The sequence below is a fragment of the Nyctibius grandis genome, chromosome 27 (genome assembly GCF_013368605.1).
Source record: "Nyctibius grandis isolate bNycGra1 chromosome 27, bNycGra1.pri, whole genome shotgun sequence".
In the NCBI taxonomy this organism is placed as follows: Eukaryota; Metazoa; Chordata; class Aves; order Nyctibiiformes; family Nyctibiidae; genus Nyctibius; species Nyctibius grandis.
Window position 1 is genome coordinate 2211460 of NC_090684.1, and position 138534 is coordinate 2349993.

The 138534-nt window shown below is 51.6% G+C and overlaps 6 protein-coding genes across 9 annotated transcripts; 3 read left to right on the forward strand and 3 right to left on the reverse strand.

Moving 5' to 3' along the window:
* Positions 1–21719: 21719 nt before the first annotated feature.
* SLC45A3 (solute carrier family 45 member 3) lies at positions 21720–28766 on the forward strand. The gene is made up of 4 exons (XM_068419453.1): positions 21720–21891; positions 22150–22983; positions 24482–24747; positions 28311–28766. The coding sequence occupies exons 1-4, from the start codon at positions 21720–21722 to the stop codon at positions 28764–28766; spliced, it is 1728 nt and encodes a 575-aa protein (XP_068275554.1).
* Positions 28767–35350: 6584 nt separating this feature from the next.
* On the forward strand, positions 35351–38684 carry LOC137674259 (Krueppel-like factor 15). The gene is made up of 2 exons (XM_068419490.1): positions 35351–36288; positions 38507–38684. Exons 1-2 carry the CDS (start codon positions 35351–35353, stop codon positions 38682–38684), a joined length of 1116 nt encoding a protein of 371 aa, XP_068275591.1.
* Positions 38685–48889: 10205 nt separating this feature from the next.
* LOC137674274 (basic proline-rich protein-like) lies at positions 48890–50829 on the reverse strand. Its single transcript, XM_068419519.1, has 3 exons — positions 50797–50829; positions 49783–50043; positions 48890–49687 (listed from the first exon to the last, which is right to left on the reverse strand). Exons 1-3 carry the CDS (start codon positions 50827–50829, stop codon positions 48890–48892), a joined length of 1092 nt encoding a protein of 363 aa, XP_068275620.1.
* ELK4 (ETS transcription factor ELK4) lies at positions 49432–71062 on the forward strand. The gene is made up of 5 exons (XM_068419227.1): positions 49432–49521; positions 57813–58028; positions 59443–60366; positions 61529–61645; positions 62811–71062. Exons 2-5 carry the CDS (start codon positions 57822–57824, stop codon positions 62907–62909), a joined length of 1347 nt encoding a protein of 448 aa, XP_068275328.1. The 5' UTR covers positions 49432–49521; positions 57813–57821; the 3' UTR covers positions 62910–71062.
* Positions 71063–72064: 1002 nt separating this feature from the next.
* Positions 72065–89916, reverse strand: MFSD4A (major facilitator superfamily domain containing 4A). 3 transcript variants are annotated; one of them, XM_068419335.1, is made up of 10 exons: positions 89644–89916; positions 83815–84013; positions 83440–83679; positions 79375–79543; positions 77600–77715; positions 76405–76578; positions 74960–75107; positions 74201–74271; positions 73879–73999; positions 72065–73196 (listed from the first exon to the last, which is right to left on the reverse strand). In XM_068419335.1, the coding sequence occupies exons 1-10, from the start codon at positions 89871–89873 to the stop codon at positions 73132–73134; spliced, it is 1533 nt and encodes a 510-aa protein (XP_068275436.1). In that variant the 5' UTR covers positions 89874–89916; the 3' UTR covers positions 72065–73131. The 3 variants fall into 3 exon arrangements, with proteins under 3 accessions (XP_068275436.1, XP_068275435.1, XP_068275438.1); XM_068419334.1 differs by having other exon boundaries at positions 72065–73208; XM_068419337.1 differs by lacking the exons at positions 72065–73196; positions 77600–77715 and having other exon boundaries at positions 73908–73999.
* Positions 89917–99406: 9490 nt separating this feature from the next.
* Positions 99407–111191, reverse strand: CDK18 (cyclin dependent kinase 18). Of its 2 annotated transcripts, none has more exons than XM_068419185.1 (15): positions 111068–111191; positions 105792–105925; positions 105299–105424; positions 103286–103342; positions 102925–103039; positions 102660–102754; positions 102491–102553; positions 102008–102131; positions 101813–101933; positions 101473–101570; positions 101031–101136; positions 100771–100813; positions 100168–100258; positions 99754–99831; positions 99407–99441 (listed from the first exon to the last, which is right to left on the reverse strand). In XM_068419185.1, exons 1-15 carry the CDS (start codon positions 111189–111191, stop codon positions 99407–99409), a joined length of 1410 nt encoding a protein of 469 aa, XP_068275286.1. The 2 variants fall into 2 exon arrangements, with proteins under 2 accessions (XP_068275286.1, XP_068275285.1); XM_068419184.1 differs by having other exon boundaries at positions 105299–105501; positions 105776–105925.
* Between the last annotated feature and the right edge of the window lie 27343 nt (positions 111192–138534).

Below are 138534 nucleotides of genomic sequence, written 5' to 3' on the forward strand. Positions count from 1 at the left end.
AAGAGTCTGAGCTGTCACAGCGTGCCCTGCGCCTAGGGTGAGGCTGAGATGGTCTCCTGCTCTGTGCCTCCTTGTTTTATTTGCCACCTGTGATGGTGCCTAACCCCTGTCAATATTCTAGCAGATACCACGAGCTCCACGTGGCTGGGTACATGAGATTTAGATAAGACCAGGGCAAATCTATGCTATGATCTAATCAGGCATGAACAGCTGAGATGGCAGTTGACTCTGTATTTCCCCCTTTTGATAAATTAATCTAATTTGCAGAGTCCCATGATGGCTCAATCCGGCAATGTTCTGAACCTTCTAGTCCTACTTCAGCAAAATGACTAGGTCCATTTATAAGCCCAGGACTGGATCTACTGACACCAGTAGTATAAACAATGTCAGGCTCTTATTGCCATGGTTAGGTACTCAAGTATATGGTCTAAATTTTCAGTTGCTGATCCCACAAAAGATCCCACTGGGCCCTTGCCAAAGTGCTTGTGGGAACCAGGTCTGGGATCCTCAGCAGCTGTCAGCGTGGAGCCCTGCAACAGGAAAACGTAGAACGTGCTCTGAAATCCTTGGTTGGCTGGTGGATGAGTTACAGGAGCGTGTAAGAAGGCTTGGGAAATGCCTGTTCTTTTGGTCTTGCTCAGTTGTGGGGAGTTGTCGTCTGGTAAATGCGAGTTCTGTAAAGCTGTAGTGGAAGGAAGGAGGCCCTGAGCAGGGAGGAGTGGAAGTTCTACCACTGTGTGGCTGTGTTTTACTTCTCATGGTGACATGTGCCTTCTTTCCCCCTGGTAACGTTTATGAAATGACCCTGGAAGGCCTCAGCTGAAGCCCTCGAGGCAAGCATCGGTGTTCTGGAAATGAGCACTCAGACACTGTGTAGGTGCGTGAGCTGGTGAGAGGGAGTGAGTGCAGGGGGAAAGCAGCCCTTGCAGCTGTCCCTGCTGCGTTGGGGACCATGAAACTCAAATTTGTGGTTGCTCACAGCTATGCAAGTGCTGTCCCTGATACGCTGCCACCTTAGTCTCTTTTATGTAAGTCTCTGGCTGTAACTTCCAGTGCTTATTCCTCCAGAGGGGAGTCATTTTTGTTGTTTTTTTGTTTTGTTCTTTATCTATGCAGGACTAGTACCTTGCTGTCAGCTTAGAAAAAAGCATGGCCTTGTTCCAAAGAATTTAACCGTCATGAGCAGGAGGCAGTAAATGAAAGCAGTGGTGTTGTGGAGAGGAAGGGGCGAAAGCTGTGCAAAGAAAAACTATGTAGAAGAGCTCAGGCTTCCCTGTGTGTTCCTTGTACCAGGAATTAGTACGAGACGTAGCAGTTCAGCACGGATCTAGTCCTGTACAGCAGAAGCCAGGTGAGATGAAGGTGTGCTTTAAGCTAAGTGTGAAAATACCTTGCTGAAGAGGGATGAACTAGAGCTGGGTTTACCTGCAGCTGGACCCATGAATGCTTTTCCTGGAGGGGCAGGGTGGCTGGAGTTTGAGGAGATTATTGCAATAAAGATACATTGCACCAACTGGAGCCTTGATCAGCAAGTTGCCAAGTGGTTGTCAGAGTGCGTAAATATCGTTATCACTGCTTTATTGAAGGGAAAATGAGATGAGAGATGGGAAGGCTGAAATATTTGAGTAGCACCTAACTTTTATAGTGCCTCAATTGAAGGGCATTGGTCATATGTGCTAGGCATTTAAGTGAAGCATGAATGAACTAGTATTTGATGTAGCAGTCTCGGTTGTCCTAATTTGCTTTGTTGTGACTCAGAATTTCATCTCCCACTAAGCCATAGTTAAACCCACTGTCTGTCTGGTAAATCTAGAAAATGTGACCTGCCTGTTAGCAACAGAAGTTCCCTGGCCTCTGGTCTGGACCACCACTTCTGAGAGGCTCAAACCCTGTCCGTCTCCAGGAGTTATTGGCATGGAACTGTAAGTGTTCATCTATCTCATGATTTTTTAGAGTAATAAGCAAGACTCTTATGACCTGCCCTGTCTCCTGTTGTTGTTAGTATAGAATAGATAATATGTGGAGCTGCTGGTTTGCTCTGACTCGCAAAGCTTCGCAGAACTCCCCTGTTGAAGCAGTGCCAGCGCGCTGTGGTGTTCAGCGAAACGAGCAGAGCCTCCTCTTAGTGACATCCAGGAGTACCCACCACCACAGCCTGCAATTTCTTTTTTTTTAAACTGTCTGCTTGTGCCTGAACCAAGATCACACAGTGAGTCAGAGCTAGAGCTGGGAATAGAAGATGGGAAGCTCGAGTTCCTGCTGCTAATCCAACCACTGAGCCGGGCAATGCCGAGCTCCTCGAGCTCAGTGCAGGCACAGCACTCGGGAATCCACCTGGGGAGAGTCATAGCTCCAGTGCGGGAGAGGAAAAAAAGCAGCACTAATAGTTATTTAATTGCTTGTGAACTTCCCTGACTAGAAAACAGGGGCTGTTCTCCCCACCCAAAATTGGACTCTGGCACTTCGCCAGCTGAAGTCATAGCCTAGCTCTTCAGTGTTTTTTGTTGGTTTTTGGTGGGGTTTTTTTGTGAGTTCCTAGCTGCATCTGGAGTGCCAAAAAACTTTTTGCAGGAAACAGCAGTGTCATTTCTCCTTGTCAGCCACCCCAGTGAGTGAGTTCTCATCAGTTCAAGTGACAACAAATGCAGGTGCTTTTCTGCTTTTTCCGTGTAGGGTGAGTCCTTTCAGCAAACTTTGGGAGGGAACAGCTGCTCACAGTGAAAACAAGACTATCCTGCTGATCCAAGCTGAAATGTGACATGGAAATGGGATTTTTGACCTTGAGAGGTACAAAGTTGTTCAAAGGAGGGACGCTGTGAAGATTAAAAATAACTGCATCTTTATAATGCTTCTGCAACTAGTAGAGCTAGATGAATACATTGCAAAACAGAAGGGCAAATGTTTAAATAGTATAAACTAGCATAAGTCTTTCAATGACCTATCAGCTGAAGAACTGGCCCAAGCATTTGCAAACATTAATTTAAGAACAGCTGTTTTTGTCAACTGCATTCTTGTCTCATTTTTCCTATCCTCTGCTCATGAGTGTTCACACAAAAAAACGGTATTTGTTGATGCAGATGTTTAAGAAAGGCTGTTCTAAGGGTTCTCATCTCGAGGGCTGTAGGTATGAATAAGAGCATTAATTTTTCCTCAGCTCTCTTCTGTTCAGCTATTGTTAGGCACCGATACAATGTCTAGATCTCTCTGTATAAGCATATATATTCTGTTTCTCTCCCTCCCTCACACGCACGCACACGCCATGTGATTTTAAGCAGTCATCAACCATGAATAATGTCCAGGGGCCAGGTCACAAGCTTCCCATAGCATGGAATCCATTTGCATACAATCCAAGCAATTACAAGTAATGAATAGATTAGTAAAACCAAACAAAACAAGAAACTATTCATATTGTGGGTAATTCTCGAGCAGAAAGAAGGTGGGGGGGGGGGGGGGGGGGGGGGGGGGGGGCGGGGGGAGAAGAGCACAGGGCTTTTTTAAATTGCAAGTTATTTGCGTTGAGTGACTCGGTCCCGCTGCTGACCAGCCCCCGAGGCTGATGGCAGCGGGACCGGCTCCGGGCATGGTGAGCGCCCCGGCGGAGCGGGGGCTCGGGGGGGCTCGGCCCCGGCGCTCCGCGGGAGAGGAGCTGCGCTCCCCGGCGGGGGGCGGCCCGGGGCGGCCGAGCCCCCCCGGCGGCCCCGCTCCGCCCGCGGCAGCGCATGCTCCCTGCCGGGCCCCAACCTGCCCATTTAAACGGCGGCGGAGGCGCGGGCGCCGCAGCGGGGCCGGGCTGGGGCTGAGCCCCGGCAGCCGCCGAGGTAGGGGCTGGGGCTGAGGGGGCTCCGCGCCCCGCGGAGGGTCGCGCCGCAGCGGGCGGGGATGCGGCTGCGGGGCTGGCGGTGCCGGGTAGCGGGAGCGGCTCCCCCCTTCGCCGGGGAGCCGGCGGGGAGCTCGGGGGGTCAGAGCCGCACTTGTACTTGCAGCCGAGAAGAGCGCGCTGCTCCGCCGGGTCCCGCCCGGGGACATCGCTCTGCTCCGACGAGGCAGTTGCAGACTCATCTTGGGTCCCGCTGATGCTCCTCGCGATCCGGCGCTCGCTTTGCTGTGGGAAAACAAAAAACCCCTCGCGCATCAGGAAGCAGAGCAAGAGTGGCCGCAGGTAGGGCTGCGAGCAGCGCACTGCGCCTTCGCGGGCCTCCCAGAGCCGGGTTAATACGTGGATGCATGAGGTTTTTTCCGTGCTTTTCATTGTTACAGAGACATCTCCTGTGACCAAGTTCGTTTATTGAACGGGGAAAGAGTTTGGGAAGCGTGATGTGACCGTGGATTTCCAGAAATCCTGAAGACTTGTGGGAACAGGTCAGTGAATCCTTAGAATCGAAGGAACCAATACTTGACAAAAGGAAGTTTTCATTGCACCGAATTGTAGGCTCTGCTTAGCTTTGCTGCCAGGTTAACCTGGCTCTCCCCTTCAGCTGTAGCGGGAGCTTGAGGAGGCTGTCGTCTTACAAGTGGTACCCAAACGTCATGATGTGTATATTCCATAGATTACTGACTTCGGCGTGACTAGAGGCTTTGGTAGTAAACTGCCTTGGTTGTTTATGGTAAGCATAAACTAAAGGACTAATTTGTCTTCCTGCCGGTGACAGCTTTAGGAGGAAGAGAAAAGCACTAGAATAAACTAATACTTTTACGCTGGTGATGGCCCGACTTGGCAAGATGTTTGATTTTCATGCTTATGTTTAAAAAAAAAATAAGAAAATTGAAAGGGAAACATATCAGGAACAGCTTTCCTCGTCCTCACGTAGGTCTCTGAGACTCATGAGCAGTACAGACAAAGTGGCCAGGCTCAAATCATATCCCATTCTGGCACTGTTCTGGTTCTAGATGTGGGTTCAAGAGAGAAGGGTTTGTGTGCATAACATGAGAGTAACTGGAAATTTATAGAAATAGAACATGAGTAAGAACTTCAAAAGTACCCAAATGACTTGGGCATTGAAGTCATGCAGGCACTCCTGAAAAACGTGTACCAGCCTTTAAACGGTTTCTATTATTCACCCTACCTGCAATTTTCTTTATTCTTTTTTTTTTTTTCTTTAAATGTGTGATGCTACCTGGACTTTCTTGCATCATCCGTAGCTACTGCCCTTCCACTCGGTGGGGAGTGGCTGTGGTGGCAGAGCCAGGAATGCCAGATTCCCAGCCCTGTGCTTGGATTCCAGGCAGTGCCTTAAACTCTGGAACTTATTACCACAAAACATCGTGGAAGCCAAGAGTGCTTGGCTTATGGGATTTGAGAAAAGGATTAGAAATTTGATATGGATACCAAGAATCTCCAGAATTAATAGCAAATGAAATGAAAGCTTTACAAGCTATATAAATCCCTGTATTTCAGGGCATAAACCGATTTTAGGATTTAGTTGAAAACTTCTCCTTGTAGGGAGGTTTTTCTTGCACCGTCTGCTTGTGGGTATGTTCCCCTACAGCTAGTTCCGTGAGTAGCCCATGCAGTGTCTTCTGTGAGAGCGTCTTGTCTTCTTGAAGAGGTTCTGATTAAAGTACCCGAACCTCAAGGTGTTTCCCAACATCAAGCTGTTGCTGGAAGAAGCTGCCTAGAGATAACGGTAACACTATCTGTGACCAAAGCAGCCGTCTTACTGACTCCAAGATTATCATCACTGTAATATAGTAGAGTAATAGTAGATACTCCAGTGTACTCTGGACAAACTCCACTGGCAGCATCTTTTTGAAGGTGCACAGTTAACTTTTGTCAGCAGTGAGAAATGCTGTATCCAGCCTGTGAGACGCTGAAATCACTGGACTGATCGCTGAGTTGGAAAATACAGCCTTTGCTCTGCTTTAGCTGTGCCAGAGTCCCTAGGAAATAGGGAAGTCTAGCGTAAACTCTTGCTAACCTTTTCCCCAAACTGTTTATTTCGCTGGAGCACTCAAGTGCCATTGTTTGGGGGGACAGGGGGTGTTTTTGTTTTTTCCCCGAGTTACACATCTCTGCTCTTTGACTAAAGCCTGGGTATGGAGTTGAGGGTGATGGCTGGACTCTTGTGAGTCCATTGTGAGTGCACGCTCTTAAAAATAATCAAAAAATAACCTTAGCTGCCCAGTTTTCTAATGAATTTGCTAGTAGAAGCTTGGAGTATGGCCCAAAAAAGCTGGTCCTAAAAGCATCAAATCCATTGTATGATGAAGTGACAGGGCAAAACCTGCTCTTTGAACATAACTGCATGGGTCTCCTTGCGTGTCTTTTTGCAAAGCCTCTTTGGAAATATCAGCCTGCATGCAGGGTGCCTGCATCACTGACAATCTTAACCCAGAGCCTTTTGTGTCGGACCCACGAGAAGCTTTGAGGGTTTGCAAATTACTTCTGAGGAATGTACAAAAGCAAAGGAAGACAAATGTCGATGCTCTGTAAAAGCAGGCTTCGTACGTGATATTTCTGATCTACTAGATTGTATTAGTCTCAATCTCTGGCTTCCATAGTTTTACACTGCCAAAAAACAGCGTGAAAAGTTGTGCCTGTGACAGTTTCCTGACTGCTCCCTTTCTAAGGAACACTGCGGACGGTGATGTGGCAGGGAGCTTCAGAATGCTGCTGGGTTTGTGTATTCTTCCCTGGACTTGACTAGCGGTTGGTTTGGTTCAAGCTGCCTATTAGTGTGTCAGGTCTGGTACCAGGCTAGACCAGTAAATGCATAAATGACAAGAAGAAACACAGAGCAGACACTGCGAAGTAGTTTGCTGATGGTTTCTCTTTTTGTCAATGGCTGTACATTTTCAGGCAGTTTAAGCGTATTTCATACACAGCAATGGATGTAGTACTAATGCACTCGTCTGACTTTAGTCCCTTCAGAGTTTTCAGACTTCAGAGTTTATATCACTTTTGTCACAGTGGGATCATAGAGCTTTTCAGACAAGTTATAAGCGCTGTGAGTAACATCTGTTTGTGTTTATCCTCCACCTTGCTCTATGTTGGAGCAGTTCATCCAAGGAGTGTCTTGTTTTGGTGGTTGGCTATTTGGGGTTTTCTTTAATGTGTGTGTTGCTATCTCCTTGTCTTGGCTAAGGCAACATCAAAGCAAAACACTTGACCCATTGGGTGAAAGTTGTGGAGGTTTGTGATGGATTCAAGGCTACGAGGGAGCAGAAGGACCAGAGGGATGGGAGGAGAGGATCTGCAGGTAGTGGTAGGGATGACCAGGCAATTATAGTTGTAAAGCCTTGTACCTCGGCAGATGGTATGGAGCGGGATACACAGAAACTAGAAAGAGTTAAGAAAGGGGATGGAGACCGTCACGGAGGAATCCTTGCTCTTAAAACACAGGGGAAACTTTAAAGCAGTGTCTGCAAGGTAGTGAAGTAATATACGTGCTCAGAGAAGAGTGCCTGTCAGCATGGGTCTGCATAACGTAAAGGAAATCTTGCACTCACCACAAACAAAAGTGTTACAAAAGTAAACCAGATAATTATATTTGCACTTCTGTGTCCTGATGCTTCTATTGTTCAGTCAAACCACGTTTATCTCTAAGACTGACAATATGTTCAATCCGTATATCCCTTGAAACCTGTTCTATTTCTTGTGCTGCTGTTGCTCTTGACTGCTGTAAGAATCTGAGTCTGATCTTGTATCACAGAGCTTCGGAAGTTGCTAACGTGTCCACTAACTAAGCTATCGAGTTGCTTATTCAAAAAACATAACTAAGTGGAACTATAAAGTCACCATTTTTTAATTATTATTATTTGTATGCATGCTGTTCCTTGGAGGTCCTCAAATTAGTGCCCTTCTTCCTTGTTTTCATATCCTAAAATGTCAGTTCCTCTTGCAGTTCAAAAATATTTGTTTAACATTTTGCCAGCCTGCACAAGAGGAGAAACAGACCCCCGTGAATATTGTCTGGCAAAATAAGAAATGTGATGTAGGAATGTGGTCCCAATGGCTTCTTTGTCTCCGTGCTGGAGGGTGGCTGGAACACACACAGCAATAAGCAGGTGCTTGATTTGCAGCTCTGAACAGTTTTTCTGTCTCTGTTTTACTGTACATGCACTAAAAGAAACTGCTGCTGGTCCGGATCTCAAGCCTGGCCCTGTCTTACATCCAGGGAAACCTTGTTTGAGTAACACCTGAAATCAGCTGTGTGGATTTCAGAAAGAACCAACTTCTGGTGACTTGCAGATGAGTTCTCATAATTGCCAGGTTTTGAATACTCAGAAGGTGTTAAGGATGGCCTCTGGCAAAGTAGTGAGGTTTATTTGAAAAAAGAAACTTAAAAAAATGACGGGCACTGGGTTTGGTTTGTGAGGTCTAAGGTTTTTTCCTTCAGTCAAGGGAGCAGATTTTTTTCCACCTTAATTTTGTTGGAAGCTGAAGTACTCCGGGGTGGTTTGTCTCCAGGAGCTAGGACTTCAAGAAAAATGCAAATATAATGAGTGCAGTGACTCAAATCCATGCAAGTTGTCAGCACTCAAAAGACATTAATGTTCTTGCAGAGCAGGCTAGAGCCAACTTCAGGAATGATGTGTACATAGTTGTGGATAACATCTAAATCTTGCTTTAGATTTATGGGTTAAGACTTTCGGTGAAATGGTGCATGCAATAAAATCTGTGGGTCACACTTTCTTTACCAAACATTAGGAGTGATTCCTGCTGGGATCTGACCTGCTACATCAAAGAAACTGAGGTAGTGGTCAAACCTCAAATCCAACGCTGTTCTGCCTTCTCCTCCTAATTGCTCCAAAGCCTCTACATGACTGTGGAGCCTGGGTGTGAGTTCCGTGCTGGTGATTTTAGGCTTTTTCCATCAGCAATGCTCTGTCTGGAAATATTGGGCTGTACTTTGTCTCTGGAGAAGCATCTGCCAGTGATCCGGGATGTTGTGCTGTTCTGTTTCCCCTCTGCCCAAGGCTGTAATGCCACTTCTGTTGTGATCTCCTGTTTGGAGAGGAGGTACCCAAAGCATTTCGGTGATCTACAAGACCTAAGCTGATCACTGCTGTTGCTGAGTGTCCTCTGTTAGTGCCCTCCCAGCCCGTGTGGTGTACTGGTTATCCTTGGTCTGGATTTTGGAAGAATTCTCCCTCTGCTTGGAGCTGTGCAAACAGAATAAAGGATTGTTCTGGTCACAGAGAGCTTCCTTGTAGGTCTGGCATGAGAGACAGTTCATAAATACAAAGAGATGGAGCACAAAGGAACAATGAGATGACAGTGGCTTTCCAAGGCAGCGGTCTGTGCGTACCAGGTACTGGCTGTTGGTGTGACAGGGGAGGGCTTTGTGCGGGCGCTGTTGCTGTTGGACTCCAGAGGTGCGTTTGGGAATGCGTGTGACAAACGACTGCTGTGTGCGAGGGGCGGTGGGAGCAGCTGGAGCAAGGCTGGAACAAAAGGCTGCTGTGCTACAGCCAAGGCCGACTGAGCAATTAATGGGCCTAGAAGGGTGGCTTTTCATGAGAATTGACTAAAGCTAGGTTTAGGAGAGCAGCTAAATGCAGTCTGGAGAGGGGTCTGACCATGCATATAAAAAGGAGAGCACAGGAATTACACGGGATAACTGGAGGGAGGGAGGGAGGGAAGGAAGGATGCTTCTCAGCTATTAAATGTCTTAGCCCATGGATATTGTTTTCAGGGGAAATACTTGCAACCTCAGTGCTTGAGATCCATCCATCCAGACTGGACAAATCACTGGAGAATGTGCTGTTGGGAGCAGTCCTGCAGCAGCCCCGGGGAAGATGATTCAACAGGGCCTCTTTCATCTTTGATTTCTGTGAACACAGTCTACATTTGTGCTGCCCCCAGATACTCCCATTCATCACTGTCTGTGGCCAATGTTGATAGCAGCCTATAAGCCTTTTGGGCAGGAGCAGGGAATGCTAGCTATCCCCTCTGCTAACAGCAGGCTGTGACTGAGGCTAGTTAGCACATGCTGCTGCACAGCCAGAATGGCCCGGGACGGTGCTGGTGATAAGCCCTTTCCTGGCTCTTACTGGGCAAAGCCAGCACTGTGCCTGCCCGAGGTGCCCTGGCTGTTTGCCCAAGGCAGCCCGGAGCATGTTGTGGGAATATCAGAGGTCTTTCTGCTTCATTTGTAGCTCACTGAACTTTACTCCAGTAAATATGGGCAAGAGAGAACCCAGCGTGGAGAGAAAATCCTGCCTCTACTCAGAGTCTGAAATGCACAAATTTATCCTCTGCCACGACAGCAGACGTTGTCAGCCAGCACTGAGTAACTTCAGCTCTCAGACCACTTTCCTGCCTGTCCTCGCTGACAGATTGTACTCTGTATCAGAGCAAGAAACTAACCATGCGCAACAACAAGCCCAAGCAGGGGGCTTTGCAAAATCCAGGGAGCTTTGAACTTGAACTCCGTGCTTAATTACTAAAAAGCTAATAATTTAGGACTGATATTCTTTCCAGGGCTCAAAATAGAAGTTCGGTTCCTGCTGGTAAGAAGAGAAGGGATGGGGAGCGAGGGGGGTGGTGAAATGCCTTGCTCCGTTCATCTTCTGTAGAAATGGCAGCTTTGAGCCTTGTCTTTTCAAAAGTAGGAAACTCCCTGTCCAGGTACTCCGCGCTGCTGGGTGTTCTCTGTAAATGGCTACAGCTTGATGTTAACTCTGAGTGTTCGGAGTCCATAACACTGATAGTGAGAATGGGGAAAGGAAAAGGCTTCTGAAGTTTCCCATAAAGATCTTCCAGTGAAACTTATCTGTCTTAAAAAAGAAAATCTGATTGCTTCTTATCTTTGCAATTATCCAGATAATTCAGGCAGAAGAAAAATCATAGAATCTCATGTTTTCACACTCAGGCCTCATGTCTGGTCTGTCATGATAAGGAAAAGACTCTCTCCGCTCCAGCAGTGATCTGAAGGCCCTCGCTGACACGGAGAAGTTGGTGTGCTGCAGGCAGAAGTCAGGGCTTGGGCACAGTTTTCGCTACCCCAGACACATAAAACTGCTGCTCTTATAAGAAAGATCTCAGGACTCTGATACATGGTCTTTGACCTTAATGCACCCTAGAGAAATCCTGTTATTCCCTGCACGTGTGCTCTTCACCTGTCCCTTTGGCAGAGGGTGCTGGCCCGTGGCTGGTGTGACAGAAGGCACAGAAGACTGGCAGTCTGGCATATTGGCATAAACCCACCTCTTGGCCACTGGAGCCAAGAGGGTGGACTGGGAACACGGGTGGCTGGAGAATCAGCAAGCAGGGGGGAAATGGTCACTGTGCCAGAGGGGCAGGCGGTGGGGGCAGCGATACCTTACAGCAACTCCCAGTCCAAAGTATTTGGAGAGTTTTGCTTTTCCCTCCGACTTTGAATTTGTCCACCACGGGTGGCTGCCTGTTCCACACCCACTCTTGCACCGGCTCTGATATGAGCGGTTGCGTGATCTCTTCTCAGAGCTGGGGCTAAAACCCAGCTGTTCCCAGGAGAGTGGTGGGCTGCTGCCCAGCTCGCTTGCCTCTCGTGCACGCAGGGTCTGATGTGACTGATGGGGGTTCTGTGCTCACAGCTGTCTTGGGGCTATTCCTCACGCTGCAAAGGCTCTTTGTCTCGTTCAAAGCCATGACCTCATTTTAGAGACAAAACAGAGAGGGAGAAACCCACCAACCTGCCAGCGGAGGTCAAAGGGCTTACTGAGAGATATGTTAGCATCAAACTTCTCTGGCAGGGACACAAATAACTGGAATTGCAGACCAGAAAATTACCATGAAAAAATGGACTAACTACCATGTGATTACAAAAGAGCCCATTAGTTCTGTGTGTGTCCAGGATTCAAAGTATATCCTTTGAGGAAGAGCATGAGGTCGTGCTCCCAAAACTTTTAAGCAAAAGGGACTGTATAATTCTGTGCCTGTTGCCTGTTGCTCTCCGAGGACTGCCATGTGTGGAGTTTTAGCTGGTTGCTCTCCTCCTTCTTTCCTAGGCACAGACCTCAGCAAACATGACTTCTTGCAAATTGAGGGGAGGTTGGACCTCAGTGTTAGGTGGCAGCAGCTCCTGCTGTGGTTAAATTTGTCAGACCCCTCATTGCTACTTTATAATCAGCATGTTGGGGTACGGTTTGGGCTAATGAACTCCCCTTCAGCCTCCTGCTGGGGCTCAGCAGTTTGTTTCTGCAGAGCTCCTGGCCGCTGCTGGCGCTGGATCCATGGCTGATGGTCTGGATTTGCAGTCTCATGTGTCAGGGTCAGACATGTACCAGGGGCCAGAGCAAAGGCCATCAGAACTGTCCTCTCCAGCCCAGGACTGGTCCTGAGACTCAGCTGGCCCCATGACTGTCACAGCTTTCCAAATAAAGCCCGAAATGTCGAAGCTCTGTCATGGGGTAGAAGTCCTAGAGCTGCCTTGGAGCCACAGTGGCAGGAGACAGGAGGCAGGGAAGCGTGGCGTTGGCTGGCTGAGGAGTCAGGCGTCCCGTTACACAGCATTTGTGCTTTGGTTGGAAACAAGAAGTTCCAATTTCACTTCCCATTTTCCCAGCCCGGTGAACAGGCATTGCAAAGCGGACACAATAAAGCAGCTAGGGTTTCTGCCTTCCTATCTCTTCTCTGTAACAAAAGGGGAATTTATTCTCCTTCTACTCAGCACTAGTGATTGAAACTCAGAAGTTGTGTCACTGTTTTCTGGGCTAAGGTGACCCATGTAGCATGCAGTGGGACAGCCGCGCGTTTGTCTTCTGACAGAACTGGTGTGCTCTTCTCTTTGCCAGTTCCACTTTGTCGGGGTAAGTGCTTTGCTATCGACTTTCCCTATTTCAGTCACGGCGATCATTGCTCCCTAAGCAGGATTACAGTAATGCAAACCTACGAGATCCATGTGCTGGTTGGGCTGGCTCGGCAGGGCTGGTGGACAGAGGACTTTGTACCGCAGAACAGGGTGGTGATGACCAGCACAAAAGTTCACGTGCAGTTGTCTCATTTAGGTAGCTGCAGTGGAAGAAAACAGAGGTTCAATGTCCAAGCAGACATTCAGAGAGTTTTGGTGAGTGTGGTCTTCCCTTGGCTTTGCTCTGCCTGTGGAGGCACTGGTGAAGGTGCTGTGAGCCTTAGGCAAGCCTGTGTTAGGTGTTCTGCAGGGCCTTCAAGGGACAGTCTGGCTGCGGGGCTCTGGGGACTGTGTAGGTAGCACGGGGCGACAGTGCTACAGCCTGTGGTCAGGGGCACCGCCAGACCCCAGCCCTGGTCCCAGCAGGAGAGGGTTGGGTGCTGCTCCGCGGCTGGGTGCAGACTCTGCCTTTGCACGCCTCGCCCCTGATGGGGACGTGTCCCCGTGTCTGTGTGGGCACAGCAAACGCACCCCGAGCCCCAGAGCCTCCCTGTGCAGCGGAGCGCAGGTGGGTGGACGGTGCAGCCCGGCTCTGCTGCGGGGTCCCGGGAGCTGGGGGGGGTCTGAGCCACCTGTTGGAGTGTCGGACACGGGGAGGCTGCTGCCCTTTTTAACAGCGTCCGTCTCTTTTTCCGCGCTTCCCGGTATTCCCTTTACAACCAGCCCATTGTGCTGGGGGCTGCAGCAGCTGGGTGGAGTGTTTCAGGCTCAAGTGTAATTTCAGGGCCTTTAAAAGCCTTTGGAGGGCTTTTTTTTATATATTTTTTTTTTTCCCCTGAAGAGGACAGCAACGCCAACAAGGGATAATTTGATGGATTACTCTGCGGGGCTGAGGGGCTCTCCTTAATCCCCTTTGTGGGCCTGTTTGAGTAGACGCGTAGCAGAAGCCCCCAGCCCCAGGCAGAGAAAAGGCGGCTCAGCAGGGTGGGTTTTACACACTGACATATAAATACGGGCCCTGGTCATGTGGTGCCGGATATAATCTGTGCCCGTTACCACGCTGCAGAGAAGGGGGGCACCTGGAGGGGGCTTATTTTTTCCCTTTCCAGTTCAATTTACATTTTTATTCTTCTGCTAAAAATAATAAAAACGAAGAGGGGGGTGGGGGAGAGGCTGACACAGACCAAATGCCAGGGTGATGGGCACAGTATTTAAAACACCAAAAATGAGCTCAAGTGAAAAGCAGAACCAGATCATCTCTCATTTCCCCTCCCGCTCCAAAACAGGGGCTCCTCTCATGAATAAAAGCAAGAGCTTGGGTTATGCAGTAGCAAAACAAAGCTGTAGCTCTGCTGTAGAGCCAGCCAACCTTGTCTGGAGGTCTTGAGTTGTTTATAGCAGACGTGACGCCGACTCGGGAGAGGGTGACCAGAAGGAGCAAGGCTCTTGAGAGCAGAGGCTGAAAATGCTGCTGCTTTGGTTGCATTGCATGTGTTTAGGACTGTGTGGGGTTTCTGTGTGCTTAAGTTTGGTGATTAGATGCCAGTCCTCAGTGGGTAAAACGCTGCGAGACCATCCTGCTGTGTGGCAGGCAGAAGCAGTCCCACTGCGGTTCCTTCAGCGCAGGCTGACGATCCCTCTGCAGCTGAGCTCAGCTATGGGATATTTATTGGGGCACTCAGTCCTTCGTCACATCACAGCTGAACTTGTTGTTTTTTGCAGTGTCCGTGATGGAAACGGGGCTGAGCTACAGGCTGGCAAGGCCCTTCAGCCTCTGCTTGTCTGCAAGAAGCACAGTGCCCACCTCCCCCCTGCACCCTGGCTTATCCTGGCCGTGCTCCTCCTGGCGTGGGCTGCAGCAGGGTCTCCCTGGCAGCCTGAAGCCTGTCGCTGGGTTCACGTGGCAATGACGCCTGCCAACTGCGGGCGAGTTAATGACACCCGCTGGCATCGCCGTGTGTGCCAGGCTGATGTCTGTCCCTGTGAGAAGTGTGGCAAGCTCCGTGAGTGTCAGCGTGGCCTCGGCTGAGTCAGTGACCTCGTTAGTCAGACCAGCGGTTCCTGTTTGTAACGGCGAGGGGAGGAGGAGGAGGACGGGCTGGAACTGGCCACTCTTTGCTGCTACATCTTTTCCGCTGTTCCAACAGGCGGGCAGGGGAGCTTGGGCAGTTTGATGTTTGTGTTGCAGGGTGAGGATGAAGCGTCCCTGCCTTCAGTCTTAGCACATGCATCTGTTGGGCCAGGGATCAGTCTGTACATCAGGAGAGCAGCAAGCACCAAAGGGCCTGAACTAAGCTCTGGCTTTTAGATAACCCTGAAAGCAGGATGTGATCCCATTCAAGGAAGCAACTGCAGCGTGGCAGGGAAGAACCAGCCTCCAGTCCTGACAAATTCAAATGTCTCCCTTTGAACCAAACTTCGTGGAAGGGCTTCTGAGCTGCCGTGGGGACCTGCCCCTTCCCATAACTCTGGATGCATCCGTGGCATCTAGCATTTGTCCAGGATTAATATATCCTGGTGTCTGGGCTGCTGGATGCTGCGCTGTGGGATGAGGGAGGGAATTTCAAATGGGCTGGGGCGCCCAGGTCTTCCTTGTTCTCGTCTGAGGGGATTTCCACCCGCTGCTGCTCTTTCCCTAAGCCGAGCTGCCGAGGCCGATATAATGGAGCCCCTGCGCTCAAAGGAAACGCAGAGTTAATTCAGAGAGACTAAATCACCGTTCTCCCATCCCTGCTTAATGACCGCTCCCCTCTCCCCACACTGTGAGAGGGGTCAAGGAGATTTGGGAGGGGAGGGAGAAGGGGAGAGGGTCAGGAGAGGTCAGGTGAGTTTTCCATTTCATCCCGCGCAGGCCTGCCAGAGCTATTCTCCATGGTGTATTTCACATTCAGCTGCAGTGAATGGACACTGATAGCTGTGAAAGGCTGTGGCACTGTATGAACAGCCCTTCCCTAAGCACTCGCTCTTGTGCTCTCCCCCAGCCTTTCTTCCAAAGGGCTTCCAGGGAGCGGGGAATTAATAACGTTCATAAAGAGCCCCTTGGAAGGTTGGCGATGTAGCGGTGTGGTTATGAATGGAAACCCAACGGCCAGCAATACCCTTCGCCCTCCTCTCTCTGCTGCCCATTGGGAACCGGTTTCTGCATCAAACCTGCCGTGCTGCCGTCCGTGTCACCTGGGAACTGTGGGACCGGAGCAGCTCCCTGCACAGCACCACCTCCTGCCTCCAGCACTGGCCAGTACCAGCTGCCTCAGGTGCTTCTCCAAAAAGCTGAGGCTTTTCCTTTGCTAAGGCTTTTGTGGGGTAATTTTTTCCCGTATAAGACAGGGCTCAGGTTATTACAGAGCCCTGACAGGTCACAAATAGTTGATGAATCTAATTCTCTGTTGTCTGATCATTACTGTGGCTGCTTGTTGAACTGCAGGGTAGGTGCATGACCGTTGTAAATCAGAGAGGCTGCTACCACATTTAATAACATGTCTTGTCCCTTCTGCACCCGTGTGAGAGACTGGAAGGATTATAGAGTGGCGGGATATGGATTCTTCTAAGGAATAAATGAGTTTTTCTCTGCCATGTAACTACACCCAAATTTTATCTTTTAAAATGTCTGTCCCTCAGTCTTCATTCTGTCTAAGCACTGTTTAGATGCGATTACTTGTCAGATTCTGCATTGGAAAGATTTGAGGGGATTGGGAGGAGGAGAGGCTTCTTTCAGCCTTTTCTTGTGTGTGTCCATCAGCGCCCTGCACGTAGTCCACTTTCTTCAGGTGTCTTGGGGTTTGTTTCCTCTAAAAGCAAAAGGTGTGGTTCAAAGTCCGTTAGCGAGAGCTCTCAGAGCAACGTCTGCGCCAGCTGAGAGAGAGGAAGCGGGAAGTGAGCTTCTGCTGGCGATGGTGTTGCTTCGTGTATGAGTCCGTACGTCTGACATCACCAGGAAATTCAGCCCTGTTTCTGCCTGTGTGTCCGTGCACTCGCTGGTGCTTTTCTCAAATTCAGATCGCGGGTTTCCTCAAGCAGGGCCTTGCTGTGTCTCTGTACCACATCGAGCACGGGAAGACATTTGTCAAAACTTTTTCTGAGGCATGTGAACAGAGAGCAAACTCTGAGTAGGGGAAATGCGTGAATCCAATCTGCTGGCCCATGCCTTAAGAGAAACGGACTCTTGAAAGCTGCTTTCCGTGGCTTCATCCCTGCTCCCTGTTAGTGCTGCTAGGTGGGTTGCACTCAGCAGACGCAGGCTGCCTGGCTTCCTCCCTGTCCTTCTGGGTGCTTCAGCGGGAGAGGAGACACCAGGGCTGCAGGAGGTGCAATCCTTCCTGCTTTGGGTGCCATTGCTGGCAAGGCTCCTCTCCTCTCGGGGCTGCCTTTGTCCGGCAGTGAGCTGCTTTGCTCCTGCCCCAGGACCCGCCCCACCTGGCTGCCAGGTGAACCAGCCTCTCGGCGTTGATCTGTTGTTTCTCTGCAGAGAAAGGAAAAGTTTGGTTTGCAAGCTTAAAAGTAAAACAGAAACCCTGGGTTTAAAGATGCTTTACTTCTCCTTGCGGAGGGAGAGGAAGAGCAGAGAAAGAGCCTTAACGCTCAGCAGCAGATGATGTCCCCATGGCACGACAGCTCGGTGTGCAGCTGTGAAAAAGCCCCACATGTGGGTCCCTTCTGCTTCTGTGTGCAGGAAACCTTCCACAGGAGGGCTGGTGTGCCCCTTTTGGGGGAGGCTGGCTGTTATCCTTGTCAAGGTGCTTGGCATTGTGCTCCCTGGGGAAGGACAAATGCTGTCACTGTTGTAGAAGTTTGGGAAAACTGAGGCCAGAGGGCAAGAAGTGCCTGCTGTCATGGAGCTTTTTGGACCAGCCACCCCCCTGCAATCTGCCTGTGAAAGGTCTCCCCATTGCAAGGTGCCAAATCGGACTGGGCTGGACAGGCTGTTGCCAGCTCCCGTGGGTGTGATGTGTAAACGCTGCTGTTAGAGCAGGATCTCCCAGCTGGGAGATGGTTTGCCTAACTGACTCCTTCCACGTCAGGGGAGAGTTACGGAGCACCAGACCCAAACCAGTCCTCCTGCATAGTCTGCCAGGTACATTGTGCCGCAAGAGATTAACAGTTTAAGTGGAGCGTTTGGTCTTGCTGCTGGGACTGTTATTTAGAGCAAGACTGTTACCTGCAAAACTGCAGGGAACACCTCATTGTCTTTAAAAAGGAAATAATAATCCCATGTACTAAATCTATCTCTGCTGGCTGGTTGTGAAGTGCCAGCAGGTCAGCCAGGGGAGGTGACAAATGGTAACACCAGGGCAGGGCTTTGGGCAAAGCTCAGGTGTGAGCCCAGACCTGGAGCTGCTTCTGAGCTGGTTTGGGGCAGCAGTGGCGAAGCACCCTGCGGACGGGGGGTTTGCAGGGCTGGCACCCGCGGCCCGTGTTTGCTCAGCACCTCGTGCGAGGGGCCCGGGCGCAGGTGTGGTTGTGGTGCTAATAACACAGCGGTGCTCGGTGTTATCAGGAGGCAGGGAGGGCCCTGAAACCAAACCCGCCTGTGTACCTGCGGCTGGTTCCACCTCTGCCTGCACGCTGCTGCAGGAGCTTTTCCTGAGCGCTGGGTGCCCGGGCTGGGCTGGCTGCAGGGAGCTCGGCCGAGCCCCAGGGATCACCTGCCACTGCTCTGCCTGGAGGAGGTGAGTCCTGGCTCCTGGGAGCCTCCCAAATCTTCCTTCTCCATCCCTCTGCCCCTGTCCTTACGGATCAACGGTTCAGGTGATCTTCCTAGTCTGCACTGGCATTTCTTTCCAGCTAAGCCAGTCCGCCTCTCTGTATTCTGTGAACAAAATAAAAAAAATAATTGATGGGTATTGGGACAAAATGTGATTTAAACAGAAAAGGGTTCATAATCTGTTGCAACTGTGTCTACAACTTGTTTGCTGTTGACTTCTCATCTCTGGCTGTGCATGAGTATTGCCTTTGGGTGCACTGGGATTTATTTTTCCATTAAAGCCCTCTGAGACTGTGGAAGGGGGAAGAGACAGATCTTCTCTTACCTGCTGATAAGAAATTCAGCCTCTCTGCCTCAACCTGAAGTTCTCAGGCAGTCAGGGAGATGGACTGATTCCTGCATCCTCCCCAGTGCTAGAGATGTCACTGCGATAAAAGGGAAGGAAACAATTTTTTTTCTCTGTGTGTGTGTGAGAGAGACATCTTTTACTTAATGTTTGGGGTATACCTTGGGATAAGTCACCCTCTGTAAGTCCTCCAGACCCTGGACTCCAGCAGACAGCGGACATTACATCTCCCTTCCAGGTCTAGCTCAGAGTGATGGCGGCTCAGTTAATTTTGGCTTGACTCTGCTTCCTCTAGCTAACAGCACCGAGGCTTGTGCTGCTGGAGCTGGAGGGCTGCAGCTTAAATTCCGATCCCAAGGCTGTCAGCCAGCTGGGCACCCATCATAAACGAACAAGGCTGAGACATCCTGTGTCTAGCCCACATCTAAGAAAGGTGGTTGCTGCCCCCAATCGCTTCCTTGCAGATAGAGTGCATCTGAAGGAACGCTGAGCGTATCTGGGCCTCCGAGTATTCCTTTGAAGCCGTGTCTAGTGATTAAAGGAAAACCGTTGCTGTTCCCCCTCTGCCCTTAGCTTGCTATTTGACCTTGGGCAAGTCATTTAAATGTTCACAGTTGTTAAAAGGAGATATCTTTTGTGACAGTCCAGGTCTAAGTGAGTGCGGAGGGGGAAGGTGAGGGATCCTGGAAGGAAAATAATCAGTACTTATTGTGTGTAATTGGCAGCCTGTCAGCTCCTCAGCTCGGGAGTGGTGCCTCTGCTCTGCAGCAGCGAGAGGCAGAGAGCGATGCTCGCATCTTTGTAAAATCCTTGTCGCCACCCTCCCAGCTTCACCCAGTCACCTCCGTGTGGGTTACTTGGCTGATGGCACGAGGGGAAGAAAAAGAAGAGGGAGAATGCAGAAACTGTCCCAACTGTGTGTAGTGATGGCGGTCAAATGGATGTGCTCTGTGACGTTAGGGAGCACGGATTTGCACCACGTTTGGTGATAACGTGGAGTTTTATCTCTGCCCAGTGTAGCTGTGGCAAGGCTGTGGTCCAGCACGCCGCTGGTTCAGCGGCTCCTGCGTGCACACACGTTGCATCCCGCTCTGCCAAGCAGCCGTGCCAGCTCTGCGAGGTCTGACCCGCTCCGCCAAGCGTGGCCTCCAGCACTGGTTGCCTCAGCGTGCTGAGGAGGGAGGCGAGTGTTGACCTGGAGATGTTCCCTGTAGGAGTCTTTTTTTCTCCCCTGTGTTTGAGGCAAAGAATTTAGAGGGCGACTGGGCTGCAAAACTGGATTTTCACCTCATTTCTTCTGATGGGTTCACTCTCTGCAGCTAAGTAAGGGAAACTGTACCAGGTAGCTGCTCTGGCATGGAGGGGGTGTACAGGCAGGCAGGTACGCAGCTACAGCTTCCCCGCAGCCAGGGAGGGAGCAAGCGGAGATGAACTCCTCCACCTGCGTGTCTCACATTCTGTTCAGCCTCCTTCATCCAAAGGGCCCAAAGGACTTGGGGGCTGCGCTGTGGTGGGACAGGAGGCAGAAGCTTCTGTACAAATTAGGAGTGCACTGCACAGTCCAGAAATGGATCATAAGTTGAAGCACATTCAGGCGAGCGGGACCTGTTATGCCTTGTCCCCACAGAGAAACTTGGTGGTGGCGCATTTAGGGTGAGAATTTAGACTGTGTGAATCCTGAGAACTCCGGTGCAGTTTGTTTTACTCCTATATCGATGTCTGTGCAGGAGCTTAATGTCACCCTTCTTGCTAACCCATTCTACCTTTCCCAGCCTAACTGCAGACCATCTTCCCAAGATGCTTTTAGTAAAACAGCAGTTTGGTGGCCTAGCCTAGGTGCTGGTAACCTTGCAGGATTTCTTTTGTTTGTGGACTGACATAGTGACAGGCTCATAACAGGTTACTAAGAGGCATCTGCTTACTCTTGCCTTAGCTGCTTAGTCCCTGTCCTGATCTGGTGGCCTCTCCCCTCTGAAGAAGGCTGGAGAGAGGGAGCATGTTACAGGGCAAATAAATGACTCAGACTAATGAGTAAGGTAATTGCTGTTCACTGTTAGATGAGGCTAAAGTGGGTCAGGTTTGTTTGTGAAACTCCATGGAGGCACCATCTGTTCTCTGTGCTCCCTCTCAGGGGTTGGAGAGAGGATTTGGGTGAAACTGCTTCCCTGGGAGCCTGCAGGGCAGCACAGAGGATGCCCCGGTCATTAGGCAGTGGCACGGGTCTCTAGGGATGACCCTGTGTGACTGCAGGCAAGTGCCTGCAGCCCTGATCCTCGAAGTGGATTCTTAATTGATTTCACTGGGAGAGGGGACCCTAAAGCCTTTGTCTCTCTGCTACAACTGCCCGTCTATAAGATGGGGCTGGACAGGACACTCTGAGGTCATTAGACCTCCCTTAGCCCGAAGGCAGGATTGGATTTTCCCAAACGATGTCTGACAGGTGCCTGTCTCACCTGTCACAAGCCCTTGGAGAGAAACCTGGCACCAACGGTAGTTTGTGTCCTCTCTTCATCCTCCCATGCCTGCAAGCCCATTGGGATGGGGACTGTCTCCTTCAGTGATGACATGTCTGTGTGGTACCTGGTTTTAGCCCTTTCCCCTGCCCTGGAGCCCGCTGTGTCTAACAAGCTCTCTCTTCTCTCAGAGCACAGCATGTGAGCAGAAGGGGAAGCCTGGAGTGGGATCCCTGCCTACCCACGCCTGGACTCGACATCGCTGGGACCACATCTTGCATTAAGAGGAAGAGGAAAAGAGGGTCCATTCCCCACTGCTAAAAATGGGAGAGAGCATCTGTCCAGCAGACCAGGAAGGGAAACTCCAGACCTTGCCTGGGGGGCATCCCTGGGAGCGCCGCAGCCGGAGTGACCCAGCGCTCTGTCCGTAAGGGGTGTGGGGCAGCATGGCTCAGAGAGCCTGGGGCAGCATGCTCTTCCACAACCGCAAGACCCAGCTCCTGCTGGTCAACTCCCTGACGTTCGGCCTGGAGGTCTGCCTGGCTGCAGGGATAACCTACGTGCCTCCACTGCTGCTGGAAGTGGGTGTGGAGGAGAAGTTCATGACCATGGTTTTGGGTAGGCAGTTTTTCTCTCATATTTAAGGTGCTTGTTTCCTCTTGCAGTCTGGAGGGCAGGGGCAAGTAAGGGCGTTGAGGCTCGTCTCTGAAGGGTGGTTGCAGGGCTAGTGTTATATCAGCCTTGTGTTTGGAGGAGAGGGCTGTGACCCAGTGAAGCTTACTGAGTTCCTGAAACATCCCATGCTTTTGTTACAGTGCACACAGACCAGTGTCCTCCAGACCTGTCCCCCTAACACCACCTGTTTCTCTTTTCCAGGGATAGGACCTGTCCTCGGCTTGGTTTTTGTCCCGCTGATCGGATCCGCCAGCGACCACTGGCACAGCAGCTATGGCCGAAGGCGACCTTTCATCTGGATGCTGTGCCTGGGAGTCCTGCTGAGCCTCTTCGTCATCCCGCATGCCAGCAGCCTGGCCAGCCTGTTTGCCCTCAACACTCGTCCGCTGGAGATTGCCTTCCTCATCCTGGGCATCGGCTTACTGGACTTCTGCGGCCAGGTCTGCTTCACTCCGCTGGAGGCTCTGCTCTCGGACCTCTTCCAGGAGCCAGACAACTGCCGCCAGGCCTTCTCCATGTATGCCTTCATGATCAGCTTGGGGGGCTGCATTGGCTACCTGCTTCCAGCCATTGACTGGGGCGGCAGCTTTCTGGCCCCATACCTGGGAGGGCAGGAGACGTGCCTCTTCAGCCTCCTTGCCGTCATTTTCCTTGGCTGTGTGCTGGCCACGCTCTTTGTCACAGAGGAGGCAGCCGCTCAGGCAGATGTTCTGGATGGCCCAGAGCTGAAGGACGCTCCCCCTAAGCCTTCACCTCCTGCCTGCTGCTTTTGCCAGCTTTCCAGGAGCTCATGTCTCCTGCAGGCCAGGCACATGATGCAGGCCCTGAGGAACCTCTGCACACTGGTGCCACGGCTTCACAGCCTCTACTGCCGCATCCCCAAGGTCATCCGGCGCCTGTTCGTGGCCGAGCTCTGCAGCTGGATGGCACTCATGACTTTCATGCTGTTCTACACAGACTTTGTTGGGGAAGGACTGTACCACGGTGTCCCCAGAGCCAAGCCAGGCACGGATGCCAGACGTCACTACGATGAAGGTGAGAAGTGAACCAGCTGCTCTGAGGCTGCAGCACCTGTTCCCTGGGACAGGAGCATTTAGTGGGAGCTAGGAATGGGCTCAGCTCTGCTAGTAATGTGAAAAAACGTTACAGGCAACTAGACTTTCTGCAGGTGGGTCAGGAAAAAACGTTCCTCCGTGACCCCCAGAGCACTGCACAGTGGACCAAATAGGGAAACGCCTCTTTCTCCTCAGAGCTACCAAGCACAGAACTAGATCTGTCAGCGCAGCCCTGGCCTGGGGCTGAATTGTTATGTGGCGGAACGGTCTGGCAGGTTGCATGCTGAACAGGACGTATCCAGCTCTGTCTGCAAGCTGTGGTTGCTGCTCCCAGGTCCTTTCACTGCTCTTCCCTCCTCCTTAAACGAGGAGTGATGGTGCTCCCATCTCTTGGAGAGCAGCGGTTGGAAACCCAGGACATGCTCAGCAACAGTGAGGTGGGCTTTGCTGCATCCTCCTTTCGTGCTACTGTGAGATTCCCACCTCACATCTGTATCTGGGGAGCCCTCGAGCAGCTTTCTCAGTTCTCGCCCCTCTCTTCAGTGCTTCCTGATAGTGCTCACCACTGCAATCAGTAGCTGCCACGTCCACATCATGGGCTACTGCCTGTTACCTGCTTACTGTTGTTGCCTGCTGTGTTGTGCCAGAGCCTTGACTCGCTGCCCAGCCCTCCATTTCCTACCCCTGATCTATGTCTTTTATTCTTGGAGGCACCTCCAGCTGTATATCTTGCCCTCTGAGTTTTCCGCTCGCTGCCTCCGTGAGCTCTGCAACACACTGCCTCTTTGTGCTGTGGCTGTTTAACTTAGAGGGAGCTTAATTATTATTTAACACTTACACTGTATATCTTGCAGCAGCTCAGGACTCCATTGTGCTAGCTGTCATAGAAACATGTGTTGACTAATGATCCTTGTGCCAAAGAGTTAATGGTTTTAATTCCCTGAAATCTGATAGATCTTTGCAAAGGGTAAGGTCCGGATTGCTACCGGATACTGCAGCCGATCAGCGGCTGTTGTGTACTTTACCTTGGCTTAAGCACAATTCCTTGTTCCCTTTGTTCTGCTGCTGGTTTTGGCATCAGATACCAGCAGATCCTGGTTCATGAGCAGGTGACAGATCCTGGATCGGGCGTAGGAAGGTGCGAACAACGACTTCCAAAGACAAGAATGGCGTTTGGATTCCTATCTCCCATTCCCCCTGTGGTTAGACTCGGGTGCCCAGGAGCACGTGTAGGAAATACTCGCTGCTGCTGGAGGGTGGGAGCTGCAGTCTGGCTGGTGCAACCCTGGGGTATGTGAGGTGATGCTGCTCTGCTTCAGCCATGTGGTAGTCAGGGCTGTTGGTGGCTGTGCCACGCTCTGCATGGACTGTACTGAGTTGGGCACCGAAGGAGAGGGAAGGAGGCCCAAAGGTGTTTGGCTGTGTAAAGCCTGGGTGCAGTCAGGGCAGTGTCTGTCACCACCTCTGCTTACCTGCAGGTGTGCGGATGGGCAGTTTGGGCCTCTTCCTGCAATGCGTCACGTCCATCTTCTTTTCGACAATCATGGACCGGATGGTGAAGCAGTTTGGGACGCGAGCCATCTACCTGGCCAGCGTGGTGTTCTTCCCCGTGGCTGCCTTCGTCATGTGCCTTTCCCAAAGCGTCATCGTTGTTACCATCTCAGCTGCTCTGACGGGCTTCACCTTCTCTGCACTCCAGATCCTGCCATACACACTGGCATCACTGTACCACCACGACAAACAGGTAGGGATCTGCCCCAGAGGGTGGGGTGCCAGGCAGCTGTGAGGACAGCTTGGCCAGCCTCATTTGCCACTTGTAGCTGGTACAGTCAGTTCAGCCCATGTCAAAAAACCACATGCGTGTGTGCAAAGGTTTTCCACGTGTGCCTCTTGTCCCCAGGCCGTGAATTCTCTGAAGATTTATCTGAAATGGAGGAGACGAGAGCTTGGCATCTCCTTCCTTAGGCATACCCTGCTCACAGCAAGCATGATGTAATTTTAAAAAGTGGCAAGTGGGTAAGATGGGAGAAATCAGCTAGGATTGGTGTGTCAAAAGGGATGTCCTGTGTTCCTCTGGGTTCTGTATAAATTTAGGGAAGCTGGTGCAGGTTAGTTATGCCTGTGTGCATTCTGCAGCCCGGTCACGTCTGCAGCACTGCCAGCCTGAGGTACTAAAACCTAAAAACTCAAGAATTGTCAGCCCTTAGAGGTCCTGCTTTCCAATTTTTGTCCATAGCATGAAGATCACTAAAACGAAAACTGAGATTCTTCCTATTCCCCTAGCTCCAAGAAAAATAAACGTTGTGAAACTCTTGACACCCAACACAAAAGCTAGTAATCCTGTCCCACAGATGTTATCCTTGTGGAGAAGTCCTAGGAGGTTCCCGAGTTGCACACTGGATTAATAGGAGTTTCTCTTGTGCTGCAAATGCAAAATTAATTTGTGGTTTGAGAGCAGCTCTTTCATCCCAGAGGCAGGCGGTTCACTGTGCAGTGAAATAAGTAGGAGTTTTCACCACAGGCATCCAGATGTTCACATTGAACAAATATTCCTAACCAACCCATCCCAATTTGCACCAGGCACCCTGTGAAAACAGGGGTACGAGGGAGCGTTCTGCTTTGCAAGAACTTCAGTTTGGCTGGGATCTCCCATGGACATAGTATCAGCAGAATGAAAACCAAACTCTGCAGGCTGGGAATGTGAAGGCCACATGCCCAACTGTTTGCCAAAGGCTTGATGGGGAAACACTCTTAGTACAATGAGGTTTGGGGTATAGCTGGGTTTGGTCTCTCTGTTGCCCTGACTTGAAAGTTCCTCCTTCCTTTACCAACTACTTCGCAGCAGGCTGCAGGGAGACCCCACAAGAAGCAGTCCCTAAAATGCCTTTTGCAGAAAGTTCTCCATCTTCCCCATTTCTGTTCTCTTCTTTTTTCCTACTGTTGAAATCTGTCATCATTTTTGTTTGCCCTCCCTTGTTCCTGCTTCCTCTCTTCCCTCTCCTTTTTAACTTTTTTTTAAACACTCCTCCTGAAGCGAATCAGCAGAAGGGGCATCCAGAGTGGCTGTTGCTTCCACCCTGTGCAGGATCGTTGGCGAAAGCCTGCAAGGCCACCTCAGCTGGAGCTCCTTGCTTTGCGCAGCCTCTGTAAGTCGCTCTCTTCTCCTGCATGCCCTCTCATCTTCGCATGGCTACTAAACCTTGCCTAGAACAGGAGGAAAAGATCTGCATGTTCTAACAGTGCCTGAAAGCTTGGTAGAGGTGAGACGCATGGTGGGCATTCACATCTTGTGCAGGAGATTAGGGAGAGCGAGGCTCCTCATTCCCACCACTCCCCATCAGCTATAGAGGGAGATGACGCTGTTGATCGAGGCACCAGTGGCTCCTCTGGTTGTATCTTGTGTTACAAGGGGTGATTTTAAAGCATAAGTTCTCACTAAGCTTGTTCCTGTGAGTAGGCATTTAAGTAATTTTCTGTGGATTTAAATTAGTTCTCCACACTAGGTATTCAAACACCCCTGCCAGAACTCGTGTATCTGAAGTCCTAGCCTGGATCAGTATAGAAACCAAGAAAATATGGCATGGGCCTTCAGGGGAGCTGAGCAGGCTTCTGAGAACATCAGCATCTAATATGAAGGGCTGGAACTGTGGGGGACATCCCGGTTTGGTTCACACAATGCCCTTTCTCTGCTGGGTTTTTAGTTGCTTTGAAGTCTGATGGCAGTAGGAGGCACGTGGGAGGATTTTTAAGCTCCACATAAGATAAGTGACGGTCCTGGATTGATGCATTTAAGCGTAAATTCATGAGCCTAGGCAGAATCGAGGAGTTGGAGGGTACAGTGAGCAGCTGAGCAGAGCCCAGGTAAAGCTTTTGGAAGATGATTGCTGTTTAGTGAAGTTCTCATCTGGTTTCTCTTCTCTGATTGAATCTGAAACTGTTTGTGCTACAGATCTGCAGCCATGGCCTGGGGCAGCACGAACAGAGACTGGCTGGTGCTGACATACGCTAGGGCAGGGCTGGGTGTAGCTGGGTGGATGCCAAGGCTGCTGAAAGCTTTGGGATGGCCAGCACCAGAGCTGGAGTGCCCACAGTTCTGCACCAGCGTTCCCTCCTGTTGGTGTGTGTCCCCGTCCCTCCTGCAAAAGGAAGGATAGTTCAGGCAAGCCCCTCTGCGCCCTGCAGCTGGATACAGTGCTCTCTGCTTTCAAACAGGTGCTGGTTTTTCCTTCTTATTTTCTTTGTTTGCTCAATCTCACCATGTGGATAGTGGATTAACGTGTCCTTCGTTATCTGCTCTGCCCCATGCACACCAGTGGTTGTGCATAATTGCAAATGCCCTGGAGTTTTAAAGCTGGAGCTCTGCAGCATTTTCACCATCTGCACATGACTGCCCATTATTTGTTGGTGTTACGTGGAGAGCTTTTTGATCCAAATACTCTGTGAGTATCCTGCTCGAGTGAGCCATGCCCCAGAGATCTCACAGCGTGAGCAGAGTGAGGCAAAAAGGGTGAGAAGAAAAAGGTTTCTCACCCTTCTGCCCCCCTTTTCTAGCCTGAGTGAGGAGACTCAGGTCAGGCAGATGAAGAAACTCAGTTGAGGTCATGCATGCACGGTCTGTTGCAGAGCTGAGAAAAGAGCTCTTTCCTGAGTTCCCAGCACTGTGCCATCTCAGCTGGTGTCACTTCTAAGCATCCCAGATACTAAGAAGTGGCCCATACACCCAGGGCTCTGTCTGCCCTTTGGGCTCCTCTGCAGGAAGGTTTTGGGTTCCCAGTCAGGCACTTTATAAACACGTCTGTTTGCACTGGGGTGGACTGTCGGGCTTTGGGATATGCCCAAAGTGGGCTCTGGTCATTCACTCCTGTCCTGCAAGTGTGCATCAGCTGATTTCAGGATGGAGCGAGCTGTAGTTGGTGCCTACATTCCCTTGGCACCCAGTGAGGAGGGGACAACCCACGGCTCAGCGCAGAATGTCCCCGGGCAGAGCCTGGGCTGGCTTTGGGCTGCAGCAGTCTGCTGAGCCCCAGAGCTTCAACAGAACAAAGGCACCACTTGGCCAGATTCCCCTGGTGAGTCAGGGCTGCTTTGAATCCCATGCCAGTTGGGAAAAGCCAGGCTGGCTCCTGGAGGCCATCTCACGTGGACCAGGCTCACTGCAGGCACTCCCCACCTCTAACAGCCTGACCCCACGCACACAAAGCACAGAGTGGTTTTGCTCTCTTGCACAAACCCCCTCTGCCCCCCACCTTCTTTGCTGGGCTCCACCCTACCCGTTCATCCCTCATGTGCCCTCCTTCCTTCCCCCAGGTATTTTTGCATAAATATAAGAGCAAAGCGGAGGAAGACGCAGCTCGATTGGACAAGAAATCAGCCTTCTCTAAAGGCCTCCTTTCCAGCCAGAAGCTGCCTTACCAGAATGGACATGCTGGGAGCCTCTTCTCTTCCTCCTCTCCTTCCTCCTCTCCTCCAGCAGCCAGCTCGGCTCTCTGCGTCAGCTCCTCCTGCGACGTCTCGCTCATGATGATGGTGGGAGAACCGGACTCGGTGGCTCCTGGCCGCGGGATCTGCCTGGACCTGGCTATTTTGGACAGTGCTTTCCTCCTCTCTCAGGTTGTCCCCTCGCTCTTCATGGGGTCCATCGTCCAGTTTACGCAGTCAGTGACTGCCTACATGGTGTCAGCCGCCGGCTTTGGCCTGGTAGCCATTTACTTTGCAACCAAAGTTGTCTTTGATAAGAGTGACATGGCGAAGTATTCGGTGTGATGTGGAAGGCCCAAGGGCAGCCCACGGGTGGCAGAACAAGAGGTGTGTGTGTTCACACGGCCACTTGTGGGAAGCCTCGTGTGGCACCTGCTCTCCCCATGCTGTTGCTGCAGCCCTGCGGGGTGGTTCTGGGGCTGGGGGCAGGAGAGGTGCAGCAGGGCTTATCTCAGGTGTAAATATGAGGCGTCGGGGCATTGTGCTTCGGGCCATCAGTGCTTTCCAAAGGTGCCTTTATCAAAAGAAAGCACTGCACAGCCAGCACCAAAGGGGGTTATCCAGGGGAGAGAAAGGAGATGGACTGTTCCTTTAATAACGGGTCACGTTTCTGTGTAATTCTACCTAAACTGAGCAGGAGGGGCAGTGGTATGGGGGGGGAGGAAGAAACCGTTGGCTCTCCTGTTTTCCTGTTACAGTTTTATCTTTCCCTGCTTGTTGTAGTTTTACTCAACTTCTTGAGCAATACTTCTGCAAATGGGACACTGGGAGGAGATTTCCCTGGGGAAAAAAAAAAAGACAGGTGGCTAAGGTTTGGCCATGGAGTAAAGGGGGTGCATATGTGTGCACGCACACTTCCGTCCTTCCCCACCTCAGTTCTGACTGGGAGAAACTGTCTAGGAGAAAATTTACTATGTCTGGTTTTGGAAAAACAAGTAACGTTTCATTAGGACCAATTCCAAAAGGTGACTTATCTTATACCTATGTACCAAGTTGCATCAGATGGAAAGGACTTCTTAACTTTTTTTTTTTTAAATGATTGGTTTTAGCTTTCCTCACACGGTTCTCTGTAACTCCGACCTCTTGCTCCTCAGCGCTCAGGACTGCTGCCTGCTCTCTCCCAGCAGATCCAGACTCTTGTGCCTTTTCCACACCTGGCCCCTAAAAGATGCTGCAATATCGCAAGGGAAGTCTGTTCTCAGAGGGTTTTGAGTCCTGTGACAATGAAATAGAACAGGGAGAGCTCTCCTGCAAGGCTTTGTAAAATTTATTTTATTTCCAGACAGGAGTCAAAATTCTTTCTGAGGCACAGCATAAACACAGGTACCTGTTACACTAAGGCAAAATGCCTCTTGCTGCCGTAGCCCTGGGACCAAATGCTCTGGGGTTGTTCAGGTTGTTTAGCTCCCAGGTGTGAGTTGTCTTCCTCTGGCAGAAGAGTGGCTGCAGCTGTGTGTCCTGGCCAGTCCTGTTCCCCATACTGGGGACCAGCTGGAATAATTCTGCTGGTGGCAGATTTCTACCACTCGAAGACCTCACGTACACCAAGTAGGAGGCAAGGTCTGGCCCACAGTCAGCACTTAGACTTTGAAATGGTACAAACTCTGCCTGCAATGTGTAGAGGAAAGCAAGAACGGGGCGTTTGGAGGCTGTGAGGATGCAGGGGAGGTTCAACAGTCCTTAACTTCGGCTGGTCTAAACAAAGTGTTCGTGACTAATTTTCTGCGGAGGTGTGTGGGCAGTGAGATCCACTGCTGAGGTTCTGCTGAAGGGCAAAGTGTTGCTATTTTTGCAAGGTCTTGTCAGACTATTCCTTGGCGTGGAGGCAAGGTTACTCCCCTGCTGTCTGCAGATGGGTCCTGAGGGGGCTTCTCCTCAGCTTTTTAAACATTTCTTTCCCGTAAAGAGTGACTGTTTTTGTTTCATTTCGTCTCAAATTATATGCCTACCAGCCTCCCTTTCCCACAACAAGGTTTGTATGCTGAAATGCAGCTGTTTGGGGATGGATTTGGCAGCTGCTTAACCACCTACAGGAACAGTTTTTTTGTCTATACTTCCTACCCTGGTCTCTGTCCACTTCAGGCTTCAGGAGGAAGTCTTTGAGGCAAAATGTTATTGCCAAAGGTGGGGTGTTTCTTCGATGAATGCTCAAAGTGATCAGTCACCTCTGACCCAAGATTTCCTTTATTTTTATTTTTTCTTATGTAAAATGTGGGGAACCTTCACACATGGAGGCTGCTACGATGCTAAGTGCTTTTGATAACTGTGCCATTTGTTTAAGTGCCTAAAGAGTACCTCCACACCAAACTTCGGGTGTATGAGTTTGATGATAAAGGCGAGGGAGCAGGAAGAAGAGGGGGCTCAGGGGAAACTGAGGTTTGTAGCAATGGGAGGGGCTGGTACAAGATACTGGCTGGAGCTGGGCTGGCTCTGCCCTGGCAGCGGGTGGGAGCGTGGCCCTCGTTGTGGCCTTGCCCTGTCCATAAAGCACTTCATAACCCTTCATCCTTGCAACCCCTTGCCAGCATGATCCCAGCCGCCTCACCAGAGCTGGCTGTGGAGTCTGAGCTCGGGGCTTGAGCTGGGCTGTCCCCAGCTGCCTTAGAATGAATCGTAGAATGGTTGGGGTTGGAAGGGACCTTAAAGATTCCAACCCCCCTTCCCCAAACCCATGTGGGATGTTGCTTTTGCTGTCACTGCAATGGCCCTGTGCATGTGCTCTGTTATTACCCAAAGCCTTTCTTCCTAGTCCAGGCTGTCGCTGGGACTGACAGGAGAGGCCTTTTCCAGAGCATCTGTTGAGAAACTCCTTTCTTTGTAAGAGTGTCCTTTCTGCCTAACCCGTGCTTCTGCTAAGAGCAGCTTCTCTGTGTTGGGATCACAGATAGACCAACAAGGGGCACGGGCATGTTCTGGTGAAGGTAAGCACATCCCTTACACGCTGTTACTGATACAACCTGTGTGAACACAGAAACCTCTCTAGGGTGTGATCACACCGTGCAGCCATCGGTACAAGTGCTTCGGCGGCAGCTACCGTGAGCTTTTCTGTTGCAGGGAGTAGGTGCACTTCTGCTTTCTTCTCGCGGGTGAATCACGCTGTGCCCCTCCTTTCCTTTTGTGAGACCGGGTTTTGAGATTTGAGGTGGGGAAAAGGGAGAATGTCTTTTTAGTGTGAGACTCTTGTGAATCTCTGGGTTAGGGAAGGATGGATGGATGCTGGTTTTTCTGTTGAGATCATCTGCTGTCTGCGAGATGTCCGTGTTTTATTTATTCAGTAGAGTAAATATTTTGTATACGATGTAAGAGGAAGGCTGTTATAAATTTTTATGAAAAGGAGGAAATAAAAGGTGTTTAAATGGGGACAACGGTGTGTGTGGCTGAAGGAACGGAGCGCGCCCTGCCGCGGGGTGCGCCGGCGGCCGCCAGGTGGCGCCACCACCGCGGCGGTGAGGGGCGGGGCCGGGGGCCTGTCGTACAGCTCCGCCCCGCCGCGGTCCGGGGGCACCGGGCACCGCGCTGCGATGTGCTGGGGGGGCACCGGGCACCGCGCTGCGATGTGCTGGGGGGGGCTCTCGGCGTCGCCCGGGGAAGGGGCGGGCTCTGCTCCGCACCGCTTCCCCCCCTGCACGCGTGGGCACCGTTCCCGGTGACTCGCTTTAACGCGGGGATCTCCGGTGCGAAGCTCCCGCTTACCCTGCTGGGTGCTGTGCAAACCCCGAGGAAGGATTGCTCCCGGTTGTTCTCCCCAGTAACTGGTGTAAATCAAAGCCATTTGTGTTTGAACCCTGCAGTATGACGGTAGGTAGCACCCGAGGATTCGGAAGAGCTGAGACTTTCCCAGTCCCTGCGAGGAATTCGAGTATTATCAGCACTTACCTATAAAGCCTGTGAAGCTGAGACACGGTGGGTGACACCCAGAGGCACCGCAACGAGTCAGGGGCATAGCTATGGGCTGCCCTTTCCAAGTGATCACACACCTCTGTTGTTGGGGGGGTTTTGGTTTTGTTTTTCAAATGTGAAGCCTTACTCTGGTCCGGGAGTTTTTGTTCAGGCTCAAAATCTCATGTTTCTTACAAAGCAGAGGAGCTCTGCACTCACTTCCTTGGGTTTCTGGGGCTCGCTGTGGGAGATAAGAGCAACTCCCTTTTCCTACAGAGGTGCTGCTGCCTCAGAATTGTCCTTCTGCTTGGAAATACTTAACCCCAAACCACTACCACCATCAAACCCTACAAGTGGTTTGAGAGAGCAGAGGTAAACACGATTCCTCTCTGATCAGTGTGTTGGCCCTGTGCGTGGGGCAGCACACTGTCATGTTTGTTACTCATGCTTTTTTCCACAGGGTGTGTGGCTCCTGTGGTGCTGTAGGGAACACTGGGGGTTTTAGAGCGATCCTGTGAGCCTGGAAAGCCACTGCTGCTGGCAGAGGGCTGCGCCCAGGCAGGCTGCGAGTCCGCTCCTCCGCGTGGTTCCTGGGGCTCAGCCTACGCTGTCCAAGGCAGCCCCAAGGCCGTCCTCAAGCTCAGCCTCGCAGGGGCTCCCTCAGGAAGCCACAAGCTGCCTGCGAAGCCGCGAGGAGGACAGGAGACCGCGTGAACCTCCTCATCACAGCAGCAGCAGCCGAACGCCGGGGCCCTGCCAAAACTCTTCCTCCTGAAATGAAAACCTGTTTCCAAATGGGTGCCAGCGGCAACCGTCACTGCTGCTGCCTGCTGGGACTCGGCTTTTTTTTCCTGAAATGCTGGAGAAATCTGGACTGTTTCCAGTGTCAATTAACAGGGAGAGGAAACGATGGCAACGTGCGGCAGGGCCCGAGGCACCTCCCCAAGGCCCAGCTCCAGCAGTCGGACAAGGCAGCAGACCCGGGACAAGCACTTCCCGGGCCGGGAGGGCTTTCAGGGCCGCCGTGCCGTGCCGTGCCGGGCGCTGGCCGCCAATGGGGCCGTCGGCCGGAGCCGAGCCCCCGGCGGGGCGGGGCGGGCCGGGAGCCGCCCCCGCGGAGCGGAGCCGCGGTGCCAGCATGGAGCGGAGCCGGGTAAGGGGGCGCGGGGGGGGGCAGCGCTGCCCGGAGCCTGCCCGCAGCCGCGGAGGGGCGGCTCGGCCGGGGCACGGGGTGGGGGGGTTTGTCTCCCCCCAGGGCTGAAGGGAGCCGCCGGTCCAGGCTCGGTCTCCTCGGCCCCGGGGGGTTCCAGCCTGCTCCTGGCCCTGCGCCCCGCGGTGGGGCTCGGGGGCAGCCGTCGTGCCAGGCTTTGCTCAGGCTGGCTTGTCCTTGGCCGGGTCGAAGCGTGGGACATCCCTGTATGGCTGCGGGATCTGCTACACGTGGCGCTGGCTGCAAGGGTCTGACCTGCTGAGCGTGTTGGGGTTGTCCCGAAAGGCTTCGTGAGCCCGGGGTTTTGTACAGACACTGTGAATGTCATTCACGGCTCTGGAGAGGTTACAGGTGTTTGTTCGTGGTGTTTAGTCACGAGAGGAGAGTCACAACCCTCGGCTGAGTTCCCAGCTCCTGCTTGTTGGCTGACCTTGGGCAAATTACTTTTTCTCTGTGTGCTCCAACTGCACATCTGCTGATTTCATACAGTAACTGAGTGTTCTCGGTGATTTGCAAATCTATAGGAATGGAAATGCAAAGTGAACCTTGAAAACGACGCTGACCTTGTCTTGCAGTGTGTTTCACTGAAGGCCAAAGTCACGTCTCCGTTTTCTTGCAGTAGCTTATCTGGGATGAGAGCAGCGTTGATGTGCGTTTGCAAAAATGCCTTGGATTGAGAAGGCAGCGGCATCTGGAACAGGTATCTACACAGTCTGTTAGTAATGGAGCACCCCACGAGGTTACACATTTCCCCTTAGCACCGTTCTGCAAGGTAGGACGTTACGATTGCCCCCACTTAGATGGGAAACTGAGGACCAGAGCACCCCAGCAGCTACGGTGCGTGGCTGCGCAGTGGGTGCTCAGGCCCTGTGCTCACAACCTGCGAGCCACAGCAGGGCCTGCGGGGTTTGATGTGTTCAGTCGTGGGAGACCAGTCACCTCCTGAGACCACACAAGGGCTAACCTGAAGATACTGGGATCTTTCTCAGCTGTTTTGAAACATGGTGTTCGTGTCCTCAAGGGCCCTGTGACCTGACCCCAGACAGTGTGTCTGTGATGCTTTCTGGAGGTGTGACTGAGCTTGGGCAGACCTGCCTGAACTGGCTTTAAACTCGCTTGTTCAGGCACCGATAGCCAGCGTAACCACAGCAGCGTGGTTGCTGGTGAATGCTCACCAGCTGTGGTGCTTGCACAGAGCCCCAGGCAGTCTGGCAGCAGGCACGCTCGTAGCTGTCTTGTTATCTGTTCCCAAACTAGTTAGTTTTAATCCAGCCGTGATAGGTCTGCTTCGGGTTGTGGTTGTAGCAACATTTGCGGTGTGAAGAAACCAGCACCCTCTCTTGGATCTCAATTAACTCCTAGTTAAGCCACAAGTCATCCTCTGCCATCTAGCAGCACGTACCTGCCCTCTGGCCTAGGGGGAAGAGGGATGAAGTGTTTCATTGTGTATTTTAGCCTTAATAAACTCCCCAGAGAAGCTCTTTGCAGCCTGTTGGCATCTTGCGTAGGAAAATGGTTAGCATGTGTGTTTTGAGCAAGAGACTCTTTAAGAACAAAGGCCACTGACTAGTTTTGATGTTTTCTTTCTAATGCACAGTCTACTTTATTCAAACGTTGAAGTTTTCTTGTTTGTTTCTTAATTTGGAAATAACCTTGGTGGTGTTCCCTTGCAGATGAACGAAGACTTCCCCAGCCTCAGGAGCCCCAGCTGAGCTCTTGCAGAGGCTTCTGATCCAGCCAAGCCAAGAGCTTTGTGTGGGTAGAGGACGTGAATCAACAAATGGTCTCTGTGAGGTGCCAGGAGCTGCTACCCTCCTTGACCAGCTCTTCCCTGCTAGAGAGCTTTGCCAGTGCTCTGCAACGCAGCATGCCGCCATCCCTTCTGCCGGGGCACGGCAGCGAGAGGGCGTCCAGCCACCCAGAAGGCTCTGGCCGTCTCCTTGCAGGCAGCACCAGCCCCTCTGAAGACACCTTGCTCCCCCCGTCCAATGCAAAGGGGGAAGACACAAAACCCCAAGTCACTGTCTGCGAGGCTCACCTCAAGCTGCCTGACTTCTGTGGCAGCCTCTCCCAGGACTTCATTCCCACCCTGGAGGAGATTGAGGAGTTCCTGCGAGAGAAGGCCGAGTTCCTCAAAGATGAAGCAAGCGAGCTTCACCCAGCTGGAGGGAAGGTCGAGATCAAATCTGAGATCAGCTTAGGTAGCTCTGGGGGACAGCCTGTCTCCAGTGTGGTTCAAGAAGAAGAGGTCTCAAAAGCTGCCCAGCCTGGAGGGACAGCTGATGGTAGTGACCAGGCAGTAGCCACTGGGAGCATTCCTGTTGTCCTCCAAATCCAGCCTCTCCAGATGGACAGTGGCAGCCCGCTAGCACAGGGTGCTACGTGTGGTGTCAGCGTGGCCCAGCTGGTTATCAGCTTGCAGGGCCAAAACCTGTCCCTCCTCCCTCAGGTCCAACCCCCTGTGACCATCACGGACCAAAAGTATGTCAAAATTGCCCCCCTGCCTGTTGCCATGAGGCCAGGGGCGCCGGGGGATGCGCAAGAGGTGGAGGCAACCCCCAAGCATCAGAAAGCCCTCCCTTCCCTCGTCCGCGTCCACAAGTGCTCTCACCCGGGCTGCGGCAAGATGTACACCAAGAGTTCCCACCTCAAGGCTCACTTCCGTCGGCACACGGGCGAGAAGCCCTACACTTGTGCTTGGCCCAACTGCGGCTGGCGGTAAGTGGGAGCCGTGGGACTCCGGGAGTGGCTGTCCCTGCCATTGCTTGCCAGCGTGCAGGAGAGCTCTTGGCTAGTGAAAATCTAGGATAAAATCACAAGTTGTCTTTCCTGAGGGAATTATAGGTGAGAGCTGGAAGGAAGCCTGGAGGAGTAAAGTTTGTGGAGCGCTTTGGGTCGTTTTCCCTCAGTCCAGAAGTGCTGCAAACCTCCAGCTGAGGAAGCGTAGATGACACTCTCCCAAACACCCCAAATCCCCCTTCAACTGGGTGCGTAAACACCCTCTGGCAGTGCACCTTTTCCAAGTGATGTTGTAATTTTGCAAGCTTTCTCTGTCTACTTCAGGACAATTTCTGAAGCTGGGCTACAAAAATGGCTTTTCCCATTAATATTTGTCCCAGGAAGCAGGAGTCCCACTGCTTCCTCAGGAGCCAGGGCATAGTTCGGCGTTTATTTAGCAACCCTTTGCTTTCTCCTGCTGTTTGCCTGCCCTGGCTGCTTGTATCCCTCAGAAACCTGTGGGCCTGTAGCGTATCTCCATGTTGCATTTACTTTTGTTTGCTCTGCACATGATGGTGGTTGTAATTTTCTTTCGTCTGTGTTCCCTGAATTAACCCTGCTGCTCGGTCTTGCTACGCTTCTCTCATTATTTTTCTGCTGTGGTGTTCTCTTCCTAGCACCGTGTACCTGACCCGGGGGGCAGGACGCTCAGTGCAGCCTTTGGCAAGAAGGGCTACGAGTCCTCAGGTCTTGTGTAGCACCTTTCGTCAGCAGATCTCAAAGCATACCACAAAGAAAACTGGTGCTATCGAGTGATGCACTTGGCTGCGGCTGGGGTTCTCCGGGCTCCCTTTTCTCCATGTGGCCCTAACTGTAAATACGTGTGTCATTTCTCCCGGGCCTGCTCCTATGAGGAGCTGAGACTTTGGAACTTGCTTCTCACGATAAAGCTGGAAAAGAAGCCAGCGGTTTGCACGGCAGACCTGGGGATGGCCTTGGGATGCGTTTTGTTTTCGCAGAGCCTTTTGTGAGCAGCCGCAGTATTTACCGTGCCAGGTGTGAGCTTGAAATCCTCTCGCTGGGAGTCTGGGGTTACATCTGAAGCTCTTTGCTTTGTGCTTCTTTGCGTGGGCATGTTTCAGCCAGATGGAAAAACCCTTCCAGCCTAATACTTCTGCCATCTGTGTTGGCTCCTTAGAGGCAGAACAGGAGTAAATCCTGTCCGTTCCTCCTCTCCAGAACTCCCCTGGTGCTCGGACATGCAACGCAGATGCTGAGGTCACACCTTTGAGGTGGCACTCGTAAAACGGCTGCGGACCAACTTGCTGCAGGTGCCCCCAGGTCTGGGTCTGTGTGTGCCAGGTGGAAGAAAGGGCGCAGGAGAATTAAGTGGGGACATGCATGTGGTTAAAGGGACTTTCCAGGCTGTTCAGCTGATCTGCTCCAGGTGTGGGAATTACACAGACAAGCAGTCTGAACGCCGGGTGCATCCTCAGAGCAGCAGTCAGCTCGCTTCGGCATGGAAACCTCCGCTTCTGTGCTCCAGGCCGGGTGTGTTTGCTTTTCCTCCCTTGTGCTCGGTATTTAAACCAGCTCCCAGGCAGCTTCTCTCTCCCCAGCTCCCAGTCCAGCCCGGGCTGACAGTAAAAACTCGCTGCTGTTCTGAGAAACAAAGGGGGTGCCCAGAGTTTGCAGGGAGAACCCGTGCTCGCTCAGGCAAAACAAGCCTACTCTCAACAGCGATGCTCTTCTTGGCTGGATGTGGGAGTTGCAGTAAGCCCTCTCCACCCAGGCTCCTGAGCAGGGTCCTTCAGTCACTGCCAGCCTGGGCTGATGCCCCAAAAAAGGAATTTCTCTCAGCATCTGGCCTTGGGGCTGTCAGCTCCCAAAAGGTTTCAGCAAGTCTAAAACAAATGAAGGTGGACGGTGTCCTTTAGAGCAGTGGAAAGAAATGAAGATCTCAGGGGGTGAATTCTTTTCCTCTTTCCTATCTCTAAATCACCCCTTGGAGGGGTTTATTTCTCCATTCCTCCAGCAGGAGCCTGGGGTTCCTGTGCCTCTTGGCAGATCGGATGGAGCAGAGCAAGCGACCTGTCTAGGGTCACCTCAAGAGGCTGTGGCAGAGACAGACCTCAGCCTCCCTCGTGCCGGGGTCCTCCTGTTCCCTGTCCTGTCTAGCAGTGAAGGCTGGACCCACCACGCTTCCCTTCTCCTGCAGGTTTTCCCGGTCGGATGAGCTCTCCCGTCACAAGCGCTCCCACTCTGGTGTCAAGCCGTACCAGTGTGGCGCCTGCGAGAAGAAGTTTGCCCGCAGTGACCATTTAGCCAAGCACGTGAAGATCCACCGGGGCCAGCCGTACAGCCAGCGGACACTGCAGGGGGGCAGCAGAAGTTAAGTTGTGCTGCTCGTCCTCGCAAGGCTGAGGCTGGGAGGCCCTGAAGCCAGCAAACAATGCAAAAAGCAGCACACTAATGAAGAGGGGGAAATGACTCTAACAATTTATAGGAGATCCAGTGTCACACCTCTGTTCAAGGATGACCCATATTCCCAGCCTGTTTCTGGTACTACTGTCCACCTCTTAAATACATGTGATGGAAACCTAAGTTAATCCAGGGTGAGCGTGTGTGTGTAGGGCAGTGGGGCTGGGGTAGAGGCCAGTGTTACAAGATCCCTTTGTGGGATGTGGGAGTTACAGTAAAGCCTTCCCACCCAGGCTCCTGAACGGGTCCTTTAGTCACTGCCAGCCTGGGCTGATGTCCCAAAAAGGAATTTCTTATTGGTGTCACCTGTCTGCTGCAGTGTGACGGGCAAGACCTGGCTTACAGCTCTCCATCCCCGCCATGGGGCATCCCCTGGGCACTGCAGCTGCGAGTCCCACTGGCATCCCGAGGCTCTGGGTCAGCAGCATTTCGGAGACAGCCAGAGAGGATCTGTTCTGGCCGGACCCGCTCAGGAACCCACGTGCGTGAGCCCATCTGGCCGGGTGGCATCCAGGTGGAACCGGGGGTGGACGGGGGGTGTTTGTGTGTTGTGCAGCAGCTGCGGGTCAGAAGACAGACATTGTGGACGGCTTTTCCAGTGCAGTTGAGGCGGTGGTTGTGTTGTCCCTAACTCTGCTTTTCTGTGTCGGTGGTTTTTCACCTGCCTGGCACAGGGCGCGCTGGCGTCCTTGGGGAGCGTGACGTGGCGGCTGTGGGTTGGGGGGGTGGGAAATGCATCTGTTTGGTTCACTCGATGGTGTGTGATGAAAGAGGATCAGGAGAAGTGGAAGCAGCACCACCAAAGTCCTTTTTTGCATGCTGGAGTGAACGAACAGTGATCCAGAGAGCCACGGATGTGTATGGACCCCCAGAAGAGCTGCGCGCTCCGGTCAGGGGGAGCAGTGCAGCTCACGGGGTGCTGACGTCCTCTTCTTGTTTGACTTCTGGTTAATTAAAGGCCAACTCCTTGCTCCTGTGCCAACTTCCCGAGCTTTTGCAAACATCTGGGAGGGAATTAGGTGCTTGTACAAACAAAAAATAAGCGTCAGGAGTTTGAGCTGGGCAGCGTGCCCTTTCTACGTGGCTTTGCCAGCGTGTCTCGAGCTGATATTCAGCGCCTGCAGGCTCTTTTCAGGTGTGCTCGTGCCGTTCTGCTGTGTCCCCAGTGCTCCTCCAGAGTAGGACTTCACGCACTTGTCTCAAGCTGCCCTTGAGGGAGGAGTGTTGGGTTGTACCCAAAATAAGGACAGGGAAATGAGCTAAACTCTTTTCCTTGCCCTGTGGAGGGCAGGTTTGTACAGCAAAGAGGTTGTTCTCTGGTCCCTGCAGCCCTTTTCGAGTGATGACTCTGGGGATGGATATGGTGTCCTGCTCTGAGGGTTGCTACAAGCATCTCTGGATGAGACACCAAAGTTCTGTGTGAGAAACACGAGCTTGTAAAGCAGTTTGAAAATTGATCCTAGTGACAGCGTTGTGTGGCTGGAGGTGTTTGCTCTTGGGGGCTGCTCCTTCCTCAGCACAGTGGCCAGAGCTCTTCCAGCTTTGTCGAGAAGCTACCTCAGTGTGATGTCAGGGAAAGAAGGAGCAAGAGGGCTGAAAGCCCTTGATCTGTTCCTAGCCTCGAATATTTGAGGATGCTTATGCTGCCCCTGAGGGAGACGCTGCTGCTGCGGAGATTGGAGGTGGATGGGGAAGGGCACTTCCACCACTGAGGTTCTCTGGTGCACTGAGGGCCCCTCTGATGAACTTGTTTCTCCCGCTGTTTGTTGTTCCAGTGCTGCAGGGCTGGGATCCAGCCCAGGACCTGGTGCTGCGGGTCGCTATACCAGCACCAAAGAGAAGGGTCTGCTCCCCCCATGCCTTTGGCCTCTATAAATGGCGAAAGTTTCTCTAAAGTGGAAACTTCAGTGTGCAGGAACGATGTTTCTGCAGAGGAGAAATGTTACTAAACCTGCCTTGGGGTTTGGATTCTTTATTGTAAAAACAAGCAGGCCCAGAGCTGAGGGAGGGCTCGCTGGCCAGCCTCCAGCCGCAGCCCCGCGGGGAACCGCCGTGCGGCTCGCCCAGCTGCACGGCTGCAGCGTGAGCCGCGGCTCATGGAGCTGCCGTTGGGTTTCCAAAGAGCTGGCGTGCGCGGGTTGTGTGTTTCTCGGAGAACACCTGCGTTGCTTGCTTTGCTAATCCCCAGGCGGGAGAGCAGAGTTTACACCAGAAATAGCTGGAGCCACGCTGCTTGACTTCAGATCCAAGCTTTCCCCAAAGGTCTGGGAGGGCTGATTTCTGGAGCCTGGTTTAAACTCCTTCATCCTTGGCTGATGAGTGGGTAGGTGTGGAGAGGCTGAACAGAAAGTAGCTGCCTGCGGCAGGGTTTCTTTTCTGTGTGTGCAAGTGGAAGTGTGTAAGACCTGCAACCCTCACGCTGACTCTTTGGAGAGAGCTCTCCCCTCTGGGGAAGGAAGGCAGCTTTTGCAACAGTTAGCTGGGACCTGGGTCTGCCTCGGGGAGCGAGCGCTCTCCGAACGTGCCGTGAGTGCTCCCACCTCTGCCCTGGCCTGGCCAAACATGACCAGATGCCAGCAAGAAACACAGCCCGCGTTCGTGTGATGCCGAACCTTTAATGATGAGCCAGAGGAGACAGGTATGCAGGAGCCTATTTTGGGTTGCCTTTTGTTTCAGTGGGTTTTTGCCTGACTATGAGTTTACTTCATACCCTCTTTGCTCGAGGGCTCTCTCCGGAGGCTGCACGCCAACATGACTCATGCCCGTCTCGTGCTTTTATCTGTCCCCCTTTGCTCTTCTCCCTCGCTCCAGACTCTTTCACAGCGCTCCCTGTTCGTTTTGGACCTGCCCCATCCTGCCTCTCTCCGCTCTCAGCTGAAGGCAACTGAGGAGGTTGCACGTTTCCAAACTGTGGAGCAAGAAGAGCCGTGCCTCATTGTTAGTCCAAAGCCCTTCTCTTTTCTCCAGCAGCTTATCTGCTGAGCAGCTCCCACAGAGTCCATGCCACGGTGGATCTGCCGTGGAAAACCAGGCTGGGAGCGCTGGCAGCGCTGACGTGCAGCTTACCTGGTTTGTTTTGCCATTCCTTTTAAACAAACCGCAGAGGGAGGGGAGAGATTTTTATAAAATAAAATACCCCAGATACGCATCTCTTGTGCAATGCATATTATAGTCTCACCTGCTTCCCTCTGGGGACTTTGGATGAATGGCTTAAAAGGTTTACTAAAGGCTCTGTAATTACCTGTCCTTTGCTCCAGTGAGGATATTACTCCGCAGCAGATTTGTTGTGGAAGTACAGATGAGATCTGTGGCATCAGGAGGGACGAGGGCCCTTCTGTCTTCCCACAGACAAGAGGTGACACAAACGGCCCTTGTGTCACCGAGGCTGCTGGGTTATAGCCCTGGCTCCGTCTCAGACGGTGCTGTGAAGCGAACGGGGCCACGAGCCTGCTGGAGGAATGGGACTGGGAGGAACTGGTTGCCTTGTGCTCGAAGTGAAAAGGCTGTCAGGTTGCTAAGCAGTGCTTTTAAAGACATGAAATGCAAGCAGCCCGGAGTTGTAGTGGGGCAGGACGTGGGAGAGCACAAAGAGAAATTCAGGCAATGTTTCTAAATTCGCAGCTGTGGCTCTGGATGTAGCAGTACGCAGCGCAGAGCCCTCCAGCTTCAGCAGCAAAGTGACAGCGCTGACGTCCCCAAGCTGCTGCCCACGTGGAGCTCGTGCTGGCTGCTCATCCTTCGAGATGAGAGAAGGGCCAGTGCAAATCCACAGTTTGGTTTAAGGCCCCTTCGGAAATACATCTCTATGATGGATCATAGCATTAGGTGTTTCTTTTTTTTGCCCCAATGAAGTAAAACCTGGATTTTTATTAACGATTCTCCTTTCCAGAGTCCAGTTTTATTTAGGGCAAAAGCAATCCTTGGTGTAGTTTCTGTTTCTCCTGGTGGCTAAGCAGCAGAAGCTGGGTTGGGGCAGCAAGCGGATTGGAACCTGGAGTCTTCCCAGAAGAACAGGAAAGGGCTTTTGTGGGCATGGGACCACACAAGCTGGAAAACAGGCAGACGTTTGCAGGAGCAAAGAGGGTTGGTTGAGTTTTCCTCCACTGCCTCACCAGCCAGCCACCAGCTGGGCCAGATCCTGGCCCTGAGTACCAGAAGGTCCCAGCTGGTAATGGGAAGCAGGTGGAGAAGGTTTGCAGCCCTCTCAGGGAGGTGTTAACCCTCGGGTGGCTCAGCAGCACTTCTTGGGCCCGAAGCTGGAAGCAAAAGGGACAGGAGCCCCTTGTTGGTCTGCATGCATCCCAGGACGTGGTTCAAACTCTTCCAGAGCCGTGGCTAACGACAAAACACAACGTTTCTTTGCCAAGAAGTGGGGTATGTCGTGGCCTGGTGCTGCAGCTGATGCGACAGCTCACAGCTGATGCTCTGCTCACCTCTCCCTGCAGTCAGCTGGTGAGCAGGCTCTGGGGGGGCCCCTGCCCTGGGAACCAAGGGGTTAAGGGCACAGTGAAGCTTAATGAAGAAAAGAGCTAAATTAAAACAGCTGGATTGACTTGGCGTGGCCATGCTGGGTGACTTACTGCTTCATAATCAGCTTTCCAAGCAGGCACGAGTCCACTCGCAGGGAGGCTGGAGCAGGGAAGAGCGTCTCTGTGTAGGAATAAGGCTAATGAGCCATTGAGTTCTGTTCCTCGCTTGCCCTGGGGGGCATGGTGATCCCAGCCCCAGGCTGGGCGCTTGTTTTTAGCATGGACTTTGGACAGATTGTTTGCAGGGATGCACCTTTCCTAGGAGCTGCTCTCCGCTGCCTGTGCAGGTAAAACACTTTGCTTTCTGGTGCTCTGTCCGAGCTGCCTTGCTGGGGGAAGGTTCCGGGCTGGTGGGATAAATTCCCTGGCTGGAGCCCCCCAGGAGAGGATGGGGGTGACAGTCTGTGGTCAGCCACGCCATCTCCTGGTGTTTGATCCAGGAACTGGGCAGTGGTACAGAAAGGGCTTATCCCTTCCTGGAAAATCCACCCAGATAAAGCCTTTTTTGGTTTAGAAAGTACATGGTGGGAGGGGGGGAAACCAGATAAGCAATTTGACATCCATGGATCTGCGTTCGCTTTTGGAAACATTGGCTTTTCTCTGTGAATTACCCCAATTTCTCCCCAACTGCAGTTTCACAGCTCCTTGCTAAGAGAGCTGAGCGCACTGCAGTCTGCTTCTCGCTTCCATTTCAGACCTTGGGTTGTTTGCACAAATAACAGGCTCTGAAGTGAAATTCTAGATGTTATTTAAATGGTCACGACGGGTCCTGACTTTGCCCTGTTGTTACCAGCTGTGGTAGTGCTGTTGGGTCATGCAGAGAGAGGAACCAGTGTGGTTTTTAAGAGTTGTATCCAGGAATTTTATTCAGGATGTGGGAACTTCACAATTGTGCTTTTAGTAGGAGAAGGGCTGTGGAGATAACACGGTGGAAACTAGTTTGGCAGCGTTGTGTAATAATCAGAGATGCTCTGGTGCACAGCTTTAGGGCTTAACTTTCATAAGCACCTTGAAACCACCTCCAAGCCTCTCTGAGTCAGTGGAGACTAGCCCTTCTGAAGAAAACCCAGCCTTTCTCCCACTGGATCTAGTTCCTTGCTGTCTAGTGAAGTTCTCATGTAACTGGGTAATTCTGCTTTTTCCTGACATGAACTACTGAGTGTAACTTTGACTATCAACAGCTGTTGTATAATTTGGGCATTGCACGTCCTGGCTCAGCAGAGTGTTTAACTCTGGGTCACTTACTCCAGCAGTGAACTGCCCTGCATGGCTGGCTGCCCACAAGCCTTGCACTTGCCCCAGTCAAATGTCTCCTGGGGCAGTGGAGGTGGAGGCTCGTGGAGCATCAGCAAACACCAAAGCAGAGGCAGAGCTGCTCTCTGCAAAGGAAACCCAGAGAACTGAGTGCAGAAAGGCTTTATCGGGTCTGAGAAACACGAGGTCATTGGCAGCTTGGGTGTGAAGGAGAACACGGGGATGGGAACTGAGTTACTTCTCCATCCTCTTCAAGGTGCTCCTTTTAGCTTCAGCAAAGGCAGCTGGTATTTGTGGACCCCTCTGTGCCCTGTACTACTCTGCCAGCATCTTTAGGAGCTCTGTGAAGTGATGACTTCCTACATGAGCAAGTACCACCACATCCTGGGACGTTGGGGGTGGCATCCCTGCGAGGAGCGTGGCGTTTACCTCGGTGGCAAAGCCGGGGCTTTGCTGTGGGTTGGGAGTGTGGTGTGAAGCTGCTCTGAACCAAGTGACAGCAGATTTCCTGCTCTAAAACTTGTCAGTTGATGACTAGCACCATCTAGGCCTCGTAGGCAAACTAGCACTCGTGCCCACTTTTTGGTAGAGCTTCTGTAGGGTAAGGGGGTGGGTTGGCAGCCCCGGAGCCTGACCTTCCTGCTGCACATCCATGCTGCTGCGTGACCTGGGCTGCTCCAGCCACTTGGGTCCCACAACCCAACTTTCTCACAGGGCTCTTCTGAAAGCAAGCGGGGGGCTCGCCTTCCCCGCCTTTCACCCCCAAGGATGCCTTGGGAGCTGTGGTGTAATGCGCCAATATTGGTAACTGAAGCCTTAGTGATCCGAGAAGGTGTTGAACATTAAACTTCGTGAGAGAGCAACGAGTGGATTTCCATTGTGAAACTTTAAAAACCCACCAACCTTCATTGATCTGAAGGCTTTTCCCTTCTGAGCGTATCCTCTCACTAACGAGGCACGAAACCTCTCACAGATGTTCTGCTTATTTCCTGACTTTTGGATTCCCAGTACTCTTGCAAAGCTCGGTCTCGGAGTTGGGAGCTGTATTAAAATAGCACCTCTGGATTCTGGAACAAGGCCTTGTTAGGGTCTGATGAGCTGTTGGGTGGTTTTCTGGCTTTCCCAGTGCTTGTGCTTCTCCGCTCCCTCCTGTCATTCTCACCACATGATGGCAAATTCAGAACCTTGCAGTAAGATAAGTCATTGCTTTTAGAAATCTCTGTGCTTTTTGACGGGGTTGTCCTGTGTTTTCCTAGAACTTGAAGTTACGTATCACTTCATGACTTTGTCCTTGCCTCAGAAGTTGCAAAATCTATTTCTAGGTGCTGCCGTCTGATTAACCTTCACCAGAAATCCCAACTGAAATGTATTCGTTTGACTTCCTTTTTCTGCTGCCTCTTTAAAATACTTTTGTGCACGTGAGCTGCTTTTTAACAGGTCTTTGCATATGAGCTTTTTCCAAACCCTGCCTCATTGTCTGCTTTATTTTATTCCATCCCTTTGTCTGCCCTATATTTTTTCCCTTGTGATGCTGTCTAAGACAGGAACAAGCTCACGTTGGATTGCAAACCCACGGCAGGGGAAGCAAGAATGAAGTAAGAGTTGCACAAAGTAGGAAATTTATTATCCCTCTAAAAAAGATGCTTTGATTGATTGTCAGTGGAGTCACCCTGGCTGACAGCTGTAGCTGAAACCTTTAGGTCCCTTGGATGCTAGGGCAGAGTCGATTTTTTGTGTGCTGTCCCTCTTCCATGGCAGCCTGCACTGTCTTTGGGTACATTGTTTCCTAACTGAGTGCTAAAGAAATATGAAATTTCTGAGTGTGCTGATAGATTTTGCTCGTGGCAAGTGGAAACAAAGCCAGGGAAGAATCTGGAGTTGTGGTGGTGTGCTCAGAGATGGAGCTCTGCTGTTTGCTTTGCAAAACATGTTTGGACCCCCCTTGAGTCTGGCACGTGTGCTCAGACACCAGGTTTGTGTGATCACGTATCTTGTGAAATGTTCCTGCTCGGAGCTGTATCATTGTCCCACTTTGCAAGTAAGTGATGCCCGGTGCCAAGTGAGGAAAAGATACTCAAGGAAGGGCACGGCATGCACCAGTCCTGTGGGTTGTTCATCACAGCAAAGGCTACAGGAGCTCCTGGAGAAACCAGCTGGTTTCAGGAGTGCTCCCTGAGCAAGATGTGCAATCCCAGGTGCTGGTCCTTTCTCAGAGGAAAGGATTTAGCTCTGTTTGAGGTACACACATGCAGGTGTTGGCAAACCTCTACAGGAAGAGTCTGGGAGCACAGGGCTTCTCTTTGTTTTCTTCTTTGTTTTTTGATTCCGTGTGGGAGAAGCAGTCCAAGCTCTAAAGAGAGCAAGAGGTTAGGATGGAGCACAGCAGAAGAAGATAAGAGGGATGGGCACAGGGAAATGCTTGACCAAAGGCTTGTGGTGTTTGTTAGCCAGTCTGGCTCACCCGTGGACTTGTGTTTGAGTCATCTGCAGGGTAGAAGACCAGGTAGAGGGGAGGATGCTATGGCTCAGTGCCATGGGAAAGAGCCTCCTGAGCTCCAGACCTTTATTCCTGGGTCAGTGCTGCCTGGCTTGGGCATTCCCAAGGGAAAAGCGGTACTGATAACCTGAAGTGCTCTGGGGAAATAATGACCAATGCTTTCCACAGGAAAAAGAGAAGAAAAATAGCACATGCTTTCATTTCAAAGGGGCTTTAATTATTTTGAAAGCTGAAGAAACTGACTCTGGACTTTTGTGGGGGATTTTCTTGTCCTTTTTCCTTACCTTTTTCTTTTCTTCTCTTCCCTCCCTAGTCTCTTTTTTTTTTTTTTAAATGAAAGTGGAGGTGGGAAAAATGGAAACCATTCTCTTAATTTTGTTTTAAAATGTGGTGGTGAACTTCTGTAAATAAATAAATAGTGATCAGTTTCGTTGAAAACTTTCCCTCTCCCCATGAGAGAAAGCATGCTTTGGGGGAAAGCCCTGTAGTTCTTCCCTGTAGCCAAAAGACATTTAAATTCCCTAAACTCCCTTACTTTCACTGCTTTCATCTCCCTTCTGATCCCCTGTGACTGAGCAGTAAGCGCTGATAAAGGGTTATTTAAAGGTATTGTGAAATGCAACATTGTGTTCCCTGCCTTGCTCACTAGTTCACAAACCTCCTTTCACTTCATTAGGTTGTCATTTGGCTCCATGAAATGGGACCAGCTGCAGGAGATGACCTGGTAATGATATGGAATTTGCCTTCATAGAAAGAACATTAATTACAGCTGGAGCAGCTCAGGCTTAACTGGGATCTGAGCTACAACTTGTGTATTTGGGAATGATGGTCCTTCCCAAACAAAAACATACCTGGCTGTGCTCGCACCCACGTATCAAGCAGGACTCAAGTTTGTGAGAAGGCAACGGGATGAGATGTGCAGAGGAGGCTTTGTACGAGCACAGCTCACCTTTTACCGGCATGTGTCTAGGAAACCGAAAGCTGCGTGTTTTGGCATGTGCACTGTTTGACAGCGAAGCGCTGCCTAAATTTTTTTCTTCTCTGCCAATGGGTGGGAACCTGATGGCGGGGCAGCGAGGGCTGTTTGCTCATCACAGGCAAGAGGGAGAGCGCTGCCTTCTCGGCGCTTCACCCTCTGCTCCCCATGCCTGATCCGATGGAAAATAACTCAGCTCTCAAAGTATGAAGAGTGCTTTGTTAGTGGATAGCTCAGGTCTGAGGCTGCTCATCTGTAGGCCAAGGCAGCACAACTCAGGGATAAACGTGACCATGGGAGAGCAGTTTCCTGGGGACTCAAGTGCGTGCATGGGCAGCTTTAATGAGCTTCAGGGTGATTAAGGCTCCTGCTGCGTGTGCAGTCTCCTGCCTGCCCTCCTGCAGCTGGCCAGGGATCCCCTCTCCCTTCCGCTCGCTCTGGGGAGCACAAAGGCGTTGTGCCTTTGCCACCAGCGTGTTGGGATCGGGTGAGCCATGGAGAAGTTCCAGGAATACAGAGTGTCTACAAAGCCTTGGCCAAACCTGGCAGCCTTCTGCGGGGAATACATCCAGGTGGGTTTCTTGAACCAAGTGTCCTGGTGCCACCATGTTCCCTGGGGAGAACGCAAGTGTGTGGTAGTGCCTTTCTCCTGGGTAGAAATATTTTTAGGTGCAAGTTTCTCAGTATGGGGAAAAGCAGGGAGCTCTGCTTGTGAGAGCATGTTGGCACTGGCATGGGAAGAGTGGGCGTTGGGTTGTGAGCCCCGGCCCTCTCCTACCTCGCTTTGCCCGGTAACATCCCTGGTTTCGCAGGATTTCTCTATGTATTTATTTATTTTTAAATTTTTTTGATTTCTTGAACACTTTAACGTTCTGCAGCTCGCTCCAGCCCCAGCCCCCTCCTCTCCCGTGCAGGGGCCCCGGGGACCGCGGGCTGGGGCTTCCCTGTTATTCGTGACACGCGACGCAAACACCCCCCAGGGCGCTGCCCGGGCCCGGGGCTCCCGGCAGGCCGGGGCCACCCGCACCGCGCCCAGTCGAGCCGGGGGGGCAGCGCGGCGGGGCCGGGCCGGGCCGCGGGCACATGGCTGCGGGCGGGCGCTAGGCCCCCGCGGACTACATCCCCCAGCGGGCTTTGCGAGCGGTGGGCGGGTACCGCCACCCCATTGGTCGGCGGCGCCCCCGGTCCGCGCGGGGATTGGCCGCCGTGCGCGGGCGCCCCGCGCCCCAGCGGGGCCGTGGGCGGAAGTGTGGGGTACGGCGGCCGCGGAGGCTCCGCGGCGGAGGGGCTGGCGCGTCCCGCCATGTAACGCGCCGCCGCCGCTTCCGCGCCGCTGCCCTTCGCTGCTCGCCTGGCTCCTCCCGCCCGGGATGGGGGCCCGGCGCCCGGCCCGCCGCGGGGGCGCCCGGCCATGAAGGGCGGCGGGGGAGCCGCTCCCAGCACCTGCCCGCCGCGAGGGGACCGCGACGCCCGGGGACCGGCGGGGCTCCTCCTTGGTGAGTGGGGGCGGCCCGGCCCGGCCCGCGGCGGCCGGGCACAGCGGGGCGGCTTCCGGGCCGGGAGCGAACGGGCTCCGTCCTTTGCGGGGGAGGGAGCGGAGGGGACCCTGCGGGGGCTGTGGAGGCCCGGGGCGGGGGGGACGCGGCCCGGGGCCGGCGGTCTCTGAGGGGATCGGAGAGGAGGAGGCGGGGGGGACATCGCCGGGAGAGCCGCCGCCTCGGGGGCCGGGATGGGGCGGAGGGGCCGCGGGACCCCACCGTGGTGGGCTGCTGGTGTGCGCGGGGGTCGGGCTGCGTGCGGGGAGGCAGCCGCCCCGGGACGGGGGGATCTGCGGGGCGCCCCGGGGCCGCCCCCCGCTGCCGGGGTCCCCGCTCCAGCTGGACGGAGCGGGGAGAAGCCTTCCCCGGCGCCGCTCGCCGTGTGTCCGCCTTCGCGGCTTGGCTGCGGCTCGGAGCGGGCGAGCGGAGTGCGGGTCGGAGGCGTTTCCTGCGAGCTGCTGCCGCCCGGTGCTGCCTGCGCTGGGAGATGAGAGCGAGAGACCGGGATCCAGGGGCTGGCTTTGGTTTGGGTTGTTTTTTTTTTTCTTCCCGACTCTGCTGTTATTTTTTTTAAATACTTGTGTACCCGTCTCCCTGTGAAATGGGTGGATGCCTGCCCACATCAATAAGTGAGTCCATGGAGAAAGTATGCAAATACATGCTGTTACACTTGGGTTATTTTGTATGCACATATACATACACACACATATACGTGTGCGTGTGTATTACTTTCACAAAGCTTCCTTTATTTTCCCAGCCTGACTTCTAACAGTCCCCATTGTTCTGCCGCCTGCCCCGGTGCGTGTGGGGGGAACCCAGAGCTCTGGCCTCGGTGGTGTCGTTTTTAAGTCGCAGCTCCTGAGCAATACAGGAATCGCTTTGTGGGCGAGCACTGTGTTCGGTGGGTGCAGGATCTAGTCATTAGCATTTCTTTATCTTCGCCGTATTCAGAACAAACACGATCCCTGCACCAGGCACAGCCTGCCTGACAAAGCTGCGTGTTCGTGATTTTTGTCGGCCTGTTTATTTTTAGGGTCTTAGCGCCTGTTTGTAGAGGATAGTTGTTCCATCGTCATAGCAACCAGGCTGAGTGTATTATAAACATTATTAAAGGAAACCTTTTCCATCTTAAATGAGACTTCCTTTTCATAATAGAGTTAGGATCAACATGAAAAATTTAACCTTTTGTTCAGGATTTACTCCATAGCATGATGTGGAGACCTGACCCCGTACCCTTAAGGATGCTTTTGCTTCCAGCAGACGCATGGTGCCGATTAGAGCTAATTTAATCTGCTGTTGGTAAACATTTCCCTCAGCCCATTGTGGTGGCAGATGAGGAGGAAGCAAGTGCAATCTAGAGAGGAGCTTCCACGGAAATAAGTATTTTTATGGCTTACTCAGAAACAATCACATCAGTGTCAGAAACCAACGAAGTAACTGATCAAAGGCATTTCATTTTTCTCTTTGGCCTCTTATCCTATAAAAGGAGAGGTAGGAAAGGGAGACTCTTCATCAAAGTACAGAAAAGTGGGGAAGTGAGGTCTGCTGTCCATAAAACTGCCTCCGCTGGGATGTCAGTTATCCCTAGCCAGGGACGGAGGAGCAGAGTGAGTGTAGCAACTGGAGGAAGTACATGGACTGTGCTTTGAAGTCCCCCTTATTGGCCCTGTTCAAACAGGTTAGAACATTTTTAAGTGTTGGAGTGTGGTGTTGGATACCGCTGCACAGCCCCGTGTCCACAACTGTATTGGATAAGAAAGCGAGCACAGTTCTCTCTGTATCAAGATCTTAAAAAAAACAAAAAGCTGTTTGACTCATCTACATCTCCCAGCTGGAGTCTTCAGCCATAAGTGTGATGGGATTCGTGGTGTCACTGTTCTCCTTCATGTTTTCTATTGTTTTTTTGCTGATACAGAAAGGTTTTCTCAGGCACCTGAAAGATGGAGAAGACTAGGAAATACTTAGAAAAGGAAATACTTGTTTCTCAGATAAGAGTTAAAAAGCTGAAAGAAATTGCTCCTAAAGCCCCAAATATTTGCTAACACCTTAGTTTCATGTAAAGTAACTTGATTTTTGAGCCAAGAACCCAAAAGTTATTGCGAGGTTTGTTTTAAGTAAATACAACTGTCAAACTCGGAGTGGGATTGAGCAATGAAAACTCTGGAGCAGCTCTTATCATGAGGACATCCTCCAGCATTTCCTTCCAAGGAGTTTCCTGCCTTGGTAACCACGGCTTCTCCTTCAGAACAAGCTGATTTTCCAGACTCGTTTGGAAACAACAGTGCAGTGAATGCATTTATTGGAGCCTAGGGTGTTTTTTGATTCTTCTTGCCTGATTTTAGTACTTTTTAGAGAAGGTATAATTTGATTACTACTTGGAAAGCTGCCAGGGTTTGGCATTTTTTTAACCGTGGTATTGCAGATGTAGAAGTCTGGATCTCTGGTTTAATTCCTTGTAAATAGCAACTTTCTTTTACACATGTAACAGGCTTTTAACTGGTGATTCACCTGTCTTTAGGAAGTTAGCTAGCAAAGCAAGTGATAGTGACAGGAGTCGTTAAAGTACTTTTCTAATGCTCTGTGTGTTCTGGAAAAGGGCTAAATACCTTTACACACTTCCCAGCACATCAGGGATGTCAGTAGCTAGATGGGAGACCCCTGAAGAGGCTGGCTTTTGGGCAGTAGCTTTCGTACGTGTTGGTCAACAGGCTCTTTCTAAAATTAATCAAAATTGATAAAATCCTAACAGTGCTAGTTCAGGTGAGCCGCAGTCCCAGGAGCTTGAAAATGTTTTATGAAAGGTTTATTAGTAATGGGATATTCTGAGTGCTGTGTTAATGAAATTGTTGCTTCGTTGTGTGTTGATAACCACTTAATTGGATACTTCATCAGCAATGTTACACCTCTTTGTCCTGTTATGAAAATAAAAGGAATAGGGCAGCCATTTATTTATTTAGCTGACTGGGCGAAGACACTGAAAAACCTGATTTAACTTAAGTTAACCCTGCTTTGAACAAGTTGTTGGGCCTGTGACCTCCAAAAATCTCCTTCAGCCAAAGTTATTCTGTTGTTTATTTTCCTGGAACAACTATCAAGGCCTTGTGTCCACAGGAATATTGCACAATGTCGCAGGAGTTATTGTCTACAAATTCCTTCTGCTCACACACCATGGCCATCTTAAGCTATTAAGAAACCATGGGCATAGTTGTGCCCAGTAAAGCCGTCACAGTTCAGCTTCGCTGCACGCGTGTGGGATGCTCATGGGTTGTATTTTTTTTTTTTAAACAGAAGTGTTTGTGATCTGGGCAGAGGTTTCTGTGTCACCCTGCATGTTGACCTCTGCTCTGTGCTGCTTCCAAAGGCATCTTGTGAGATGTCACTTCTGTGTTAATACCCAGACAGCTGTAACTGTGCCACTTAAATACACAGTGGCGATGGTTTTGTCCTCGCTGTGTGACCTCTGTGTGCCATCCTTCCTTTCCTTTGCACCGCCCTTTGTTTCTGTGTGGGTTCTGACGAGGCTGTAGACCTGACTGCTTTGCTCGGTCCATCTGCAGAAGTCATCAGGCTGCAGATGCTTATGAGAGGCTGTTGGAACACATTGAGGTGAAAGATTACTTGAGCTGTTCTTGGTGTTGAGTCAAAGCACAGGAAATCTGCCAGAAGACCTTGAAGACGGGGGTTAGGGCAGCCCACAGTCCTGCCTCTGCTGCCTTCTCTGGGCCTGGCTGGCTGCTGCCTTGCTGGGGCATAGCGAGGTGTCCCGCTCCTTCTGGAGCACGAGGGGATGAGCGCTTGGGTTTGTTTTGCAATAGTAAGTGTAGCTGCTGGCCACGGGCGAGATTACCATGTGCCGCTTCCTAAACTGTTCCTCCTGTCTGCTGTGCCACCCAGTGATTGCGCACTCTCCTTCCCCAGGAGAGGCAGAGCCTCGAGGCTCTGTAATCAAATGGGTTGCGTGGAGCGCGGTGTGGCACAGATGCATGAGGAGAAGTCACCGGAAGAGATGCCTATCTCGTGTCCTGGCTTTTTGTAAACTCAAGGCTTTGTGAAGTCAAGGCCTCAAACAAAGCTGCAGCAACTTCAAACGAAGCTGCAGCAACATGAGAAAGCTCAAGTTTGCAGCACTTGTATTTAGAGTACTGCAGCCAAACTCTGTTGTCTACTCCGTGTACTTCAAGGGTCATCCGTAGGCGTCAGAGAAGACAATAATAGTGCTCTATTTTAGCATACTCATTACAAAGTATAACTGCCCTCTGCCTCTAGCAACTATTTTTTCCTCGTACTCAAATGGTGCAGAAGTGGAAAGGCCGTCGTCATAAGCAGCAGTATTGCCTCTCTGCCTAATTCCCTCATTGTCTTTTCAAGTGAGACCTTTTTCTTTCTCCAAGGACTCTTACAAGTAAAATAACCTTCAGCAAACAAATGGTTTGCAGTGGTGTGCTGGTAATTATTGGTGTATTCATCTTGAAGAAAAAGCAATTAAACTACTAGGCGTTTTATGCTGACGGGGAGCTGTGCTAGGAGACTGATGCCTTTTCATGAAAGGAGACGTGGTTTTGAAAGAAGTTGAAATGCTGTTTACAAACCGTGAGAGAAGTAACATCTCACCATTGTTAGTGTGGAGTAGGAGTGGGACAGTGGGTTCCTCATCCTGATTTCTTTAGTTTCTCTGGCGAATGGGCCTGTAACATCTCTTCAGAGTGTGGGTTTTGCTGTATGAGTAAAAAGGACAAGAGGATCTTCTGAATTCCTTCCAGTGTCGATGCAGCAGGGGGAGGCTTTTGAGTATGTGGCGCTGAAAATGGCTGTGGAGCCTCGGTAACAGCTGGTCCCCCCGTGCCAGGGCAGCTGACGATGTTCTGCAAAACGCAGATAGCACGAGGAGCTTGAACCGCTGCTCAGTCCCTGTCGTTGCAAGGTAAAGGCTCATGAAAGGCCTCAGCCGCCTTCTGCCCCAGGTGCTGAAGAAGGAAGAACCTTTTTAACATGTTACTTGGTTCGTCTTAAAACAGAGAAGTGCTCATCTCGCCTGTACTGGTTTTAATTTTGCATCTTGTGTGATGTTTTTTATCCTGCTTTTTCCTGAAGAAGCAACAGTTCTTTGATGTATTCTTATGCCATATCAAAGCAACTTTAATAAAAAAGTTAAATTAGATGTCTTGATTCATAATAGAACATTGTCTCCCACATACATGTTATACTTTCCCAGTTACAGCTTACTCCTGGGCTCTGAAGGGGCAAGATCCACCTGTGATCCCATTGCTTTGACCAATTTGGAGGGTTATTTTCTGTCCTTCCCGTGGTGTGTATATAATCTTCAGAAAAACTCTGTACCCCCGGTTGTGTTGAGGTGTCTCTCTATTGTTTCCCATAGATGTGCACAATAAATATTTAATAAAAAGGGACATTCATTCTCTCATATGCAATATGAGCAGCATACGAATAAGTAAAACTTCTCCACCCTGTTGTTAATGTGTCTAAATAAGACTTTTTAAAGTAGAGGGTGCTGAGGATGTGCAGTGTATGGATGGAATCATGACAACCCTAAAGCCTCAAGTGCCAGAAACATCAGTAGGAACTTGATCCATCTGATGCTCTGGTACAGTCTGTAACTCTGCCCCTGGGAGCAGGATCCTTCAGCCGAAAGCTGCAGTATTTGGGATTTAGGCAGCGTGACCTCTTTTATTTTGGTAAATGCTTCTCAGAACAACATAGCTCATCCCTGGGAAAGGTGACTTTTTTAAAAAAAAACTTGTATCTTCCATCATTTCAGTCACTCCATGCATACTTCGTGCTGTCAGGGTGCCGATCTGTCGGCTTTGTCCATCTCCAACTCGATTCAAAGCCAGCTGTGACCTAGGCAATAATGCTTGACTGTGGGAGAGGGTGGTGAGCTTTGAGATAAAGTACTTCTTACTCAAGGGAAGCAGCCTGATGAAATAATAGCATTTAAATTCTGGCATGAAACCTGCATGGATTTTTAGGAGGAGAAAAAAAAGCCTTTGCCACTCTGAAATCCTGCTGCTACTCTTATTTCTACGTGATTGCCTCCCATTGCATCCGTCAGCGCTATCTGGTGCAGGGCTGCTTATGGGGTTTGAAAGTGCTGTAGATAAATGTAGCGTGGGAATAATCGCTCCACTTCATTTTCCTGCTCTGTTAACACATATCACTGGTATTGACAGCTCTGCAGAACGGGAGAATCAAGCCCTTATGTCTACACAACATCCCGTGCATGTGCATCATCCTGACAGGATAACGAGGCTCCGCGTGCGATGCTCCGCAGCGTGCCCGTCCTCTGCGTTGCCAGGAGGCAGATATGAAATGTTCCTGGCAAATACAAATGCAAGTCGGAGGAGAAGTCCTGGAAGAATTTTAATGTGGTTGCGTGGCCCCGAGTTCCCGTTGGGTTCAGCTGACATGCCACGGGGCAGTGTGGGAAGTCTCAAAGCACCGCGTTCAGCAGCTGATATTTTCTTAGAGTACCGAGCAATTAATTTGGGCAAGCATGGAGTTGTATGCGTACGGTAATTAAGGAGGAAAGCACCTTAGGCCAGCATAACAAGGTGGTGTGGGTGTCCTTCATTTTGAGATTGTTCCTTTTAATTGCAGCAATTTAACTGACTTGATCAATGTAGCATCCCTGTGCAGTCACGTAAGCTGCCATTAGGCAGGTATTCTTAAAAATAGGTTAAATGCAATGGGCTGTGCCCAAAAAAGTACCTGCCCTAGGGCACCTTATTTAAATAAGAATGTGTAGTCCTGTGTAAACTGTCAGCAGTAATCCTTTTACAGGGCTGACTAAATGCTGAAGCTCTGACATGTAGACCGTTCTCTTCCTTATATAGGGCTGGATAAGTGCTGGGCAGTAATGAGATTGGAATAAAAGGCTTTGGTAACAAAGATGAACTGGCAGTCCCGACTGAATCTTAAACTTATCCCTGCGTACACATGGACTTCAGACAACAGGGGCGTGGGTCCTGCTTGCTGGAGTTGGACTTGATGCCTTTGTTTTGGAGCTTCTGCTTGTGAATAGCATTTGGTCGCTCGGGCTGCAGATTCACCCAGATGGAAACCCCTGTGCTCTTTAGGTTTGCCTTTATTGAGGTTTGACTGTGTGTGTGGGGGGGAAATCTGGCAGTTACGCATATCAAAACATTTTTAGTGTAGTTCATGGGGATGGTTCTTATTCCAGAGTGGCTGGGTTTGGTTTTATTTCATTGGAAGAAGTTTAAGCTGCATTAATAGAAGCCGTTCTGTTCTGGAATAAGAGAATCCATATGGGGTACTCAATTAATATAATTTTATCTGGTTTAATTCACAGTGTATCTTATACTTCCATTGTGCAGACAGGATTATTAGCTTTCTGCTTAAAAATATCTGTGGAAGTACTGTTTTGTGTAGTCAGATACGGTCAAGGGAAAACATCATCTCTGTTGCCTTGTCTGTCCTTGATGAATTTATACATCGACAGCTTCAGGGCAAGAAAACCACGCTGGAAGTGCATGAATCGACTGACAGATATTAGAACTAGAAAGTCTCAGCCTAAATGACTGATGTAGGTAAGACATGGCAGGAATCAAAAGAAAAGCAAAGGCAGCATTTGAAATCATTTTATTTACTTTCATGTTTACTCTCTTAGAAAAGGCAGGGATGATGTCTGGAAAAGAAAGGAGATTTGCAAGAGAGGAGATTGGGGGCTGATGGAGAGGGCTGCTGACAAAGAGGCAGGAATGGGAACTGAAGGGAAATTGAGTAGTTCTGCGCTGGCATCTTCCCGTAGCGTAGGCAGTTACCTGATCTGCTCTGTTTTCTTAAAGGTGCTGAGGTTGGAGGTGGGTGCAGGTAAGGAAGGGAAGGGGGTGAGTGGGTGGTTTGATTTTTACCTGGGTGCACCTGCGCTGCGTCTCATGAAGCAGCACAAGTCAGAGTGGGTGAACACGGAACAACTTAGAAAAAATTTTTTTGGATAGTGACTCATTGCAACTTACCCAAAGTGACCTGATTTAGTTAAATGAGGCTAAATATAACCCATGTGAAAAGTACTGACATGTGGGAGGAGACGACAGCAGTTGGCTCTCAGCCTCTCTGTTCTGCAGGGAACATCTTTCACGACTGGTGACTAATAATTTTTACTCTTGCTGGCTTTGGAAATAATGTCTCTGCTCCATTACCCCCTTCTAGGGAGACAAAGAAAATGCTCTGTTCCTAATCTGCTGCCTCTTATCTCCCTTTCTGAATTTCAGCTTACTGCTATGGACAGTGCTATCACCCTGTGGCAGTTCCTCCTCCAGCTCCTCCAAGAGCCTCAGAACAAGAATATCATCTGTTGGACCTCCAACGACGGGGAGTTCAAACTGCTGCAGGCAGAGGAGGTGGCCAGACTCTGGGGAATCCGCAAGAACAAGCCCAGTATGAACTATGATAAACTCAGCCGTGCTCTCAGATACTATTATGTGAAGGTAACAAAGTCTGTAAATCCACCTCAAGCCTTATCCGTCTTACCAGCGTCTGCCTAATGAGCTTTGTTTCCTTTTTCATTCTCTTCAAGGGGATTGGTGTCACTTCTGTCTCCCAGACGTAGTAAGGTCTACTAGTTTATGTTCAGAGGGTTTTTTCTTTTGTTTATCATTGTGCTGCATTTCCTCCCCAGTGATTATCTTATAAGGTTCTAGATACCTTTGTACAAAACGTTATCTTCTTTGATTTACGTCTTTGCTAATACGAATCTGTCTTTGAACACTGATCCCCTTTCCAAAAATATGCGCCCTTGCAAGGGTTAAAACCCTCAATGCCCCAGTTTAAGCAACAGAATGATAGTGGTGGTTGAGATGGTGAATATTCCAGCACCTTGAGACCTTTTCTGCAATTGTCTCTACAAAGGGGCTACCAAAATAAGGATTTTCAGTGAAGCAGCCCAAAGTATTTTTCTTTTTCTCCCTGTATACAGAATTACACCTCTGATGTGGTCACTGAGTTAGTCCAGCAGAGGAAGATGCTTCTCTTGTTCAGCTGATGTCTTCTAATAACTTGTGAGAGCTTTTTATTAGTGCACGGGTGGTGTCAAAAAGCTGAGCTAGAACCCCAGTGTGGGAGTCTCACCTTCGTTTCAATAAGCCATTTATCCCACAACTGTTATTGTGTGGGTGTATGAGATAAAAAATAAAACACAGTTTCCGAGGAACCTGTCAGTCTGTAGCAGGTGGTCTGTCGCTTGGAGTTTATTATTGGGTGGCACAAATCTGACCTAGTACTGAGAGATCTCGGTAATAATAATTGTACAACAAATAAGAACTTCTTAGGTCCAAATCTGTGTGGCGTTTCACTTGGGAGCAAAACAAGTTCGACAGATGCTATTTTGTGGTATTGAAATAGCTGATTAGCCTACATGCTGCTGACTAGTTCAGCTGCTTATTTTGTTTCATTATCATCTTATTAAGAATAAAGGTGGTTTGATTTGAAGTATTAGGTCTCAATTCTGCGAACCTGTAAGCCTTAACTCTGCAGGTTCTCCTGTTAGACTGCTCTTGCTCTACCCAGTTCAGTGGTCTTTGATGGGGATAATGGGTATACTTCTGTTTCTTAGCTGATCTTTTAAAATACATTAAACAGAATTGCTTGGCAATTTTAAGGCTGTTGTTAGTATAATTAATGTCAGGTTAAGCTCCCCTGTGTTAGTGTTTTGTCTGCGAGCTCTGAAAATGATACTTTGGGAGCATAAGTAAATTGCAAGAATGCAGCGTGTTTATAAAAAAGAAACAATTTTTGATGAAAGATTACAGACTATCTAATTCCTCAGTCTATTTCAGGCAGTGTTTGTAGGAAGAACATTAATCTGAAGAAGTTCTAAATATATATATATCTTCTTACCCACAGAATATCATTAAAAAAGTGAATGGTAAGAAGTTTGTGTACAAGTTTGTTTCTTATCCGGAGATTTTAAATATGGATCCCCTTGTCGTGGGCCGTATAGAAGGAGACCCTGAAATGACGGGTTTTGCGGAAGTTAGCAGTGCTCCAAAGGATGTGGAAAGCTGTGGGAAGGAGAAGTCTCAGTCATGTGCTAAATCCTCCAGCCGCAATGACTATATCCACTCAGGCTTGTACTCCTCTTTTACTCTGAACTCCCTGAACTCTTCCAGCATAAAACTCTTCAGGTCCATCAAGATTGAGAATCCAGCTGAGAAACTGGCAGAGAAGAAACCTGCTCAGGATCCAACGCCCTCTGTCATCAAGTTTGTAACCATGCCCTCCAAAAAGCCTTCCTCTGTCCCCCTGGTCTCTGCCACGTCAACGGTCTCTGTCACTTCCACTGCTTCTGCCACTTCCACCGCATCCTCTCTTCCCCTGGGATCGGAAGAAGCTCTCCAGACCTTGGAGACACTTGTTCTGCCCAAGTTAACTGTCCCTGAAGCTCCAGCACCTTTGCCAAACTTAACCACCAGCTTCACCCCGACTCCACCCGTGTCCTCAGTTTCTCCCACTCTGCAAGTTCCTTCCACGCCCCCGTCGCCGCCCCTGAGCTCTAATCCTGACCTGGACATTGACACGGACATAGAGTCCGTGGCTTCTCAGCAGCTGGAGCAGGTTCAGAGCCTTCAGCATCAATCCCCAGAGCCCAAAGAGCTGGATTCATCTGTGCTGGAGAAGGAATTTGCCAATCACCTCTCCAGATCTAAAAAACCCAAAGGGCTGGAGTTGGCTCCTACTCTCGTCATTACAGGCAGCGATCCAAGTCCGCTGGGGATTCTGAGTCCTTCTCTCCCAACTGCTTCTCTTACTCCAGCACTTTTCTCTCAGGTAACCTAATTCCCTTCCTGTTTGGGGTTTTTTTTTTTTTTTTGGAGTAACAATAGTGGTTATGTTGTATTTCAAAACAGTAAGGGAAGGCAAGTGGAAAATGAATAGTCAGGAGATTGTATTTGGAGTTCTGAAACTCAGGATGTCACTCCCATTTTTCTTATAAAACAGAAACTTTATTCATAATCAGTATTATCTTCCACCCCAAAGTGTGCCCAAGTGGTATGTCAGCCTCACATGTCTGTGCAGCGTTAGCATGTGGAGGCAAAACCCAAACCAGCACCAGCAGGATCCTTTGTACATCTTGCCAGGGTGATACTGAATTGTTTCAAAAACTCTAAACCCTGCCCTTATCCTTCAGGCTGATTCTGAAAATGCTTTAGAAATAGAGAACCACAGAGGTGTCTGTCTAGCGGCTTCCTTTTGCTTGGTTTACTAGCCATTTACTTAAGACCAGAGTCCTGTGACTTAACAGCAGCAAGAACGGCTGCTTAATTTGGTGGTTGTCTTTGTGTGGGAACGGGAAGCTTTTATGCCTCATAGAAGATTTGGCAAAGAACTGAACCCAACTAGGCTGTAAAATTGTTCTGTATATATTTAATCTCTTTCCTGTAATAAATTGGAATTAGAGTGAAACCGTAGGGAAACTGCTGATCAAAAACTGAAATGGCTGAAGACGGGAAAAAACTCGCGTGGTTGCTCTTTTGGCACCCTTCAAAGTGCTTGGCCGGTGAAGCTGGAACATCCAGAACATTCAGAAGCTGGATGTAAATGTCTTTTGTTGTGGCTTACGTCGTCAGTGTTGCCCAGACCATGTGTGTGCCCACTGTCTGCTCCTCTTAAATCCTGGGCTGAGTTTTCCCAGGTCACTTGCAGGTGCTGTGTCCCCAGTTGCAGGAGGAGCCGGTTCGCTGTAGCTTACGGCAGGATTTGGCAGCTGTTGGGAAAAGAGGGGCCAAGTGCTCGAGAGCGGATGGCTGCTGCTGGTGTGGGGTTCCAAGGGAGGAGGAGGAGGTGGGAGGAGGGAGTGGGAGTTCCTGAAATTTGGACCCAGCCCTCTGCAGCTGCAGGAACCGGGATGATTGTGACTGGATTTCCATGTGCTCTGTGTTATTCCCGGTGCAGGTTTTGCACAGCTGACTTGTCCTCTCGTGTTTTGCAGACTCCCATCTTGCTGACCCCAAGTCCCTTGCTCTCCAGCATTCACTTCTGGAGTACGCTGAGCCCCGTTGCTCCTCTCAGCCCCGCAAGGTTGCAAGGTGCTAATACGCTCTTTCAGGTAAGTTCCAGCAAGTTCAGCCAACCTCTGCCTGTGAGCCAGGCTTGTCAGTTCCTTCCTCAGACGACCCACAGGGATCAGTTAGCCCAAATATCTGATGTAGAAACAAGTGATCTTTCTGTTTTCTGTCCTCTATGTTAGCTTTTGAGCGCGTTTAATTTTAGTGTTTACCCAGTTTTATTTAAGTATGTTGTAAACGTTGGTATTTCAGGAATGTTTTAAGTTAATAGCAGTCTGTGCTGTAGTTAGAGATATATTTTTTTAGGTTTGTCCTTCCTGTAAAACTTGCCTCCCTGTAACTTCAGTGGTTGAGGTTTTCCTGGAAATTGAATTTTTCTACTCTGTTGGTGGTTTTAATCGTTTGTTAACAGTCTCTTCTGTTGAAAGACATTAATTAAATCTCACCACTATTAAGAAGGGAGATTGTGTGATCTCTGTGGCGATGTGTAGCACAGTTCCTTATGATCTCTATATTCTGCTGTCTTCTGTTGTTTGGAAATTCTCAGCTTCACTGTTCTTAATAAATATTTTTGTTTAACGAATATATAAGTAAAAACTCCCCTGGATTTAAAAAAAAATCCTTTAGTTTTAATTACTCATGCTCTTCCTTCACTTTCCACTTTGGAATTGGAACAACCACATCTGTTGCCTGAGTCTGCTTAGGCAAAGGGTAAAATTTAACTGGTTGTCTTTTGGGTTTATATCTGTCATCTCCATGGAGATGAAGGAAGTAGCTTATATGTACTGTGAGGGTAGGGAATAAACAAGTAGGTCTGAAAATGCATTGGGCATTTTTCTCTATAAATAGCTGATAATTAACCGAGGAACAATTTAGACCGTGGTTTCCCAACAACCTGTTTTAAAGTCACTTAGTAGTTGAGGACACAGGCAGTGCTCGGTGCAGAGGTTACAGAGTGGGTCCTCCTGGTGACACTGGTCACAGTAGCTGGCTCGGTGCAGTCTGTGATGCAGTGGCATTTAAAAGGGAATTACCTGGGGGGAAGCCAAGAATATTCTTTGAACGTTTGGGGTGGTTTTTTTTTTGTTGTTGTTGTGTTTTGGTTTTGTTTGTTTATTTTCCCTGGGGGAGCTTCAACATGCAGATACGAGAGGAACAGCAAATTAAAATGGCCTCTCCCCTAATCACTTTTGTTTTATCTCTTAGTTTCCATCAGTGCTGAACAGTCATGGCCCATTTACTCTGTCTGGACTGGATGGACCCTCTACCCCCGGCCCGTTTTCCCCTGACCTACAGAAGACATAGCACATGAACTCATGGGAAGGACATATTGGCAAGCAAGGGAAAGATGTGACACTTATATTTAACCATGTTTTTTAAATGAGCAATTTATAATTCCACAGAGATTATCAACAATCATAGTTTTTGCCATTCCCAAATAAAATGCCTTTTTTGCAAAATTTGCTTTTTTGAAGACCCAGGTTGGGAATGTATATGCAAACGCCTTAACAGGAGCTGAAGCTCCAGTCTCTTCTCCTCCCTCCTTGGCTTGGAAGACTTTGCTATGATTGAAGGGAGTTTTGGTTGGTGTTGCAGTAACTGAGTCTGCACTGATTGCAGTAAACGGTATCAGAGAAGTCTTTTCTCTGTGACTCTTGGAAAAACCCTCTGTTGTTCTGCTTCCTGTGCTTGGCAAGAAGAAATCTAATCAGGATCGAAGCTGGCATTCCAGGAAATGCTTGGGAAAGGGGTGTGTGCATCAGCTTTGCCTTGGGGCCTGATAACTTCTGCAGCAACAAAACCGCCCGCGTCTTTTCTGCTGTAAAAACATCTTGTATTTTTGCAGGGAGAAATTTTCAAGGAATACTCAATGATTGCGTTACTGAGGACAATTTTTGAATGGCGTTGTATACCGACAGTCCAGCCCCTCGGAGAGGCGGTCTGGCTAGCTTCTGGATGCTTCCCTGCCCTCCCTTCGGCGAGGAGGCAAGGTCTTGGAGACAAATGAATGGTGGGATTAGTTTCTTTCAGTTCTCGGAAGGTTTAAATGCTGAAGTCCAAACATTTCTTGTGCCAGAGACCTGTTACAAAGCCTGTAATCTCACTGCTAGAAGATCAGCGGGATGGTGGATTCCACACGAGGTTTTGAGGGTGTGTCTGCTCTTGGTGAGGTTGCTGCCTGATGCTAGAGTTGGGTGAGAACACTAACGTCTGAGCATTAACGTTACTGCTCTTTTCCCACAGTTGAAGTGGAGAAGTTCCTCTTCTCCCAGCTCTTACCTCCAGTTTTGCTTTAGATCTGTTGCTGGTTTTTATTTGAGGAAGCACTCAGACCCAAAATAAGTCAGGCTCAGTGTGTATAGCTGGCTGGGAGGGGTACCACGGCGTATCAACCTTATTGTAAATTTGTGCTTGCATTGCTTTTCTTGGTGGCCGTGTGGGCATGGATTAACACAAGATTCGTTTCCAGAGCCATTTGAAACACTGATGAAATGAAATTTGTAGTTAGATTTTTAAACCTCAGGAGGCCTTTTAAGAGAAGTGAGGAATGAAAGAAGAGAGACTCTCCTCACAGTCCCTCAAAGACTGGATGTCTTGGTCTGTTGGCACTGGGCCGTGTGCCCTTCGGGCATCTGATGCCAGGCAGCGACTTCTGTTTGCCCTCTGTACATTGAGTTGGTGACGTAAGATAATCTTCTCCATAAAATACCCACTGGAAAGCAGATGGGGCCAATCTGTTTCCTTTGGCATCCTCTCTGGCTCTCTTCAAAGTTTCAATGAGCAGAGGACGATTGTACCCTGACAGCACGAGGAGCTGCCAGTGTACGCTGTAAATACTGCACCCATCTGGCGGAGAAGTGGTGAACTTGGGATTTCCAGGGTTTTCTTTTTGCCACTTTTGCAGACTCTGAATTCACTTTAAAGCGTCTGACAATACCCGAGACTTAATTTACTGCAGTGATGTTCTCTTTCTATATTCTAGCATTGAAATGTGTAAGCCACTTAGTATGTTCCTGACATGACACCTGAGACGGTGGGTGTAAGGGAGTTGCTTTCTGGGCATTGTTCATCCAGAAGGTCCCCTGCCCGGTGGGAGAACAGAGATGCCTTCTTTAGGTGGAGATAGCAGGGAGAGAGCTCATGGGGTGAACTGTCTTCCTGTTGCTTACGTCAGAGGCATAACAGTGCTTCGTGTTTCAGACATCAGCAGATGCAGGATGAAGTTCCTGTGCCAGCGGCTCTTAAAATGACAATGTGCAATATTGACCTTTTTTTTTTTTTTTAAATGCAGAAAGCAAGCTGCAGATCGTAATTAAGAGCAGGCACCTGGAATTTTCTGGTTTGCATGATGGCTTGTGAGTCTGCTCTAGAAAATATATATATAGCTATATATAAATAGCAGCACTTTTAATGGTTCTTTTAGGTTGGCCAATGTTCTGCCCACCAAGTGTGTGGACTTGAGAGCAACATTGCAGACTAGGATTAGAATTTAAAAATAATTAATGAGCACTAAAGACTTGCAATTTAATTGCTTCCCTTTCCTTGTTCCCCTATGGAAAAAAAAGCCAAATTTATTTGTTTAAAAGTTGTGTATGTGCACACATGCACTTAATTTTTTGTAAACTGTATCACTTTCAGCATAGGTGTGCAGAGAACCAAATGCTAACGTAGCTCCTCAGCTGTGCTCGGCCTCGTTCCGTGCTCTCCTCCAAGTAGCTTTTAAGATTGCGCTGCCGTAGCTGGTTGGTGAGACACACATTCACCTTCGGGAAAACCTTCTCCAGAGCAAGTTAACGTGGAAATGCAGCCTGTGTGTGTTGGTTTCCATCCGGTAATACCCAGCTTCCTGACAGACAGCGCGGAGATGGTGATTGCTTTCGCTTCCTGAGCGCCTGCCTGGGAAAATAAAAGTCCGATAGAGGATTATAGTCTCAGGAGGCAGTTGGGGAAGCAAGTTGAAAGGGGAGGGGAGGTGGGAGAGGAGAGGCTTGCTCACCTTTTCTCCATTACAACTTTCAGGTCACTTAAGGTAATGTTATCTTGTATATATGCTGCCTCATTACACACATATTTACTGACAAATACGTAACTGCCAGCTTTTTTGGATCACATTCCTGACAGCACAGTGTTGCTGTGACTTCTTGGAGCTTGGTTATCTGAATTGCTGGTACTTCTACGAGCTCACTTCAGGAGCAGTTTGCAACTTGTTTTTAATTTAGTGTAGGGAAGGTGGGGGTTAATATAGGCTCTCTTTTAATTATCATGTTAGCAGTCTGTACTATGGGTATAGTACCGTGTTGTTTTAAAAAAATAATGCAGCATTACAGAAACATTTTATTACGTTACAATCCATGTCCTTAAAGTAGCCATGGTATTGTTGAATGCTGGATAATATTTGCATTGGTTAATTTGTAGATGGTGGTAGAATAGACTGGATGAGCATGGAAGCTGAACATCTGTCTTGCTTCTGGAGATCTCTCTGACATGTCACTGCTGCTGTATAGGAGTACTGCGGAGCTGAAAGCTTGCCCTGCTGTTGCTGCGTGTGCTATGTCTGGCTTTTTTTGAGATCCTGAACTGTCAGGATGCCACGAGCAACACGTGCTGCTAGCAGAGACAACCCAGGGAAAGCAGAAACATGTTAATAATACCCTACGGTTATAGAGCTGTACGTGTTCTGTCTTACCTGTTTTCAGAGAATGTGATCCTTGTAATGAGGGGGAAGGAGAAAGTGTTTATTGTTTGTCTTAGCAGCAGCTTAAGTCTGGATCCTTTCAGAAACTGGTCTTCAGCAGTGACGGCTGAATGTAATTCCTATGCACTGTCTTTGGCACATGTAAGTCGCATTTTGCAATAGGTCAGGAAGTGATAAAATTCCTTGAATTTGGGAATTCATTGTTTTACCTTAGAGCATCCTAAACCTTCAGTATCCGTGCAGTCTTTGGTATAGTGGAGCGTGCATTATTAATATGAAAGGCTTTGGCTGCAGTTTGGGATAGTTTCTCCCTCTGATACATTTTCAAACCTCAGATATCCAGCAAATAGATTCTTCTTGGTTTTTATAGTGCGTATCTTCCTTTGCGCAGCTTTCCCAAGTGCAGTGAGGTGCGTTAATGCCAGATTCCCTCATGACTTCAACTTCCACGCGAGAACCTCTGCAGGTTGTGATGGGGTGAGCGACAGCCTCGCGCATCGCTGCCGCTTCTCAGGTGAGCACGGCGCAGAGTTCTGACCCACTTCTGTAGCATTTTCTAGTGCTGAGGTCAGGATCTACAGTCCTGGCAGTCTGTTGGCTACCCATGGTGTATTCATATATCTTTTAGTTACCTTCCGCTACTGTTTTATAGCATTTTTGTATGTACTCATGTTTTACTACACAGTTTAACCTCTTCCATTTTTAATGCGTATTTGTTTACAAGACACATCTCAGTGTTGTATCAAGAGGCTATCTTGGTATTGCCAGCTATGAAAATAAACTACATCAGTAGTTAAGGAACGTTGTCAAAGTTGACAAGTATTTTAAAACTTGATGTTTGAGTTTTGGGTGTCCATAACAAGTTTGTTCTGTTTCATTCCTTAGTTCTCCCGTGTCACAGGTAGACGTTACCTTCTGGCCTCGGAGGTCGGGGGTGTGGATAGTTTTATTTTGTCTTAGTAATCATGGAGCGTGGTATAGCAAACAGTGCAAGCCCCACAGGATCCTACACTCAGCAGATAAGTTGAAAATCCATTAGAGTTGCAATCATGTTGCTTAAAAGCTGTTTTAATGAGGTATAGTCTGTCTTGCCGAAACAGGAATTTTTATGGTTTGATTTGAATTTAATTAAACAGTAATTGGCAATGGCTGCTGTTTAGTCTGAACAGTATTAGCAAATCTGCTTAATGTGGAAGCCTTTGGCTATTGCCATCGAGCCGAGTGGTGGTTAATATGTGACGTGCTAAAGTTGATCTGCCGAAATCACAGGCTGTCGGGTGAAGATTAAAAGCTAAAATGCAGTGACGGGGGTTTGACCCAGTCCTTTGGGGCTGCCACTGCACAAGGCTTTGCCTTGGATCGACACCTGTGGACACGGCATCCCACTTTGCACCAGTAGGATTGACTGGGTAGGAGCCCTTCGTAAAAGCTGATTCTGGACAGAGAAGAATTTTTGAAAATAGAACCAAATCTTTTCTCCGTAGCCTGCTTTAGTCATGAGGATGTAATATAGGAGCTACGAAGGCACAGTGAGGGCAGTGCTGCCAGGTCTGTGCTGGCTGTGTGCATCATCAACAGACCAACTAGTGACATTTCCTGACTCTCTTGGTGCCATCTGAAGCAGAAGGGTTAAGCTTTGGTTTTGGGGTGTCTAGTGGAGCTTGAATGAAAAAAATATCATTCTTGCCTTTGTACAAAGAGCAAATGAAAATCAGGGAGAATATGTTCAGTGCAGATCATTCATTGATTGTTTTTGGAGGATGCAGCTTTGCTGACCATAACCATGCTGTGCAAAAATAATGTGACCTGCAAGGTAAGAAAGCTGGGCAGGGCCCAAGGGTGGTTCTTGAATGTGTAGGCTGATGTAGTTCCCTTTCAGGAGAGCGAGATGTCTGCGGTGTATAAATTATTCTATAAAAAAAAGTAAAACTGACTAGAAATGATTTTTGTTTACCCCCTCCCAAAGAATGTAGTAGAAGACTTTGACTGTGGAGCTATTCCAGCTGATAAAAAGCTACTTTGAGAGCTCAAAAGTTGTTTTTAGATGCATCATTTGAGACTGGAGCAGCTCTCTCCATGTGAACACACGTGTGAACACACACTCGCTGCCCAGGAGTGGGTTCCTCACGTAGCCTGGCTTCCAGAGCTGTGTAAGTTACACTTACTGTGTACACTCAAAGCAAATACTGCACTAAGCAGTTGCCACTTTTAAATGTTTTGCACATGCTGGTGAGGGTGTTGGTTTGGGTTTTTTTTTTTGTGGCTTTTTCTTTTTTTTTAAGTACTCAAATCAATTATACCACAGTGTGGACTAAGTAGTTGCCAAAGGTTATTTTTAAATGCATCTTTGACATTGTTGTATGCTACATCTTCTAAAAAAAAAAGGTCTTAAATGTGTCTTTGCATAGTTTTATGTTCATGGAACAAAAGTTTGGACTTCTTTTTTACTGAAAACGCTTCTCTGAGACCATGCGTTGCAGAAGGTTTTCATCTCAAAGTGGGTTTTTTGGCAGGGGGGTGTAACAAGATAATTTTGAACCTTTGGAAAACAGGGGTCTCTTAATGGAGACACTGAGTGACCTGTGAGCAGCGCAGCAGGGAGAGGGGAGGAGAGGTTGGAAGGCGTGTTTGGAGCCCATTTCAGTCCTTGAGCAGTACAGGCAGTGGTGCTGTACTAATAACTGGAAGTTGTTTTTATTTTTCTTTTGTTTGGGGTTATTTTTTCCTTTTTTTTTTTTTTTTTTTGATCACAGGAAGGCTTTGAGGACGGCCTCTGCATGGTTCCTAGTGCGTGCTGTGTGCTGGGGGGGTTACAGTACCTGGGTTTGCTCTAGGCTCCTTGGGATGTGTTGTGTTTTTTTTGGCTAGCATGTCTTAAATCTTCAGGCTTTGAAACTGCTTTATAGAGTTGTGTTGACTTTTTTGTTCTGCTGTTGTTCAGTTGCACAGAGTTTTATATATATGATGTACTAGTTTTAACGTAATTCTCTGTGAACAGGGTTGAGATTATTCATTGTAGTTAAAAAAAAAGCTGTATTCTAAAAACTCCCTTTTAAAATCTTGTTTGTATTCTGTTGCAGTGTTACCAGATGGCCTTATGTACGTCACAGTGTTTTGTGATAAGTACAGTAGCACATTTATTGCTTATCTCCCTCCCTCCCCCCCTCTGTTTTTATAGCTGAGAAGTATATTCTTAATAATAGAGATGAATAAACAGGAAAATTCTAGCAACACGTATGGTAAGGATAGGGGTTGTCTCTACTGTCTGTTAGGACAGCTGGAATTAATCTGGGACTGAAACGACTCTGAATAGGGATCAGGGATCGTTACCCAGGGTGAGACTTTGTCTTGGGAATTCTGAGAATCTCTGAGCGAGCTGATGGCAGATGGGACCCGTACGCCAGAGCTTGTAAATCAGAATCGAGCTGTTGGCTTCGCTGCAACGGGGCTGACTTACACCGGCGGAGAGTCTGGTCCTTGTAGCTTTTTGTCTGTGGCTCAGAGAGAGTCGGGGAGGGGAGTTAAATTTTAGAGAACTTAAGCAACCTAATCAGCTGCAGTAACGTGGGACGGTTGTTCTGTTTATTTTTAAAGTGCACATCTGTTTTGGGAAGCAACTTTCTGATGCATTCAGTGTTTACTCCTCAATTGAAGTTTTAGGTTAACCTGGGTTCTTGGCAGATGATGTCTGCGGTGGTTTTATACTACAGCAGCTCCAACGTCTCTGCTGGGGGCAGAGTGAGCAGACATTCGTGTCAGGTAACTGACTCTTTAACTCTGGACTGGATTCCATTTTACTTTCCTGTAATTCTAGTAGAACCATCAGTGGTAAAAATTACATTGAAAGCAGCAAAGATAACGGTGTCAGTTCTCTTTCCAGAACAGAATTGCATTTTATTTTTATATATATATATATATATATGGAGTACCAAGTCACCAGACAAAGCAAGTCATGTTGTAGTGAGTGTCTTAACTTCCTACACTGGAGACTTTTTCTCGACACGGTCTTTTAGAGCCAACTGTAACCTCACACCGCTTTGGTGCTCTCGTTACAGTTGGGTGAACTTGCCTGGGAGAGAATAGCTTCTCAGTCTAACTTTTTTTGAAAATAATACCTTATAATAAGAGTATCTTACTGCCATTGTGTTTAAAAAAAAAATGCTGGTATGTAATGCAAGTACATAAATAGCCAAAGTTTTCAGTAATTGTTCAGTGTTACTAAATTTGCTTTTATTTAACCTTCCAAGATAACATATTAGGAAGACCTTCAGCATGTTGATATCATATTGAAAAAAAAGTCTGATCAACTTGATTATAGCAGATATGCAGTTATTTGAACACATTTCAGGTTTGAATACAATTTGGAGGCAAAGTTCTAAGATGCAAAACTTACTTTGGAGGAAGTGCACTGTAATGACACTTCAAAGTAACAAATGCTGCTTTACAGAGTGGCGTGTTAGCAGTTGTTATTCAAACATAATGAAGGTCTTTCCTGAGGAATCAGGTGACTTTTCTATTGCTTCAATTTTTGTGCAAAAAAAAAAAATAAATCAATGTATTGCAATCTTTTTTAAAAATGGGGTGGGAATAGTTAAAGAAAACTATTTTATGTAAGAACTGACAGAGGGATTTGCTTTGTATAATGCAAGCTGGCTTTAAAAAAGCATTGTAGCAAATTATTCAAGTCAATCATATGTTAATAGTTATGTGCAACCAGACATGCAAAACAATTGTATTTTTTTAAATAAATATTTTTAACAAAGTTTCTGATCTTTTAACTGTTGTTTTCAGTAGAGAAATTGAAAGTTACAGCTGCGGGGCAGGTGCTCTGTGATAACAAGGGAGTTCAGCAGAGCTTGAACTAACCTGTCCCTTCCCAGCAGCGCAGGCTCCCTCACACCTTGCTGGGATGGAGCCAGCGGTGGAGGTGCTGGTGCTGGCTGTGCAGTGCTGCAGAGTGTGTGCCAAAGCCGGTACTATCCTCTTCTGGGGAAAATTGCCCTTGGTGAGCAGCTCCATTCTGTGTATAGTGCTGACAGCCCAGTGGACGTTTGCATTGTCAACTACACTTTAACAAATGCTACTCTGGCAATAGCCTTCAGCTACGTATTATCAATCTGGAAGGACAGAATAAGATATATTTTTTTTTTTATTTTTTTTTTTAAATAGCTGATAGTCCCTGGGGGGATATATATGCAGTCTGAGTAGGCTTCTTTCAGAATGAACTCCCTCAGTGCATTGTTTCATGGTCATTTCCTGTGTGCAGGGATGGAGAGAATGCTGTCATGGTGGGAGGGGCTCTGTTAGTGACAGATTGGGTTTTGTGCTGCAAGGGGGTTTTGCAGTACACGCTTTTTTCATTCTGGGTATGTCAAGGAGAGTAACAGTGGCATCCCGTGGTGCTAGAGCAGAATTACAGCACATACTGCAATGGACAGGAGGGGCTGCTGAAGTCCATGATGCATTAAACCCAGAATTCAACTCGCACTTACCTCCTTCCTGCGTTGGCCTAACGTGCACTCAGCTTTAGGTGTACAAAGTCAAGTCAACAAGGCTACTCTCGAGACTTCTACAGAACCAGCTTGTGAAGATACTCTATGGAAGGTAAGATCTACTGCTTGGAAAAACAGAAATGCTAAAACCAGTTAAAACAGCTGTCAGCTTTGGACTGGGTTTGAAAGCTGGAACTGGTGAAGGGAGTAGCTGACAGTCTTGGCCAGAAACAGCTTAAGTTACCTGAGTCCAGTCACGCTGAGAATCTAGCAATCAATCACCTTTAATCAAACACTGCTTTATATACACACGTACATATGTACATTCACATACAGCAGTTAAAGCAAAAAGTACATGTCCAATCACTCACTGAAGAAACAGATGTACGTAGCTTTACGCTCTTCTAAAGCCAGTCCTTTCTTCATAGCTTGTAACAGGGCATGCGTGGGTTATGAGAGTACCTTACAGAAGGCACCTGTTATAATATATTGCACAGATTAAGCAGCTGGAGGCTGGCTCCCAAATGCCTCTGTTTAAGCTTCAACTGGAAGCTAGAAATAAAACCACCCTAAAAGACACTGCAACGGTAGCAGCTAAACTAGTGACTTACAGCAAAACAAATCATCATAACTCATTCTTGACTCTAAAAAAAAAATAAAAAGCTTAATGATTTTAATAATCAAGAGGCCCTAGCATGCTGAATAAGACACTGTCGTAGTGACCATGGCTGATGCTGTGTAATATACAAGAATCAACTGTGCAAATGCAGATAGGTCCTGCTACCACTGTGCGCTTGGTGGGTTCTACCAATGGTGTAATTTTTCCCCTTTGGAAGAATACGTAGAGGTGACATATACTCGAGTCAGTGTTGCACAAAAATGAATTCAAATCCAGTATTGTGCTGTAAATTGTAGGGGCTTCTGTACATTACAGACCAAAAGAAAAAAATCTGTTAAGTTCAATGACTAAGCCAGGAGATTGATTCAGTCTTACCTCTGGAACAGAGAACCTCTTCCTTCCCACCCTCTGTCCTGAACTGGTAAGAAAGTTCATGTGCAGGCGTAACTGTCTCCCATCATCCCTGCCATATACTGTAGCCTTCCAGACACAGGGTCAGGCTGATGCTTACAGTCTTCTTTTGGGTACATGTGACACGGGCAACTTGTGCTTAGCTTGACGCAGTGTTTTAGGATGTTTTCTTGATTCTGACTTACCCAATCTAATGTGCTTTTGATTGCAGAAAACTTGCATGATTCAGTCATTAAATGTGAAATCATCCTTAATAGCAATGCTTCATTGTGTGTTGTTTTATTGCTTGTCGACGGCTTGGCCACTTCTTTAGCGCTGATACTGTCCAGTGTCATCCATCACTGCTGGTTTGTCAGGTGAGGCATCATCCATATCTGCAAAATTGACTATAGATACTTCAGCTGAAGGTGCCGATTCTACTGAGCTTTAAGGGTATGCGCCTGAGCTCTCCCAAACATGGATATTGCTATTCTATCACCCACCACACTAGCTTGTTTGCTGGTCATGGAAGAAAGGCCTCCATTTCCATAACCTGGATGAGTTTTTGACCTGTCACACTCCTTTTACAAAAGGTGCTTATAAAAGCAGTGGATGCAGACTGAGGCAATCCATAAAAGAAATCCTTTATCAGGGAGGCTTTTCTCAAGAGCCTGACAGCTGCCTTTGGCTGGCAGACCCACTTGTTCTCTGGATTTTAGCCTGGGAGGAGCATAGGGAAGCTTGTGCAGGCTGTACTAGGAGGACTTACTCCTGCTAGCTCTGCAGCAGCATGGCAGTGCTTTCACAGCTAGCATCCTCCATGCTTTACAGTTCCTCTGTGAGCCACAGACCATCCCTACTTTTTCCCCTGCTTCTCCAACAGAAAAGAAAGCAAACCCTGAGTTGTGGCTGCCAAGGCTTTGTGGGCAAGTCAAAGCAGGAAGAGGGGACGGGAAGCAGCAGCAAAATAAACATTTCCTTGCATTTTGCTGAAGTGCTGCACCCTGGTTATGTATTGATGCATATGCCACTCTTCCTCTCATTATAAAGCAGGGCTGAGTGCTGGCACTTTCTTACCTGATGAGGGCTTGGGGTACATCCTGTGGAAAAACAAGAGGAAAGAGTAGAAGGTAAAGGCCAAGCCTCCAAAGATCATCCCACAGACCAGGAAACTGTAGCTGCCCCGATCATGTATAATCTGCAATTAGAGGGGAAAAAAAAAAAAATGGAGCAGACATGTCATCATAGCACTCACACCTAACCAGCATTCAGTAAGAGCTTTACTATTTGACAGCTCAAGGGTAATGCAGTGCTTTCTCCCAGCTGCTGCCCAAAACCAGGATGAAGGTTTCTACTTAAAAGTTCCAGTCAGTTTTTGGCATGCCTTGTCTACACTTACCGACCCCACCAGTAACTGTAGTACCATCTCTCCAATTCCAGCTCCAGTCACTAGCACGGTTGTGGCACAGCCTGCAAAGATACAGAGCAGGTGATGTTGGCAGGGAGCAGATGAAGCAGCCAGCAGGATCAGCCTGCAGCTTCCTTCAACTGCTCTTTCACGGATCTCTCCATACAAGAATTATAAATACTTAATTTATGTTCCCACCTTGTCTCGCAAATGCCTTTTCTAACCTGTGGTAGTGTGGAAGGGTAAAAGTTTAAGCCAAAAAAAAAAACCATCTCCTGTTCTGTCCCTTGTCTCTGTTGGTGGAGGTGATGTTGCTTCTTCCTGGAAAGATTTTCGTTCTTCTTTGTCACTGCCCCAGAGATGGAGACTGGCAGAGAGCTCCTGTAAGAGCTGGCCAGACTCTGGGATTTTCAGCTCCCTGATAATCTGGATGATGTTTTCAAAACGAGCTCCCTGTAAGCCTCTAAAGGAGACATTCTTGTCAGTCCCCCAGAGCCCTAAAGCTGCAGGAGACTAAGAACCAGTCTGGATCCCTGTCTGTAGAAATCACTAGTACAATGAAGCCAGGATTTGTGCAGTCTGTTTTTCTGACTACAAGCTTGAATAAACATTGTATTCAAAAGCAGATCTTTCCTCCAGGCCTCCCAGGCATCCCTGAAGAGGGAAGGATGGTGAGATGGTATCTGAGCTCTAGGCTTGAACACCCACCTGCTTTCAAAGCCTGCCAGGCGTGCCCGAATCCCCGCTCACCTTTGTACTGCAGGATGTCCTCGGTGTAGGCGAGCATGCTGGGGAAGGTGCTGCTGAGAAACAGCCCCAGCGATGCCGTCCCCACAAACAAGAAGACAACGCTGTAGGAGAAAATCAGGAGCAGGAGGAAGGTTATCAGGACTCCAACCTGTGAACAACACACACAGAGTCAATAGGAAGGTAAATGCTGAGTGCAATAGGCTCTAGGTTTTATTTTCTTTTTTTTTTTTTCTAGAAAATAGTCTGGAAAAGAAAATGAACTATACTGAAAAGAAGATCACAGTCTCTGAGAAACTGAAGTAACTAGTCAAATAAAATCCACCTACCTTTACAGTAAAGAATTTAGTACTTTTTATAACAGGACTTTATAACATAACTTGGTACTTAAGTCTTAACTTCATTAGGTCAAGACTTAAGATCGTATCTGAAAAAAATACTTTTTCTCTGCAGCTTTAAATACAATAGTGCTGCTACTTCCATAATATTTACATGTCTCAATCACTAATAAGTCTTATTCAGCAGGTTGAAGAATTAACTCTCAATAACTGCTCAGAAACCAGTCACAGCAGTAAAGTTAAAGAGCCAAATAATTTCAATAACCTTATCCTGGCCCCTGGCTCGCTGTAGCGTACAAGTTAGCACAAAAAAATCCAAGAGGCACCACGTTGGCCATGGCCCAGAAGCAGCAGAGGGAGCTCTGCGATCCCAGCGCCAGTTATTTCTGCATTGTTCAGGCCCCGACAGTGTGAGCTGTCGCTCCTCTTCTCTCACCACCCTGTCATATATTCTTGGCCTCGCAATATGAACTGTGAAACTTGCTACCAAAATAACTTCTGGTTTAAATAAATTGTAAATCAACTGCCTTCTCGCTTGTTTCTTTTTATTTTGTAAGAAGCGTGAATGGGAACAACTCCCTCCCTGTTGTCTGCCACACCCTTACATGCATCTTTGTTATAGATCCTTAAAGGATTCCTTCCCCTTTCTGCAAGTGAAGGTGTTTTATTAATTTAAGCCACCTCACAGCACATTCGTTTCTTTGCCAGCTGCTACAGTCTAAGTAGAGCATTCACTGACCGACCTGCCTTCCCTTTCCCATGGCTAACACGGGCATTAACGTCCCTGTAGGTGCCAGAGAAGACAGTGTGCAAAGTAAATAAAGTTGGCAGACACTTTACTAGGGGCTTTCACGAATCTGACGTTAGATTAACCGAGGAGCCAGCTCAGAAAAGCAGTGCCATCACGTTGTGAGTCTCAGCTCCCTCGTGCATCGGAGCCAGCTGCAAACACGCAGAGCCAGCGCTGCGGAGGAAGGCTCACGCAGCTCACCCCCCCTCTGCCTGCTGCAGATCTACCCCAGGGATGGCCTGAGAGCAGCAGCACATCAAAACCAACACCAGAGCATCTCGGAGGCAAGCAGAAGCAAACCATAGTCAAGGCAGCCTCACCACGTTGATGAAGACCATAGTCGCCGGCTTCATTCGGTAGGACACGGGGATGGAGATGAGCCTGCCCAGGGTGATGAATCCCCAGAAGAGGCTGGGCAGGTAACCGGCCACCTTGTGTCCTACGGAGAGAGGCTCTTCCACCGCGTAGCTGTACACGAAGCCCGAGTACTCTCCCTGCAGGGAACACAAAACAGCACGTCACATCGATGCGATGACTGACAGGCTTTGAACTTTAACCTGTCCCTCAATTATTCACAATATCGTGATAGTGCTGGAGAGCCCACCTATGGATTTGCTACCAAATCTCAATGGACCGTGTTCCCAAGGGTTTGGAGCTGGAGAAAGACTTCCAGCAGACATAGAACACAGGACTTAAGCTCTCCTAAAAGGGCAAGACTTAACAGCATTACTAGGTAAAATGCATGCCAGGCTCTTATCTGTAGAGATCCTCTCTTCCCTAGGGACTGTCTTGTCCTTTTGGAATTACATACTCTTAAAACATATCACTTAAGAACCCAGAGTTGATCATCCTTGAAGATGGAGCCCCTGGGAAGTTCCCGTATCTCACAGCTGCTTTCCATAACCCCGATCATTCAGGACCCTGGTTAATGCCCTGGTAACACCCAGCAGTATTTTACCACGAGGGGACTGAGACAAAACTGCTGAAAGAAAAAGAACAGCATGTGCCAGCCAAGAGCGAGCCTTCCTCACCCAGACAGATGTGCTACCCACGGCGAGCCCTGTGTGCCTGCGCCAGCCAGGGACACGCTGCCAGGCCACTACAGGGACTGCACCATCCCCACACGCTCTCGTCTTGCATTTTGGGGGCTCAGGAGACCCATCAAACAAAGAGCCACCATTTCTGTGTGAAGCTGTTCTTGCCTCTTGGCTGAAGTGAGAAGAGACCTCCACTGCGTACAAGCAGACAACATCACAACTCCAGCTCTAAACTGTCCCGGTTAGTAGCAGTAGCAATCTAGCTGCAACACCACAGAGCCTAGGAGAAGCCACAAAACCCTCCCAAGAAGCAGGGCACATATCAGCCTGACTACGATTAGCTTTGAGTGAGCTACCTTGGGACCCAGACTGCTGCACGCGGAGGACGTGTGCTGGGTTTGGGCTGTTACAAGTGATTTGGAAGGAAGAAAGCCGTAGAGCTTTGCTCAGACAAGATCCTTCTATCAGCTGAACTCACCACAATCCCATCAGTCATGAAGAGAACAAGAGCCCCAGTGATGTGGACTGCGAAGTAGGTGTAAGAAGCCCCTCTGAAGTTTTTGCTTTGGCAGCAGCTAAATAAGTCATCATGACCTGGTGAAAAACAATGCAAAGCAAACTTAGCGGGAACGTCCCCCCGGGGCTGGGTGGTTGCCAGCCCGCAGCGGGGATTTGTTTTGCGCTCAGCTGCACGACAGAGATTCATAGGGGACGGTGACCAACGTGGAGCACTGCTAACCTCTGCTGGCATGGCCGCTTTCTGTACCTGCCCACAAACTTTGAGAAGGAAGACAGATATGCTTATGGGCTGCTGGCCAGACTGGGATCCTAGCTCGCCAGGGTACTTGCTGCTTCGCTGACTGTAGCTGCTTGTGCTCCTCTCCCCATGTAGGAGCAACACATTGTTGGCTCCGCTCTTACACTCAATAGAAACAAGCCCATTTGACCGTAGCACTCGTGCTCAGAGCCCCTCATCCTTGGTACCACCACACAGGGGAGTCCTGCCCAGGACAGCTCACCTGCCTCAGACAAATGATATTTAACCAAACAAGCCAACTTTGGGAAAAAGATGGTGATAAACACACGGCTAGTGTTGCTTCCTCTGAATAGAGCACTGGGAGCCACAGCCTGGCAAAGCTGGGGGTCAGGACCCCAGGAATTCCCGACTGTCCCTCATCACACCACTCCGGGGAGTCCTGTGCAGCTGGCAGAGTTGCTCCTGCCCAGCAAAGATGAGATTCTCACTACTTCTATGGGGAAGGAGGGATTTTGCCAGCCCAGATGTGTCTGTCAAAGATCAGAGCAGTCAGCATAGAGTCCTCCTGCTTCTCTAAGGACTAATCTCAACTGTGTTTAAGAGGAAGATGGAGATCTGAAGAACACGAAGCTCCAATGTGCTGTATGAAAAGGGGCAGCTGGGTTGAGGGAAGAAACAGTCAGTGTCTCAGCTAAGGGAAATGCTATCGGATGAGCACAACCTTATGAGACACCAGAGAGCCCACACCGTTAGGGACACCTGTGATCCTCACCACATCTCTAGCTGCCTTCCAAGTATTCCCTAAAATTTCCTTTTATTGTCCAGGTAAAGCCACCTCTTCTGTAATAACACTAAACACTCCTCTGATAACCTTAAAATATGATTAATTCCGAGATTCACTATTTAGCTGAAGAATTTACTTTGATACGTTTCTCTCTGGTAGCAAAGAACAACGGCACTATTGTCCCCAAAACAGGGTGTAGTCACAAGTTCAAGAGCAAACTATTGCTGGAGTTTAACTTTTCCCCTCAAACAAGGCCGCTGTCCTTATTCCTGTCAGATTTATACAAATCAGTGTTCTGCAGCACGACGATCACTTTTAAACTGAACAGGCAGCGGAGCCAGCTCAAAACCTGACCCAAAACCAGAAGGAAACGAATGGGCACAACTTTCACGTGTGCTTAAACGACTTGGGAGCCTGGGTTTAGTTTTAAGGCAGCTTGGAGAAAAGCAGCCTGGAGTCCCAACGGCAGGATGCTAATTTCTGTTCAGGGGTTACAATCCCATCGAATTCGAGGGCAACTGGGCACCAAATTGTCTGTTTGGGTTGTCTGAGTACTTCTGGGTTACACTCACGTTTTGGAAAGTTTCCTCCTTAGACAACAGTGATGGATTTCCCTTGTTAAACTCAACAGAGACACTCAGAAATATGGCTTTTTCTCCCCCTGCTCACCCCCCTGGCTCCTCCACACCCCTCAGAGGTGCCTCCAGCTCACCTCCTGCTGCGTGGGGTCCCTGCACAGCGGTGGAGAGATCCTCCTTCTCTGTGGGCCGTGGCTCCATCGCCAGCTCGTCGGCCGGCAGCAGCGGGCGGCTGCTGCTGTGGAAGCACGGCACCATCCGCTCCTTGTAGAGCAAGAAAAACACCGCGATGGGGACGGGCAGCTGGGGAGGAACAGAGAGGGGCAGGTCAGCATGACACGCCTCACACAAAACACAGCCAGGTTCCCCTGTCGGAGCAGCCTTTTAGGAAGCCGCGCTCGGCATCTGCAATAGATGTGCCTGAATTAACCTCCAAGGGCAAGGACAGAGGCTGGCAGCGGGGTAAGGAGCCACTGCAGGAGGGATGGAGGCTTGTTCAGAGAGCTGGGAGTGGGGGAAGCAAGTTGTGAGCCAAGAGTCCTGATCCAGAGCACAGCTGGGGCATCTCCTGCCAGTCCCTGTGGGATGCCAGGTGGGCTGGGGACCATTCACCTGGGATGGGGGACAGGGACACTGGAACAGAAGGCGCCTAAATACAAACCTCATGAAGCACCACACCTGCCCTTCAAAACTGGAGGTGTTCTGGTTTCCAAGCATTTGGCCACTTCTGCCCAAAGACCAATAATAATAAAGTAGCTTTTGCCTATGGAGAGCAGAACAGTTTTAACGGGAGACCTTCTGGGGCTGGAGTTCTTTGTGAGGGAAGATCAAGCTGCTCCAAGACCTGCTTTGCCCACGTGCAGCCATTAGCAGAGGTTGCTCAGCATCTCGTAAGAGATGAGCTCGTGGTTCCCAGGCCAACGATCCCAGCACCGCTACAGCTGAGCAGCTTCGAACAGCCCCATGGTACAGCCTCTGCTGAGGGACCCGGGACTGAAGAGTGAGGAGCCTCCAGCCCCTGCCCCCTCAGCCTTAGAGCCCCCCGCACGCCCAGGGACGCTGCTGCACTGGCTGCTCTCCCAGCACGACAGTCCCACCAGCACACCCCGCGCACACCCACGACTCCGTGGTGCCTCCAAGCCCGGAGGGACTTGCTCTTTTTTTGGAGAGAAAGAGAGGGAAGCAAATGAAGCTGTGTCTGCCCCTTGCCAGCCCTCCCTTCTCCTCCTGCAAGTGGTGTTTATTCTGCAACAAACTGGGGGAGAAAGCCAGGAAATCCTAAGTGACAGCTCACTCTCCAGCCGCCGAGCGCTTGTTTTCTACATGTCTGTGAGCAAGTGTGAGCTCTAGCTCCAAATTTCCTGCCTTTTGTTGGCTCATGGCATGATTTAAATGTATGGAGAATTCCACCCCCCCCACCACCTCTCTTGCCTGAATTCATTTATGAGGACTTCATTGTTCTGGGAACAATGGGAATAGGAACAGTTAGTTCGGTCCCATGGAAGAAAAACGCATTTGCTTGATAGTTCTAATCCTTCCGGAGGTCAGGACCAGATTTTATTCTTCTAAATTGCAGATTTTGCAAAAAAAAAACCCAAAACATGCAGAGGGACTGGCCATACAGATAACATCTCCGGGCACTTCCAGCCTTAAGCAGCACTCAGAGAAGGGCCCCAGCTCCGGACTCCCCCGATTCCCAGTCAAACTGTAGGCACGTCCCGGCTCCCCAGAGCCTCATCTCCAAAGCAGGCAGGTCCCTTTCGCGTTATCCAGGCTGCACCACCCCGAGGCTGGCAGTGCCTGGGTGCACGAGTGCTCTGATCCCATCAGCCACGAGCTGCTGGCCTTTTGTGGTAGGAAATGCCCAAAAGCTGGAGACTCACCTGTGGCCAAGCGCAGCCCTCGCCCACGGGCTGCCACCACGCCAAGGCAAGCTCGGGAAAGTGGGGAAAAGCAAAGGATGAAGCTCAAGAGAAAGCCAGTTCCCAGGGCTCCATCCAGAGCCAGCCCTGTCTCCTGCACACCGGCTGGCAAACTGCCTTGGGGACGGTCACCTGTGGCCACCTGGCCCACAGGAGAGGCTTACTACTCGGCTCCTACAGCAGCTTCGGTTTTCTTGGGCTGACACATCGGCTGCCTGTGCTGCTTGGCACGAGGCAAAGAGCTGTCAGAGCCTTCCCACCCCACAGGGAGCCCAAACGGTGAGAACCAGAGATGAGCCACAGCCTCTAAAATAAGGACACTGCTCAAAGCACCGCCCTGCCCCGCACCGTCCCCAACCACACCGAGCTGGACACCTCCAGTCCCCATCTCTGACCAGCCCTCCCTCTTGAGCAGGCAGAGCTTTTGGTCCAAAAACCATTTCCTCGTGGGCTTTCTTCCCCGGGCAACTCTGCGTCACCTTGTTGGGCAGAAGGCTTTCTGGTTATTATAAACTCAACCAGCTGCTGCATCACGCCGTTAAGCGTGGGCATAACCCCGGCTCCTTCCCTCCCGTTGCTATTTCGGTCTCTCCCCCCGGAGCACGGGGCTGGCTCCCTGCTATTGTACCCCGGCGGCTTTTAAGCAACCTAAGCACAATGGAGCGTCCCGCACTTCCCCTGGGAAACCACCTTCCGGACAAACACATCCCTCTCCGAGGAACGTTTTCCTGATTTCCAGCCCCTTGGAACAGGCTGGATGATGAAATTTCCGTTCTGTGGGAAACCGAATTTTAAAATATGTTTTTGTTCCAAATCTGGATGAAAAGCCAAAGTTTTCTCTTAGAATGAAAAATTTTGGCCAGGATTCATCCAAGCACTTCATTTTGATAATGTTGAACCACTTAATTTCCCTAAAACAAAAACGTTTTGCTTCAATAACATCAAAACAACTGTGCTGTCAGCTTTACACATCGCGTTTATGCCAAAGTCAAATTGAGACATTTCCACTTTAAACAAAGCAAGAGACTGAAATGAATCATTTCAGCTTGTGTCTTGTCAGAATACACAGAGCCCTGAGAAAACCGGGATGGAAATGTGTTTTTGACCGTTTTATAATGAAGTTGCTCGTCCTGGTTTCCATTTCTATAGCTTACTCATTTCATCCACTTCCCTGGGGTTTTAAATCCCAATCATCAGCATCTTTCTCTGACGTTTACACCTTAAAGAAGGGTCAGCAGTTTTGGAGCCGAGCTGCTCTCGCTATCTCCAGCCAGGGGGTTGGGTTATTTAGTTTAAACAAGGAATCAAGTCGGTTCCCTCAGCGAGGCGTTGGGAGAGACAGAAACAGCTCGGCTTTGGCACGGGGACGCGCTCACGAGCTGCGTGTGCGGCGTACGTCCAACTGCCCGCTGCTCTTGTGTTTGTTACCGAGCCCTCGCCCCAGAAACCATCGGTCCCCCAGCACCCCGGGACTCCCTGCTGTACTCCCGGTGATCCTACACGGTGTGTGCACCACCCACACGTGCAAACGGCACTCGAGCGTGCGGCGATGCACAAGCCCAGCTCACAACCTGCTGTGCATCAGGTGCTGGGCACAGCGGGACCCAGCCTGGGGTCTCATCCTGCTCCCAAAATGTCCACGGGACACTGCTAGGAACAGAGGGGGATCAGCACTCCAGATATCAGACACACCGTCGCGTTCAAAGCGGATATTAAACGCTGCCTTCAAAACTAAATTAGTTTGCTCAGAATTGACTGGTAAAATAGATAACGCCCCGGTGTAATTAAAAGCACATTTCCCACGGCATACGCAGAGTCAGAGGTAATTAAAGCCGGCTTCTCCTCCGAGGCAGAGAGCATTCTTTTGGTACTTCTGCAAAGAAACTCATTACAGCACCTGCCCCGCTATTTCGGTTGCCTGTTCTCCTCACGACAGCGAGAAAGCCCCTGGACTGGGTGTATCTTTTAGTTATTCAGCAAAAGGGAAGACCAAGAGCACAAAGAAACCCGCTGCCTTTGCCTAGTGCAGACAGAGAGGTGGAAGATCAAGGGCCGCTCGTTGGCCTGGGACAGGGAGAAGAAGCATCTGCTGGAAACTGGGCACTTGGCAAAAAAAGAACCTTTGCTGTGGACCAGCAAAACCATCTTCATGCCTCCTCCCATTGCTGGGACCACCTAACAGGCACCAACACCCCCCAAACATCACAACCATCTGCAAAGCCAAGAAGCAGGGATGTCCCCAGCAACACCTAGAGCCACTCTGGCTGCAGCACTTACATTGATGAGGGCCATGATCCAGAAGGCGTAGGAGACGCGCGTGACTACCATGCCTTTCATCGGCAGGTCGTAATGAGACAGGTTGCCTGGATGGTGTGGGACCAGGGACTTGCGGATGTGAGGGAGGTTGCTGGAGGCGTTGGCCGTGGAGTTTGAGAGGATGCAGTTGGTGTCCGAGAGGAAGGGGTCAGCTATCAGTGGGCTCAGCAGCGCTCCAAAGCCCACAAAGAAGTGAAGAGCCTGCAAGAGATGGGACACACAAGTAGAGCAGGGGGGTTTACTGCTTTCCTCTCCAGGGAGGCTGGCTGAGCCCCTCGCTCCTCTGCCTCAGAGGAGGAAGCACAGCCAGAGGGGAGACGTGGGCTCCATGCTCACCTGCAGGAAGATGGCTGAGTCCTTCTGGTAGATCTTCACCAGCTGCATGTTGGAGATGGTGTCGATGCAACCCATGGCCAGTCCTGCCACAGCCATGACCACAGCCAGGACCACCACATTGTGGCACAGAGGGATGATGGCAAAGACCAAGGAGATTGCCAGTGACGAGGCGAAGAGTGCAAACAAGGACTGAGACAACCTGAGACAAGGAAAGACAGGACAGAATTACTACCACAAGAGCAGCATCCACACCACAGCTCCAGGTCAGTCGGTGGCACAGGCATTAGCAGATGCACCCACAGGCTGCAGCTCGAGCACATGCTCTTCTAACAAGACAAGGGTGCTGCTACACACCCTGCATCCCCCTGCCTCCACGTCACAGCCGCAGCCAGCCTGGGGCACTGCTATCTCCCGCGTGGAGGGTGATGCCTCGAACAGGCAGATCTTCCACCCAGCTTTCACGGAGAAGAGTAACCATCCCTTCAAACCCACGTTCTGCACATTTCAAGGCAGATTAAGGCCTGAGAAACTTCCCTTGTTAACTGGGCACATCTGGGAATGGAAAGGGACATGGGTACATGCAGGTGAGGCCAGGTCATGGCTTTTGAGCGGCTCCAGGGCACTCCTCATGCAGGGTGTATTGCACAAGCAGGTATGAGAGCTGCTGGGCCATCCCAGCTCCCAGCAGGGAGAGAGCTGCTGGCATCCACATCACCGTGTGATGCCAGACCTGCCTGCATGTGCTGTCCTGCCTCCCAGGGAGCACTGAGGAGCCGCTGCAGTTCCCTTGCCACGCTCTGTTCTGGCAGCATCGTCCCTTCCCCCAGCACCCCGGGTGGGATGCAGCACTGCTGCCGTTCCCGGTGCAGGCAGCCACTTTCCAGCCCACACGGTCCATCGGAGGAGCCCGAGGGATGCACGTGGCAGAGGCAAAGCTGGTGCATTACGTCTCGAGCCTGGCAGCAGCACAGGCAGGCCTGGCTGAGCGGGGAGGCTGCTCGCGGTGTGAGCCAGGCGCTAGCCAGCTCGCTGGAGAACGGCGCCCAGGCTGGCACCGCGCTGCTCCAGGGCTGCCAAGTCGAAAGGCAGGAAGGAAGGAAGGAAACGGGGACCAGACAGCAAAGCACTGAAACTAGCAGAAAGATGGGACTATAAAGTCACAGCAGAGAGTAAGTAGCACAGGCACGTCCCCTCCCCACCCTGGGCTCCCGAACCCTGGTAGAAGCCCATTGCAACAGCCAGCAGCTTGCTGCAATGAGTTGCTAATTAGTAATTGGGGTCTGCTGCTCTGGGATGTGGGGCACAGCCGTCTGTCCACAGCAAAGGGCTGGCAACGCACAGGTATGTCCCCAGTATGGACGTGCAACCAGCAAGCAGAACACCTACGGCTCGCTCCTGCAGGCTTCTGCACCCCGTGTCCGCTTCACGCTCTGCCCAAAGAGGGAGGAGAAGGCTACGAGGAGGCACCGGCTGCGGCAGAGCCTCCGCGGCACCGGGCACCACGCTACGAGCCCTCCTGCCCCGACTGCTCGTCCGGAACGGCCCAGCCTTGGGCATGTCACTGCGTTTCTGCATGGCCCTCATTCATCTGCAAACCCAACGCGATTTGGCCTTCCACATCCTGCTTGTTGCTTACACGGCACTCCAAGAGCCCCGGGCAGAAAAACCAGCCAAGGACACGTCTCCTTCATTCTCCTGCTCGGTGGCACAGACCTGGCTGTACCAGCACCTCGGTGCGCTCACATCTCCCAGCCCAGCCTCGCTCACCCATCGGCCAGACCACGTTGGAGGAGCCAATGTTTTGCAAAGCCGTAACTACTGATCTTCCTCTGACAGCAACACAGGGAGCCAGCGTGGGATTTCTGGGGGAGGGAGGGAGCCAAGCGAGATGTGCACAGTCACGGCAGGAAAAACAACTAGCAAATGAGAGAGAAGCAGCTTCGAGCCTGGAGAGACGAGGCAGCACTCTCCAGGGTAGAGCTGGAGCCCAGCAGGAAGGAGAGAGGCAGAGGCACCAGCAGCTGGCAAACCCGAGGCTGGGAGCGACGGGGAAACGCACAGCGAGACATCCCAGAAACGCCTCTTCGCTCCTGCAGCCCCAGCAGAACCACCACGGCACCGCTCGCGCTTGGCTGGGGAGCACCTTCAGTACCAGTGTTAAACATTAATTGCAGGTGATGTTGTATCCTTAAAAAGCATTAAAAAATCACCTCACTTTTCGCCAATGAGCAAAAATTCCTGCCTCCAGCCATTAGATGTTAATAACACAATTGCACCCCCCCTGCAAACACCAGCAGCCCGCAGCCCAGGGTGGCACACAGCCCTGCTGCCCCCTTCCCTGGCTCTGGCATTAGGGAGGACCAAGAAATTGCTGGCTTCCCACGCCAGATCCCCAAGACGTAGTCAAAGGATGCTGCTCAGCACCGGACAGCCAGCTGGGGGATTTATTTAGAAACAAACCTCTTTGAAAGCATCCTTAAATGAGGTACCCCGTGACTTTCAGAGGGGGTCTGAACCAATGCACACCTCCGCAGGGCTTAAAAAGCAACCCTGATGTTATGCCCTGGTGCAGTTTCTGACAGCGCTGCCCTCCCCATCACTAACTGGTCCCCAGGGCAGGTTCCTGAGCAGACGCTGAGCGGATGCACAGCACAGCTCTGCACCCAGGGCTGTCCCAAGGGCAGGCTCCGCTCCAGCAGCGTATGAAACGAGTCTTGGAATGTCATGGACTCTGTTCCAGGGCCACCCAGAGCATGTCCTGGCTCCATCACAAAGCTTGAGGGAAGGTCTGCAGCCCCCGCCAGAAGGTTTAGGCTGATCCCTATAGGATGAGGATGGTTAACGCTATCCTGCGGTCACAGCCAGCAAAGCTTCCCCTCTCCTTCCCACACAGCATCTATACACCCCCACCTCGGTGTTCCTGTTGCAGCAGGCACTCTTCAACTTCAAGGATGTTTTTCCCCACCCCAGGGAGCATTTTCTAAGTCCTTCACATCAAGAAGAAAAATTGCAATCAGGCTGAATTCAGACTTGCAAAACTGATAATTAAAACCCCAAAGCCCTAAGGGGACGAGGTGAGGACATGGAGGAAGACAGCAGCATGGATTAGCCCACATCTGCCTTTGGTACCCTTGTCTCCAGCAGGAAGCACTGGCCAGGCTTGGGGGGCATTGCCTCCCCCCAGGAGCTCACGCTCAAGTCACCGTGCTCTGCTCTCAGCAACAAAAGGCTTCACTTTCCTTTGCGGTGAGAAATGTCCTCTGCACCAGCCACGTGCTTGAACAGAAACCTTCCAAAGACGGGAGTCTGAAGGGCAGGGAGAGAACAGGGTCACCCCCTCCCAGCTGACGTGGTGCAACGTGCACAGGTGCCCAAGGGTAAAGATGAAAGAAGGGTCCCATCTCGTCAGCCCTCCAGGTCCTGCTGTGGATCCCTCCTTCGAGCAGAGCCTGCGCAGGGCTCCAGCACAGCCACAGACCTACCAGCCCCCTCCTCTCCTCTCTAACACCAGTGGGACTAGCTCAGGGCTGACCAAAATGCTGGGAGCAAAAGCAAAAACCACGCAGCAAACCCGGGTCTCCAGTGCACAGCACCGCAGGCAACAACTGCGCTTCCACATCACTCGGGGAAACTCGCCGTGGCAAACTTTCTCCTTCCTTGAAACCTCACGCGAGGGAATTCTGGAACTGGTTCTGGCAGTCCAAGAAGGGACGATGCCATCATTATGCTCTGTCCTCCCAGTGCTCCAGGACTCCAACTGGGCCGACAGAGCAGAGACTACGACCCAGCACTCAACAACTCCTCTGGTGAGAGGAACCAAACCATTATTTAGGTCCCACCACTCACTTCTGCCGCAGAATCCAGTAACAACACTGCTCTCCCTTGTGAGTCCATCATCCAGAGCAGACAGCTCAGACCAATACATACTTTAATCAAAAGCAAGCAACAAAGTCTATGTTCCTCAGGCATTAGAAATTAAACACAGCTTGCAGGCAGACCTTGGCTCAGCTGGCTTGCAGGCAGGTGACACTTTGGGACCCTCCACCAGCAGCTATCCACCTCCTAACCAGAAAAGATGACCTGTCCAGCGCTCCTCCCTGCCCAGCACCAGGGCCAGAACAGTTGGATTTATAAACTCGCAGCATGGCCCATAAGTTGAAATCCTTAAGCAGGACAGCTGGTCTGTCCATCCCTGAAGGGCGACAGCCCAGGAGCTCTCAGACTCTGAACAGTTAATATGCTCAGCCAAACCCACTCGTTTGTACACCGCACCACTCCGAGTAACCCCCCCACACTCGCCAGCTACAACTATCCGAGTCGTGGGGCTCACAGACACTCTGCAAAAGCCCATTGCTCCAAGAGGCTGCGATCACAAACACACCCTGGTTCGTAACCACGGCGAGCAACAAACACGCTCTTTTCCCCGACGTGCTGCTGCAGAGTTAGAAGTTTGGGAGTCCCTGAGCACGACACCCCAAGCGGGTCTGCGTAACCCACTGGCCGAGGGCAGGAGCGTGGGGTAGGGAGCTGACAGCAGGAAACAATTCTGCATTTTCCTTCACTGCTCCTTCAAACATCCGTGAAGCGGACTAGGGGCTGGCAAAGGCACTGCCTGCTGACCCAGCAGTTTCAGATCCGTGTCACACCCAGGACAAGGTTCCCATGTGCTGTCCCCATTCCTGTGCACCCCACCTCGCACCTCCTCTCCTGGCACAGCTTGACAGAGAGCAGCTCGTGCTGCTCCATGAAGCCTTTGGGCTCTGTCCGGACAGGGGGACCAGGACAGTTCAATGTACCAGGACAGGTACAGTGGTCTCTCATTTAACAGGTGCTCTAATGCCACCTTCATCAGCCAACACCCTCCACAATTCACAAGACAAAAGTTTAAGAAAACATTTTAAAATGGGCATTTTAAAGCAGCGAAGGATTCATGCAAAATTCTCTCATATACACGTTAAACATATACACGACACGTATATCAAAGACGCACACGGAGCTGACACGTTACATCACTGCCTGAAGAATTAGTGACAATGTAAATAAACAGCTGATGCTCGGAAGAGCAGAGCTGTCACCAAGCCTCAAAGCAAATGCCTGTTTGGCAATCTTTAGGGTTGAGCCATCGTGTATTATTTATTTTAAACACATCCTGGACAGAGGCTCAGTGTAAATCCCTGTTTGCCGGTGCCCAGGTTTCCTCGTGGCCCATGAAGTACCACTGCTGTCCCCAGCCACGGCACTGCCTCTGCCCTCGTGCCCCGCAAGACCACGAGGACCGCTCGCATCTTGCCTTGTGTTTGCCCAAACTCCTGGGGAGCACGACAATGCCTCAATATTTGACACCAAGGTTATTAAAATAAGCTTCCAATAATATTTTTGTGATAAACAATCAGGTTAAGGAAAACACCCTCCAGGAAGTTCTGGCTGTAACTTCACGCTAAGGCCGTCTCTGTCCTGAGCTCCAGGCGAACTGGCAGCTTCTCTCCGGGGGTACGAAACCGTGCAGAAGAGGAGAGCCACAGCCCGCAGAGCTGCCCCGCACCTCCCGGCAAGCCCCCTCCCTCTGCACCGCTCGGGTGAGAGGGCTGCGGACCCTCCGGGACGCACACGGAGCACCCAGCTCGGGCTGGGTTATCCCACGCGGACCGCAGCATCCCAGCTCAGCATCCCAGCATCCCAGCTCAGCATCCCAGCCCAGCCACGCAATCCCGGCGGGGGAACGCGGGAGGATGGCTGGAGCTGCCCACCCGCGGCCCGGGAGGAAAGGGGGGTGCTGCGGAGAGCTAAGCCCACCCGCGGGAGGTGCGATGAGTTTGCCAGGCGCCTTACGTCCTCTTGAAGACCCCTCCGAGGCAGCTGCCGAGCAGGAGGCAGAACTGCTGGGAGAAGAAGACCCAGGTGATCTGGGAGAGGGAGCTCTGGGTCTGGCAGCGCAGGTCCAGCAGCGTGGGCCCCAGGAAGGCGATGCAGAGGCCGAAGCTGAAGAAGACGCTCCAGTAGGTGAGGGTGGGCTGCAGGTTCCTCCGGAACCGCGCCGACACCCGCTCGTCCCACCACATCGTGGGCGGCGGCGCGGGGCGGCCCCGGCGATGCGGCTCCCGCACCGCCCGGCCCCGCTCGCTGCGCGGCCCCGCTCCGGGTCCCGCTCCCGGTCCCGCCGCCCCGCTCCTCCCTTGCAGGACGTGGCTCCGGAGCCCGCGGCGCCGGGCGCTGGCTCCGCCTCCGGGGCCGCCACCGCCTCCCGGGGCCGGGGCTGCGCGGGGCGGTGCGGAGCGGGGCCGGGGCGGAGCCCCCCGCCGGACCCCGCATCCCTCCGGGCGCCGAAAGGAGCCCGAGCGCACCCCGCAGCATCCCCTCGCCCGGCCGGGACCCCGCTGCGCGTCCCCACCGCACGGCACGAATGACACTGAACTACGGCCACAGCGGCAAACCTGATGCCACCGAGAGCGCTGCCAAGCAAGGAAGCCCCCAAACCCCCTGTCCCTGCTGCTGACCGTCCCCGCGGGCTCCCGTACCCGCAAATAGGTGCGACCGTTCCAGACAAATGCAATTAAAGTTGCCCCTTCTCTGGATGAGAAGCTTGGGGGGGTGCATGTTTTAAAGTCAGAATGGTTGATGCTTACGCAAAAGGTCTCCTCTAGAGGATGGATTTATAAATATTTCACCTACTTTAGCTAGGAAAGACCAGCCGTTTTTAGAACACGCTTTCCAGGCAACCCAGAATGGATGGAGCTCAGCCATGGCAGGGCTGGCTCCAGGCCTGCACACCAGGTCCCTTCCCATGCCAGCGGACCCCACACATGTACTCACACATCCCGTGACCCGTGTCTCAGGAATGCTGCTCCGGGGCTCGCAGGTGCTCATTTCCACCTGGACATAGCTTAATGTTTAGCTAATCCAAGTTGTATCCGAGTCCTTGTTCTTCCCTGCTGGAGCCTTTCCAGAGTGAGGAGAGCAGGATCATACCCTCTTCCACCTCCGAAGGGAACAAAATGATTGTGGGCAATAGCAAGGAGCAGGTGGGCAATAGCCCCCTGATTGCCCTGACTGGAGAACTCCTGTGCCCGCCCTGCACCTGCACCTGAAACCATTGAGCAATCAAAGAAACAGCTCAGCTGCCTGGAGGGATGGAGCAATGTTGTTATCCTGTTTTGCTGATGGGGAAACTGAGGGCCATAAAGGAATGAGGTGATTTGCTTATGTGAGTCAACAGCATGTCCGGAAATCAGGTTTTATCATTACATGATAAACCATCTTCCTTAATAGCCAGGATGGAGAGGAGGAGGAGGAGGAGGCTGATGCACAGGCCAGTGAGCCACAACCTCAGGCTCTCCCTGCCAGGCAATAACTGGCTTTGAAAGGCCATAGCGCTGCAGACTGCCTCAGCTTCTCTTTCCCCATCCATGAGTAGGGACAAAACAGCACAGGGGAGGAAGGATTGTGACAATAAAGGCCTTTGCATCAAAACACTGCTGGGAAGGTCATCTCCTGCCCTGCTTTGCCCATACATCTCCTTGTGGAGTTACCTGATGAAAGAGCAGATCCTTCTCTTCCACATACTGGGTGTCATGCCCCAAGAAAAGGGCTGATGGGGCTTTATCCATGGTTCCCCTGGACCACATTCTTGATCTCAATCTTTATCTTGTTTCTCCCTTTACCAGACAGGGAGTCAGGAGACCTACACTCTACTCCTGGCTTCCATCACTGCATCACCATCACTTGACAGCATCAGCTCCCTGGGACTGGCCTTCCCCAGCTATCAAATGGCTGAGCAATGCTTTCCCCACCTGTGCAGGTTCACTGCATCCACTCCCAGACAAAAAGGCAGCGTCCAGGCACCAGAGGTTACAAATGTTTGTACAACCCCTACCCCAGGTACCACAGCTGAGCCCACTTTGCTAAGCAATGGCCTAAATACCAGTACACCTGCTTTTCATCAGGGATAACACAAATCATCCAAGATATGCTTGCAAATAAGATACAAAGCGTAGGTGGGTTAGTCAGCACAAGAACACACCGATCCTTTCTGGCTCCACATACTGAAACCCTGATCCTCGGAGGTAGCTCATAAAAATGCAAGCCACAGGACTATGAGTATATGCAATACCAGAATTAACTTCACGAGGAGGCACTTTTGGGCTGTTTTCCAAACCGAAATCAGTGTTGTACTTGCAATGAATTAAACACCCACATTTTTGCGCTTGCTGCAAGCTGCAAAGTGAAATCATGAATGAAGGAAGAGCAGAGCAGCACAGTGAAAGGCAGCAGCGTCATTGCGTGCCACTGCTGCTCAAAAAGACCTGACAAGCATTTGAGAAACACCTTCCTTTTGCTTTCTCTGCCCTCACACGCTTTCCTGGGGCAGCAAGAGGCACAGCAGGTTTTTCTCACGTTTTATCAGTTAATCTTTTTAGCCAGTGGAGCAATTACTTCTTTAACGTGACGGGTCCTGCTTTGCAGTGACTACTCTGTAGAGCTTCAACCCAGCAGCCAGATTTTGTTCAGATTTGCTGCTGCGATGCTGGCGTCACTTCTCTTAGCCCAGTCTCAACACGGTGGGGAAATTCGATTCTAGTAATAGTTTTTTTAAAGGTTTCCTTGGGGCAGAACCAGCTGAGGCCCCACGGGTGGACTTGGGACAGCAGGCGCCCGGGGACAGGCTCCTCCAAGGCCTTCACCAGTGTCTGGGTTGGGGGCTGTGGCCAAGGGCCTGGGGCTGAGATACTGCCCAATAATTTCCCCCCTGTCCCCCTTTTGCCAAGAGACCACAAAGGGCGAATCTGGGCTGACACCCTCAGAAACCCCACCACGTTATCCCAGCCACTACGCGTGCCGTGCGATGGGCTGAAGAGCTGCATGTGCATTTGGAGACGGAAGCACTGATGTCTTTCAACAGCTGTAATTCAGCCCAAAAAACCAACCACCAAGCAAGTCTGAGCAGCTAAGAAAATAACCACCCTGAATCACTGAACCTTACTGAGGAAAGACATGATGCTTCTTACAACGCAGGGTAAACTCTCCATGTGATGGGTTGAATTATTCTAGGCTGCATGGAAGATGCTCAGCAAGCCAGCACGAATGGGCTGGGCAGCTGGACTGGCAGCACCCGAGAGAGGTGTTCACCTCATGTATTTCAGGGTCAAGAGTTTCAAAACAACCCGTGTGATTTGGAAAGCTTGGCTCCACTTATAGGTCAAACACGAGCCTGAGATCTTAGCCCAGTTATTACAGATCCTGTAACACTTGTCTAAAAGGAGGAAGCGCTCACCTACACCTTTTCCTACTGTCCAACTTAAATAATTCACACACCCACTCCGGTTTAGCTGGAATTAACGTGCTTCCTCCTTTACTGCACTAAAACTGCAGCAGAGGAGGGTGGGCTGCAATGAACAGACCAGGCTGAGCCTCCCGAAACGCACCTGTGATTTAATGACACACAAATAATCTCATGGAAGGCAGCAAGTATTGTCGCCGCTTTGCAGACCTGCTGAGAGACCCGGGGAGCAATGGGTGACCCGGCTTGAGCACCCTTGTGAGGCAGGAGGACCCCCCTAAGGGACACGGAGCGGGGAGGTCACGGCTATTTGGGAGCCAGGAACATCCAGACGCCAGCTGGGTCGGCGGGTGGAAGATGCGGGCTGGGGCTGGTCGGTGGCATTCCCCTGGACCCAGCGCCGGCAGCTGCTGCCGCCGCGAGACTGGAGGAATGAGAGCGGTGGATGGAGGAACTGGTTTGGCAAACAGCTTGTTACTGGGGATCTGCCCACGCCACTGCCTGAACGTGACGCAGGCAGGCTGGGCGCTGGCTGGAGGTGCAGCCGGGGAGGGGGATGAAGGGCATTGCCCCCTTCCCTAAACCAGCCACCCATCGTCCGTGGGCTCACACCAAGGGTCTGGCCCCAAAGATCCCACAGGTCCCCCCTTCCTCCACCTCTGGTGCTTCCCAGGGTCCCCGGACCAAGGTGGTTGTAGCTTCTGTTCAGCACTGCTGGGCCAGACAGCAGGGATGTGTAAAGGGCATTGCCGTGCTGAATAGCTCTGGTCTCAGGGAGATCTTAATTCGTGGAGCTGTGGGAAACAGGGCTCCCCTGCCCCTTCCCCAGCTCTGCCCTTCAGTTGCCTTGCAGCCATGGGCTGGGCATGTCAGCTCTGTGCTTTATTTGCCTGATAGGCTTATGGCAATATTTGTTTAGGGCCTTAGGATCCACACAAAGAAACATTTTCCTATTGCGCACAAGTTTCTGAGGTCTTGTTTTTACAACCCCCTGCAAAGGTCAGGTAGTGGGAAACTTGCACTAAGTCTGTGTCTGGGAGTTTACTACAGCCAGCCCCAAAACACCCTGCTAGCAGGAGGGAAAACGAAACGTGTCCTGGAGCTGCACAGAAAGTGGCTGTGGGAAGGCACAAAGATGGCATGGCACGGCATGGCACGGCACGGGATGGCCATGGCACGGCATGGCGTGCCACGGGACAGCCATGGCATGGCACGGCACGGCACGGCACGCTCCCTGCCGTGGTCCAGCAGCCTGCCTCCCCTGCACACCCACCACGGAGCAACTCACCGCTCGGGAGCCTGCCAAGGGACCTGCGCGCCTGACACGTCAGTGCTACCTAGCTGAAACTCAAAACCAAAGCGGATCCTTCTCCTACCAAAAAAAAAAAAGAAAAGAGAAAAATTATCCCCTGTACAAAACTATCCCGTCTTCAATAAAGTTTATTGTCCAATCTTGGCTTTGGAGCGTTCACAATACAACTGTAATATAAGCCTTAGCAATAAAATGAGCACGACCACAAAACAGCCCATGTCACATCTGAAATACAAAATTTGAAATATTCTTATAAAACATTCAGACACAAGATTGATAGATGGATACAATCCTTTATTTTTTTTTTTCATGTGTGTACCTTTCCATTTATTCCAGAAAAACTTTCTATAAAAAAATCATTAGCTTCTTTTGGAATAAATCTTTAAAATCATTTCTTTTAAAATGCATCTTCCGTTTGTACAACACTAGTTAAATATATTATTGGTATTCTGCAAACGAATCACACCAGAGCACATTCACAGTACGTGTATCCTGGCCGCTTGGATCTGTTTTTCCCGCTGTAGGACAAGCATGACGCTGAGGATGAAGGAAGGCAACGAAGAAACCAGACAGCGGGTTTCATAGTGTTTGTGCCCAGACATCGCTGGCGGGTTGTGCCAAGGGGACGTACCCAAACGCGTTTCTGACAAGACTCGAGCTCAGAGACGGGCAAGCATGTCACGTTTAACACCAGGTATTTTGGGATCGAGATCCAATGGCCCTTGCAGGACCCGCTCAGCCATCGCTGGCTCCGTGCTCTGAGCAAACCTGGGCTGACGTGGCTGCGAGACACCAGATTTACGCTGGTGAAAGCAGAGTTTGGCCACGTAAGGCCGGGCAGGTTCCCACCCCCAGCTCCGCTCCCTTCCCCGTGCCCGGGCACACACACTCTAAACCTTTTACATTTCTCAGTCCAGCGGGTCAGACTCTTTCTCTTCCCACCTGCCTGTTCCTAGCCTGCAACTGGGAGCTCCAGGCTCCCACTTCACGCTAGCCTAATGTCTGACTGAAGGTAAGTCATGGGAAAAAAAACAAACAAAACATCTGAGAAGCTTGTGAAAATGGCCTTCTACTTTTTTTTTTTAATCATGTGTAAGGGAGAGGAAAAAAATCCATTTATTTTGCCCTTAGTCTCCGAGACACAATGTAGTTTTGTTATTTAAAATCTTAACACAGATCTGGCAACGGGCTGGGCCAGGAAAGGCGTGTGCACGTGTGTATGGAGAGGGTGAAATGAAATAGCTTCGCCTGGAAGTTTTATTGTTGTCCCATCACATGGACCTTGCTTTACACATTAGTTACTTACATTTCTTTAACTAGCTATCAGCTGGAGAGATGAAAGCACACAGCCTTTCCTGAGGGCGCAGCCAAAACTCCATTTTCCACCAGAACTGGTAAAAAAAAAAAAAAAATTGCAAGAAAAATGTCTGGAAGACAAAGCAACAGTTTCCTTTTGTCACAAGTCCCCATCTGCGAGGAGCACCAGCCACTCCGCAAAGCAGCGGATGGGAGAACCCACAAAATGGAAAAGAAAAAAAATGCTGGAGAGCCACAGACATTCCCAGCATTTCCATTAGTGCTACTTTAAAAATCCAACTTGGGAGCTGGCTGGCGCTCCAAAAGCTGGGGAGAGCCTGCGCGGGGCCGAGCTGCGGGAGCAGGAGGGAGCGATGCCGTCGGCAGCGGGACGCTCGCCCCAGATTTCCTCCCCTCGCACGCAGGGAGGAGCGGGGCCCCGCTCTGCTCGGGGCTGTCGTGAACTGGGGCATCCAAGGGATCTTGGTCCTCATAAACCCAGCCAGACCCCGCGGTCCTCGGGGGGACTGGGACACTATCCAGGAGATGGAGAAGGGGGATTGGGCTCCGGGCTCTAATCGCTGCCAGCCTGCAGCTCCTTTCGTGGGAGATCAGACGCTCGGGGCTCTGCCAGCCGACACGTGCAAGCGCAGCAGCGACTGGAGCTTGTAAATCCTATCTCGCTCCGCGGGGCACCAAATATTTACACACACTATCGCCCTCCTGAATAGGAATCAAATATCCACTAAATGCAGTGGAACAAAAAGGGGTTATCTTAAATTCGGGCTGTTAGTAGCGCACAGGGCTAATAAATAATAGTGTCTCCTTCAGGGAGGATTTGTAGGAGGAAAGGCAAAGGCTACAAAAGAGTAAACAGCCGCTAACAGGCCCTTTGTCTTTGCTATCTGAGCCCGGGTAAAGCAGCCCCGTCTACACGGGCACTGCTAGGTCTTTTCCTCAACTTTTCGCCCCAGCGGTTCCCGTAGGTGACCTTGCCCTTCAGCAGGAATACCTGTCTGATGGGGGGACAGCTGAGTCCACACTGGGGCTGGCGGTCCGGTGTGGTCTGCCTCCGTCCTCCCGCTGGGAAGGCGGGACAGCTCAGCTGGGCACCTTCTGCCCCAGCGCTTTGTGCCCAAGGCAACCTCAGCGCGTGGGGATGGTACAGCCAAGCGAGACAACTGCACAAAGACAGGTCAAACATGTCCTGAATGGGCTTCCCAAGAGCGGGTGGAGGGGGTTCCTGCTCGTCCCAGTCCGACCTGCGCTCAGGGACCCCGGGAGGACTCTGCCCCCGCCAGGCACGCCAGAACTCTTTGCCCCATGTACCTGAAGGTGCTGCCACAGGGGCATGGGAGACGCTGCGTCCATGAGCTGGCCTGCCTGCTGAGCTCCTAAACCCTGACGGGAGCTGGCTGCCCTGGGAAGCTCAAGTCTGCACCACAGATCCCTGCCACGCCAAGGAAATTCCTGTATGAAATGCCTTTGTGAAAGAAAAGATGACAGTGGGAGAGTTCAGCCTGACTCCAGCCAGCACCTCCCTTTGTGAGCCTCCCTACTGAACAGCCCCACGCAGCAGGAGCCGGGTGTAGGAAACCAGGCAAACCACCACCCTGACACCAGGGTGAAATGCGTCACTGGAGCCTGATGGCGATTCATGCTCTTCCCTATCAAATGGAAACAATTAATGGAACTATTCAGCCTGCTGTATGCTGGACATACTGAGAAGGGAACGGAGCAGGGATGGGCAAACCTCAAACAATGCAGACGTCTGGATGCTTGTCTAGGACAAACCCGAATTAACAGCTTTGGTCTGATGGGGGAAGCTCAGAGGGCGCATCGCATCAAGCACTGGCACAGGGAGGAGTCGCCCCAGAAGCTCTGGGGAGCTCCGGGGTCTCGGCATTTATCCTCACGCTTTGCATTTTCCGAGGATCACAGAAGAAATGCCGCACAGCAGGGCAGCAAACAGAGCCCTCGCTCCCTGCTCAACGGGGAAACAGCAGCATGGGGAGTTACCGTCCCCTGAGCAATGCCTCCCAGGCTGGGTTAAGGTACCAGCATGTCCTGCCAGCCCCAGTGCCAGGTGACAGTCACAGCACCTTCAAGTCCAGAGTCTCCTAGCCACATCCATGGGCTGGAGGACCGGTGGGCGAGAGGACCAGTCATCTGGGACAGCCAAGAAAAGGATGCGAATATTATACAGTAGAGACACTTCTTGCAACGCTCACACACTTGCAGACGTTTCAGGCTGTTTGCAGGCTGTGGGGGAGAGGTGCAGCAGGGCCTCTTTGCTCAGGATGGGTTTGGCACGTTCCTGAAGCGTACGGAGGGGCAAACGCACCAGGGGCTGTCCTCGGCCAGCAAAGCACGCTCAGATCGAAGCACCCACCTCAGTCCCACAGCACCGGTCTGAGTCAGGGCTGGTACGATCCGGCGTCGGCTGCAAAGGTAGAAGCCAGGCGAAGAGGTTTGAGGGATGATTTGTTTCTCTCTGAGTCTATTTCTGGTCCCCACAGCTGAGCTGTGGGAGGTTTGGCACCTCTCCCCCTTCCTCTGGGTAGAAATGCACTGAGGTGGGTGTGCGCAACACTTCGGTACGGAGAGGCTGCGCGCTCGGGCTCTGCCACGTCGCGTAGGGCTCGGCAACGGGACGTGGGGGGAGACGCGCTCCTGAGATGCCAGCTGGGAGCCGTGTCCTGCCCCTTGTGACGATGGCAGAGAGGGTGACAGGCTGGGGGGGCAGGAGGCTCGGCGATGAGAAAGGGGCCGCTCCATGGGTGCCTGGGAAAGGGCTCGGCGCGGCAACAGGAGGCAGCACGAAGCCAGTGCTCATCTGGCCAGGAGGCAGCACAGAGCCAGTGCTCATCTGGCCAGGAGGCAGCACAGAGCCAGTGCTCATCTGGCCCCGCTTCTGCGCAGCCCTACCAGCGGGTACCTGTGCCCTGGGCGGGCCAAGCCAGCCCTCGCTCTCAGCTCAGGACATCCCTGCAGAGCAGCCAGCTGACTGCAGCTGGGAACACAATGGTGGCAAGGAGGGGGAGATGCTGGGGGAAGCAATGGGAAGCCCCTTCCTCCCAGCTGCTCCATCCTTGTCAAGATTCAGGTACCAAAGATGGGGAGAGTAAAAGGGGTTCTGTAGGCAGAGGCGAGGGCAAACGGGGGAGGGCTGCTCTGGTTTTTGTGCTTCAGGTGCAGACTCTCCAGTGCCAGGCTGGGTCATGCCCCCGACTCGTAACATGGCTGCAAAGTGTCTCCCCAAGAAACAGGGGGTGCAGAGCAAAGGTACATTTTCAGAAATACCTGCCTGGGCCGAACGCCACGATCCACAGCCCAGCTTTGGGGATGCCGCGCTCTGCTCACAAAACCTCCCCGTGCCCGGCTCAGCCCCTGCGGGCAGCACACGATCTCGTGCTCCGGGCAGTGCCCAGGGTAGCTCCTCACTACAGCACCTGCGCAGAGGGTGGCAGCTCACGTCTGATGGGGGCAACATGAAAACAAGAGGGGGAAAAAAGGCCGCAGGTCCATCAACAGCAGCTGCTAGGGACTGTGGTTGTGGGGATGGGCAGGGGAGAGCCTGCGGCCAAGGGCGCTTCAGCATCGTCCTGCTTGAGTCAGTAATTCTGCGGTGGGTCAGGTGGGAGCGTGTTGCCATCTCCTTTCTCAGTGCTTTGATCTCCATGGTGACGAGGGGAACACGAGATCCAGGTTTAAAATATACTCTGCCTCCTGTTCTTCCCTCGGGCTGAGGAAGAGAGAGAGAGATGGGTCAGAGGGGTCAGACGGCGAGCGGCACTTTGCAGAGATGCCCAGCCCTGTGGTGCCCTGCATTAGGAGGTTAAGGAGGAGGGAGCTGTGCCTCAGGGCACCTAGATGTGACTTTGGTACCACGGCAGGTGACAAGCGAGGATGCCCCAGGGGTAACCTGTGGACTAAAGCAGGGAGCAGGAACCAGGTTTGGCTTTTTCCTACGCTGGACCCACTGGGAGTAACCTCAGTGCCAGCGCCGTCCATGGCACCACCTGGGAGAGGGCAGTGTGATTTTCCCCAGTCGTACCTGACTGCTGAAAGGCTGAGCCTCGGTAGCCAGGGTCCTTTTGAAGCTGGATTTCTTTCAGGGAGAAGATGGAGACATCTAGGCAGAGCGGGCAGAGAGAGAGGGGTCAGTCCAGCTGGCTGAGCTGGCAGCGGTCTGCAAACCCGGAGCCTGGAGGGATGGCAGTGCCCAAGGGCAGCACTGCACCGCATCAGAGCTTTTCTCTCATGCTCACTCCTACTCTACACTGTCCTGCCCAAAACTGTTTCTTGCTCTGGCAGCCCCCAAGCTCCCACTCCACCCTGTGCAGAAGCACCCATTTCCTCTGAGTGAGCAAAGACAAGAGGCATCCCGAAGGCTGCAAACCACGGCCCTTGGGTGGCACAGCAGCTCCCTGCTCCACACCCCCCAGGCAAGGGGACAGCGTGCACTTACTGTCAGGCAGGAGATGCACCCGCTCGCCCAGGCTCTTGAAGTACGGGTGCCGCAGGGCTGCCTCCGCTGAGATCCGGCCTTTGGCTTCGTACTGCACAAAGCCCCAGAGAAAGGCAATTACACGCAGTCTGCACGTGCGAGACGGCATTCGGGGGGCACAGAGGCCCCATCCAGGTGTGTGCTCATTTGTGCACCTACGCACATGGAGGTGCCCAAGCAATTCCAAATGCTGCGTGGGTGACTGTGTCCAAACGCTGCACACCATGGGGGTGTGCAGGCAACTACCAGTGCCATTTGCATGTGCACGGGGGACAGCACACACTATGTGACCAGAGGGGTGCACCATCCATGTCGTACCTTATGGATCATCAGGTTTGTGTCCTCTCACTTGTGTGTGAGAGGACACAGGGGGAAGGATGGTTCACCGTCCTTAACGGGAGGTGGTTTGGGATAACATCTACAACGCCATAGCTGTAGGGTCATGGCTAATTCTGCAGGCACAGCTCCTCCCCTGCCTGGCTCCAAAATCAGGGTGGGGGCAGGCAGAGTACCTTCACTTCAGCAAATCCCTTTGCCATCCACCTGGACTGCTCTACCACTCACCAGAAGGAGGTTCATCAGCAAGTCAATGCCTTCTGAGTCCAGCCTGAGAGAGGGAGGAAATAAAAAATGGAGCATTATTGCACCCAGGAGACACTGCAATCATCACTGCAAGGGACAAGTGGCAGCTGGGACCTCCAGTGCACAGCTGCATTCAGAAACTGCCAGCACCACAAGGACGAAATGAAACTGGTCTCCCCCGGCTCCCGTTTATGACCAGTGCGAGCCCACCATGCCTCATGTGTCCCTGCTCAAGGAAGTACCTTGGGGCGTGATTTATTAACGGCTGGGCTCGGTACTGCGTGAAATTGTAAGCCTTGAACTCCTCGTTGGATGTTATCCCAGGCCAGGTGTCTTCTGTTGGGGTTCCTGGGAGAGGGAGAGAGGGAAACCCGTCATGCTCATTTGGTGCAGAGAGAAGAGCCTCATGCGTGCGAGTGCCAGTGTCCTGCCCAGGGGAGAGGGCACGAATCTCCCCAGCACGCTGGGGCTCGCCTGTGTGTCCCACAGACCCCCTCGCCCTCACACCTCTGCTGCCTGCAAGCCTGGAGGGGGGCTGCGGGCAGCCCCTGCCCACGCCTGCCCACGCCACTGCCAGGCTTTGCCAGCGGGTTCCCTCCAGGCTCCCGGGGCTGCGCCTCGTCACCGCTCCTGCAGTCAGCCACTGCCCTCGCGTGGGCATCTGGGAGACAGCAGAAGACTCACCCAGCAGCCTGAAGATCAAATGCAGCTCTTCTTTCACCGTGGAGCCAGGGAACATGGGCCGCCCGGTGACCATCTCGTAGTGGATGCACCCAACACCCCTAGAGCAGCAGCAGAAGCTCTGGGATTAGTGAGGGAGAAGCCCTGTGGATGCCCCACCACCCCTTGGCCAGGGCTGAGGTTCCTGGAGAGGGAAACGAGCTCCAGGAGCTGTGTCCCTTCTCTGCTATGGGTAACCATTCACCCCTGATGTGGACAGTGGGCTCCAAAGATCCTGAGCCCCAGGGGACAGGGAAAAGAGCATGGCCTGGGGGAGAGCCCACCACCCTCTGGCGCAGCTCACCACATGTCGATGGGAGTGGAATATTCGGTAGATCCCAGCAGGACGTCGGGGGGCCGGTACCACAGCGTGACCACTTCATTGGAATATGTTTTCGTAGGGACTGACTTGGCTCTGGCTAGTCCTGAGGACGAAGGGGATGGGCATCAAGGAGCTGCACATTCTTGCAATGCTGCATCTTCCCCAGAGTCCACCTACCGAAGTCGGCCAGCTTGAGCTCTCCTCTCTCGTTGATGAGCAGGTTCTGGGGTTTGAGGTCTCGGTGCAGGATCTTTCTCCCGTGACAGTAAGCCAGACCACGCAACAGCTGGAACATGAAGATCTGTGGGGAGGAGAAGGGGTTTGCATTTAGCTTGGGGTCACGGGCACCAAAAATGAGTCTGTCTCAAGGGCTCTCAAACTCATGGCCAGGAAAGACCCCTTGAAGCTGGCCTGGAGTGAGATGCACTGTAGAGAAGTGTTCAGGCTCATCGCCAGCAATCTAGAAAAGGGGCTGAACAAAGTCTGGGTGCACAGTAATTTTATTCAGGGTGGCAGTGACTTGAGAAAAGCTGGTGGAGCATCAGTGCAGGCTGAAAAAGGTCAGAGAAGAGTAAGAAGGCTGAACTGAAGAGAGAAGGGGTATCCAGCCTCACCCAGCCCTGCAACACCCTGGACTGCCCTTACCTTCTGCTGTCTTACCTTCACGTTGTGAACACTCATCAGGTTCCCACAGTTATCGAGGTACTGTTTGAGGTCGTTGTCCTACAACGGGAAGCCTGTGTCAGCCCCTCCTTCCCTCAGCCCCCATCACCCACCTGCAGAAAGGCCGCCGTGCCCCCGTTCCCACAGAAAGCCCCCCCAGACCCACCAGGTACTCGAAGACGAGGGTGAGGGAACGCTCCGTGTGAATGATGTCATGCAGGGTCACGATGTTGGCATGTTTCAGGTTCTTCAGCAGCGACACTGCAAGGAGAGGAGAGTCGGGTTGGGGCAGCAGGACCTGGACACCGCGCGGCATCACGACAGTGGGACTGCAGGTATAAACATCCACCTGCACCACCCACCCCAAATCCACCTGTGACCCGGCATTGCTCATGAGGGCTGCGCTGGGGAAAAGCCCCTCCTGCCCTCACCTTCCCGTATGGCTGTGCAAGGTGCCCCTTCCTCATGCTCCAGGCGGATTTCCTTCAGGGCAACGAGATTTTCCGTCAGCTTGCTGCGCCCCTTGAAGACAGTGGCGTAAGTGCCCTGGGTGGGGAGAGAGGACATAGAAGCCATGCAGACCATTTACCAGGGTGGCACAACGCTGATATACTCCATAATATTTGCAGGAAGGATAATGTGAAGCTAAAGGGCCAAGTCTGAAGTCCACAGAAGGACCTGGTCTAAAAATTGCTAGATATTGAAGGAACGTGGCTACAGTCTGCCCTTTGCACTTCAAACTGCCCTTCTAACTTAAATTAAATCCTTACAGGGGTTTCACAGTCTACTCACCTCTCCGAGTTTATCCAGTTTAACATAAGTTTCCAGCTTCCCGAACCCGATATCTGACTGTAAGAGAGAAAGAAAAACATCACTGGGGGAGATCTCATCCAGGATAGCTTCACCCCCATGAGGGAAGGTCAAGGTTGCTGGACAGGAACAGCTCTGGGGGCAGATCAGTCAAGGCAGGTGTTTGCAGGCAGCAGCCCAGCTGATCTAAGTACATGAAGTCCATTCCTTTCCTGGAGAAGCTGTGCAGGTGACCCGGCCATCAATCACAAAACCTTCACAACCCACTGGCTGCTGAAGCTAAATGGATGGCACCTGCACCCCGTGCCCGCTGCCACCCCTGTGACTCCCGTCTCCTCTCACCCACTGCCCCGACACAACACCAGCAGCGGCCAAGGCCAACAGGAGCTGTGGTTTGCAAAGAGACGATGCCCTTTCTATTGGAGAAGCCTCGGGGGATCCTGCTGCCGATGCCCAGCCCTTTTCTTCGGTGCTTTCCTACGTCCTGGTCTTTGTGGTGACTCCATTTCTGTGTGCTGTTCAAATCAAGCGTGAAAGGGACATTTTCCCATTTGGAACAGTAACTCTTTAACGTATTGCTGAGACCTGCTCTCGTGTACCCAGTGAAAGAAGGGCAACCACTGCAAGGCCACAGATTTGGGTGTCCCTCCTAGCAGACCCCTGAAACTGCAGTTTTCTATGGGGACAGAGACACCTCCGAAGGGGACGGTTCCCAGCATAACAGGGCCCAAGGGCAAATCATTGCTCCTTAAGCTTAATAAACCAGTGTCATTCTCCCACAAAATATGTTTGCATCGGTGTGGTCCCAGGCCAGCAGCCAGCTCTGACTCCAGCCCAGCTAGAGGACCCCCAACCCAGCAGCGCTGCCCCCTCTCCTGAGCCGAGGGCTCATGCCATGCTGCTCGCCATCAGCAGATGGAGCTGGATGGACAGCTGTCAATCAGCCGGCAGAGACATGGGCTGCGCAGGGAAAGGGTCCCCTGGGGGAGGCACTGCAGGAGCCCCCTGCACTGTGCCCAGGGCTCTGCCCGGAGAATCAGCAGCCTCAGGTCTGGGGTGCTCCTGCAGCCTCCCCTGCTCACCAGATCTGCCCCGCTGGCAAATCCCAGGGGAACATAGTGGTTTTTACTCTGTTTTGGCTTCCCCAAACCCTCTGCATACCCTGGGAACAGGCGTGTCCTGAGCAGGGAAATGAGGTGGCTGCAGTCTGAGGTGCTGTACGCTCCCCAGAGCCCTACTGCGAGTTTTGCAGGAGCATGCCTTATTCATGGAGGGGACCATGAATATTAATGGCACATCGCTCTGGCTGTGTCTATTTTATTGATCAGACAGAACAGGCAGGTAAATGCAAGCTCCCCTTTTCTCCTCCCTCGCCCTGAACAGGCACGCCAGATCTGAAGGCGCCTGCTGAGACCTCGCTGTTGTATCTGAGCACTCCTGGGCAGCAGGACCCGTGCTTGCACGTTTGTAAGCAGGGCACCGGGTTTCTGCTCCTACATATGCTGATGCTCTGCAGTAAAGAAACTGAAACACCAACACTAATGCAAAGGCTAATTCATTATTTATCGGCATTTGCATTTCAACTAGCAGAGGCTCCAGCACTTGCTAAACCGCAGGAGGCTTTCCACCTCCTCCCACCTGGAAGGAGCCAGGCCAAGGGGAAAGTGAGGTGTGTGCAGAGGTGAGGGAAGGAATGTGCAGGCCTGGGGATCTGCACGGCAGTTTGCAGATGTGCCTGTGTAGGAGTGACACGGGAAGAGATGTATGTGTGCGTGGTGAAGGGAAGGTGTGCTGCTGGGAGCGGGCAGAAAGGGATTTACATGGGCAGGGGGGTGTGTGTGTATCTCAGTGACACATGGGGAATAGGGAGCTTGCACCGCAGGGCATGACAGCAGGGGTGGGTGGCAATCAGCACATGCATCTGCTGGCTGGGGCTTGTGTGCATGAAGTGAGATGCTGTGCCTGGCACTGCTCTCTCTGCATGGTGAGACTTACGAGGGAAGCCCGTCGGGACATCCTGCTGAGGTGCTTGGGGAACTCCGGGCTCTCCGTCTGCAGCTTCTGCAAGAACTCGGGGGGCAGGCGGATGTCCATGGGCAGGGAGAGACGCTTGCTGACGTCCTGTGGAGAGGGCCAGAAGAGCGGGTGATGAATGCATCTGGTGAAAGGAGGACTGAACAGACATTGAAGGGGAAGTGCTCTCTAACCAGGGCTGGTATTAATGGCGAAGCAATGGGGGCAGCATCTGTGGGACCCTTAGTCAAAGGAAAAGGGAAGGTGTGTGTGCATGTATGCGCATGGGGACGTGCGCTGGGCTTTGCCAGGTACCCTCGGAGTCATGCTGAGTGCACCCAAGAGGACATCAAGGCTCGTGTCTGAGACTGCCAGGTCCCCACAAATCAAACACTGTCTCTTCCAGCCACCAGGCAGGTGACAACCGGAACTTGCCCCGTCCCTTCTGCCCTCTCCAGCCCGCCGCAGTACTTGCCTCCATGGAGAAGCGGCGCTGGTTGTTGTTGCGGTAGCGCACGGCCATTGGGGACTGGTCTTCCGCCTCGGAGGGGGAGATGGGGCTGGTGTCTGCTCGGAAGTCCCTGCCCAGGTGTCCCAGCTGCAGGTGCCCTTGAGCCAGGTCTGAGGACAAAGAGAAAGGAGAGCGAGCTGCTGGAGTGGCAGCAGAAGTGCCAACACCCAAGGCACTTGCTTTGGAGAAAAGAGAGTGAGAGCCGCCACCCTCCATGCATCCAGGCACCCTGCAGTGATTTTCCCTGAGCAGGGAGGAACATTGCAGTAGGAAAACTCCCCAGGGAGGACCTGTGATGTCCCAGGCTGAGCCACCAAGTCCTGCCCCTTGCCAAGCCCCTTCCCAGAGCTGCACAGACAATCCCCCACTATGCCTAACGCAGATTTCAGCACGCCGATCCCAGTGTGCTCAGGCAGCCAGCGATGATCTCATTGCTGAAGACTGGAGAGGGAGGGCTGGCTTTCACGGGGCAGTGAGCAGGGCTGGGACCTGGCTGCAGTTTGCTCATCTGATGGATGAGAGGTGGCAGGCAAGTGACCTGGGAAAAGATGTGGTTTCGTGCCATGGTCACTGGGGAACCAGGGGACCTGCGAGCTAAGGGATGCAGGGTGTCCTCCACAAAGAGCCTGCACCCAAGGGATGGGTTCAGCCCATGCCACTGGGCTTGGGAGCACCTGAAACACTGCCAGGAGTTGTTGGGCGGACAGGCAAGAAGGAGGCACAGAGTCACCCCTTCTCCCAGGACCGCTGTGGGACTCTGGTCCCTGTCCCTTTCTGGCCATCTGTCTGTGGAGGAACAGTTAGGAAACTTATCCAGAATTAACCACAGGTATAAAATTAACATGGATCAATTAAATTGAATCAAATCTTTTTAACTTGTTCACTTCCTAAGCAAATTATCTGAAAAAAAACAAAGGCCATTTAAAATCTGACTGAACGGAGTTCAACTAACCCACTTGAAATGATAGTTTGGGTGAATTTGTGCAGGTGAGGACAGGTGGGATGTGCCAGCCCCATCCATCCTGCGTCACCATGAGGTGCCCACAGCCCCTGGGGATACCCCGTCAAGGGCTGGGGTTGCCCCCGGGCTTGGAGGGCCTTGCTGGGTGCTTGCAGGAGGAGATGTGAAGCTGTAGGCATGCAAACGTGAGGGCCTGTTTGATTCTGCTCGGCATTTCATGTGGATTACCGTAAGCCCTGACACTCTGCAAATAATGAGGCTGCATGGGATATCAAAGCAAATTAAAATGAGACTGCAGACACGGCGGTTGCCTTTGACGCGCCTCCCGCCTTTTTTTATAAATATATTTAAACACTGTCTCTGCCAAAACAAGCTTTGATCTCCCAAGGAAAGGGGCCAGAACCCTTCACTCCTTGCCCGACTTATAACTTTTAATTACTTTGCTAAGCGTGAACTCTCCTCTCAAAGCTCCGTTACACTCACGAGGCAGGGCTGCACTCAGCTCTTGGATTATTCATTCTCCTTCCTCCCCCTCATCATCACTCCTTTGTGGCCTTGCACTCCAAAGGCCAGATTTGGCTCTGATTTATGCCACTGCAGACCGGGAGTTACGCAGGCTCCGCAGCCTGAGCACTGAGACCTTATTTGGCCTCAGAGGACAGACCAGGCAGGAGCTGTTTTGGGGCAAAGCCTTGGCATAGATATGAGCTATTGCTGGATGCCACCAGCTCTTATCAAGGCAAATGGGAGCTACCAAGACCTGAAACCTCTGAAAAGATGGAGTATGGAGAGGAATGTGTGAGGAAGCCCAGGAAAGAAGGAAAGAGTCCCTTAATGTGAGGCTGGAGCAGCCATGGAGAAGGCTCTTCATCTCCGAGGATGTGGAGAAGGTGCTGGCCTTTGTCAAGGGTATCAGATATTGCACAGAGCCCAGCCTGGGTTCTCCTTAATCCAGGGGCTTTCTTCCACCTCTGCCTCTGCAGCTGAGCAGCCACCGTGGCTGAGGAAAGGCTGTGCTGCCCATGGGAGGGATGCAGGGCAGGGTGGAAGGGCATGGGATGCCCCCAGGTAGGCTGTGAGCAGGTCAGGCTCTGAGCAACGGCACCCCGTTGCCTCTCCGCATGTCAGACTCCATCAAGGTGACATTGCCTGGGACAGGATGTGTCCAGCCTGGAAAGCTGTTTGCTTTTCCATTTGCCAGCTCTGCTTCTCTCAGGCCTCGTTTTATCAGCCTCTGTGGGTGAGGTCATGAGAACTACGGGATGGAGGGGACAGAGCTGGGGATTTCCCACCGCACCACCAACAGACGAGGCAGGTGTCTACCCACGAGAAAGCCGTGCCTCGTCCTGTTGCCAGACTCAGAGCAGCTCTGCACATGCCCTTGGCGTATCTCATGAGCAGGTCTCCTGGCCCCTGCATCACCCCCCACCCCAAGGACAGGTGGAGGCACTCACAGCCACCGACGTGTAGGATTTGCAGACCGCCGTGACCTGTGAATGCTGATAACCTGTGATTTCTGACGCTGGAGGGAAAATAAAAACTGCAAGCAATTCCCTGAGGAGCTGCGTGAGGTGATGAAAGGAAAAATGATGTGCTGATCTCTGCTGTGATTAGCACTCTTTTCTGGAGCGAGTGATCACAGTGCCTGAACTGTCATGGGTCATCCGCTCACACGGAGGAAGAGATCACGGCAGGCCAGGCAGCCTGCCACGCAGAGGGCAGGACGGCCCCAGGGGCACGTTCAGAGATCCTGGGGGAGGAAGGAGAAACCTGAAGCGAAGCTTTTCCCTGTTTCATGCGGAAGCAGCACAAGAATGAGTGCCACGGCTCTGGTCTCAGCTCTGCTACCAGTTTTCTGCATGACTGTAGCAAGGTCATTGTGCCTCTTTGCACCTTGATTTCTCCATCTGTAAAGGGAGGAGACCAACACCTCAGAGAGAACTGCTGCTTCCCTAACGTCAGAGCCCTCTCCAGACCAGGCAGCTCCTGCAAGGTCCAAACCTCATCACCAAACCCTGCAAAAGAGCCACTTGTATGTAAACCCCCTTCTCATCCCCTCCAGCACCACCAAAACAATCCCATCCCCTGACACGTCTGATGCATCACACCCCCACGCCATGCCCGAATGCCTCCTCACCCCGGGGCGCTGGGGCTCATGCTCCCCCAGCTCTGCCTCCCCTGGCACCAGTGCCTCCAGCTTCCCTGTGCCGAGCCCCCACCAAGTCCTCTTGGCACAAGAGTTTATTAACTGGCCTAAGAGATGCCTCAGAGAAATGTGGCTGTCAGGGCTCTCCATAAACAAGAGCCGCAGCCTGCAGGAGATGGAGATTAAGGGCACTGTGGAGGTGACTTCTCGGGGTTGTTTACAGTCCCCAAGGGAAACTTAATCAAGAGATCTCGGGCAGGAGGGAGCAGGCTCGGGGAGGAGGGTATGGCGTGGGCAGCATGTTTGGCCTGTGCTGTGTGGGAGAGGGCTCGGGTGCAAACTGGGAACCGTGTACCAGGGAGCGGGGGGCACCAGGGAGCCAGGACATGCCACATCCAGGCACGGAGGGGGCATCCCGTAGCAGCACAGGAGGAGCCGTACCCCACGGTGTGCTGCTGGCAGACCCTGAGCCCCTGATGCATTCCCGGGTCCAGGCAGAAGGATCTCCTAATCTCCACGTCACAGACTAGTACTGGTCCAGCCTCCACCCACAGGGTCGGGAACACCCTCGGTCCTGGCCCCAGGCTCAGCCTGCTCTGACTTTGCTCTTATGCTTTCCTGGCTACCTTAGGAGTGAGACCAACAGCCGGGGCGGGGGGGACAGGCAGATGCTGCACGCACTGGTTTGCCATTCAAGGGCAAAGGAAGAACCGTGACTGAAGCTTCATTAAAGCAGAAGAACGGGGAAATCGCCTTTCCGACAAATGCTTGGTTTGCACGGCAGAGATAACAAGCCCAGGCTCAGATGTCCCAGAGCAGAGGTCCCCCAAGGAAGGCAACAGCAGCAGCAGCTGTCAGTGCCCAGGACTGCCTTAGCCTTGCACCATTTTATCCCCACGGCTTCTGCACATCTAATTAAGGGCTCAAGTCTAATTATAGCCCTCGCTGCTTCCTAGGGTGTGAGGGGAGGTGTGTGCGGGAGGGAGCAGGGAAGGAGGCCGTGAAGGGATGCTGTTCAGGGCAGCCTGGGTGTCTGGAGGGACAAAGAAGAGCGTCAGGAGCTGAAGGAGTGAGGAAAGGCAGCTCTAAATTAGGTTACCGCACCTCTTCTTTCAAGCAGGTTAGCTGGCAGAGACACAACCCCTCCCTGCTGGGGCAGACGCAAGTGCCAGGCAATTACATCACGGCCTCAGCCCCTGCTTGCAGCAAAAGTTTCTAGCAATTGTGGCTGCAGGGTGAGGGGAAAAAGAGCTTGAACGTGACCTGAGTGGAGCTGAGGGCACCGACACATGAACGGGCTGGCCTGTGGCGAAGCGAGTGGGTTTGGTAGGAGGCAGCAGCACATGCATGACGTGATCGCCAGGAGTGGTTCAGCCTTGCACCCGCAGCAGCGAATTCACCCCTGGATGAATCAAGTCCAACTTTATCATGTTTCCAAACGCCTGCCTGTCAGTGGCTCTGCCTGCTTGCCCATGCACGGCTGCCTTGGCGTGATCTGCTCCCGATTTATGCCTCGAGCATTGCCTCTCCCTCGATATGCCCAGAGCAGAGCCAGCCCCAGCCTGCAGTGAGGCGGCTGCTCTGTTTGCAGAAGGGATGTGCCCCGTTGTGCTCATGGAGGTGTTAACCCTAAATCTCCTTGCTTCCTGGGACCTTGAAAACTACACCCCAGGAGAAGGCTGTGGGTCCAGGAGCAAAGGATGGTTCAGCGAGCCCCAGATGCTCCCCTGACCAAGCCTTTGGCTTGGTAGAAGTGTCAGCCTGCAGCCCAGGAGAGGGCTCAAACACCACCATCACTTCTGGGCAGGCAGGAGGAGATCCCACGCTTTCCCACTCTCTACCTTAACCACAGATGTGTCATTCCTCTCTGTTTTGTGCAAATACCTTTCCCTCCTGTAAGGCTTTCCTTATGCAAGTATATAAATCTCTCTTCAGGTCAGATTTAATGACAAGCTGTTATTAATCCTGCTGGATGGATGGGGAAAGGAACACAGACAAAGGGGCAGTAACTTTCCACACATCAACACACCCAGAGAAAGGCCGGGGGGCTGGAGTGGAGATGCTCACTGGCAGCGCTGACCCAGATGCTCCCGACCAGCTCCAGCACCACGGCAGGACCCGGGGGCTCCTTACCTTCATTCCTCCGGTTGTTGAGCTGGTTGAACTGCTCCGTGAACTCCGTCAGTGACTCCTCGATGGTCTCTGTCCGCGGAACCGAGAGTGAAAACCTCCGCTTGAAGTTTTTCATCTTGTTCATTTTACCTCGTGCTGCGAGGGATGGCAGAGCCCTGCGGGGAAGGGGAGAGAGCAGGCTGAGAGGGCTGGGTGAAGCGTGGGACGGCCCCCAGCCCCACAGCTCCTGCTGTTCAGGGCTGGCAGCCCCCCGACCCGAATTTCCCATGCTGGGGATCTGCAGGGGTCCCCGGGGACATCCTCTTCTGTGGGGCACTGCTGCTGTGTCAGAGCAAAAGAGAAGCCATGTGGTCACCAGGGGAATTGGGTTCCTCATGAACTTAAGAGCTGCCTGTGGTCAAGAGGTGCAGGGGGCTTTTTCTGAGCTAGTTATGAGAGATGAGCCCAGAGCAGGGCTGTGCACACTGAATCACGAGTACCAGCACAGGCTGCGTCTTACAGCACCCTTGGACACTCCAGGAATGCCTGGAACAGGGAAAAGCAGGGTAGAAATAGAAGGAAAGCAAGAAAGAGTAAACAGCGACAGAAAAGATTCAATACCACACTCATCCCTGTACAAGGAGGCACCTCTTCCCCGACAGCTTGGTCTCTGCTTTGCCCTTGCAAGAAAGACTTTCTGAGCCCGCAGCAAAATGCTGAGTGGAGCCAGTACTGGCTGGGGGGATCCCCAAGAGCCACAGCAAGGGGAGATGCTTCAAGCTCACAGCTTGCTCACAAGCTCTTCAGTGACTCATCCTGCACAGGTATTAGAATCGCCTTAGCCAGGGATCTGACTAAAGCAATAAAACCCTTAAACGAGAAAAGCCCTCCAGGGGCACACGGCGAAGCGTGCTGAGTCTGAGCAGCCACACGAGCAGGCTGCGGGAGCTCGCTCCGGGCGTCTCGGAGCCACACGCCGCTTTGCCTTTCCTACTTTGGCCCGTGCCAGGCCTGTGTGTATCTCAGCAGCGCAGACGGGACGGGGCTGCAAGAGCTGTCGGCGCACGGTTTGGGCTTTAGCACCAGCCCTGCTGCACGCGCGTGTTATTCCCCCTGCAGAGCACAGACCTAGCAAACAGCCAAGGCTCCCTGCTCCCCGGACCTGCGGACATCAGCGTCTCACCCCCAGCCAGCCACAGCTCTGCCCCTTCCAGTCCCCGGCCCGAGGAGCTTTGGGTCTGTCCCTCTCCCCTTCCCAATCCGATGAGCATACGGCTGCTCCTCCACGAGCCTTTATCGTCTCAACCCTCTCACCTCTCTGGTGGGGGATTTTCCATTAACAGCACCAGGCTCCTTTAATGCTGCTCTCACCCACCAGCCCAAGGGGGGATCTTAAGGGGAAAATCATCCCTTGGTACCAAACAGGCATGGAAAGCTACATGGAGTGGTTCTTTCCTGCACCGACACACATATCCCGCGACTTCTCCCACACCCCTGGAGCAGGTCGGAGCCCTGCTCCTGGGTGTCCCCGCTGCAGCTGAGCAGCCCTCTTCCCCGGCTCTCCCCACTCCCTCCCAGCCCCCTCCGGGCTTATCAGCACACAGGAACGGTGATCGCATTCCAGACTGATGCGATCAGACACAGCATCCGGGAGCTGATGCATCGCATCGCCAGGGCAACGGGAACACTTGGGTTGACACGCCTGCAGCTGAAAGCTTAAAAGATTATCCGTCAGCAATACAAACAGTCCCTTTGCGTGTCTGCCATGCTCTGCTGTGAGGCATGGCACCCTGCTGTGGGTGCAATCCCCTGAAAATCCCTGGGATTCACCCGAATCCTGGGGACTCACACCCCTCAACCATCCCCACCTTTAGCGCTGCAAAATCCTAAAGCTGAAGGCTCGACTGCAACGTTGTGTACCTGGAATCAGGGCTGGGGTACTTGGTTGGGGGTGGGAAGGGAGGCTGGAGGCTGCTTTGAGTTGCAAAGCGAGGCAGGAGGATGCTAGACACATCCACTTCAGGCTCCAGACATGTAAATGTTTTCTGGGCACCACAGAAACATGCTTTGACAACAAAGATGCTGGCACTAGTGAATGCGACATTAACAAAGTCCCCATGCTGGTGCTTTCCTCATGCCCAAGAATAAAGTCTCCAAGCAGTGTTGTTCCTTCTGAAGGGAAGGCAAAGCTTGACACTTGCTTTGGAGACCATTTTCCCAGCCCATGGCTCTGATCCGGCTCCCTACCTTGCAAGCTAAGCAAGTTTTAACCGAGGCACTGCTGATGTGTGGAAATGCCGCCAGTGTTGCAGGCACCCGAGGAACTGAACAGACCTGAAGTGTTCTGCTCCAAGTGCACGCTGACACTGCTGAAGTGGCACTAGTAAAAGCTACGGAGGTTCCTGTGCTAGGCACTGTTACACTCCCAAACAGCAAACAGGAGCTCAGAGGAAACCCGTGATGCTCCCAGCAGGTACATCAGAGGCTCAAACAAAAGCCAATCTTTCCATATCAATGTTCAGATAAGCTGCAGTGATTATTCTTTCAAATGAGGGTATAAGCAAGTTTCCACACATCTCTGGTGAAGGTTACACCAATGAGCTGCACTCTGGCAGCATCCTGAGCGACCCTTGCACATGTCCATTACACAGCAAGTGCAAGGACGCACGCAGCAGCAAGCACTGCAATCACCTGACTTCAAATCCACCTGAAAATACCAGGCTACTTTCACTAGAAACCAACAGGGAAGAGAGAAAGAGTTGCAGGAGATTGGCCTTTGCCAGTGCCCCAAGATGCTTAAATCGCAGCTTGGAGAGGAAGGCTCTGTGTTTCAAGAGAGATTTAGCAATTATGAGCACCCCTAACAGTGGATGAAAGAAGTGTATCCGGCTCCTGGATACCACGCTCGCAGGACCAAGGAGGACAGATCCCAACTCTGAGCATCATCCCTTTCCTGCCCTTTTGCTACGGGCTCCCTGCCTGGGACGGGGGGGGACTGGGCTGGAGAGCTGGGGGCTGCTGCAGAGCCGCTCAGCCTCCCCACCGCCTGCCGTGCCCGAAGGACAGCAGTCACCCTGCCGCGCTGGGGACAAAGTCCCACTCTGGCAGGGAGTGGCAGGGATGGTCAGGAGAGCAAGCCACACCGCCAGACCATGAGCTGCTGAGCAGCTCCTGCTCTGACAATCCCCCACCAAGCCAATCCATAACCTCCAGAAGGGCCCTCGACTCCAGGACCAGGAAAGATACAGGGAATATAAAAGATGCTCCATCTCCAGGTGAACAAAGAAGTGGAGGAGGGGAAGGGGTCCTTCCACCTCCCCCCTGCCCACTCGCCCTTCTCAAAACGATACGAATGGTTTAGAAGACAAACAGCTTCTCACCGACAAAAATCTGTGCTCCGCAAATTGCAGTCCAAATCCTTCCCCCCTTGCCACCACCCGGGTGCCAGCAGCTACAGGCTGCTAAATATAAACCTCCTCACAGAGGAAGTGGGGTGGGGGTAAAAATAGCACCGACATCGCCAGCTACCTCTGCTGCTAGGCACAAGCCTGCCCTGTACTCATTATCTTTATGGCTCTGCAATTGCGGCTGTTTTTTCCAGCTAGACCTGGACCTACTTGGCATCTGGTGATGAAGATCGCATTAAAGTGTTTGTCAGCTGGAATTTATGGGACTGTTCTTGTTCTCAGCCCTCCACTCCTCCCAGAGAGGAATTCACCCTGTCCCGAGTGGCCACTGGGATCCAGGTGCCCTAAAGCTGGGATTTGCTCCCCTCCTGCAAGCACAGCATCCTGCATCCCGCACAGGGCAGGTAGTGCCGGGTCCCCAGCGGGGACCCTTCCCCGCACGCTGCCCTGAGCAGCACCACAGGGTGCGAGGGGCTTCGTCCTCCCTCCTCCTGCATTTCTTCCGAGAGAAGGCGTCCCCTTTTACAGCTAAACGGAGCAGCCCTGCCCTCTCCCCCTGCATGGATTTCAAAGGAAGAATTGCTAGCGACTGCCTCTTGTTTTCCACCACATTTCGCAGGAGGCTGCTAAAGGAAGCAGAGGCATTTATTGACTTTCAAGAGAAAGTGACACTTGCTAAGCAAAGCAATGACATCACTTGTTTTACAGCCTGAAGGATCTCGAAGGGAATTACAGCAGCCCCTGAACTTCAGTCATCGCTGGGATGGAAGAAGCTGGCCGATTAACAACATGCAGAAACATATCGTTGCATGGTAGGACACGAAGGGAAGAAGCAGTCTAAAATGGCAACAAGGAATTTAGGCATCAACAGGCAAAAATGAAATCATCCGGGTTGGAATTTGGCCAAGGAACAGGGATTAAAGCCAGCAGCGTGAATGATCTGCATTTACTGTAATACAGTCGGATAGTAAATACTTGGCTAAAACACTTCAAAGAACCCAAAGCTGAATCCTGTCAGGAAAGCTCCTCACATGATCGAGACAAGACGTTAAAGATTCTTTAAACACTGCACTCGAAGCCATATTCGCTGCACTGGCAATAACTGTGCTCACTGTTTTTCAGTGAACTATCCCCACAGGCGTTCGGGCTGCGCCTATCCACATGAATCTCGCTTGCATTTGTACAGCAAAACCCGCTGGCTCTCTGCTGTGGAATTCAAGAGACAGGTATTTTAGGCACAGACAAGCCATCATCAGTGTATGAAACTCTCCCTTTTCTCTGTCAGCATGTTGCAGGGGCTCAGAAGCAAGGCTTTCAAGCAATATCCACTTGATTGCTCTTCACAAATGATAAGTGGCTCCATTTTTTTTCTTACCATTTTAACTCCTGCCCCCATTTCCCCGCTGAAAAGGTAGAAGGCTTGGAGGGAATAGTATGCTTTTTTTAGCTTTTTTTTTTTCATCCCCAGAGAGATTAACAGTTGTGTTTACAAGGCAAAATGAACAGTCCTATTCAGCAGTTACGGCTCACGCTTCTAGCTATTAGGTAGCATTGATTCACTCCTGCAAGTATCAGAGAAATGGTGAATTCTGCTCGTAGAGCCTTGTTTGCTCTGCAAACACAGCTATCACGCAACACTGCATGTGGCTACAGGGCTAAACAAACAGCGAATCCAGGCACCAGTTGAATACGTGCCCCTCCTCACATATCGCAAGGCACGGAGACAAAAGTCAGACCCAACAAGAGCTCACCAGTGCAGCCCAGGTGCCCAGCAGCCCTCTCCACCGGTCAGCAGCAGGTCTGATGTGCTCCCTCCCAAGCTCCAGCACAGAGGAGGGGCAGAGGAAAGTAGCATGAGCTGCCAAGATCGCTGCACGCAAGCGATGGGAGAGATTTCGGCCCCTCCATGGTGCACATTCCTGTGCAAACAGGAGCTCAACACAACTCAAATTCCTCCTCCGCTCCGAATTTCCTCTTCAGGGCCAGAGCCAGGTCCTCGGGAAGTGTACAAGGCGGGGACGGGGAGAGATTTGTAGCTGTCCTGGGGAGTCAGAGGGAAATTACAGCACGCTAAGGATGACACCAGGGGTGATGCTGAATTTTCTGCAGCAGCTGAGAATCCTACTGGGGCAGGGTCGGAGGGGCAGGGAAGGATATCAGCCTCCAACCACCAAATGAACGTCTCCCCGGCTGCTCAGCTGTCGGCATGAAATGCTCCCTGGGGTAAGAAGCTCCCAGACGCTCCCTCCCCATGACAGATGCTCCAAAGCACAGTCCCAGTGCCCGGGTAGATCAGTTCAGATGGACAGAGGCTGCTCTGAGCTGCAGCGAGGGCTGGCACAGCCGTGCAGAGCCGGGGCCACATACTGCTCAGCCCCTGGGACGGGCAGCGGACCCTGCCCATCAGACAGAGCTGCCACGAGGATGATTTTCTGTGGAGCTGTTTGGAACAATTAGTCTCCCCAAAAGGTGAGTGATGAGGGAAGAGAGCAAGGCCAGCTCTCCTCCCTCCACATTCACCTCCCACCGCTCAGCTCTGCTGTTCAGGGGGCCTGACATTTCCCTCCTACTCAGGGCGCAAAGCCCCTGCCAGGAGGTCAAGGTCCTGCGGGGAAGGGAGTGCAATCAATTCCTCTTAATCTACAGAGCCCTGTAGCAAACAGCAAGACCATCATCCCAGGGGTCAGCCCACTGCGCTGGGCATGATTGAAAAGGGAACTCTGGGTCTCCAGGGAGTCAGTCTATCCTTGCGTTGCAATTTTTTTCTCCTGTACTATTGGCTTCCATGATTACAACAAATGTAGTGCACTAGGAATGTGATTATGGCAGCCGGGAGATCACTGTCCTCCCTTCTCATGTCTGCAGTTCAGAGGAGGCTTGGGAGGAAAAATGATCCTGTAGCAAATGTGTAAGACTGGCTTCCACTCCGGCTCTGACCCTCTTGGCATGCCTCAGTTTCCCCAGTATTAAATCAAGAATGACGACGCATCCTTCCTCCCCTCTGGTTTGTTTGCCCTTTCCTCGGTTGCGAGACCCTTGCAGGCAGACGGGGGATTGTGGGCGCACAGCACCCAGCACAGCAGGGCTGCCGACCCTCATTTGCAGCATTGCAATTACTCCGTGGTAAGTTGTTGTTAAAAGACAACGACGCAGGCGAAGCACAAGCCACATGGAGCACATACAGATTTCCAAGACTCAAACAGAGATGAAGACAGCCTGGGAAGTGTGATTGCTATGGGAAACGTCCTGCAAGCCCAGCCTTTGGAGACTTTATAACCTGTACTTGATGCACGGGTGAGAGTGGGAAGGAAAGCTGTTTTGCTAGATACGCATTTCCACTCTCGTTTGTCCCAGTCCTGACAATGAGCCCAGTAACGAGAGCACACAAAGGAGGTTTGTTCTGTCTTTGTATATTTTCCCTTTCTCTGTGTCCGCAGCCCTGTGCGGTGCAGTCAGCAGTTCTCACTTGGCTCTTCCCTTCCCGGCTCTTGGTGAGATCAGGGCAGCTCTGAGGAAGGCATTAAAATGACGGTCATTATTCCAGCAGCCTCAAAACACTGGGCGCTTATTCCTCAGCCGATGCTAACCTGAGAAAAGTGTCCAGTGTTCGCCTGGATCAACAATAGACTGCTAACAGCCAGACTGTCCACCACAGACATCCCAGTCACGGTGGGAGCTCAGTGCTCACATTGTCTGGGAGCCGTGCTGAGCCCCCCGAAGGTGGTCGTGTCAGTGTCTCTATGGTACGTTCATCGTCCTCAGGGGATGAGCAGTCCGGACTTGCAGCCGCTGTAGATCAGCAGATCCCCTGCTTCAACCCATCCATCCCTCCTGGTTTGCACCAGAAGGGCAGGCGGTGGGAAAGGAGTCCCAGCATGGTGCTAGACCACGACCCAGCAGACCCGGGCTGCAATGTGAGCAAAGAGCGGCGCTGGGATTGCTGGGGCAGCAGCACTTACAGCTCAGGGATGCTCCTGGAGGTGCTGCTGGTCGGCTGCACGGTACTTAGCCGTTCTCTACCCTTTTCCACCACTCGCTTTCTCCTTTCATCCTTTTCCTACACAGTGGGCACGTCCTTCACAACAAGCATCACGCTGTGTGTATACCAAGCTCCCAGCACAATGCGTAGCTGCTGCAATATCAACACAAGTAATTACTGAAGAGGAACATTACCAGCAAAAGACAGCCTGGCCCTTGCCTTTTATGACACTCAACTGATTATTGACTGACAATTAACTAACACAATCCAAGGCAGCTCGGCTCTTCCCCCTGCACCGCAGGGACCTCGCTGTGAAGCCTGCCTGCTCTTCACGAGCCCCTTGGAGACCCAGTGTCCTGTGCTGCCCTCTCCAGCATCACCTCCCTGTTACCTGGCTGTCACGTCACGCCCCAAAAATGACAGAGGATCCTGAATATACAAGCACAACCAAGAAAGAGCTCATGGATCCTGCTGAATGAAAGACACTCCAGAAAGACAAACCAAGCACTGTCATCCCCGCGGCTGGCAGCCAGTGTTCCCAGGTAGCTGGGAGAGACAGCGAAGAGGATGCCAGCTTCCAGCTGCCAGAGAAGGTCATTTGCAGTAACACAAAGCCTCTTATTTTCTCTCCCAGGAGTGTTTAACCTGTGGCTCAGGCTGTCAGCACCTGCCCTTCCTTTATTGCTACATGGGAAGGAGGATCCACGTTACGTGAGGAGATCCCTGGTGCAGGAGAGACCAAGTCCCACTGAGCCTCTCCGGCCACGACGTCCCTGGCACACCTGCAGCTCCATCCCGCTGGATGAAGCTCTGCAATGCTGTCATCCACACGCTCACACAGCACGGGCTAGGTAGGGTCTGCAGGTTTCTTAATTGCTATTTTCTTTCCTCCTTTTTTTTTTAATTAGAGCTTTCGTTCTTTCCCCAGCCCACGCAGAGTTCCCAGAGCTGCAGGCTTGTCTGCGATTGCCATGCAGACAAGAGCTCGTGGAAAGCCAGGATTCGCTTTCCCTGCAGCGGTCAGGAGGAGCCAGGAGAGGTTGTCTCCCTCTCTCTTTAACAGAAAATACTGGAATTTTTCTCCTGTGACCCATGATTTCATCTTCCACCTAAGACCTCTCTTTCTGGCATGTGAGAACAAGGCTGAACGGAAGGTGTCAGTGCAGAATGAGGACTGGGGGTAATTCATTTCTTCAGCTGTAGTGTGGAAGGCAGACACAGCAGTCGGCTTTGACCTGCTGCCCAGGGGTGTGATCACAGCTCGGCTGGCATCACGCTGCCTCAGCCCCGCAGAGACAGCCGAGCAGAGGGATCACACAGGCCTGCTGCATGGGTCCCCTTTCTAAAAGCGTTCCTGGGGAGGGTATTTAAGGAAACAGAAATTACATCCTGTACACCCGATAGTCGCATGGAATTTGTGACATGCAGCTACCTCTGGTGCAAAGAAAAGGAGGGAGACAGCAACCAGCATACAGCGGAAAGGTGAAGAGAAGAAATGAAAGCCTTACCAGAGGGACCTTGGTATCAAATGATCTTGACAGGACCGAATTTCCCGGAAAAATGGAAAATGGTTTTAATATAAACAGAAGTACAACATTTATAAGAAGCAGCACCACCACAAGCACTCAAAGCAATTACAAGCTCGGCTCTTCGCCACACATTTTCTAGGACACTAGAACTGCACAGAGCCCAGCTTGCCTTGCTCTACCCTGATAAACCACACTTGTAAAAGGGCTGAGACCTCTGCCAGTTATGCCCTACAACCTGTAAATACCTGGCAATGGTAGAAGGAGCTGGAGGGACTCTACAAACAGCTTCATACGGGATTAATGCTCCTTCCTCCCCCAGTAAGCTCCCAGCTCAGATCCAGCAGCTCCTTGGAGCCAACACTGCTAATAAACCAGCCCCCCACCACCCTCGGACAGATCTTTCTGTAGCGACAGGGAAATAAATGAATGAAAGGGGACGGTGTTCCCAACCTACTGCTCCCCACTCCAGCAGAGCTCACAGTACCAGCTCTGGGCTGGGTCTCTCCCCAGTGCTGCGGTACCTCTGTTTGGCGTTAGGAACATAAAAGTCTTTGCAGCAGGTTTCAAATCTGTTTGATTTACAGCTCTGGAACAGTCACATGGTAGTAAGGTAGTGAGCAAACACTGCGAGTCTACTTCCCTGCCAAGGATTGCACTAATCTGGTATTTAATCTTAAACCAGTTGTGCACCCATCCTCGGAGGGCTTTGCGCACGTGTGTGTCTGTATTTCCCCCTCAGATGTGAGGGAAACACAGCCACACAGGTAGGGAGCGTGACGAGCCAACGCTTGAGGAATCAGAAGATTTCAAAGCACAGCAGAAACTGTAATTACTTTTGGCATCACCATCTTCCCCATCATGGGAAGAGTAATGCTGCAATATCTTTTATCCGGACCCTTCCTTATCACAATTACGGCAGCGGTGCTTAGAGCCCCAGACGGGGGTGAGACGTGCAGGTGGGCATCCGTGTGATCTTTCTGGCTTGGCTTTGCGTCCCAAATCCCGAGCCCACACCTCATCTTCACGATGAGAGAAGGGATTGCTCAGGTCCTCGCCCCAGCTGGTGATCAGGGACTTCTGCTCTACCAAGCTGCTGTCAAGGCTGGAGGAAGGCAGGAGATTTAAAAAGCCACCTGAACCAAGAGGTGCCTGCCAGGGATCCCAGGGCGGTAAGAGCACTGTTTTGAGTTTTTCTCCATAACCTGAAGGGAGCCAAGTGTCCCTGCCATTCCTTCTCTGCCTTCTCAGATCCCAGCGCTGATACCGCCACCAATTACACTGCACTCCTTATTTCTGCACATGAAGCATTTCCACTTTGCAAAGAGCCAGGGGTTGGGCAACGCAGTGAAAACCAGACATTGTCTGGGCCACATGCAGGGAAGGAATAATGCAGAAACAAACGCCACAAGAGATTTTCACAGTAGCAAACGTCTCAGGGAACAACTAGTGAAAGCAGGTGAAGCGGATCCTCAAATAGTCCTGCTCCGCTTAGGATCTGACTGGCACAATCGACATTAAGTGAGGGGCTCCCCCAGATGTACAGCAGCTCCTGAGATCCAGGGGTTGCCAACCACATTGGACGTGTGCCCATACTGCAAAAACCTTCTCAGTAACTGTCTCCCCTCCTCTACCAGCTTCCTTAGAAAGAGCTGGGAGTGCAGGAAGACAAGAGGCTGGTCTGAGATGCAGCGACGCTCCCTCCCCTTTGCTCCTTATCCTGATGCCCTCAGGTGTACCTCCCTCCCCCGGGGCTGCCCAGGACAGGGATGTGCTGGCAGATCAGACTGTCCTGCTAGTCCGTGCTGTACCTCCTCTGCTCAGGAAGCTCTTTATCAGGGATTTTGCACCAGCAGCACCATTTTCCTTAAACACAGAGATGCTACAAGGAGGCTGTGGGATTGCCCAAGAGCCAGCCCAGGCCCTGTGATGGTACAAGCTGTCCAGGATCCCAAACCTGGTGAGATGCTGCCTTCCGGGAAACCTCTATCCCTACAACACCAGCACACGCTTGCAGGGTGTCCTCAGCCATCCTCCTGCACTGCCTGGAGACACACACCTCCCTAACACCCTCACCCCACCACAGCTAAGCACCACCACGGCTACAACATTTTCATGTTAAACCAAACATGGACACGTCTGGATACCAAACAGAGATATCCCAGATGAAACATGTATAAACAGATTAAGCATGCCTCAGTGCCTGCAAACCTCTGCTCACTTCCCTATGGAGGGCAACATTTCATGCATATCTGGGAACTCGGCAAGCGCACACTGTTTAGATAAACCTTGTTCCTTGTTAAACTGTAAATAACATCTGTTTCGCCAAGCCCCAGCTCGCTGTTCGGTGTCCTCAAAGTCACAATGTCAGTCATGGGAATGGCAGACAAAGCAAGTGTATTTGGTGGGTTTTAAAATATAGAATTTATATCTTTTTTTTTTTAAAGTTCATTTTTCCACTTCTCTCTTCACTCCCAACCCACCTCCTCCCTGCACTTTAAAAACTATCGCAGCTCTCACTGCACACTGGTTGAGTCCCCCACACAGCTGCCCGCAGCTCTGGTGTCCTTGACAAGCTCGATGGGTTTCTGCATGAGCCTTGGAAGCTGGGGGAGATAACAGAGCCCGGCATGAGATAAACAGAGTGAAGGAGAGCGAGGCAGAGCGATCTCTTGCAGGAAAACACATGGTTAGACTGACCAGTCCTTGGACACAGTTAGGAGGAGATAGGTCCTGGGCTGCAACACACGTTGACTTGTGGCCTGCAATCTACCACCCTTTTGTAGGACATCAGAAGCACGTCTGGAAATAATTTCAGATATAGAGCCCTCCACCCCGCAAATCAAAACACAGACACATTTCCACGTGGTTTTCAGTTACAGGCCAGGAGTCAAGGAGACTCAAAGCTCAGAAAGAGAGATGAAACGGGACTACATCAAGCAGGGCTGTTCAAAGCTTGCTTGGTTGTATTCAATTCTGCTCCTCTCCTGCCTCACAAGCTGATAAGCTGTATGCTTCATAGGAAACGCTCGAGATAAGAAAGGATTATAATCCTGACACCCAAAGAGACGAGAGATTTGGCCTGTGTTCCCACAGCAGAGCATCAGCCGAGCTGCGGTGGCCCCCTCTCACCACCGCAGCAAATTCTTCCCTGGTTTAGTACTGATGGGGCTGTACACGCTGCACCTTGCGATGCTGCTATCATAGTGCGATTACTTGCACAATTAATCGTTAATAAGAAGGGATTGAAAGGGATTAAGTACTTAAATAGAACGCATGCTGCTAATGGTAATTTATAAAAACATGCCTTTTCCCTCAGATACTGTGTCATGTTTTCCTGGAATTAAAATGACTCAATCGGACCTTTTCTCTGCACCTCCCACACCGAGGAAATACCTGCTTCCATCTCTGCGCAGCGGCAGCCAGGGTCTGGGAGGAATTCAACAGCTCAACAGGCACCTCTGCACATCCCAGCCACGGCTCTCTAGGGACAGGGCAGCAACAGGAGTGCCGGGAAAGCTCCTCGCTGCTACTGCTCTTTCCAGGGGCTTTGAGATTTATTGCTAAAGCAGGGTCGTGGTGGAAGGGAGGGAGGTGAAGGTGGTACTGGGAAGTGTGTGCTGCGGTGTTTGGGAACACAGAGGCACTCTTTGCATTTTTAATTGTCTTTTGGATTGGACGCAAAACAACCCCTGGCTATGACTAAAAAGAGCATTAAAACCGCTAGTCGCGCCTCCTCCTCAGACTCCCAGGCAGGTAACGTTGCTTCTCTGTCCCCCACACACCAATTTACATTGCAAATGGTGTTTGCAAATTCCTGCCTAAGCCCCAGGCACTAGGAAGGCTGCCGAGGTGCCGCCAGACCATCCCAGCCTTTCTGGGACCCTTCCAAAGAGCTGAAATGGCTCGTAGGCGCCTGGTCAGTGCAAGGACTGCGGGGCTCAAACTCCTGCTCCTGCAGCTTCAGGTCCCTGTGTCCCCATCTCCCTTCGGCTACAGGCACAGCAGCAGCTCTTGATGCCGACAAAGATTTGCGATGGCCCTGACAGCCCATCCTCCCTCACCTCAGACCCACGTCAGAGAAGTTTTCTGCCTTGAATCAAAAACCAAATCCGCGGAAAAACAAACCCCTTGGCTCCTCTGACCAGGGCAGCCTGAGGCATCCCTTAGAGGTTTCCTGCCTCGACCACACAAGCCCACAGTGAGACTTGGCTCTGCAGAGGTTTCCTCTGCACTGGGCAGCGTTTCAGACTCTAGCTCTTCGTCGAAAAAGAAAATATGCCAGCTGATGGACTAAGGCACTGTGCAGGTTCTCCCCCTGCTCCGTCTGAGGCCGCTGTGAGGGGTGACATGGGCTCTGCGCTGTCCCCCAAGTCTTGTGGACCCCCAGTGACAGGCAGCTCTGCTCAGCACACCCATCCCAAGCGGTCCATGGGGACTGACTCCATCGCACCCTGTGCAGGAGATCCCTGCGGCCCGCGGTGCTCCGGTGCAGCCCTGCTGGCAGAGCAGCTCCCCGTCTGTGCCAAACAGAGGCTTTCAGTCTCCGGGGTTGCTAATTCACCTCCTCTGGCCAGTGCCATGCTCAGGAAATACACGGTATCAATGCCTTTATTGTAGAGTCATTGATATTTATTGAGCCTGCAAAGGCTCGCCCCTGGATGTGGTCTTCTTCAAGCAGGACGGGGAACATTAGCAGAGCTGCAGAAGAGGTCCTCCTCGCAGCCACGGCCCGGGATGTAGCTGTTCCCTGTTCTGGACTAACACTGGCCTTCAGTCCCCGAATTGCAAACATGAAAAGCAAACAGCACACAGAGGTATCCAGCCACAGGCTGGCCCATTATGTCCCTTCTGAGAGCTTGATGGGCAGGGCTGTAAGTCAGATACCACCACGATGGGCAAAATACAAAGGACAGATAAGAAAAGGCTGGGATTTGTGAGATACGGTTTGTCCCCAACTGCCTACGCTTCCTGTATCCTGTGGCACAGTGATTACTGTGCAGTAATTAGTTAATAATTACAAGCTGACCAACCCTCAGGAATATCTGTAGCAGAAGGAGCAATATATGCTTTAGGCTGAAGGCAGATTTTCCTTACTGCTTCTCCCTTGCACTTCAGCCACTGCTCCAATGTGAGGCACGGAGAACAGATGCCAGAAAGGTTGTTGTGCCTGCAGCAACACGGGGACGGCTCCTCGCCCTTCTGTGATCGCTGTTTGTTCAAGGACAGCCAAGCATCTCACTAATAGCAGCTGTACCTCAGCCTAGCAGTGAATTTGGCTGTTATCCCCCCACAGAGAGAGGAAATACAGAAGTGCAGAGACGGGATGGGACTCACCCAAGGTCAAACAGCAAGTCAATGGCACAGCCAGTAAGAGAGTCCAGGAGATCTGGCCCTGGGGCCTACATCCAAACCACTATGGCAGCACCGTTTCCTTGCTCCGTCTGTTGTTCACAGATCACTGCTGCCCAGATCTATTGTCTCAGGACTGGATCCTGAATGTCTGAAGCACACTCTCTACCAGCTCACTGGTGATGCTGGTACTGCAGAAACAAGTGGTAGCTTCTAGTTCTCTGTGTTATCTGGGTGACAGCAGAGACGACACAAGCATACAATACAGAAGAGATCCTACTACGAAACTAGAGAGGGTTTGTGACACTCACAGCCTTGGCTGGTGACAAAATCGCCGTGTCTTGTGCTGCTGTGGGTCTGCTGACTTCAGCAGAGCGATGCTGACTTACACCACTAGAGCATCGGGTGAAGTAAGGCAGAAAATGGAACTTAACCTACCAACATGGGCAGACGCAATAGGAGGATGCATTTTCTGGGTGAAAAGAGATCACTTCAGCTGCAAAAAACCCCCAAAACCTCAAAGTGCTATTGAAGATCCTTGTAGGTCCCTGGCTGCATCTTTGGGTACCTACAGATCAGCATCAGCAGCATTTGCTCCAGCACAGGCTCGGCGCATAAGCTGCCAGCCTAAGAGGCTTTCTGCCAAGTAGAAGGCATAAAACTGAGCTCCAGGTGATGTTCCATGGTGGCATACAGAAAAAAAACCAACACCGCCGAATTTATATGCATGTGCATGTTCACAAGCACAGAGTTAAGGCTCCTGTTCATAAACCTTGTCAGATTTAGCAACTAAAAAAAGATATGGCTTCAAGAGCGGGCAGCGCTGGGGAGAAGGGGATGCGAGGGAGAAGCGACAGCAGGGCGGGGGGGTCTGCAGCTAAATCTGACTGTGACCATGAATCATAACCCCTGAGTGACCAGCATATTAACAATTACCAAATAATTAAATAGACCAAGTAAAAATAAACTATTTAAATCAAACCAGAGAAGTAGCAGAAATAAACGGAACGTTTGGAATGTTTCTGCTTCCCAAAAAAGGCACATTTTGATTTCTGCAGAGGTTTCAGTGTTTATGGTCAGCTTCAACAGCCTCTCCTTTTTAATTTAGCAATTCAATTACAAGTCACCAAAGCAACAGCAGCACCCCACAAAACTGGTCAAGTCCAGCCCCCTGCCCCACTCCAAAGCCCCCATCTGGGGAAATTTGGGTTGTTTTAAAGGAATCAGCTGAGCATTTCAGAGGTTGGGGAAGAAAGAGGAGGAGGGGAGAGGGTTCATGTAGAAGTCTTCAGTAATAAAAACATTACTGCATGGCAGGTTGTGAGCAAAAACTGAAAGGGTGCCCAAAAGACAAATAAATTTCATGTCACCCCAGGCCACAGGGAGAGACAGGCTGTTAGCTACAGACCAGCACAAACCAGCACATGTTGGAGAGAGCGTTAGCTCTCAGGTTTGAGATCCAGGGCCATCAGTGATGGGACCTTGCTAACACCAGGAATATGCTCCTTGCCTCAGTTTCCCACCTGATGAATGAAGATGATAGTACTAGCTCAAGGTGAATTGTTTGGGTGTAATTACTAAAATTACAAAGTCACAAAATAAGTGGATTGAATGCACCATTAATTGGCAATGAAGTGTCTTCATTAGCAGCGCCCTTCCTTCCAGGTGCACACAGGAGCCACGCACTTTTCCTTCCCCATGCACTACTGAAAGGGCAGTAAAGCCAACACGGCTCCATCCTGTTTGCTCCCCCCTCTATGCATCACAGCAGTAACAGCTCTGATGATACCATGTATTCCCGCAACGCTGGCAGAGGTGACTGGTACCAGGCACTGTCAGCTCTGTAGCAGCTATTTGCTACTCAAATAATTTATTATTTTTGTTATGGTGGTGCCTGCTGGCCCCAGAGATTGAGGACTGTGCACAGCCTGAGGTGCTCTGAAATGCCTCCACCTGAGCTGCTCCAGACCTGGTTCCCCAAAAGAAATGAACATCCATCTTTGAAAACAGCAGGTCAAACATCCCTCCGTTCCACAGCGTGAACGCTTTTAGAGTCATTTATCCTCCCAGCACCCTGGTGTGGCAGGGACGGTACCTGATGTAAGACGGGAGCACAGCAAAGCCACAAACAAAACCAGAAGAGCTGGTGCTGGCATCTGAATCCAACTCTCCGAAGCAAGTGCCCCAAAGCCTGGAGCATCCTTCCGCTTCATGAGCTGTATCCCTGCAGGTCCTGGCTACACCTGGAACTCTAGTGCATTATGCATTCAGCACATGAGTGAGAATTTTAACAAGAGCCCAGCTGCTGCTCAGGTGTGAAAAGAAATGGTCAGATTTTCAGCAGAGAACTGCCCAGTGGGCAGGCACGCTGTGCTGGAGATATGTGGACATTTCCCAGTGGGAAGGCGGCGTGCCTAGCCTGCCTGCGAAAATCCAGCCTTAATTGTGGTGGCTTGGAGCTCATCCCCGAAACAGCACGGAAACCCAGAAGGCAAGAGAATACAGATCTCAGGTTGTGATTGGAGATACAGCAAGAACAAGCCGCATGAAGGGAGGGAGGCAAAGAAAGAACAAGAGAGATGAGAGATTGCAGCGGTGTCAGAAGCACAGATGAACCCAGCCATCTCCGAAGCCTTGCTGGCTCTGCTGTGTGGCTTGAAAATAATTTCACACCGGCTTCTTTTCCAGCCAGGCTGCCTAGACAAAGATACAAGCTAAGATTGCGAGCAACTGAGCAAACAAGCAGCAGATGAGCCACACTGGCTGCAGGCAAAATGCTACCTGAAAAGAAACCTTGATTAGAAATGTAAAGAGAGAGCAAAAGATGCTCCGTCTGATTACAGTTCAACTCTGCAAAGTTATTGTTCACCAGATTGTAATCTGGGCTTTCACATCTACATTAATCAACAGGTTGCTTTCTGCTATCAGTTTTCCCTTTACAAACAGCAGAAGCAAGTTAATTTAGAGAAAAGCAAACCCAGCAGGTCAAACCTCGGCATGGACAGAGTTTGCCGAAAGCAGTCAAAGGGCCTTTTTAAATAGAGACCTTTTATTGTTTTTCCACTGGTAAAGGTGCAAACCGAGACCATGTCATCAACCACAGCTGACCTTTCAGGGTTTCACTACACTAATTACCCAGAGCGAAACTCACTCCAGGCTGGGTCAGGATCTTTTCTGAACTCTGTAGGTGGCCCCAGAGTCAGGAGCCCCTGTAAAAGCTGCTTTAACTTTGCCTCAATTTCCCTGAGCATGGAAGGAGAATTTAGGAGGCTCTTACTGAATATAAACCCTCCTGGAAACTCTTACTATTATTTGGACATGACTCCAAACACGTGTCCCAGGTTTTCTGGAGATTCTCAGACCTCCTGGCCCAAACCTCAGGTCTGTATGGAAGCCAGAGGAATGTCTCAGGGTTTACAAGGACTGACCAAACATTCATTCCTCTCCAGAAGGCCAGACCAAGGGGATGGTCTCAGTGGAAACTGCAACGTGGATATTTTAATGCATAGACAACATATGGAAAGTACATACACGGGTTTCTGTCTCACCCAGTGGCAGGGCACAAAGGACAGAGAGAACGGAGTGATCCTCATGGACTCGGGAGACTGAAATCCAATTCCCTGTGCTACCCCCGGCTCCCTGTAGCACCTTGAGCAAGCCATTGCATCCCTCCACTTTCCCATATGCAAAACGAAGCTGCCTTCATCTATCTTGTCCCATTACAGTGCCAGCAACAGAAGGCAAAAACCGTGTCCTCCTGCCCCCGTGCCCTTGGCACAGGAGGGCTGTACCCCAGCCTGTGCCCAACCGTGATACACAAGACAGCAACAATGGCAATAAATGCAGACGAAAGGCAGCAGCGAAGGACTTAAAGCAGCTAGTTTGGAAGCCAGTAAAAAAGCAGCCGGGCACGTCAGCTGCATCTCAGTCACCTGTAACGTAGGAGTATGTGACACCATCACTTCAGCCTTTGTCACGCGCTTGCCAGCCAAGCCTGTCTGAAGGGTCCATTCAAGGGACCACAAAGAGTGCTTGTTCAGTGACAGGGGCCTTCGCAGCCCTGGGACAAGCGTTTCAGTGCTTCCACGCCTATCGCTGCCAGCATCCCAAAGCTCTATAGATCTCAGGGAGCGAACCTCTGAGAACAAAGCAAGGTCAAGTGTTAACAGATGGGGGAACTCAGACACGGGGATACGGTGATGTGTCCAAGGACAGAGATCTGTGTCAAGGCCAGGGACAGGGTCAGATCTCCAGAGTCCTGTTCTTTCATTACAAAATTTCCTCTCTTTTCCAAGCAGGATAAGAGAGGAGGCACTCCCAGCCATTGCTAGGGAGGTTGTTCCACTACTCATTTATTAATTGCCCTCATTTGGACATGGTACCAATACTTCCCTGCATTAGTGAATAAGTCTGGGCTCTTGGAAACAAATCTGTGAAATTTGCAAAACCTCCCATCAAAAGTGGTCCCACCTGGAGAATGGGCACCAAAACTCACACAGAAGTCTTCTGACATGACAAAGAGAACCTAAAAATCAGCGAACTGTGAGCTGGATGGCTCACACATACACACACAGAGATGAAGTTTCATGGATGGGGTGCCAGCTGGTGAACCAGGTGCCCTCTGTCTACTCCTGCCTCTTTTCCTCTTTGCATCAGGCTCATGGACATGTCACGTCCCATCGATGTACTTGTATCATCTCCAGGGAGGAAAGGATGCTCTAGTCTAGAAATGCACTTTGAGATCTCAGCGTGCCACCACTGATGTGTTCCAGCTGACACTAAATTAACAATTATCTAATGGCCTGGTGTTTGCATCAAGGGAATCTTTTCGGGATCCTGGTTTTCATGACCTCTCCACAGATGGGGTTACCCAGGTGCCCTGTCAATGCCTTGTGAGGCTGGGAAACAAGACTCTGCTTGCATTTACCACATCTCAGCTCTGTGTGTTAGCACATGTTGTAGATCTACCTGCTGCCCTGTTTCCACTGAGGAGGAAATTAATCCTATTTCCTTGCAGGAAGAGGGTCCTGTCCGAAGGCACTTGCCCTTTCACAAATCTCATCCAGAGGCACTAACTTTGTCTGCCGCTTGTTCAAAGTGCTTCCCCTTCAGGCGCTTTCTCCAAACCCCAGCACGCACACGTTGCACCATTCATTCGGCTGATGCAGAGCACAAAACCCCCCAATGCCAGCAGCCCCGATGCTTTCTTCTTGTCAGAGCTAATGCCACCATTGCGCCCACCAGCCAGCATACTCATTCCAGTTTGTTTTCATGGAAGAACGAACCAGTTTATTAAAGCCTGGCTTTACAGGAGCTAGTGCTGGCATGGCAGGGAGACCAGCTCTCCATGGGTGGTCTTGTTGGGGGAGCTCGTTGCCAGCGAGGAGGGGGACAGGAGTTTTGGGGGCAAGTTCTCCACACCCCTGGGAACTTGTCAGAGCAACAGGCGTGTTGGAGAGATGCAGCTGATACCAACAGCCACAAAAAAATGCAGCGCATGGAGAATGCCACGCTGCTGGCCAGCCAGCAGCAGGACTGCAGCCTGAGCTGGGGAACCCACCCTGAGTGTCAGCCCCCCTGCAAGCCCCCCTGGAAACTTTCACACTGGAGACAGAAGGGTCCCCCCCAGGTCCTTCACAGAGGGACCCATGCCAGGGGTATCTACCAAACGGCGCATGCTGGAGAAGTCGACAGTGAGTGAGGGGTTGACCAGGGCTCCCTACACCACGTTTAGGACCAAACCTCGTGCAGGGATCTCCCCCACCAGGGAACGCACAGGTATACATTCTCGCTGCGCTTGGTATAGAGCTGAACCCTCCCTTATCGTATTCCAACTTTAGCTGTCCCCTTCCCTGGCACTTTCTCCCCAAACAGTCCCAAAGGCAGCGACAGTCCCCGAACAAGCGCTGCCCGGCCGGCGGGGCCACGGCAGGGGCGGGCAGGGGGTCCCCAGCCCGCCCCGGTGCTCACCCCAGCACTCACCGGCCGCAGGTCGGTCTCTCTCCTTCCTCCTTCCTGCCGCCGCCAGGCCGGGTCCCGGGGACGAGCAGGGGCGGTGCTGCGGGGAGCGGGGCCGCACCGGGGCCGGGCGGGAGCGGGGCCGCACCGGGGCCGCTGCCGGCGCTGGAGCAGAAGCGGTGCCGGAGGTCGGGAGCGGTGCCGGAGCGGTGCCGGAGGTGGAGGAAAGGGTTGGAGCGGTGCCGGAGCCGGTACTGATGGGGGTGCGGAGCCGGTGCGGGACCCGGCGCGGTACCGGAGCGGTGCCGCAGGCGGAGGAAGGGGTTGGAGCGGTGCCGGAGGCGGTGCGGGTGCGGAGGCGGTGCGGGACCCGGCGCGGTGCCGGAGCGGTGCCGGCGCTTCGCTCCGTGCGGCGCTGGCTCCTCCCCGCCGCAGCCCCGGGATAAGGAGCCCGCTCGGCCCCGCTGCCCTCGCAGCCGGCCCGGGGGCGGCCAGGAGCGCTGCGGGCAGGAGCCGGCCCCGCTCGGGCTGCGGGGCGGGGAGCTGAGCTGCTCTGCGGGCCAGGGAGCCGCGCACACACACACACACGAGTCAGGGGAGTTCCCTCCCGTAGCTCTTCCTCCTCGTCCTTCAGGCTCCTGGCAGACGCGTGTGAGCGAGGGCAGCCCCTGAGATGGGGACCCGACAGGGACCCCGGGCTGCCTGCGGCCCCTGGGCAGCCTTGGGCATTTCAGCCGCTGGCACAGTGGGGTTATGTATTTAGCAGCAGCTTCACCGTCCATTACAGCTATTTATTGTTTTATATTTAGCCAAACGTTCTCAGTTTGCCAAAAATAGGCCAGCCATGGAAATAAATCAGGCTGACTGGAGGTGCCAACATTGTCTGTCTGAAACTAATTAATTTCTTATATCCCCAGCTATATTAATCCTCGCCTTCCCTCTACAGACCATCCTGTCTGTCAGTAGAGTTTTTGTAATTAGTGGGTATTATGCCTAAATCTGGGGGATGTGCAGGAGGTTTAACGTGGCGGGGGAAAGCAGAGGGATGCCAGCAGGACACCTGGGCAGGGAAGGAACAAAATCCATCTACACAGAGTATGGGGAACGGGAACCCAGAGGACACAGAAGAGCTGGTGAGCAGGAGGGGCAAAGGGGCAACAAGCTCTCTGGGGGGAAATCCTGTCACAGGGAAGCATATAGGATCTTCTCCTTCCCAGACATCTGAGATTCCACAAGGAAGACTGTCCAGAAGACACAGATTTGGGTTTCCTTAGTTCTGCTGCTGACAGAACTCCTTTTTCCCTTTTCCTTTTTGAACATGGGAGTCTCAGAGGACTTGCTGACTCGCATTTCTTATATTAGAACCATCAGGCTTGCTGGGAGACACTTTGAGGAACAGGGAAGTGGTTCACAAATGGCACTGCAGAAGCACAAAAGCTGAGCCCCCATGGAGGAAAGGGATGTTTTACCAGGATCCATTTTGTTTGTTCACTTCAGCCTGTCCCATGGCAACACCCAGCCAAGACCTGAAGCCCTCAGTAATACTTGTCTGCTCTGTGAGTGGGGTAAAACCTTCAACACCAGCACTTCAGTCAACTCATCTAGTGAGCACGTGAGCTAAGACTCATCTGAGCACCCAGGGCTGAGCGAACGGGCTCTGAACTGGAACTGCCCCTCCAGGAGCAGACACGGAGTTCAGGCTTGAGGGACATTGCCCCAGCTGGGGCGTGATGACTTCGCAGCAGGGGTCAGCCCCAGTCCTCCACGACACAGGGCCAGCAGCGCGTTTCTCACCTGCATCATGGGGATTTGCATCCCTTGCTCCGCAGGGCTTGGGGAGGAGCAGCAAAGGATGAGACCCAGAGGCACCATGTGCTCTCAGCTCGCATGAACGCCTGCCCTCCCCTAACCCCTGGTCAATGAGTACCTGGTCATGCGGGCTGCACAGTCAGCGGCAGCTCCGTGTGACGTTAGCCGTCATGCTCCCTTTATGCCACTGGCTGCAGAAACTGGCAGCCAGTTTTCCCCAGCCCAGTGGTCCAGCCAGGTTCTGGCATGCCTCTGATTTCCATCCTCACCCATCTCCTCTACTTTAAGGGGAGATCTCTCTGAGGGGTTAGATGTCTCGAGCACATTCCCAGCACAGTGCAGCCCTCAGCATAACAACTGCAGCCACATGCTCCATACCACAGCTATGAGACCACCTGGCACTGGAAGTCCATTTTAAAAGCGAAAACAAAGGAGATCCCCAGAAAAAGCCATGGCTACTCAGGGCGAGGAAGCCCCCAGACTGAGATGGACAGAGAAACCAGCTCTAAGAGAAAGAGCAACGTGCAAGGGGAAAGAATGTCGTGATTAGTAGACAGAGACATGAGCTCAGTGGCTGTGTCACACAAGCTGCTTGTTGGTGCGTAACATTCCTTATAAACATAAATTACAATAATTAACATGCCAAGGAAGGGATTGCTGAAAGCCGGGCAAGGATGGCTTTGGGCGGAGGATGTGGAGAGGTAGAGCACCCAGCTGCTGCAGCCAGCAGGGAGTCCTGGACACGCGTGTTCAAACACTGGGTGGGAGAGGAGCTGCGCTACGGTGTGACGGATGTTCACCAGCACGTGGGACAAGGACACAGCACAGCTCCCTCGCACACTGACGAGGTACTAACGGGACTACACTGTGTAACGGGGCTGGGTCTGTTCCACCAGTAACAGCCCAAAGCAAACTGTCCCTTAATGTGTGCTCTGTGAAGGGCAACATGGGCTGAGGTTGCCGGTGTTGAACTTGGCACCCACCCGCGGATGCCTCTGCGATCCTGAGCAGTGCATTTGCCAGGCAGCGCCTGCGGGGCGTTTTTCAAACATGCCAACTTACTGGCTGAGCACAAGGCAGGCCTGCTTGCTTTTTGTGAGCTTTTGTCTGAAATTACTTTGGGTCCTGGGGTTGGTTTATTCCCTTTTGTATTGTCACAGTGAAATCACACAGCCTCCTGGAGTTCCAGGGGAAATCAGGTGTGAAAATGGGCTCATTGTAGCTAGGCGTATTTCATAAAAAAATGGGTCTGGCTGGGAAACTACAAGACTTTGTGTAAGTCAGTCCATGGTTGTGGTCACCTCAGCTCATGCTGGGGGAGACTTTGCTCAGCAAATCACTGCCTTCCTCCTCCAGTTATGCAATTCCTAGGGTGTCCCTTGCCTGGTGCAGCCAGGGGAGCGCTGGGCTGTGGCCCACGGCTGCTCTCCCTTTTGATATAAATTGCATCTTTTGAAGATACCCAGGCTGTGCTTCCTCACCCCGGGCCCATCTGCTGTCACCTCCCTGCAAACAGCACCTCAGCCCAGCTGCGCATTTGGCTGGAGAGGGGAAGGAAGGGGGAGGCGTGAAGGAGAGAAGGCTGCAGCGAGCAGAGTCAGGGCTGACAGAGACTTGCGTGCTTGTGTCTACCTCTATCCAAAGGGGCACAGCTGGCTGCGTGCTGTGAGCGAACAGGGCTGTGATGGCTCTGAGCTGTTCATGCCATTGGCACGGTCCTGGGACTTCCTCCAGGTAGAAGCAATCCTGTTTGTGCTGTACACCGGGAGAACACACACCCTCCTCACCCCTCCTGAAAAGCCACCCCCAGAAACACACCAGCCAGAGCTGCTGAGCTGGGCTCCTTTGCTAAGCCAGGGGAAAACGATACCTCTCCTTCACAGGCTGCAAGCGGTATGCAGGCTGGGGGGATTTTCAGGAGCAGCAGGGAAGGCAGCAGCATCCTGAGCAGCATTTTAATCACAGACCCAAGGGGTTTGCTAGGGCTGCTCCTCTCCAGAACCTTCCTTGTCAGCAAACACCACTGCAGAGATGTGAGAGAGGGACTGCGGGATACCGAGGGGTCAGCACAGCCTCGGGGCAGTGGGGAGAGCAGTCCCAGCCCCATGGCTGACGCAAGGGTGAGCACAGGGTGCGAGACTCCACTGTGCACCCCTTGTCCCTGTGCAAACCCGTCCGAGGATGGGGCTACGGGAGCACTGTGTGGACTGACGTGGAGCGAGGGCCCAGGCAGTGCCTGTCTCCTAAAACTGCGCCCTGCCCCAGGCGTGCTCCCTGCGTGGCTCCCAGCCAGACACATTAAATCCTCCTGTTTCTCCCTCACATGGTGAGGCCCCAGCAGGGACACTCCATCCAGCCCCCGGCGCCAGCACGGGGAGGGAGAGAGGAGGGAGAGTTCCCGGGGTGGCTGTGGGGACAGCCAGAGGGCTGGCAGACCTGCCTTGGGAGGGGACCGAGGCCGTTCAGGCTGTTTAGCCTCGAGGGCAAAAAGCTGAGCAGAAGCGATAGCAGTCTCCAAATGCATAGAAGTGGAAGGGAGCAGCCTGGCTGCTGGTACAGCCGTGCGAAGCGTCCTTCAGTGTAAGAACACATAATTTTCGCTGTGAGCTGCTAGCCCCCATCTAATACCCGTCCCCAGACTGGGGGGCAGCCCTGCCCACCTCTCCCACTGCCTGCGCCTTGTGCAGCACCCTGCAGAGAGGCAGGAGCTCACCTACAAGGTCTCCAGGCTGGAGGGGCTGGAGACGAATCCAAAGTGGAAGTCATTTGGGTAGGCTTAGCACGGAGCCGAATGGAACGAAGATGTCAAATGCAGTAAGGAATGATGCACCAGACCCAGTAAGAGCCATTTAAGAAAGATATGGCCTCTGAACAGTGCTCTACCCAGTGGGCATCACTGTCTCCCTAGAGAGAGGTCCAGAGCTCCAGTCTGCAACCCAGCGCTCTCACATAAGAGTCCTGGCAATCCCAGTTCATATAGGAAGTATATTAAACCTGACAGCCTAGACCGGAGCATTAGTGAAATGGCAGCAACATGAATGTCTGTGACTTCTCGAGGAAACGCAGGTCAGCTCCAGGGGGGTTTCACCTGCTTTCTTCCTGCAGCTCCTCCGGCCTCATTCCCCTGCCACACAGAGCAGCGCCGGAGCTGCAGACCCCTCCGGATCCCCAGCAGCTCCCAGGCATGTTTTCTCCGCTACTAAACTCACGTGGACATGCATGTGTGCTGCTCCAAGGCAAGCGGCTGTGTGTAGGTCTGCAGGGAATATTTTACAGTCACTGCATCCAGGCAGCAGTTCCCTTCCCCACTGCCCTGACATTCAATAGTAACGCAGACACCGAGTCATGGAAAGAAAATGTGTTCAATGCCTCTCCTGCCCTTGGACAGTTCTCCCTTGTGCACATGCAGGCATGTGGAAATCATTGCCCGGAGACCAGCGCTGCATTTCAGCAACAATCGAACAAAACCAAACAAATAAATTCAACAAAAACAAACAATAAACGGCCTTTAGTTGAAAGGCTGGCTGCTAAGTCAAGGAACACTGGCAAATGGGCCCCACGCTTAACCACGCAGCCTGGCATGTCAGGATCTGCTCATACAAGGCGCTGGAGGGGCTGAATGCACCCACTGCTGTCATTGGGAGGGTGGCTGCTGCTGTGTCACACAGCTCAGCGTGGGCCTGTGACTGTGCACGGGGCTAACAAGGGGTGCGATGCCTGTAGGTCACCCCTGTTTAACAGCACCCCCCACAAGTTGCATCTCTGTTGGGCACCTGCAACTCCACTGACTCTGAAAGTGTAAATGGGCAAGACAAAAGGAATATCCATTTTATTCCCATTTTACAGGTAGGTGAACCGAGAAGCAGGAGAAATGGAGAGAAGCTCAGATATCCTCGTGAACACACACTAGTGCTTGCTGCCAGAGCTGAGGGAGTTCCTCAAGGTCCCACTGCAGATCTCCAACAACATTCTTAACTCAGCCCAGATGAACTGCAATCTACTCTTGTCCCGCAAAAGAACTGACTCCCTGTGAACACCAGTCACCCTGAAACTAAACTCAGTCTAAATCACTGTGTAAGTCAACATGCTGCGTGCTGTGTAACACAAAATAAAGTCACCGTCACAAAGTACAGTTGGCCAAAGCACGGCTGACCATGGCAACCATCAGGCCAATTGCAAACCGGTGAATCCAGCAGCAACTCCCCTTAATTTTACATCACAGTAACAACAGATCCATCAATCCACACCAGAGATTCATGCACTTAGCAACCAGGAGATGCCAAATTATAAAAAAAGTTAAAATTATGCACAAAGTATTTCCTCCACGATCCTACTGTAAGTGTGCAAAACTCCAGCAGCACAATGGGCAAAGCCAGAAAAATGCACAGAGTATGACAGATACCAAAGCTTCTCCCCCAGCAAGTAGCTCTGGAACAAAAGCATCCCTTGCCCTGCCAGTGGTATCACTGGAAGGTGAGTTTGGCCTTTGGTTTTGGCATTTCACTTAGGGCTGCGTGCACTCTCCTCCCTGTTACACAGCAGAGTGAGAAGGTAAGGCTGGCACACAGAACCAGGGCTGACACCCCTAACAACACTGATCTTCACCCAGCCGTGGGACCTCGAGAAACCGAGCAAGACTGCTCTGCTTGAAGGTTTCCAGGGGGGTTTAGCAGTTGCTTCACAGGGGTAAAGCATCTCAGCACTGCAGAGAGGAGCCCAGGCGCCAGTGCTGCCGTTCAAAAGTAACCAAACGCTGTCCCCAAAGGAGTTTGCTCCTGTGAGCGGACCTTGTCCCTCATCACCCTGTGTGAATCAAGTGCGGGAAGGAGATAAGTTATATTTTCAGAGAACAATCCGTCTCTCTCCCACTGAGTCACTGACAAGCTTCCCCTTTCCAGGGCAGCTCATGGGGTGAGCTGGAGGCTGAACAGTCAGTCCTCTCTGCTGGGAAGAGGTGAGTAAGTGCACCAAGGGCTTCCTCTTGGGAGCAAGGAGCACCGGGGTTAAAGTACTGTAGGGGAATGTGCCTGGGCAAACCTAACAGACCAGGTGCTTCTCTTCACCATCGTACACCAGAAACACCAGCAAAGTGTCTGGTGCTTTCCTGCCAACAGAAAGTGGGAGTCCCTGCTTGGACCGAGACCAGCTGTACAAGAAATACCCAGTGAGGAAGAACAGAACATCAGAAGGGGTTTTCAGGCCCATACCAGTAAGACCCCTGTTAGCAGGATGCAATCCTTTGTCTTAGGCAGTGCAGGAGCTCTGGCTGGAGAATGATAAGGGCTCTTCTATCCACAGGGATGGATGGAGGGATGGAAAGGGAGGAGCCATGGCAGCAGGCTGGCACTATTCAGCAAGAACAGCTTGGGTGGCACCAGAAAGGGACTCCCTCACTGCTGACTATGACAGCCTCAGGATGCTAAGCCAGGATTTGCTGCTTGCCTCACAGTCTGTTAG

What these genes read in the sequence shown, in the direction of transcription:
- MFSD4A (XM_068419334.1), bottom strand. Translation starts at nt 89,873, where the DNA reads ATGTGGTGGGACGAGCGGGTGTCGGCGCGGTTCCGGAGGAACCTGCAG. An exon ending in GGGACCCCACGCAGCAGGAG is followed by an intron (nt 77,716 to 79,374) that starts GTGAGCTGGAGG and finishes GTTTTTCACCAG; the next exon opens with GTCATGATGACTTATTTAGC. An exon ending in GGACATCCTGCAGTACAAAG is followed by an intron (nt 74,272 to 74,959) that starts GTGAGCGGGGAT and finishes GTATCTTTGCAG; the next exon opens with GCTGTGCCACAACCGTGCTA.
- LOC137674274 (XM_068419519.1), bottom strand. Translation starts at nt 50,829, where the DNA reads ATGCGTCTGCTGGAAGCAAAAGCATCCTTAAGG. An exon ending in AAGCAAAAGCATCCTTAAGG is followed by an intron (nt 50,044 to 50,796) that starts GTACGGGGTCAG and finishes CTCATCTCCCAG; the next exon opens with CGCAGGCAGCACCGGGCGGC. An exon ending in CACACCAGCAGCCCACCACG is followed by an intron (nt 49,688 to 49,782) that starts GTGGGGTCCCGC and finishes CGATCCCCTCAG; the next exon opens with AGACCGCCGGCCCCGGGCCG.
- SLC45A3 (XM_068419453.1), top strand. Translation starts at nt 21,720, where the DNA reads ATGGCTCAGAGAGCCTGGGGCAGCATGCTCTTCCACAACCGCAAGACC. An exon ending in GTTCATGACCATGGTTTTGG is followed by an intron (nt 21,892 to 22,149) that starts GTAGGCAGTTTT and finishes TCTCTTTTCCAG; the next exon opens with GGATAGGACCTGTCCTCGGC. An exon ending in TGTACCACCACGACAAACAG is followed by an intron (nt 24,748 to 28,310) that starts GTAGGGATCTGC and finishes TCCTTCCCCCAG; the next exon opens with GTATTTTTGCATAAATATAA.
- CDK18 (XM_068419184.1), bottom strand. Translation starts at nt 111,191, where the DNA reads ATGAACAAGATGAAAAACTTCAAGCGGAGGTTTTCACTCTCGGTTCCG. An exon ending in GGAGGCAAGTACTGCGGCGG is followed by an intron (nt 105,502 to 105,775) that starts GCTGGAGAGGGC and finishes CTGGTTAGAGAG; the next exon opens with CACTTCCCCTTCAATGTCTG. An exon ending in TTTGATCTTCAGGCTGCTGG is followed by an intron (nt 101,137 to 101,472) that starts GTGAGTCTTCTG and finishes TCCCTCTCCCAG; the next exon opens with GAACCCCAACAGAAGACACC.
- LOC137674259 (XM_068419490.1), top strand. Translation starts at nt 35,351, where the DNA reads ATGGTCTCTGTGAGGTGCCAGGAGCTGCTACCCTCCTTGACCAGCTCT. An exon ending in TGGCCCAACTGCGGCTGGCG is followed by an intron (nt 36,289 to 38,506) that starts GTAAGTGGGAGC and finishes CTTCTCCTGCAG; the next exon opens with GTTTTCCCGGTCGGATGAGC.
- ELK4 (XM_068419227.1), top strand. Translation starts at nt 57,822, where the DNA reads ATGGACAGTGCTATCACCCTGTGGCAGTTCCTCCTCCAGCTCCTCCAA. An exon ending in CTCCAGCACTTTTCTCTCAG is followed by an intron (nt 60,367 to 61,528) that starts GTAACCTAATTC and finishes CGTGTTTTGCAG; the next exon opens with ACTCCCATCTTGCTGACCCC. An exon ending in GTGCTAATACGCTCTTTCAG is followed by an intron (nt 61,646 to 62,810) that starts GTAAGTTCCAGC and finishes TTTATCTCTTAG; the next exon opens with TTTCCATCAGTGCTGAACAG.